Below are 127888 nucleotides of genomic sequence, written 5' to 3'. Positions count from 1 at the left end.
ATTTCTTAACAGAAAACAGGTGACCTCAGGAGACCGACTCTAACCATTCTGCTGCGTTTGATGTTGTGGTTGTTGTGCTTCTTGAGTCATCTTCTGTTAAGATAACATATAGCTATGCTATGGGAACATGAGTGTGGAGCAGAGAAAAGTATTCTTCATTGCAAACAGAGGCAATTCTTGATTCCAGCAAATGTATAATAACTTATATTTACAATTATTTCAACATAAGGTCTAACGAAATTAGCATGACATGGTGAAACAAGTAGACAGACAATATAGTGCAACAAAACTGACAGGCAAATATTCTACAAAAAACAAATACTACTGCAGCTTACTGAGAACTTGTAACCGTCTTCTTGGGGTATCCCTGTATGTGTGTATCATATTGCCCCCTAGGGGACAAAACACACACCAGAATGAACTGCACCATGATACTCAAACTGATTTAATTCTTTACACTGGCTATAATTACATTATACTGTATGTTAAAGTACAATAAAGTAGTGTTTCATTTTTCTGATTGAAAACGTTTGTTGCTGTTAGATGTCGGCTGGAACAGATTAATGGGATGAATTAATGAATAAATCTTGCGAGTCAAGGCACCACTGTATGTGTACAAGCAATTAAAAGTCTCCTTCAATGTATCGATAGGTGTTTAATTAAATTTTTAGAATATACTACAGGTCAATAGAAAAAAATGAGCTCAGGGACACCGACTTTCAACAGCACTCGTTTCAATCATCCACCACGGCTTACTCTACAGACGTGAAATAAAAATAAGTTTTTTAAATTAAAGCCAGCAAAAACAGGCATGTTGTTTGTCGATGGTATAAAAAGTTGTAAACATTCAATGCAAGGACGCACAACAAACCAGACCTCAAAGCAGTGAGGATTCAAGAGAAAGTTGTTATGATCGAGCGCCAATCCGCAACCCCCCGGAACGCCCCCCACCACATGCGCACCCCCTCCCCCCCCCACCGCCTCCGGTGCTCACCCAGACAGATCTAAATGATATTGACAGTTGAATAAATTTTCTGCATGAAATCACGTCAGCTCGAGCATGCTTTCTCTCTCTTCTCAATGACCCACTGAAGTGCTAAATAATTACATTAGTTTCCAGAGGCTAATTTGACTGAAAGCAATAATTTGAGTCCCTGACCACCATTGTTGTTTTCATACATTTCATATTGGCGGAATAGAAATGAACGATAGGTTAGTGAGGTTCTACATTCAGTTCAATTTGCTGCCTGAGGGACATTTGCACGATGTGTTGTGGTTATGCGACGCTTCGTGTGATGCGTCACAAAAAAAATATTGTTTATAATATCATTATTTTGTACATTTCAATTTTCCCTAACTTGACACGGACTGATGAGGTGTCAATAAGTGCCATCACTTCATCCAGTAAGTCCTCAAAGATAATAACAGACACCGTGCCCCATTTATTCTCCGGGCGCATCATCCACTTATGGACGTCTCCCTTTTCCCATCTGGAGAAAAACACGGTAGTAATGTCATTATTTCACTTCATAGACTCATTAAGTAGATAACTGCTGAGCCCATTTCAATTCCATTTCTAACCAAAACAGCAGCACATAAAGAGGCACATACAGTTAAATGTTTTTCAGATTAGCACACCTAGGGACAATTCGGATCACCCAATTAACCTGCCATGCATGTCTTTGGAATGTGGGAGGAGACCGGATTACTAGGAGGACCCATGCAGGCACGGGGAAAACATGCAAACTCCACCCAGGAAGGCCGGAGCCTGGACTTGAACCCAAATCCTCAGTACTGGGAGGCGGATGTGCTAAATGTATATCCATCTCATTAAAATCTATACTTTCCTTCAGTAAAAATCCGATGTAACCTGAGAGCGTAATGATGAGGAAAAATAACAGCAGCCTATATAAAACTAATATTGCCTTATCCATTCTATCTATATTTTTCATGCTTTTTCATTTCCAAGTATCTGTCATGTACTGTACATCTTTTATTCAAAACCATATTGAGGATATTTGTGCCATATTAAAAAGTCTGGCCTGGTTGACATTAAATAAGTGTTACAGTTTATGCTTTCACGTGCAAGCCACTGCATTCACAAGCCACATGAACTGTCCAATTCGAACAAAACTAATACACGCCGAACCAACTTTGTGCTCTCAAGCCCATTTATTACAATGCACAGTTAATGGGCCTATGAGAACACCCAATCTCGTCTAATCTTGGAAGGGGCTATTGAGGCCAAAAAATGGCAGCCTGGGCAGGATTTGGACCATGTTGGGAACCTCTGGTTGACTGTGGGTCAAACAGCGCTCCAAAGCCATCTTCTGTTTGTAAATGACTTCTAATACATTCAGTCAACATTAAACAGCTGCGAGACAGTGTAAGTTATAAGCCTTACACATCTTTTATGTCAGTGTAATGACAACGCACAAGCCTCTGAAAGGTAGTGTTTACTTCCAATGAACTGCGGCTCATGAGAGTTAGCCTGAAAGTGTAATTTATGACTTCTTTAGATCTTTTATGTCTCTGTCATTACATTGTAATACCAGGATTAAGGTGGCATTATCAGGCCCGGGGATATTGCTTTTTTATTACTGGCAACTCCTATGACCTTTATCTGTGTGCAGACAACAGTATTAGGACAGAGGAGAGTTTTCAGTTTTATTCACTGTTAAAAGTTAGTAGCAGTCCTAAAACTACTGTAAATCACAACAATATACTATAGCCACTGTGTATCCACCATAAGTTATGCAGGTTAGAATACAAATGCCACACCTCTCCCAAAAGCCTTGCAAGTAAAATTTAAACTAACAAAAATAAATTACAGCAATTTTGTGTAATTAAAAAAATAAATATTCTAAACTCCAGTTGAAATCTTTGCATATTATATAATAAAACTTGTAAATCCCCACAAAATAGTTAAGTTAAAGTAAAATTACTGTGAATCTCACAAAATTGTGCTGGTTAAACTAGAAGTACCATAAACACACGATAAATTAAAGCTACTGTAAATCCCCAAATGTTGTGCAGGTTATAATGAAAACTACTGTAATCCACCCAAAAGCTTTGGTGTTAACATAAAACAATCTTCAAAAAAGTAGCGGCTCTTAAAAAAAAATAAAATAAAAATAAAAAAATCCCTAAAAGTTGTGCCATTTTAAGTAAAACTACTATATAAAATTGCACCCATTAAACTATGACTACGTAATGTTCCGAAAGTGTGGACAGTTAAATAAGAAGTACTATGAAGTTGCATCAGTTAAACTAAAACACCTGTAAAGCCCCTAAAAGATGTCCAGATTAAATATAAACTGCTGTGAAACACCCCATAATTTGTGCTGGTTAAACTAAAACTGTTCTAAATCCCCTCAAAAATCGTGCAGGTGAACTTCATTCTTCTTTCTTCTTCTTCTTCTTCTTCATTCTTCCTCTTCCTTCTTTCTTTCCTTCCTTCCTTCCTTCTTCTTTTTCGTCTTCTTGTTTTTCTTTCTTCTTCTTCTGCTTCTTCTTTGTCTTCTCCTTCCTGTCCTACTTTGTTTTGGTGGTTGACAAATATTTTTGGTGCATTACTACAAAAAACAAAAACAAAAAAAACAAAAAACAAAACATTCTTTAGCATGCGGCTCCCCCATGATAAAGAAGCAAGCGCTACTATTCTTGGTCTTGGTTTTTGTGAAAAAATTTCCTCCCAAAATATGACTTATTGTCTGGAGCAATTTTTACAATATTTTTTTTCTTCTTGATGCATCTTTTGACCGGTGACTTATACCCCGGAGTGAATTATTGTCAGAAAAGTACAGTTGTAGTCAGAAAGGCTCCATTTGACTTCTGTGCCCTGACAACTTCCCATTAGATAATGTTTTCACAGTCAGGCCCTTTGTCACATGAAACAAAAATAACACTTGCCGGGTTATTCTGGCGCGTTATCGTATCTTCCGGGAAGAGTTGTACTCTGCGGGACAGACAAAGGTCCGTGGCTGCAGGGGTGAGTAGAGTTAAAGGTTCTCCTCATTGAAAAAGGCCAAACCAACACTTTCAGAGTTGCGCAAACAGAAGCCCCTTTCACACTGCCTTCCAGGCAAGTGTTGTAACAGTAACGCTATGAATAGTAGAAACAGTCACCAGTTCTTCAACAATTCAGCACTATTCTTCAACCAGTCACCTGCAAGCATGAAATGTTCTTCTCTCAAAGCCATCCGCCCCCTCAACAACCCCCTGACACTCAATGTAGTATTACCAAATATTTCTGTCTCCCCTGGCAGCTGTGTCAACACCCACAGGCCCCCGGCCTTAAACAAACATCCGTGCAGCTATTGTACACCGATGCCACTCCCGTCGCTCAGCTAAGGCTACAATGACGACTCTATAAATGTTGGCAGTCGGTCCCCCGAGCATCATTGATTTTTGTACCAATCAATCCGGAGCACATTGCAATGCGTGGCAAGCGACACTTCAGCATTAATTGTTGCCGGGCAGACTTGGCCGGAAGGGAAGGGCAGTCCCGGGCGCGTGCTCTTTGGGAGGTCACGGTCGTTTTGCGCGGTTCTGCGAAATCAGCCAGATTGCCGGCTCATTAGCTGCTTCGGCGTAAACACCAGAAAACAAGGATTTCCTCTCGTTTACATTTTCGGGAACTAATGTGAATTAGTATTAATCGTCACGATGAAGCGCTAACTCATAGAAAGTCAAACTAATCCTTCTTTTGGTCATTGCCTGCTTTTCTGCCCATGAGGCTTTCATTGCTAAAATAATTGATATCGCAGACTCTTTCCAGAGCCGCATATGTCAACTCGGAGAACTTGTGTGGATGTTATTCTAGCTGTCAGGCTTTGTTTACCTTTCATTTCAACATTTTCCTGTCTCTCATTCCTTAGTTTTGTGTGTTTTCCCTTCACCCCGGCTGTTGTTTTGTGTCATAACAAAGTGAGTTATGTTCCCGTTAGTCCAATAGTTTTCTCTCATCCTTTCCTCTTATGCTTGATTTGGCTGTTTATGTTCCACTCCATTATTCCCCTGGCCTTGTTATGCGCGAGGCCTGCTATTTCGCTCAGCGTGACGCGGGTCTGTGCGTGCCCCGGGCGCAGCGTACGCTCGAGGAAGTGCGCTAGGACACGTGCGCCGGTAGCGTGACGTCAGCGATGCAGGTCGGGGGGGGGGGGAGATTGTGACGTGCCTGAGCTGAGTGGCGTCTTGACACATTTCGGTCGCCTTCGTGTATGCGGATTGTACAAGGGGGAGTGTTGTGTTGACAGCTAGACAGCAGCCTTCAGACTGGGGAGAAATATCAACGTGCCAGTGAGCGGTAACACAACCAGCAATCTGTCTGCCTCAGCTCGTGCGTGTTTGCTGGCAAGTAGTCTTGTCCTTCCTTATTTATCGGAACTCGTGGTTGGCATCATGCTAGTTTTGTGTAGAAAGAAGTGAATCAAATTACCTCCCACAATCGTGTCACTATGTTGATTGTAGAAGAAGAAATGGAATGGATTGGTAAGGTCAATTCCCAATCACATTAGAGTTTAATAGCACAAACAACAACCCTGTGTAGACTGAGCTCTATTGATGTTTTGTTTTTTTCACGATCCATAAAAAGTCTCGAAGTCCACTACTGCAGCACAACATTCAGGGTTCATCCGGGATTTGAGATTCATACCCCTCGACCAAAGAGCCACGTGACTCCTGAAAAGACGATTGCATAGAAAAGCTATTAAAGTATATAGTGGGAGCTTAAAAGCCAAGCAGGCAACAAATACTCCTTTTACTCCCTTCATTCTTATCTTGAGCAGGCATGCTCTGTAAGGTTTAAGGGGAAGTCAACCCAAAAAAATCTTTGTGACGATAATATGTTCTATGCAGTCCCACTAGTCTAAATACGGTATTCTGGTTAATATTGCTTTAGTGGAGAATGAGTTAAGCAGCAAAATCTAGCTTTTTTTTTTTTTTTTTTTTTTAAATCAACATCAGGTGGTGGCCATTTTGCCACTTCTTGTCAAGTGAAAATGAAGGCAATGTTGCTCAGCTCTCAGGTAACAACCAATCACAGCTCATCTACAGAAAACAGGTGCGCTGTGATTGGTTGTTGCCTCAGCCCTGAGCACCTGTGAAGTCATCTTCAGTTGACAGCAAGTGGCAAAATGGCCGCCCCATGAGATGGATAAGAACAGCTAGATTTTGCTTCATAACTTATATTACACAAATGTAATATTAATCTGAATGTCATGTTTAGACTGGTGAGGTCACATATAACATATTATCGTCAAGAAATGTTTAACCCGCCATCCTGAAGTCTGTCATCAATGAAAATCGTTAGCCAAAGCCACGCATGCCCGAGCCCTGACATCACCTCCAGTGACTTTCACAGATGAGCTTGGAAATTTGGGATCATGAGCAGATCCTTTCTCCATTTTTTTTTTCTGCTTAGTCTCAAGTAAGACATCATGCGTAATTATGCAAACGTGATCAACACTTTGATAAACGTTCAACGGCTATCTGCACACAAACTGAGCAGCATTGTGACAGGATGCTGGAAACCACATGGGAGGGACCCGACCTTTAGACTTAGTGCACTTCTATGAAATGATCTAGTCATGCCTCAAAGGGATTATACAGATGAACATTGCTCTTCTGGGTGTAGACTTGGCTGAGGTCTAACTTCAGATTGAGTGACAGATGAACTCAACCTGTCTGCCTACCTCTGGCTGACGTTCCACCCAGCTTGAACTGTAATGCATTATTATTGTTAGCAATGCAATTATGCTAACTACCCAAAGTGCAACAACAATCAATGAGTCAACACAACAGCAAATGAAAAAAAAAAAAAAACACAAAAACAAAATGACCAAAAAAGTAAACACAGCCACAAATAGCTTTTTATATTATTTGTTGTTTGTTTCTGTGTTTTTTCATTTGCTCTTGCAATTTGTTTTTTGTTGATTTGTTTGGCAATTAAAAATCATCATTAGCTTTTTGTTTTGTTTTGCATTTGTTTGTTAAATTCACTGTTTAATTTTTTGTTTTATTTAGCAATTTGTTTCTAGTGTTTTTTTTCACTTGCTGTTGTTTAATTATTTTTGTGTTTTAAATTTCCTCTTGTGTTTTGTTTTTTTCCCGTTTGATGTTGTGTTTAGTGTTTTGTTGTTTTGTTTAGTGATTTGTGCATATTTTTTTTTCCAATTGCTGCTGTGTTTAGTTCTTTGTTGTTTTATTTGGACTTTTTTTTTTTTTTTTTTTCCATTTGCTTTGACTTTGGCCTTTTCTTGTTTTGTTTGGTAATTTTTTCCCCCAAAATTTTGTTTTGTTTTATTTATTGATTTCTTTTTGTTTTTGACAGTTTTCAAAAATGTTTTTAGTTTTCACATTTATTTGTATTTTTATTTTTTTGTTTTTTGTTTTTTTGCTATTGTGTTAAGACAATTGTGTTTCTCCCCATCTCAACACCCCCCACCCCACACATTTTCAGTGCCACAGTACATTTCTTTTATCTGGACATTTTCACTTTTTTTGACGTATGAAAAGATTCCTGTTGGGATTTGAAAGTCGGTTACATTTCCATTCAGATAGTCAGTATGCGAGGCCCCGCCTCCAGCATGGTTGAATTACAATGTCATTGGTTGGCTTGACTGTTGACTGTGATAAAAAAAAGGGGGTTCATTTTCCAATGTAAGTTGCCCAACATTGTATCTAGCAAACAAACAAGACAATATAGGATCTAATTTCGCCAAAATACTTGTTGTAAAAAGAGACATTGTTGATTACTGGCAGGTGATCCAAGTTCCCAACAGAAAGTTGTGAATTTAGCCATAAGGCATGTTGAAAATGCAGCAGCGCAGAAAGCAAGAGCGAGGGAACCGTCCCCTTTTGCTAAAGAGCGTGCACTGCCCTTTGAGTGAGGGGTTCAAAAGAGAAGGAAGTGCTGACCACATCGACCACAAGCCTTTAACTCACGACGCCAGCACTTTCCTTCACACCTGACCTTCATATTAGGTCAGCTGTCAACGGATGTCTGGAGCTCTTTTCGACGAAGGGGGGAAAAAAAAAAGAGAGACAAAAGAAGATAAGAGTTATAGTATAGCTTGCAGTGGAACACTTTGAAGTGGGAAAAGAAAATCAATCCAAATGTATCGCGTCATCATATTATTTATATTGCTATATTGGCATAAATACTGAATTTTCCCCAAGGGATGAAAATTTTCAAAGGTTTTCAAAGGCTCTTCGAAATACAATTATTCAATTTTCACAGTAATTGCAGCCTTAACCAGTTGTGAGTGATTTGACTGGAAATTAATAATCAATCAAACTTTATTTATATAGCACCTTTCATACATTCAAAATGCAACTCAAAGTGCTGAACATCCATAATACAATAAAAAGTAAACAAGAAAAAGCCAACGCTCCCTCCCACACCCCTATGATCATACCCACAGACACACCCAAACGCAACAGACACGAAAACCACAACATGGCGGAGCACAGAAGTACCCTGTAAGGAAAGGAAATAATGATATGTATCTGTTTTAATTGTTGATTGAATATTATGTTCACTACTGTGGTGTTAGTTTGCATTTGTCTCGAACCGCATCTGCATTTTCTCGTACACCTTCACACTCGCTGCTTTCAGCACAATTGACTCTCACATTTGCGCATTGACTAAACACGGGCCCGGTGCTCATTTGCGTCTGCTCATGTACTTTGGTCACCCCGTTTTACACAGTCGCAATGAAAACGCTGCCTAGCGCATTCTTCCATGACACTTTTTTTTTAGCCAAACGCGCAAGCCGGCGCTCTTATTCTTCAGTCTCGGCGTGAAGTTGGCAGTGTGGGCAGAGGGTGATGAATACAACGGAGAGGATCGAGGGGGAGTTGGGGGATGGAGGAGAGTGCGTGGGTGATAAGGGGAGAGTGGAGGGTTAAGTTGGTGCCTACACACCAGCCAGCCAGCCAGGCAGGCCTAGCTGCAGCCTCTCTCTCTCTCCTCTCCCACGCCGGGCCCCTCTAACCTGGCCTAGCTCCTGATTAAAGTCTGCCTCTGTCACAGCACCTTCCCACTCCCTGAAGATGTGCACGTCTGTGGAGTGAAGTGCTTTTCAAACGAGCTCACCACACAAGCCTTCAGACGGGATTTTGGGGGGCCTTTCATCTCCTGTGCAGCTTCTGCTCAGCTCTGTTTGACTCGCTCCCTCATGTTTTTTTTGTTGTTGTTTTTTTATTCACACCACTGCAGCTTCTTACAGGGCTTGCCGTTATCTAATATCTTTCTGGCTCACTTGTTATTATAGTATAGTATTTAGTCAAAATACTACTCATTGTCTGGTAAGCGTGGGATGTTGTATTGAAATGTTTGGAGCGCTGAATCCCAAACTAGGGATTAAAAGTGTAAAAACGGAGTGGCTGTGTATAATAATTACATATTTGCAATGTGTTTCTCCTCAACAGTTGAATGTTTTTTAACTGAAAGGCAAACAATTTCCTAATAATAATAATAATAATTTGGGATGTTCCACATCCTCCTTTTCTTGTTCAGATCGAGACATCGATACCAAGTACCGACACCTGTAGCGCTTTTATTATCTAAAAATTCAAGGACAAAAATTTGTGAACAAAGAGCTTTCTGACGCAGATGATGATTCGCTGATGTGTCAAAGTGCCGCAGTTGGGGGTGTGAATTGCCTAGTACCTGACGATTCGATTCATATCACGATTCATAGGTCACGATTCGATACCGATTAATCCCGATACGAGTTTATAAATCGATTGTTGCGTTTTTTGTTTTTTTTACTCATATTTAGAAAATACTAATCAGTAAACTTGTACATGTACACTGTAAGATTTGTATGAAAATGTATTTATCGGAAACATCAGTTTTATAACTGTAAGCCACTGTATTTAACAGGCCGTAATCAGTTGTGTTTGAACAGCATTGAAATAAAATATTAAGGCTTAATGTTCCTAACATTTCTCCATGAATAAGGTGTTAACCCTTACCCTAAGTAAGACATTTTGTTGAATATTTTTCCATCAAAAATGGATGTTTAAAAATCGATTCGGCCGCCTATTCAATCGATTTGAGAATTTTGCGCTGCAATATCACGATATATTGATGAATCAATTTTTTTTTAACACCCCTAGCCGCAGTATAGCGCCAACTACTGCTGAGGAGTTACTCAATGCCAGCTTTTTTTTTCCATTTTTTTTATTTTTTGCCTTAAGTGTCATTGACTAGTATTGCCAGTCGCTAAGAGTACCCAATACCTTAAAATAAGGTCCATATTGACCTTGTACCTGGTATTAGTACCATCCTTGTTACTACTACTACTACTACAACTGCTGCTGCTACTAAAACTACTACTACGACGACGACAACTATTACTACATCTGTAGCTGTTTAAATCTTTAAATAAAATGCAATACAAATACCATAACCTTGTGCTCCTTTAACAAAGTATGCAATTATTTAAGAACCTTTAAAAATATCTAGCTATGAAGTGCTCTGCCCACTCTTATTTTTTTTTTTCATTTCATTTTATTTATTTATTTTTACAATGTAAGGCCAGTGCTGAAAAACTATTTGGCATAATGTTTGTCATAATATGCTGTTTCCGTAGCGCCCATGATGGCACCAAAGCCCTGGCTAATAGGAAAGTAGTATTTTTTAATTTTTTTTTGATGATAAGATGATAAGACGTTGAATCGGTAAGACTACCGAATGAACAATTCTGAGCTCTCTCAAAAGAAAAAAAAAAAAAAAAAAAAAGGAAAGTAGTAGTTATAGAAAGAATTGTTGAAATCAGACGTTGAATCTGTTAGACTACCGAATGAACAATTCTGAGCTCTCTCAAAAGAAGAAAAAAAAAAAAAAAAAAAAAAAAAAAAAAGGAAAGTAGTAGTTATAGAAAGAATTGTTGAAATCAGACGTTGAATCTGTTAGACTACCGAATGAACAATTCTGAGCTCTCTCTTAAAAGAAAAAGAAAAAGGAAAGTAGTAGTTGTTATAGAAAAAATTGTTGAAATGATACAAACCGAGAGACTAACATCTATGTATGTTGGAGAGGAGGCAACTTTAGCCTTTAAATGAGTCGCTTTTGTTCCGATTTGTGCACATCATGTGTAGAAATGAGTCACTGCAGATGGCTTCATATTGCGGACATAAAGACACTAGAGGTTGCTGTGTTTAAAAAAATAAATAAAGAATATCGAAGCCAAGGGCAGTGACAAAGCTTCGCTGCATGACAAGGTGGGAGGAGACCGGGCCGCCTGACAAGAAAACTCAATAGGTGGATAAACACCTTCATGGGAATGAGTCAGATATTCTGATCCACGGGGCTTGGATGAGCAGATTAATGTTATTGATGAATCCTAATTAGCGTCACGCCTAATCAAACGATGAATGCGGGCTCTTGTTAAGCAGGCAACGTGTGTGCCTAAATAGACCCAGAGGCTGGATAATACAGTAATAGCCTGTGAGTCACACAGGCAGTCAGGAGGCCGAAGAAGTCCGAGTGCAACGGACTGAGAATGACAAGAACTACTAAAAGAACAAAAGAAAACAAAAATTGCTCCACTGCGGCCCGCCTGCATGCACGGATCCCCCCTCAATGTTTTCACACCTCCAAATTGAAGCAGCGATGGGATTAGTTGGCGGGATTGTTGGTGTGCATTGTGCGCTGACAGGATAGGCAGTCAAATCCCTTTTTCAGCCACCACTACTTATCCTTGTCCCCGTGTTGTCTCTTTCAGGCAGCGGCGCCTCGCTCTACATGCATGTAATCTAGCAGACAAGGAAGAATGAAAGGAGGACTCCGTGTGGATGAAGGCAGGAGAAATGGGATGACAGCGAGAAGAAAGAGCAGAGGTGAGAGGCAGGAGGAGGTTTTGTGGGGGAATCAAGAGTTTTAAAATGAGCTGAACTTGTCTCCAAAGTAGCTTCTCGCTAAAAGTGGGGTTTATGTTTGGCATCGGCGTGTGAATTATTCATCCTCAACTTCAAGCCTGAATTATTGATATCTTGAGAAAAAGCAACACAATGGCGCACAGGAGGCATGATGCAAGATGGAGAAAAGAATAGTGATTTCATCATTATGTGCTGTTTTATCGCTAACTGAGATATCCAACAACTGAAAATTGTGACATTTAATCAGACAAAAATAAGTTGGTGAGTGCATTGAAAAGTGAGTGCAATAATCAATCCATAAAAAAGAGCTATTGTTTAGTGCAGTGGTTCACATAGCCTCCTGACTACTAGCAATTCAAATTTGTCCTCTGCAGTGGACCTTTTTAAACCTGAATATCTCTCACCCAGTGCATATGATTTGAATTAACTCATTTTGTGCTCTATAGAGGACATTCAGAGCTTTCCAATGATACCAAATGTGTAGGGGTGGGGCTTTGCTACCTTTGAGTGCATCATAAAAGAAAATGGCTTCCCTCAGTGCAAGCACTTTTTAGGGAAGAGTAAAGTAAGTGTACAACACTTTTTATTGAACAAATTTAGGCTTTAAATGTTAGCATGTTTTCTATAAGACTCTTGAGAACACATTAAAGCATTGTTTGAATTATTTTAATTGTATTTGAGCCTAGCATTTAAGTTTTAAAAAATGTCCTCTGTAGTGGACACATCATAGCTTAAAAATAAAAACTTTTTTTTTTTTCTCTAAAATTTCTTTTGCAGTATTCCAGTTACTTCAAAGATTGGGGAAAATCAAAATAAACATGATTGGACAATATTTTTTTTGCTGGTAGTCAGGAGGATATACTTTCATGCAGCTGGTATTGGATCAGTTCCTATTGTTGCTCTATTTACAATAGCCTGTGATTGAATGATGGTCATTCAGGGTTGTGGCGTCAGCATTTGTGTTTAACTTATCATGAAACGTGATTGATAGTATATTGGTTCTAAGTAGCTGACTTGTTTTCAGGCAACGAAGGTTCAATACACAATAACTGTTTCATTGTATCGATGAGATGTTTCACAATCCATTGACTGCCAACCAGTACAAGATATAGTCTGTGTGGGTGTAGTTTGTTGGGAAAATGCTTTGGCAGTGTAGTGGTTCACATATAGCTGACTTTTGTGCAGCCGAGTAGTTTTTAGTGGAAAAAGAGATATTGGGAGTATAGTTCTCACTTTTCTGCTTAGTCATTTTTATGAATACACCAAAGGTGAGAGTGTAGTGATTCACATAGCTTACTTTAGTGCTGCTGTTTTTGGATCAATTCACACCCAGTAAGCTGTTCATAATCACCCTGTGATTGACTACCCACCAGTCCAGGCTGCTGTCCATGTGTGGGTGACATTTTTAAGTAAATGAGATAGTGTAGTGGTTCACATAGCTGACATTTACACAACTGGAATGTGATAAATCCCCACTCAATGGGCTATTCACAATCACTTTGTGATTGAAATTTTGTGAATGAATGAAGGCTTGTGTCATGTAGTGGTTCACATAGTGCAATGGTGCCAATTTCATGTATGCTATGTGAGCATTTTGATGTAACATTAATGCTGCTGCTGCTCTGATGAATTAACAAAACAAAACATGCTATATTATCATTTTCATTGGAGTTGCCTCTCTGTGGTCCATATGTCCTCTTTATATAATTTAGCAACTCCTCGCTTTGCCGATTGTAGCGTATTGTCCGCAGCCCACACGCACGCACACAAACAAGTGAATTTCTGTGCTCCCTTTTTTTCGGATATGCCCTTTAATTGCATCTCTTCTTCGACGTGAAAGTGCTGCACTCCACTTTGGACACAATCGGCGCTATATGGCATTGACACCTAGCAACCCGGCATAAAAGGGTATTTCTGTTGGCTGAATAGACGGCATGATGGAAGGATGGATGATGTTTAGCCTGCGATTCTCTTTGCAGAATGGAATAAAGAGACCTCCGGTGCACCCCCCCCACACACCTCCTCTCTCTCCTCATCTCCTCTCCCTTTTGTTTACTTTGTTATCCCCTTGCTGCAGCAGCCACTGTGACGCTTACGTACATCTTTCTGTGGGTGTAACTGTGTTTCAGTGTGTGTGTATGGCTGACGGAGGCACAGGGCCCAGACACTTGGAATCATTTAGTGAGAATCTCGAGTGTGGGAGGAGAGGAATTTGTGCCCAGATAAAAGAAAGAAAAAGTGAAAGAAAAGCAGAGCAAAGAGTGGAGGGGCGGTGAGTGTGAGTGATAGAGAGAGAGATTGATCGACGGATGGAGGAAAAGAAGTTCAGAACGAGGGTGAACAGAATAGGAAATAAAGTACACAAGTGGCCCACTTACCTACTGTTCTCCATTAGACAGATTTTTGTTGTTTAAATGGCTCCTGTAGGTCTTGCTTGGTGGGGAGTGCGGGAGGAGGTGGAGGTTTGGTGGGGGGGGGGTCATCTATTCCTATCACAATGCTGCCTACACACACCTCAGAGTGACAAGCAGCGTGGAAGGCAGAATAGCTGATTTAAGGAGGGGAGTTGCTTTTATTATTGCTACAAAACGGCCCGAGTTAAATTACAAATTGCACTTCCCTCACAAATATTCAAACAATAATACTACTCAGTTTGTTTATAGTTTAGTGTGACTCTGCAGTGGATTGATAAGAAAAATTAAGGCCTGCTTGTCTTCAGAAATTCAATGCGGAAAACTGGACCAGGTTCCAACCCCTCCAAATAAAGTGAATTCACATTGATTATACTTACTGTATATAATACAGTGTGTCATTGCAGACCCCACATAACAGACAAATATGCCTCCTAGAGGTTATAAGCAGCATAGCAGCAATCTGACTGGATGCTTACCAAATAGTCAAGCACCTTAGTTCTAATAATTATTCATCCATCCATCCATTTTGTTGACCGCTTATTCCCTCAAGGGTCACGGGGGGTGCTGGAGCCTATCTCAGCTGGCTTTGGGCAGTAGGCGGGGTACACCCTGAACTGGTTGCCAGCCAATCGCAAGGCACACAGAGACGAACAACCAACCACGCTCACAAGCACGTCTAGGGACAATTCGGAGCACCCAATTAACCTGCCATGCATGTCTTTGGAATGTGGGAGGAGACCGGAGTACCCGGAGAAGACCCACGCGGGCACGGGGAGAACATGCAAACTCCACCCAGGAAGGCCAGAGCCTGGACTCAAACCCGAGTCCCCCACCGTGCCGCCCTGTTCTAGTAATTATTGTGGTTGATAAAAATAATAGCTAACTGTTTCCCTGATTTGATATCATTTTTGCTGTCAGCGTGAATGATCACGAAAAGTAGAAAATTAATTTCTTTCAGTAATGGCAAATGAATTCAAAGAGATACATTTTGCGTAGCTAGTAATACATTTAAGTTGATAAATGATCAAGCTCCAGGGTTCGGTGAGTCAGTCTCAGGGATTCGACGGAGGTCAAGACGCACACCCGACTAAAATGATTTGTGATGATACGCCCCAAAGGGAATTTGTTGTGCTCAGTAGTTGACTTGTGGCTGTTGCGATGGTGCGTCGTGTGGTTTCTTTATTATTGTCATCCCTTCATACTATGTGAAGTAAACAGAGTGCGACAATAAACGAATTTGAGCTCCAATATCTTCCTCAGTTCAGCAAGTCATTGCAAAAAGCATCTCATCATGTACTTTCTTGAAAAAAGAAATCTATTCTTGCTTTATTTTATGTTTTTTGTTAGTGTAGTGTTTGTCCTCTTTAGAGTAAGCTTGAAGCCCAATTTGAGGTAAGAGGTGGACTCCTCATCAGTCAATTCTCTTCCATTGTCTCCGATTTGGTCTCCTGGTGCACAACAGCAGCAACATTTTCCCAATAATGCTCACAAAGAAGCCTCTTCTGTGTGCAAATTTTGCCTCCCACATTCCCTCCTCTGGCTTCCGGTCTTGCTTCCCAGTCCTGTGCCAAGGCCAGCAACCTCGTATGCACTGTACGAGCATCCCTCACTGCTGTGTGTGGTCCTATATTCGTATCTGTGGGTGTGTGTTTGGGTGGATGCGCAGCACAGTCTGAGGCTTCCCGTGGACGACTGGCATCCTCCAGGGGAGTCGATGCCAAAATGCACCTCTGACGGTAAACAGGAGTTCAGTCAACGTCGGTTTATCAAGGTGGATACATTACACACCCACACAAATGATGAAAATATGAAACTTTATTTAAAACAAACAAACACATTTTTAGAAACACTTCTACCCACCCACACACTTCAACTTATTAAAAGACACTTTTTAAACACACTGAAAACCAAATTTGGTGCGGAGTGTGAGCATGTGAGTGTCTGGGTGTGAGCTGTGGCCAACAGCAGCTCCTGTGTGAGTGTGCTTAGTGTTTAATGGCTCTTATGGCATTCAGTCAATGGCTGAAAAGAGCTTCTGTGAACGTGGCACTCTTTTACCACATGAAAGGGAATTACAGGAAGTATACAGTCTTCCCTCGCTATAACGCGGTTCACTTTTCGCAGTCTCGCTGTATCGCGTTTTTTTAAGTGCAATTTTGCATATTTTTTTCAGTAATATACCCATTTTATAAAATTTATGAAGTTTTGAACATTGTCAATGTTTGAACAAGAGAGAAATGGGAGAACATGTAAATGCCTCAATGAGAAAAGTGTCTAAATTGTGTGGTCGGGGATTTTAGAGCCTTAAAACATTTATAAGAGTTGTAAAACATAAAGCTAACTACTTCGCAGATTTCATTTATTGCGGGTATTTTTTGGAACCTAACCCCAGCGGAAAACGAGGGAACACTGTACTGTGAAAAAAAAACACAATAAAAACAGTGCCTCCAATATAAACTGACGATATAGGCGTGATTTCTACTTTTCACAAAAAAATATGCAATAGCCACTTTATATCATTGTTCACACCCCCGCTATATAGCAGTATTTTAAACAATCTATATTTAAAAAATAAATAAATAAATAACAATAATTCGATTTTACAAGCCTCAAAACCAAAAAAACATCAAAATATTCCCACAATTTTCTAAAAATGTTTTAATTTTGCTTAATTTAGGTATTCATTTTTGTGGATACAATCAACACGATCAATAAAGCTATTTACAAAGGAAGTGAAAGGAACCTAAAGTGGATATAAAGTCTACACACCCCTGTTGAAATAGGCTAGTGTGCAAACAGTTCTCACAATTTAAATAAATGCCTCCAAACTGATATATATTAAAAAAATAAAATAAAAAATGTCCCGTGGGGTTGACTGATTTCTTTATTCAAGTCCTGTGCAGCGTTTCACTCACCTTTGATCATCAATCTAGTAAAGGGTGTGATGAGGAAAGTGTCTACCCATGCAAACCTGCAATTGGCCTGCTGACCCAGCTGATGAGCTCCGCATTACACGCCGGGAACAGCAGCAAATCAGCCGGCTTTGTCCGCTATCGACAAGGAGCGATCCCTAGCCAGCTCCCTCTTTGCCCGCGGGTCAAGATGATCGCCAATCAATCGCAAGTATGCAGCCGTTCTCCTGCCTTTAGGGGAATTATGCACATGGGCGACAAATTAAAAAAATCGAATGCCGAATCCAAGTTTAATGATAGACGGGAGGCGCAATTTACCGCGAGGGGGTCACAGAATAAACTGGATCCAACTGACACATTTGGCTGCTGGCAACTAAGCGGGCACATTCAATCTCACTTGACCCGCTCTGCTTTGACCCTTCACCCATGGCGATGCTGCCCCCGTGTGAACTCTCACCTCCGAGGATCAATAGCTCTTGACCATCGCCTCGGGGACCTCGGGACTGGAGAGCTGAAGGTGATGCAGGAAGCTCGAAAGACGATGATGGGGATTTGTTTGAAAATGTGTGATTAGGGGCGCTTTTATGAAATTTCCTTGCTTCCACAAATGGGTTAGTTGTAATCACAGCTGATGGTTGGCTGGGTGATACAATGTGATTGTTTTGGTTGCTTTGACCTGTCGTTCTGACACAGACCGCGTTTTAGTATTGTCTATGCAGTTAGCCGTGAGTGACAACAAGAACTAATGAAGCAGCCTCACAATAACAAATGTTACTCAGATAGCTGCGTTGCATTCACTGACCAAACCTAGCCTTGGAAAAGCTAAAACATACTAGCTAGCGTATGGTCATAGCCTGAATGAACAGATTAACTGGATGACAATATTCTACCAATTCGCCTCCCTCATAATTTGTAGTGTGAGAAGTCAAAGTTGTCTTTTGCATGGATTCACAAACAAAAAATAAATAAATAAATAAAATGTTGGGTTGTTTTCCTAACCCACTTGCTGAGTAGCGGTGGATGAGCATATTGGGTTAATTATTTTGACCCTGTGAATTGGGTTAAAGACTAAATTTTAGCAGGATGAAGAGTTGAAGTTGGTCGCCGTTTTCAACAGTTGTGATGTCAAGTTGAAGTAAATTTAATGTAACAGCAAAACTGATAATATAGTAACACATTTCTCGGCAGCTTTAACTCTTCAGTATGGGTAAGCTCTTTATAATGCCGCCATATCCACTGAGAGCAAATCGGGATTCAGTGTCTTGCTCAAGGACACTTCGACATGATCACCAGAAGTCAGGTTGAATCTACAACCTCACAGATGTGAGATGACCACTCTACCACTGAGCCTTGCCGCCCCAAATCCTCTACTCAATTCACTGGGTAGAAATAAGCCAGCATTGGCCCCTTTTTTTCCGACCCTGAGTTAGGTTACCAATTTCACCCAGTTTGGGTTAATTTTAAGTCAGCAGTTTTAAGAGTGAAGAAAAATAACAAAAAAATAATAATAAAATAAATTGAAACGTCAAATCTACACTCCTCCATTGTCTCAAATCTGGATTCTTCCTCCCAGAATGTTTCTTACTCAGTACAAGAAACGCGACCTCATATAATGCTTGTTCTCATTTTCCATTCTTTTCATACCTCATGTCGGTGCTTCCACAGACATCTCACGAGAGTTGAGGCATGACTCAGACTTGTGGCTAGCGGCTGTGACTCACAGAGGAAGGAAGGGCGGGAGGGAGGATGAGAAGGAGTCCAGGGAGGGAGCTGGGGGAAAAGTAAAGGGTGCCCGAGATGAGACGTCCTCCCACCCCTAACCCCCATTCACCCTGCTCTGAGCCTGGCTAGTAGAGACGAGCAGCTGGCCATGAATACGTGAGTGGCAGCCCGCCTCATCACTGCTGCCGCCGCTGCTGGAAATAGCCAAAGAGAAAACCTTCTGCAGCATCTGCTCGCTATCTGGGATGGAAAGCAGCAGCAGGATCAGGGATGAGATTCGTCCCAGCTGCGTGCACCGGCCCCGATGTTGGGAGAAGGCGAGAGCGGTGAGCAAAAAGTGTCAATATCAGACAAAGGCCTTCACTCCCTGGGCGACAGCCGCATTGATCAGTGTGTCATCGAGGCATGGATTTATTTTATCCATATGTGCAGCCCAGAAACAAAGTGGGGCCCCCCTGACTTCTAAAAGCATTGGCAGGAATCACAATATCGCTGACAGTTTGCGCACCTTCCCCGCATCTGCGCCTCCTCCTCGACGGTCTCCTCAGCGCTCGGGCAAAGAAAGACGAACTCATTTCCATACAAATGGAGTGAGAGCCTGCAGCCCAGAGACCCAACGGAATTGCAAATATTTCATCTTTGCCTGCAAGCCGTGCGCTATTACTCCGCGGCTATTATCGCTTCTCTTTCATTCTTTCTCCTCTCCTTTTTTTCCTCCTCTCTCCGCCTCACCTCCACCGTGCCTCCGTGCTTGCGTTCACCCCATCCATCAGTCGGTGTTCAAAAATCCTCCCGCCCACTGTTTTTACAGGATAACGTTCCCATCCCCTCTCCTTCCATCTGCTCGTTTTATCTGTACATTCAAAAATAACCCCCACTAGAAGGCCAGGCCCGCTTTAAGCTTCTAATCCGGTCGCCGTGCGTGATGATCTTGGCTTCAAAGCGCCTCTGGAGAGCCGCTGACGTCCGCCTGTGTGGACGGACGCCCGCGTGGCATCCTTCCCAGCATCTGCCCGGGCAGCGCCTGTACGTTCTTATGGGGCGGAACAGCTTGCCTGGCCTCGAACCCGGGCCGGTGGCCAGCTGTTGACGCAGTCGGGGACCGTCGAGGATCTAACACTTTTACACTGCGCCTTTCAGAACTCAACAAATGTCAGGAAAGTACACAGAGGGAAGGGACGGGCATTTGACTAGACATTTACTTGATCAATTTTGGAATTAAGAATCCATTGATCATGTTTCTATAGAACTTTTTTGGGTCACTGGCGAGCTGATGCCTTTCACTGCTGATTTTGGTGTACACCATGGACTAGTCCCAGCCAATTCAGGGCACATACAGTATAGACTACCAATTATTTACGCTCATTCACAGGGATAGGCGAGTACCAATAACAATACTTGACCTTATTTCAAGGTATAGGTACTCTTGTGGCCGTTTTACGATCAGGAACTAGAAATTAGAAATGAGAATCATAGAAAATTTCCATTAATTTTCTGTAATCGTGACATGACCTCTTGTATGATCAGGCACTAATGGCAATAGGGATGCATGATCACAATTTTCTGGCCAATCGGTCTGAAAAGTTTGAAATGACGGTCCTGATTTTGTTTTGTTCATAACGAGCTTACACAATCTTTTTTTTTTTTTTTTTAAATCGTAAAACATTGAGCAATACCTCAGAAACTTTTTTTTCTTTTTTTTTTTACTCTTGGTATTGTTGCTTGATATCGGTAATAGTGACTACTCACAAGTTGATTACTCGTACTGGTGTCAGTCTGGGAAAAAAAAAAAAGTGTTATCCAACGTCCCTAATTGAAATCTTCAAAACCTATGCACGCACGCCGAGGACAACACATCAGTCGAGCCTTCTGTCTCAGATTAGTTTCTTTTCCTCAGGCGCGGTGGTTTCTTGGAAATGACTTTAGTTTACAAGATGTGCTCACAGATGGCTGATTATTATTTTTTTCACTGTTTATCATGTAGCTTCGACTGTCAGGCCATGATTTAACATTGACATTTTTAAGCGGAAATTGCAAACATTTCGTAAGTAGTCGCTTGTTTTGAAATTATTTGGAAGTCAACCACAGAATGCATCATGTGTGACTTTTGGAGGTTCCACAACATTAGTGAATACAATCCAGTCATATGTGAAAATAATCCAGTGATATGCATGTACGATCGATCTCGAGTTCTCATCTGATTTCCAATGAAATTCTCATGAGATCACGTTACCAAATTTCATTGGACTCCCTGCTGGCTCTACACGTTATTCCCAAGAGGAGACCAACCCCCCTCCCTTGGTACATAAGGGAGTCCTTCACATAGCGGATTGTACAAAGAGGAGCAGAGGGAGGACAAGGCAGGCCCCAGATGGACAGTGTGTAATGTTGTTAGCTATAGTTAGCCAATTTAGTCACACTGCCAGCAGCTCCCATTACATGATCTAATTCTCCCCTCTCGAGCACTCTTCCCATCCAATTTGCCAGGGCTCCTACACAGGCCAGAGAGGATGGGGTGATGGAGGTGAAAGACAGATGGACAGATGTGTGGATGTGCAAGTGGTGGTGGACGAGGTCTTGTATGAAGGCCGTCGCTCAGGAACTTCTCCAAGAAAAAGCATCAAACTTGAATGAAGGCGTTAATAATTCAGGGTCAGATTTCTTCTGGAAAACATTTTTTTTTTTTCCTGAGCCAGTAAAGCACACATCAAATAAATCAATGCACTCACTATTCCACTTCTTGTCCTGTAAAAAAAGCATCAGAAGAGCCGTGCTTGTATGAGTTTTCTGTGGGTACTCCGGCTTCCTCCGAGATTAAAAAAAAAAAAAAGCATGTTAGGTTTATTGAACACACCAAATTGTCCATACTGAGAATGGGAGTTTGAATGGTTATTTTTCTATATGTGCTCTGCATTTGGCTGACAACCATTTGGTTCTAATGAGGACAAGCACTATTGAAAATGGATAGATGGATGGAATGTCATGCACTGCTATGAGTCAAATATTCTATTTTCTTTTATTGAAAGTCAAGCTGTTCAGGTCCAATGAATAGCTTGAAAAGTGACTGTAATAGTTGGACTGACAGAAGAAATCAAAAACATTTAAGGTAACCTAAAACTGAAAACATCGTAGAATTATACAAACTTAAACCCCATTGAGCTGGTTTGAGTAGACCTACACGCATTTAGGACCTTATTTTCGTAGACGGGCGCCTGTGCACTCGGAGTAAAAACGGGCCCGTCTTCATTTTCGTGGGCAAGTCTTAACGGCGCATTTGGAAAAATATTTAATAGCACCCTCTTGACGGCGCAGCACATCTATGGATGATGGTGTGTTTGACGCAGGAACGCACAATAAGGGGTTGATGGCGCAATCCAAGTGCCCAGCCCAGCCGCTAGTTTTGTATCATCAGCATGTGGAGATGATCTTGTAGTTCCTTGTTAACATAACTTATGTAAATGTAGACCGAGCAGCTATGTCTGCGCTGAATATAAAGGGAATGAGGGGAGCCGCTTCAATTGACCAGGAGTCGGCTGCATTCACTCCTACAATGACAGTTTTTTTTTTTTTTTAAATGGAAAAAGTGAAAGATCATTTAATTGTTCCGCCTGTCACTATGAATCACTGACAGACAGAGGAACAAAGCTGCATATTCTGCAGTAAATAATAATTTCCGGACCAATTAAATGAAATTGGATCATTTCCTGCAGCACCTGATGATCCCTCACGGGCACAGTGGTTGAGAACCACTCGTTTATAAAGAGAATGAGCCTATGTGGCTCGTATGGCGGCCTCTTTGTTTGGCGGCCCGTGTGTGGGAGCTGCTGTTGTAGCAGGCTGGACGTCAGCTTCGTGCCCAGCAGCCTGTGCTGTTACTCAGTCAAATCTCCCCGGAGGAAGGAGAGATCTCTGCAGCCTCGCCACCTCCAGACTGGGTCAGAGGCGAAGAGACGGTACGGGGAGGGAGGTGGGAATCTCAGCGGGGCTGTGAACAAGTGGGGGGTGGTAAAAGGGACACACACGTGTACACACCCATATGGGCATGCATGCGTGCACATGGCCAACAAAAAGCTTCCCGGAAGACAAACAGGCTGCTGTTTCTTTTTGTGTCACGTTTTGTGTGTATGTTGAGTCAAATGACAGCCAGAGGTAATTATCACCTCGGTATGGAACTGTCTGCACGGGAGGAAGGGAGGCGGCAGGTACACACCCAAAGCATTCATGTGTGCATACTTGTGTTATCACGTCAAGTCAAAACAACAACCTTGGTCCAATTGTGCAAAGTGTCACATCGAGATGACTGAAAATGTTGTCACTTGCATGCCGGGCCAGTAGATGGCAACGTCTTGAGGCTGAGCATTCCAATTCTATTTTGTTTGTGTAGTGCTTGTATTGGATCTCATTAAATTCGCTATTGAAATGCCGACAACACGCTGGAATTTTGGAAAGTTTGTCCACTGGAAATGAGGGTGTGGTGAATTTAACACTCAAGGTAGTGTTGATTAGGTTACACTTAGCTTCTGCTCCAATACTTGAGGAAATTTGCTCTGACAGAATTAATTTTTTTATCCCAACACTGTCAGAATAACCCTGTTTACACCAGACTTCATCGAACACTGGAAATTTAACACTGACAGATTTGCTGTGTGATATTTTATCGGTGTTGTAATTTCACAGGTTTCACATCATGTCATCGCTCAGATCTAAATAACAGAAGCAAACTGAGGTAGTTTCATTTCATTCATGTACACTAGCAAGATTGCCATCATTTTGTCGCAACATGATGTCCTTTGGGAGACGACAAGCAACAGCAAACGCACACAAACTTCCTGTGATTGTCGTGCACAAACAACCAGGACTCACGTGTTTGTGTGTGGGTGGCACATCTGGCACACTGGAAGCTAATAACCTGCGTGTGTGTGCGTGTGTGTATGTGTGTGCATGTTCTTTCTGGAAAACATGAATATGATCACTCACAGTGTGGGGAATGACATTTTTGGGGATCAACAAGCAAAGAAAGCAAATGTGTGCATGGACCCAGACTTAAGCCTTTTTTTAGCATTATATTAATATTAAAAATGGATATGAATAAATTAATTATCATTGGTTAAATGTGTAGAAACACAGTTTGAGCCAATAAAAAGAAATTTGAGCCAATAAAAAATTACAGAACAAGCAGCAGTAAAACAAAAGAACAGTAAAAAGTCTAGTTTTAGGATATTTATGAATTTTGCATACCGTGCTACGCCTCATTAGGTGTATTCTGTAGCACGCCCCTCACACATCTGGCAATTTGATGATACAAAGTAGACTCGATTTTAGACTTGCTAAAACCAGGTCTATGTGGTGATGCAGGTGATGAAACGGGATTTTGCTGTATTTGAACGAAACACAGGCAGACAGATTCAGAGTTTTGCGGACGTGTGTGGTGCATACCAAGAAGAGGTTGACATTTTTTTTCGGGAAGCTCGTGTGATTGCCACGGGATGGGAGTCAAGTTTACCTTTAATCACGTGATTGTGACAGTACAGATTGTTTTGTTGTTATTGTTGTTGTTTTAAATGTAGCTTACTTCCAAATTGGAAGTGGTACAGAAATAGAAGTCAGGAGTGGGATGGATAGGATTTTTTATTTTTTATTTTTTATTTTTTAATGGACCGAGACTGGTAAAGAATGGGATTTTTTTCTGTTGGGATGGGACAGGAGTGAAAATTCACTTCAATTTCACCTTGTAATGTCATATTTTTATAATAAATATATACACAATATAAATAACAACCTTAATAATATATGTCAGGTTATGTTGTTTTGTGGGAACAAATATTTTTAGCAGATAAAAATTATGATAACCACCAGAAAAGTTAATTAGCCGTATGTTAAGTCAAGTGCGTGTCTGCGCTTGCATTGTTGTTTATACTGGGAACATGAATCACTATGTGGAGGCCAAATATTTTTTGAAGACAAAAAATAAAAATCTGGGAACCAGTGGCCAAGCAAATGTCAAGCCAAGGTATTTGTGTCCATGTTTGTGTGTGCATTTGTGCATTGACAGGGCAATAGTTTTCCTATTCATCACTGCATACGTCTGTGCTGTACCGATTTTAGCCATGTAGGAGGAGGAGGCTTCATCACACAATGTTCTTCATCACAAATTAACGGGTTGAGCTAACCCAAGGCAAGGTAGCACAAGGTTAATAATGCACTGTTAAGTCCCCACTGGCTGAATGAAACAATCTCTTCTGTTTATTTGCCTGCGCCACACTCCCACGACGAGCTGCAAACAGCAGGACAGAGGCGTGGAAAGGGGGGAAAATGCATGGGGGGGGTGCCTGGATGGGAACGAGAAAGACAGATGACAAATAGATGATGCTCCATTCCCACTCTGACACCCACCTACCCCTCCTGCCGTGTCCTCCATTTCACTGCCGAGAAAAATCCGAACAGTTCGGCCCACGTTTGTTTTCGCTCTTTCTCTTTTTCCCTTGTCCCTCTTTAGCTTCCTCCACATCGGACCGTCTGTGTTTATCCGTCTCTCTACTCATCCTCCCACTCTTCTTGGTCATTGGACGGGTCAGGACGGGAGTCACGACAAGCTCTGGGATTAGGCCCCCCCTGCGCCCCCCCCCCCCCCCCCCCACCCCCACTATCTGTCATTCATCACATCCCACAGTTGACAGCTACCTCTTCCCACTCGCACCTTTTCCTCTGCACTTCTTACTGTATATCTCGCTTCTCATGCATATTTCACCACGTGCACCAATGCATGTGCGTGGATTTATGATACGGCAATGAAGTGACTAAACCTTATTCTAAAACGTGATGTTTGTGCCTAACTCAATGCTTCCCATGCATGCCAGTCATTAATCCCAGAGCCACGATTTAAAAGCAATTCATGTGAGAATATAGCTAGCTTGGAGAAAGGAGGAAAGAAGGAAAAGGAAGAAAGAGAAGTGAAATAGAGGAAGGAACAGAAGGAGAAATGGATGTGGAAAGTGGTAAAAGAAAAAGAAGTGGAGGGGGGTAGAGAATGTAAAAAGGATATGAGGTGAAAACGGGGGAAGCAAGGAAGGAAGGAAGGAAAGAAGGAAGGAAGGAAGGAAGGAAATATCAAATTAGAGAACAAAAGAATATTGAAAATGAAGAAATGTGGGGAGGAAGGAAATGAAAGAAAGATATTGACGGAATGGAACAACATAAGAAGATAGAAGGAATGAAGGGGACTTAAAAAGCAAAGTGTCAAAGGAAAGAAATAGGAAGAAATGAAAAGAAGGTTAGAAAAGAAGATTTCAGGAGGGAAAGAAGAACGAAGGGTAGGAAGGACTGAGAGATGGAAGGAAGGAAAAAAGATATGGGAGAGGAAGAGATGAGTAGAGAACATGAAGGAAAAAATAATCATCAACAGCATTGGTGGTGGAAGAAGGAAAGAATGAGATCATAATAAAAGGGTGAGTAATTCAGCAAAACAAAATGTATGGAAATGAAGACGTAAGGAATGAAAAAGAAAAAGGAGAACAGAAAAAAAGGGGAAGGAAGCAGTTGAGAATGAAAGGGTAAAAAAAATGTAAAGATAGAAGACTAGAAGCAGAAAGGCAAGAAAGAAAAAATAGGGACAGAATGAAAAAAAGATGGGAGGGAAAGGACAGAAACATTGAAGGAATGTAAGAACAGAAGAATGAAGGAGAAACTGAGTCAAGGACATAAGGAAGGCAGGCAAGGAGAGAAATAAAAAGATGGAATGAAGGGAAGATTGAAATGAGAAATTAACAAAGGAATGAATGATAGATGGGAGAACTGAGAAGACATACGAAGGAAGGAAGGAAGATAGTTAAAATGTTACATTTAGTCCCGCCCCTGCAATGACATCACTGGCTGAAAGTCACAAACATCACATACATGCACAATCACCCTCTGTCGTGACCTCAATGCATCATTCTGAGAATCAGCGTCATCAGACGACTGCTGTGAATGACACCAATACACGTGCATTGATACGCGTCTGGCACATGACAAGCGTGAGCGAAAGAGCATGTCATACGAAGACGGTGGAACCTTTTCGATTTCAGTTCAGCAAGCATCCAAGTATTGACATTTTTCTTTTTTTTTTTTTATTGGTAAACCCGGTTTTGAGTCTTTAACCGTGTTTGAAAGGCAGGCACACAGATCCTCTACTTGGTTCAATTTGACCCAACTTTGGGTCAAAAATTGGGTCATCTTGTACAAATCAACCCTAAGGGTCATATTCACGAAAGGTTTGCGTCTCCTTTGCACCGCGTTAACCGGTAAAAATAGAGCAATCTGGGAGCGCCTAATTCACTAAACACGCAGATGGGGAAATCCGTCACTAAGTGTGCTGCCAACCGATTTGCGCCACGGTGCGTCGGTGTTATTTCTGCGTATATAAATTAGGCAATTTGCATACATTTGACGCATAATATGCCCACTCCAATGCAAATGAGACTCATTGATATGCAGCGTCTAATTCACTAACACCAGCACAAATAGCCACACGTAGTTTGCATGACGCAAATAACGTTTATGGATAGCATGTGTAAACCCGCCGCAACCTCGATCCCGGGATCATGACAGCAGTGCATGCTGTTTGAGGCACAACATGCATGGATGATCACGCAGAGAGGAGGGAGAGAGAGAGAAATTTTTCTATGTTGTTTAGGACACATAACGTAACCTGGGCTGATTGGCAATGGCGGGGAGGCATTTTACGATCATTTTTGCGTGCCAGATGCATACTGTACACCTTTGAAAATATATTTCTAAAATACGATCGCACCAATAATTTGTACTTTATGAATGAATGACGCCGTTGTCGTCCTTTCTGCTCTGTACAGCTTAATGGCGCTCTAAACGCTTACCCTCGGTCCAACCTCGCTTTCTAATAATGTCATCTTCCTCGCAACTGTTACTATAACAACCATGTTCTTGCGCAAATCCATTGCCATGTGTGGTAAATTAGGTGCAAATTTGCTCCAAGCTGTCAGTTTTGTGGGCGTGTTTGCTCCGGTATATTCGAGCAATATCCTTCGTGAATAGGTGGCTAACTGGGCGCAGACTGCGGGTGCAGTTGTGGTGCAATATTTCGCGCTATTGCCGGACGCAGCGCATTCTTAGTGAATATACCCCTGAAAGTTGGGTCACATTGTCTATTTGGATCAGTTTGACTCACCTTTGGTTCAAAAACTGAGTCATTTTGTATATAACAACCTATAAAGTTGGGTCAGATTCTCTACTTGGGTTAGTGGGTAAAAAAATAAAAATAAAAAAGTCAGTTAGTGCCACTTTCATCATAGCGACAGTTTAAAGCGCTTTCTATATAAAAATGACTTGACTTGACTTGAAACAGGTACATTATATTTCCATTATTTCACTAAAATGTTTTTTTTTGTTTTTTTTTGTGGGAGAGTAGAGATGCTTAAAATCAGCGTAGGTTAGAATCTGTATGCGCTAATGGAATGAGAGCATATCGAGTATTAGAATAAAGTGCAAGCCATTGTGCTGATGAATGAATGGTGGGCTGTGAAGGAGGTACACAGGATGTAGATAATATAAATATAAATAAATACTAAGTGGACAGATAAAACATGTAGGAGTGTGTAAGGTCGACCAGAGTCAGACAGGAAGTGAAGTAGCTAAAAAAAACAAAAAAACAGGCAAGTCTGTCAGAGTAACCGCTAACACCCACCACGGGGACGTGCTAACTAGGTCACCCTGCACCTTCGGGTGTCTCGGCGAGTGCTGCAATTTTCAAAGATGGGGGCCCACTTCTCTCCATTAAGGCAGCATTTGGGCTCATTCATGTCCACTTTAATGTCCACCAAGGGGATGCTCATTATTCTCTATCCCAACACTATGATCTTTTTTTTTTTTTTTTTTTAGCCTTTCCATTTCCCTAGGTAAACACTTTTGCTCAACTCAGGTCCACTTTTTTTTTTCTGCAACGTGTGCAGCGTGAAAATGAGGTCGGCGTGTCCCTATTGATTTCTTACAAAGAAGTGCTTCTTTGAAAAGGTATGATACGCTTTCACCTAAGTCACCGCAATTGATGGAAACTCAGACTAGCCGGTCAAATTAAATCCGCGCTAGATCCGAAGACGAAACATGAGGATCTGCAAGAGTTGTGCCTCACAAAGACAGGAATTAAAACTGAAAGGAGCCACAAAGGAGCCCTTGCACCCACTTCTTCATGATGAATCCCAAATGTGATCACCAAATTTTGACACCATGCTCTGCATTAGTTTGCATAGATAAAAAAAAAAAAAAAAAAAGTTTGGCAATTTAGTGTCGCCATCTGTCTAAATCTAGCTAGCAGATTCCGTCTGAGGCTCATTTGGTTACTCCTTCTTAGAGATCTGTAAGGTACATTAGACCTTCACCAGAGCCTCTGTCTAGCGAAACCCAACAACTAACAAGTCCCCCGTCAGACTACAGAAGAACCACATGTGACCCCCTGAAACCCCCTGCGGTACTTGTGGGGATTGAGACGCATACAGCAAAAGGTTAAATATCTGTCTCCAGCTCCCTGCCAAGTCTGTCAGAACTGATGACGCCCCCATTGGATCAGAGGTCTTCAAGAATCTAGACTCCAGATGCTCTTGAGTCGATCTTTAGGACAGAGCATGACCTGTGAGGTTAGGGGCTTTCAGACGCTTTCATTTTTAGGTTGAGTCTCGAGATCGTGTTTTGCATCTGCCCACAATAAAAGCTGACATTTTGTTAGAAGGGCTTTCTTTATATTTCATTATGTCTGATATTTCTGCATGGTCTTCATAACAGAAGGAAGCTTCTTTAAATGGTTGCACAAGAAATTTGTCCACAGTTTGTCGATGACAAGCAGACTACTGGAATAATGTCCTGTGGTCTGATGAGACCAAGTTTTACATCCCACCCCCAAAACAAGTACCGCTGATCTCAGTTCATGGACGCTATTGTTTTTTGTTTTTGTTTTTCCCCCGAACATGTGTATTTAAAAAAACAGGCTGGTTATAAAAGTACAACAACAAACACAACAAAGAAACAAAAACAACGTAAAGTTTTGCAGTGGGTCACTCAGTCATTAGCTACATATTTACACATGTTCGAAAAGGAGTAGGAAGAAATATAAACTTATCAGGTCCTACTCCATTAACATCCGTTACATGATAAATAGTAGGTATGTAATGTATAGTAACAAAAAACCTGCTAATATACAGTTAATGTATCTTGATTATTAATAACAAAGGATATTATAGTAATTATTAATAGTGAACATGTTGAACAGTGTACTTTATGCATATATTCTCATACTTTTACATACACTTGTATATTTTTTCCTTATTAATAACAAAATTACTAATAATGCAATAATAAAATCATCAAGGTTGAGCTCAGGTGGGAACCAAAACAGCAGCACCTACCAGGACCTGTTAAAATTTTCTATTACATTAATTAAAGAGTGGTCGCTGCACAATACAAGATAATTTTAGGTTATTTGGAGATGATGTTTCTTTCTAAACTTCATATCCACTGGCATGAACTGTGATATTGTTTGTTATCATTCAAAAATAACATCATTCAAACAAACAAAGGCAATCTTCATTTGAGTAAAGCAGTCTTCTTTCTACTTATAAGTTACAACATTGGCAGTAGTTAAAATGTTCTTCATGTAAAAGTTTCTGAGTTTGGAGTCTGCAAAACTTCAGACACCCACAGCCACTACACAGCCTACCTTTATATCGTGATCCCTCAGCTTTAAGTCGGCATGTATAATGTCTGTGCTATGACTACTCCTCTGAGTCAACTCATTACATTAGTTGTGGTTTTCATCATCCCTGCACAGCGAGGCCAATAGCCTGCCTATTTGATTTTTGCATAAACACAGTATATGGACAGCTCAATACGGGCCGCCAGACAAAGACGCGAGCGAGATCCAAGCATTTTCTTGTGATTAATGCAAGATGACTCACTCGCCGTGGCCTCACATCGCACATGCACATCATCGCATATCTGTATTTATTGCGCGCACGCACCCACACACGCGTTTCGCAACGCACATGGAGTCCCAGTCAAAAGTCAAATCCTTTTGTGCGTTTAGTAAGTCGATGCTTGAGGTCACGCTCCTTTCAACCGGGGCTCGGTCTGCTTTCGCATGGCCAGCCCATATTTTACAACCTTCTGTCATTTTTGGACGTTACAGAGGCAATGCCCTCACTTGGCGTGAGTCAGCAAAAGAAGGAATTCGATGTGGGTGATTGCAAACGTATTATTGTTTGAAACTTGACTCAACTTTTTCGGGAAAGGAATATCGTGTGGCTAGATACCCCATACACATGCACCTCATCCTCCTTACCAGGGATCCGCAACCTGTGGCTCTGAAGCCACATGTGGCTCTTTAGTCCCTCTCCTGTAGATCCATGTGCATCTCTTTAAAAAAAAAAAGTACAGATGAATGTTTTTTTTTGACATATTCGTTTTTATTTTTTAGCTAAAATATTCTTCAAATGAATTATCTAGATTAAATAATAATAATTACTGTAAATATCCAAAAATTGCCAGAGCCAAATGTGTAAGTTGGCAGAAAAAGAGAGAAAAAAGGTACATGAAAAAGTTTTTTTTTAATTAACTAAAGGTGTAAAAAAAAAAAAAAAAAAAAAAAAAAAAAAAAAAAAGTGACCATAAAATGTCCAAAAAAAAGGAAGAATAAAAGCAGAAAATGACTAGTGTTCATGAAATTGCAAAAAATGTCAGAGATTTGAATTTAAAAAAAAAAGGACAGAAGCAAACACATTCAAAAAGCAACTATAAAATGTCCAAAAACAAAAAAAGAAATCCCGAAAATTACCATCAAATGTACACAAAATTGCCCAAAAAGTCAGAAAATGTATTTTTTTTAAAAGAAAGAAAATGTTTGAAAAGTAAATGTCCAAAAACAAAAGAAGAAATCACAAAAATTACCATAAGGTGTTCACAAAATTCAAAAAAAAAAAAAAAAAAAAAAAGTAAGGAAAAAGCTGCAAAGGCTGTGATTGGCTGGCAACCAGTTCAGGGTGTACCCCACCTACTGCCCAAAAACAGTTGGGATAGGCTCCGGCACTCCCACGACCCTTGTGAGGAATAAGCGGTTACGAAAAAAGATGGATGGAAGGCTGTAAAAGGAAATATTTCAACACTAACCATAAAAATGTCCAAAAACAAAAGAAGAAATCACAAAAATTATCATAAGGTGTTCACAAAATTAAAAAAAAAAAAAGTAAGGAAAAAGCTGCAAAGGCTGTGATTGGCTGGCAACCAGTTCAGGGTGTACCCCACCTACTGCCCAAAAACAGTTGGGATAGGCTCCGGCGCTCCCACGACCCTTGTGAGGAATAAGCGGTTACGAAAAAAGATGGATGGAAGGCTGTAAAAGGAAATATTTCAACACTAACCATAAAAATGTCCAAAAACAAAAGGAGAAACCCCCAAAATTACCATAAAATGTCCACAAATTTGCCAGAAATGTCAGAAAAATTGATAGCAACAAAGACAGAAAATATGTGGGGAAAAATAGCTATGAAATGTCCAAAAAAGGAAGAAGCGAGCCAGAAAATAACCATATGTTCATAAAATTGCACAAAATGTCAGAATTTTACTTAAAACAGAAATGTCTAAAAACGTAAAATGAAGTATAAAATAATACAAACAAATAAATAAATCCAAAAACAAACTGTAGAAGAAAATAAATCTCAAAGTCTTGGATGCTGCATATTTTTCAATTATATTTTTCTTGTTAGCGCTTGGACCCTCAGTACCTTAGACTAACACTAAAACACTGTTTTGTTCAAATGTTTTGCGACTCCAGACAGATTTTTTTTTATATTTATTTGGCCTCAAATGGCTCTTTTATTTTTTGGTCTTAGCTTCTCTGCTTTTATAAGTTGGCTTACTAATGAACAATCCTTTTAGGATAATGGCCCACCCCCCACGAAAGGATGTGTTCGCACCAAAGTATTTGCAATGGTCAATCTTACCCCCGTAGTTTGAGCTCCACCACCTTGTACTCTGGAAGCAACGTGCTATGTTGAGTATCTCCGCCTGCATTTTGTCACTCACAGCTGCTCCAGTTACAAGCGGGCCTCGGACGGGTTCCGTGGGGCCCGCTGGCTAAATTAGTGTCAGCAGCAGCAGGGATCAGAGTTGCAGACCCCTAACCTCCGCTTGGATTACAGAACCCTAACCCCCATCGCTCCGTCGAGGCCTTTGAAGTCTCTCATGGCTTTTCCTTCACTCACGCCAGCCGACTAGCAATGAATGATGGACTGCCGCCCTGCGCCCATCCTCCCTCCGTTCGTTCTTGCACTCCCTTTTTCTGCTATCAAACTTCTCCTCTTTCCGCTTTCCACTTCTGTCTCCGGGGTGAAGTCCCCCCCTGCTGTGTTTCTCCCTGTCTAAACTTCCTCTCACTCTTGTGGCCTCCTTCCATATCGCTCATACCAAGTAAAAATGATGTATTTGTTGCAAATGTCTCACATACAGATGACAGAAAGTGCCAAACAGAAAACAGTGTAATGTACATGCCAGGCCAATAGTTGGCGATAGTGCTTCATCAGGAACACATTAACAAAGGCTTCTTTTAATTTTTAACGTTACACCCACATGGAACTGCACATTTTCCAGTAGGGAAACTTTTTCCAGTCAAATAATCAGGCTACAGTTTTTAATCGAAGTAAATTATAAATGTTTAGTTTTACTTTTACAGCATTAATAGTTAAATATGTCAAGTAAAATAGCCTATCTTTATTTTATATGTAATTAAATAATATATTTATGTTAAGTGAAATTTAAAACAGCAAAATGACTACAAAATAATCTTAAGAAAAAAAGTCTCCCATTTGTAGTAAGTGACGACTCATTATTTTTTTTAAATAAAAATAATTATTGTAAATCAAAAATGTGGTATTTATTTTATTTTAATAAAAACAAACTTTATTCTTAAATGTCACCGTTAAAAATGCACTTCCAATTCAATGCCAAAATCTGGTGTCATTTTTATGTTAAGCAAGTTTGTCACTATCTTTCAAATTACTTCGAAAATCAAGTAATCAGTAAAGTAACTACATTACTTTAAAAAGCAAGCAATCTGTAAAGTAATTGAGTTACTTTTCGAGTTAACTGTGGCAACACGGCTGGCCACAAATCAATCACAAGGCAATTATAAGGGAAGCGGGCGGGAATTAAAGCCACGCCAGCTGCACAAAAGTAGCTATGTGAACTACTACATTTACTAATGGCATCTTCATTCAAACCTTGCACACAGGCTACACCCTAGAATGTAGGTAAATCACAAGGCGATTGGGGATGGGCCAATGAGTGGGGAGCTGGTGTAGCTGGTAGCTGTACTAAAGTTGATTATGTTAACCACTACACTTACTATTCAAGTTTATTATTCTATATATTACATATATTTTTTGTCTGCTTCACAATTCCCACAACACTCCATTGCAGTCTGTTCTCGCTTCTGATGTCCCGTTTCTTACCTCACCCAGGTTCCATATTCCTCCCTTCTCGGCTGTTCTCTCTTTCTGGACTTTGCCCTCAGGTTTTTTTTTTTTTTTCCTTGCGCGCCTCACACATTCCTCGTCGCTGACTGGATGTGTTTACGTTTGACATCCTCTGTACCACAAAACTCAAGAGCGCACAAGCACATACACAACACACAAGCCAAGTTCATTAACCCTTTTTGCTCCCCTGCCACCGAATCGCTTAATGTACCCGAAATGGAAAGTAATTAGCCAACGATTAGTCGTTGTCGCTGATGGAGCACATTTGCATGAATAAAAAGATTATGGAGTCAATAGCTGGTGAAGTACAATACACACCACATAAGAGTAGAGTATAGCGCTGTAGTTTTTAATTTGCAAGTTTTGAGGAGCACTTGAAATTGGGGGTAAAGTGCTTAAAAGCATTGCTTCTCAACCGTGCTCATTTTGGGACCCATTTTCAAAAATAACCCTTTGAAAATACATGAATTCCAAGTTTTGTTCCAACATAAGAAGACATGTTGACAAGTCAAGTTTAAAAAATACAAATACCTTCATTTTTTTTCCTCGTTCATGTAGTGTGACCCCTCATAGTACTTGGCTCTTGATATGAAGGTTCCCCACCCATGCCTCAGAGGCACAATCATAGAAGGACAAAACAGACAGCATTTTTATATTTATATTTATGTGTTTGTGTTATGGGGGGGGGGGGGGGGCAGTGAGAGTGTTTTCATAAGGTCATCTCTTTCCACTGCATGTCGCTTGGCCAAAGGACACTCAGCTCATTCAAATATCACTGTCTGCGCCTCACATTGTGTAACCTTCTGCGCAGCAAACCACACACGCACGCACACGCAAACACAAACATAGACGAATACTTGCCAGTGTGTCACACGGTGCGTCGAGTGATTGCATCTACCTGCTGAGCCCAACCCAGTCATGTGCAGGTACAAAGTTGTGTAATGTACTCCCACGCCATCCAGATGTGTCAACAGGAATTAAAGTGCTCTAAATAAATACATAAATAATAAATAAATAGATACAGTAAATAAAGAGTTTTTTTTAATGCTAGAGCATACATAAGGATTTGATGCAGCTTCTGGACTGAAGAAGTCACTTAAAGCAATGGGAGTTAGTGCAAAAAATGGCCAGCCATGTTGCAACAAGCTCTTTTTTTCCAGTGTTTTCAACAGGTTTGTGAATAATGATGAAACTCAGCGATTTTCTAATGCTAATTGCTGCAAAACAGAAACAGATACAAAAATACTTTTTTTTTTTTTTTTCCTGATGAAAGAAGAGACTAATCTTTCTTTTGGTAGGTTCCATGTTTTTATAGCAATAGAACACAATATTCTGTGGGTCTTGCAAAATCAGTCAAAATCCAGGAAAACAGTCAAAATATGAGTTATGAAACAAAATCCAGCCGTTTTTATCCATCTCATGGGGCGGCCATTTTGCCACTTGCTGTCGACTGAAGACGACATCACAGTTGCTCAGGGCTCAGGCAACGACTAATCATGTGCTGTGATTGGTTGTTATCTGAGACCTGAGCAAAAATGATATCATCTTCAGTCGACAGCAAGTGGAAAAATGGCCGCCTCCTGAGATGGATTTAAAAACTACTGCTGAACTCATATTCCACTAACACAATAGTAACGAGAATACCGTATTTAGACTAGTGGGGCTGCATCGAACATATTATTGTCAAAATAAATAAATACATTTAAAAATAAAAAAGGGGGGAGGGGGTGTTGACTTCCCCTTTAAAACGTTGCCTGGACAGTTAATAAAGGTTTTACAGTTGTGACAGATTGAATTGGTTATTTGCATTTCTATTCAATGTAATTTTATACAGAAATTATAAATCATATTGTACTACGTAATACCCTTAATGAGTTCAAGCATAAAAGTACAATGACCATAGTTACACAATAACATAACAATGGCTTGTCAGCACAGGATGTTATTGCCTCCACTGTCATGAACCGCGTGTATGTTTGCGTGTGTCACCCTTTCCTTCCTGGCTTAATGCTTTTATTATTGTGTGCTTGATAATGCGCCATTGTTGACAGGCCTTTCATATTTCATATTCAATAGGATGACACATTAATAGTTGGCTTGATAGCAGTAATCTGCTATTGTTCCAATGCACTCATAAAGCTAATATTCAGGACTTAATGTAGCTCACACTCTGGGAGGAGGGGCGGCAGCATATGATTGATCCTGTGACGCGTTCGCTCGTCGTGCCAGCTCTCCGATGAATCGCCGGGCAAATGATATAGCGCCGCGGCATGTGTGGTGAATCACTTTTCTTGCAAAAGCGCGCCCTCGCTTCCAGTAAAGATCCATAACTGCGTTCCCGCCTCTTCCCAGTGCTGATGACTATTCCCAACAAGGAGTTAACAGCTGGATTGACATAGCGGAGGGAAAGGATGGCTTAGCCACTAGTTAAGATCTGTATTTAATAAGCATACGAAAGGGGGTGGAGGGGGCAGGAGTGGTGACAGAAAAAAAGAAAAAAAGTGGTGAGCTCAAGGTTGAGGAATCAGGAACTGCTCTTCGCTCCCCGCCCCTCGACGCCCACGGCAATACCGCCGCCGCAAAACAACCACCCACACCTCCACCCATGCACGCTCCACGCCTGCTCGGCCTTCTGCTCGCTCCAAACGGAATGCTGACTTTCCAGGCCCACCCTCATCTGGGCTTGTACGCCTTTCCAAAAAAGGGGAAGCAGTAGCAACAACTCAGGAAAATCCAAATCCACTAGACGGACTTGTTCCTTAGTGCACTTGTGAGGAAGTGCCACTGTCAGAGTAAAAATATCTCGCCATGCAGTCTGCAGTATAGGGAAGTCTGGTTCCGTGCCAGACTCCACTAACAAGCTGGAATCTCCTTGCAACTAAAAATATTCACACATTGTCTCATGTGAGCAATTTGTATTTTTGTCTATGGAAAAAAAACAAAAAAAAGACATTCTGACTACCTTTAAGTATCAGATGAGCAAGAAGGATCACATGTTGCTGGGGGAAAAAAAATCCACTACATGGACAAATGTATTAGGACACCTGTGTAAGACATGAACGTGGAAGAAAATACAAATTCTCCGATCCATTGCATTTCCCAACCTTTATTGAGCCGAGAAGTTGACAGTCCCATATTCCTCCAAGTTGCAAGCTAGATATTAATTGTGCATTCATGACTGTCATAATTGTTGTTATTGCTTTGAATGAGTCAAATTGATGCCGATGGTTTTGCACTGGAGATTAAAAAAAAAAAAAAGACAGGGTGGCAACAGATGCTCTAATGATGACACAGTTGGAATTGTTCAAAATGTCTTCGAGATGATACATAATTAAGGTAGAACTTGGGAATTCAAGCCAAGCCGTCATGATTTGATTAATTCAATGATTAAGAGGTGTGTCACAAACAATACTTTGGCCCGCCTCCCTTTCCACAAGATAACTCATGCGAGCAAACGTTTAAATATACAAGTCATCACATCTTATCACTCAGCCTAAAACATGGTACTCTGGTAACATGTTTTACGAGGTTACATTGTTCAGTGACGAAGCTCATAACTCAAAATTGCTCTTACATCAAGTCCATCCATCCATCTTTTTAGTCGCTTTTCCTTACAAGGGTGGCGGGGATATGCCGGAGCCCATCCCAGCTGGCGGGTTACACCCTCAACTGGTTGCCAGTTTTGCCACACACAAAAGACGAACAACCACTCACAATCACCGTTTTTTTTTTTTTAAAGTGGCATGCATATATTATACAAATAGTAAGGTGAACTACAGGTATTGTTTTTGCCCAATTGGGGTCACCATCCTAACATTCTACTGTAGTATCTGTAACTTGAACGCTTTAAATTGTGGGCCTGGCCAATTGGCCAATTTTAGCTAGCTTTAGCGTTAGCTCCAGTTTGTGTAGGATGAGTCAGTCGAGGCTATCAGCATGTCTGCCAAGAATGTGTTACTGTACAGGAATACAATTGGTTCTACCTACTTGTATTGGTAGGCTATATAAAATATAGCTAGCAAAGTTTACGTTACAGGAGACGTATAGTTGTGTAACTTTTTCACGTTGCACTTTAGCTTCTTTTATTGACTGTGAAATTATCCCAAACTTGTTTTTTTATATATCTTGATGTGTTTAGACTTGTTTGATTATGTTTTTTGAAAATTATTTTTGAGAATCTTGCTGTCCTTTCCTCCCTGCTTCACATCTTTGGGTCCTCCAGCTTTTTGCTACCAAAATCCTCAACCTTGTCGTCACCCTCTGTAGTTCCGCTGTCCGGGAAGCGAGGCCGTCAGGACATTTTGTCATAGAGCCGCAGAGTAAATAGCGATGAAAGAAGCTGCCATTTGGGCCCATTGATTTTCACGTAAAAAGGCAAATACGCCATCCCTGTTTGCCTTGCCGCTCAGTCTGCCTGCTCAACAGGGAGGTTTACCTTTGGACATCATGTTGCTGTGATAACCTCTCACACGGATGAACCTCTGGCCTTGCTTTTGTGGCCTTCTACAGGCTTGAAAGGCACCAGAACAGCACGGCTGACCTGCACAGCAGGCCTTGAAAATAAAGGTTGAACCCTCTCCTGTCCTGTTTCCTGTTTTCCCCCGTTTTTTTTTTCTTTTCCTTGAGCATGATTTTGAACAGCAGCATACCAAAAATTCCATTTTTTTTAATCAACATATTGCACATTTTTCAACAATTTCATTCCACATCATTTCATATCATTCCACACTTCAACATATTGCATATTCTCAACAATATCATTCCACATCACACCTTTCAATGTCCTTCCATATCATCCAACACGTTATCAATATACAGTATTGCACATTTTTCACCAGTATCATTCCCAATCAATATTATTCAATATCATCCCATATATTTCAATATAACTCCATATATTGTTCCGTAAATTCCATTTTATTCAATATCATTCCACATGATTCCATTTTTTTTTCATTCATCATTCCAGCATTCACATGCAATTTTTCCATAAATTGCCTTTTCTAGTTAAATGGATGGATGTAATTATTTGTTCTATTCAATATAAACTGCACTTTTGCTAATAAAATTGTCACTGGATTGTTTTCATTTATATTTTTATTTTTTTATTTTAAAATACATTTTTATTTAAAATACATTTTTATTTAATAAAACAAATAATTACAATTGGAAATTCCAGTGGTCATTCTTCTAGAAAAGGTCATTTCGGAAAGGTAATTTCTGAGAAATTGCATGTAAATGTATTTTAACATTTAAAAAAGAAAAAAAAAATCCAGTGAAATTTTATTACCACAGGTGCAGTTTATGAAAATTAGTCATAACAGATTTTTAAAACTGAACAAATTTGATATTTTTTGTTAACTTCCACGTGCTGCACTTACATGGTGAACTGCCCATTGATTTAAAAAAAAAAAAAAAAAACGCAGTTGACATCATTTAACGTTTATGGCGGCATACATCGTGATTTTACTAATCGTTATTTAACGTTTTTGGCGGTCAAAGAGTTAAATATAAAATGCTTATATATTTGAAAAAAGCATCCTGTTGAGGGCCACAGCAGCTTTAGCTCCTAATCTACTGAAATTACTTGACACACCAAAATAAGCATTATTTTTAAAACATGCGTCGACTGCTCTGTATTAACTATAATTTCCATACTACAAAGAAGGGGAACACAGTGCCCTCTGTTGGGTCGCCGTTCTCAATGCAGAGTCGCCACCGGGCGGGAGAGAGCGCCGTCAGCTTGAATATCTCGTGTCACCGCCACCTGCCTCCTCTTATGAAACCTCTTCGTGTTCCACCCACAGAGCTTCCAATGCTACACTGTGCCCTTGAACACACTCAAATTCAAGCAGCCAGTCTAATCCCAAACGTGAAGACTTGTAAATGTTTATCATTAAAAGCAGGGAGGTATTCAGTGATTAGCACGAGGCTCGTAATAGCTTTTGATGAGGCTTGGCGAGGTATGTGGAAGGTTTGTGGGAAGATAAGCTAACAAAGGGCGTCTGGGCCCTTCTTCTGCAGCAGACTCCCTGTTCGGCTTTCATCACGGTGGCATTTGGCCGCAGACACGTTTCCATATACACATGATGCAACCAAAATGTCAGCCACCTTTTCTTTTTTGTATTCACAAGATAGAGAGACTTTTCATTTACAATTGGAAAGACGCTCACCTTTTATAAGCGATGCCAAAGTGGAATAATCGCCTCTGAGTTTTGTAATGGTGGTCAGAGTGGTTCACGGAATCAAATAATTTGACACATTGTTTACAGGGAAATTCCAAAGGCTAAAAACAAAAACAAACAGGCTCCTCTGGGTTTTCGTAATGTCACGTGATATAAACAGGTGTTCGTTTTTCAGTGTTGACACACGAGGCACAGGCATGCGTGCATGAACGTAGCAAATCGCGTCAGACGCCCGCACCCCTTCGTCATTAGATAAAATCGCACAACGCGGGGATGTCATCAGCAGTTTGTTGGCGTGCAATCTCTCGCAAATGACAAACGGCCCATAATGGCACTGCCGGGACGGGTTTTGACATCTCATCATTACATCATGACACACAGTATGTGAAAAGGACCAAGGTCTTAAGGTTATATAACTAAACATGTTTTTAGAAAACAAGCTACATATACATTTATAAAACTAACTCAAAAAAAATTTATAGTGAAAATATTCTTTGCTTTTGTCTCCGTCTTTATTTTTTTTTTTTTTTTTTTTATTTTTATTTTTTTTTTTTTTGTATGGCTGGTTGTAGCTACCGAGAAGAAAGTTATAGTTTATTTTATTACACACTAAAAATACTCAATTTAATAACACTAAAATACAGAAACTAATTAAAACTAATCTAAAACAAAGGTTGAAAAAAACAAACAAACAAAAAACACTTTTTTTGTTCTTCTTCTTTTAAGTGTACACAGTCTCAGGTTAAGTTTTGTGCTACCATCTAGCGGCCAAGAATGTAATTACACTCAGAATAGTTTTTTTTTTTTCCTTCTTCTTCTTCTTTTAATGTACATAGTCTCAGTGTAAATTTTGTGCCACCATCTAGCGGCCAAGAACGTAATTACACCCAGAATAGACAACATAAGATTTTTTTAACTGTACAATATATATATATATATATATATATATATATATATATATTGCAAAATAGCACTTTCCACGAACCCACGATATTTACTTCCCATTAAGAATATTTTTACAAAAATACGTAACAAAGTTTAATGTTGACAACTTCAAATATTATACAGTACGTACCCTAAAAGCATCGCCTCCCAAAAGGCAAACAAAAAATAACTAACACTCCTGTGTTTGACATGTCCTCTCCTCTCCATTAGTGCCCCCATCGCTGCCTCTGCAAGACCCCCCTGCTCCTCCCACACTTTTCCCTCTTTGTGCATTCCTCTGTGAGTGGGTGGAAAGTTCAATGGGGATGTGGGAAACCCTGAAGGGCTGGGTGGGGGGACTGGAGGGGTGGGTTGCCTCTTCCAAGAACAAGAGTATGTGTGAAAATCAAGGGGCCTCTTATGAGTCAGTCTCTCCCCGCATGGCTGAAACGTTGCATTTAAATGTGACCAAAATATTAAAAAGAGTTGAAAGACCGCTCCCCCTTACTATTGTTTTGTTAAGCATAGTTTTCCTCAGCTCAAATACTTCCCACCTCAATGAGAGCTTCATATGGAGGTGACATTTGGGGAGAGAAGGACCTCTGCTGGTTACATCCTAATTCTGCATCCGTGCTGTTCTCAACTTGCAAACGACAGAGAAGGCATTTTGTACTTTTTTTTTTTTTAGAATTAAAATCAGTCCCCATGTATCTGAATAACACGTGAGATACATTCGTCAAAATACATGACACCATGCATTCCATTTCACGTCTTTAAAAATCTGCATTTTTAGGGAGCTTTCTCATGCAAGTGAACCAGCCCTCGTCCCACACAATTCTGGACCAATAGTGAGTGACTGCCCTTTTCATCTAGCCAGCAAGTGTATGCTTAACAGCGCGGTGTATCTCGCCAGCAATTGTTCACATCTAAAATTCTCGTCATCTCGCCAGCTAGTGTATGCCTAACAGTTTGCTGGATCTTGTCGGCGAGTGTGTGGGTTCCAGTCAGCTTTTGGACGTCTCCTTTTCCACATTTCTTCAGGGGTTGCCTCTCATTATCTCGTTGACAATATTGTGCATAATAATGGGCTGGATTTGTGGTGTGAGATTTGAAACAGTGGTCTGCATCTTGCCAGTAATGTGCACTTTTTAGACGGGTGTGTGGCCATCCCTTGTCCGACATCGCTTGTAGGTATGGTTCTCGTAATCTCGCCGGCAAATGTATGCATAACAGCAGGAAGGATCTCAGTGGTGAGCGTGCCAGTTCTAGCCATGGTGCGACCGTCTTCTCTTGCCGTTGTTCTGGGTGCTACTTTTCATCAGCTCGCCAGCAAGTGTATGCATAACAGCTAGCTCATTCTCATTGGTGAGTGCATGTGTAACAGTGGGTTAGATCTTGCCAGCAAGTAAGCACGTTCTGATCAGCATTTAGTTATTTTCATCGTCCGCATTCAGACGAATGCTTCTCATCATCTCGCTGGCAAGTGGATCTCTGGAGAGTGAATGTGTTAAAGGAGACTGAAACTGGCCAGTAAGTTTGCACCTTTTAGACATATATGGCCATCTCTTTTCCCACGTCAATCATAAGGCTGGCTGTCATCATCTCGCCAGCAAGTGTATGCGTAACAGTGTGCTGATCTTGTTGGTGAGTGTGTGAGTTCCAGTCAGCTTTTGGCTGTCTCCTGTTCCACATTTCTCCTGCGTAACAGTGGGCAAGACCTCAGTGGTGAGCATACCGGTTCTTGCCAGGGTTTGACCGTCTCCCTTTGACGTTGTTTTGATTGCTGCCTTTCCTCAGCTGACCAGCTAGTATATGTGTAACAGCCGCCTCTTGTCATTTCTCTGGCCAGTGTAGCATCACAGTGGACTTGATCTCACCGGGGAATGGGCATATTCCAGCCACCGTTTGTCTTTTTCCAGGTTGCTCAGTGCATTTGCTCATCATCTTGCCAGCAAGTGTGCGCACTGTGCTGCATTGTGTGGGGAAAACAGTGAGCACCCGTATAGATCATAAAAAGCATTCTAACTCATGTAGACAGAAATTCATTGATACATCACCAAATGAAAAGTCTAATTTCAAAGTTGTCAGCACTAAAGAGACCATTTGTATGCAAGTAATTGAAAAGTCGATTGTTCATAATATTTCTTATTCAAACTTGTTGGACTTTGACCATAATTTTCAGCCTATCACATGTTGCTAGACTTGATTTCAGTCAGCGTCAAAGGAGAAGAGCGAGAGTGGAGCACTAGCTAGCTATATGCCATGTAGCGCCATGATTGATTCTCGAACAGCCATTTATTGCTGCTTTTATGTTAGTGTTTCACTACTTCCTGGACCTTACTGACCAAATTTTTAAAATAAAAGTATTTGGATCAATTGTGACTGGTGTTGTGCATTAGTGTCCATCAGTTTGTGCTGTTTGACAAGAAGATGCATTGAGTAATAAAGACTGCGATGTTAGCTTCTCCTGCTAGCCGCTGTAGCCAGCCAGCTGCCACATGACATGATGACTCACGTTACACTATATTAGTGCTTGCTTCCATTTGATTCTTGTGTGACACTGGGAGATGCACTGATACACTGCACCTGCAAAACAAGTTTCATGACTCATTATCGTGAATGTCAGAATTTGATGACATCAGTTTGGTATCTTTTCTATTGTTTGTTGTTCTTATTGAAGCCTCGCAATCTACTTGGCAGGTACAAAACAGGCAGGGCCGTGTGGGCAGCTTGCACAATAATGTCGCACTGCCAATACAGAAAGTCATTTATAATAGATGCGCCTTGAAACCTTTTGTTTGCTGCGATTTAACTCCTTTCAGTTGTTGCTTTGTTCGCAAGTAAGCACGCAACTTTCTTCGACTTTGGTCCGTGGGCTTGCGAGTGTGGGAGACACGGAAGCGGTGGGCGACCAATAAACTGTATTTCCCCTTCCTGTCTGTGTCTCTCTGCATGCCCTTTGGCTAGCAATTCAGCTCAAAACTACCCACCACACACCCACATGGTCACTGGGAGATGGTGAACAATTTCATGGAATTGCAGAACTACCAGTTTCAACAAAAGACAACGCGCTTTATTAGCTTGTGCACGACAGCGTGTTTAGCCCATGAATGCAACATAAGTGTTGTGAAACTCAATTTAACTGTACAGGTTGGGCTGATTTGCACATCACTGACCCAGTTAGTTAGCATGTAGTTATTTATTTTAGGAAACAGACCATATTTGGTAATAATATATCAGTCCAAACAGACACCACATGGCTGCTTCGATATTAAAATTATAATGAAAATTGGTTATCTGAAAATTGAATCTATTATACAAATGTAAAAACGTTACAGGGGGGTATCAAAGCACTAGCGGTATCGGTACTTGGTGAGTACTCGAACGAAAATCATCCCTATAAAATAATACGAGTTGCATTGATTAGGGAAGGAAAAAAGTTGCCAATATTGTGATAAAAGTTGAACAAGAACAAATCCACACACACTGTGCGTGACACATACCGTGATGTACCCTTTCAGTTGGCTGTGACAATTCATGTGATATTTCTTCCTTCCCCTTTCAAGTCGCGGCCTGGTATGTCTATTTCTAAAAGTGAGCTGACAAATGTGGCACTTCTTCATGAGTCAGTACTCCATCGCTTCCTCTCTTTGTCCAATGTACCACTCATACACGCGGCGCAGCCTACAGTACACACACACACACACACACACACACACACACACACACACACACACACACACACACACACGTGCACGCACAAACATGCCCATGATACATGTTCGTGTCGCCCCCTCCCCCTACCCTCGCTGGTCATTGAGCTCATCTGTGCAGAAGAACATAGAGAACACACACAGTGAATCACAGTGACTCACGGGGTCCAAATAGCACCAGACGAGAGGTGTTGCGTTTAAATGGGACTCATTCTATTTCTGGTGTCCTGAGTATGCACCTTCTCATTATAGGACACAGAGGATGCTGACAATGGACACGCAATAATGATTCCTTTGAAATGTCACAAGCAATGTATCCTCTCATCCACGTTTGCCATTTGAGCAGTGGGGGTGGGGGTGGGGGGGTGATCTCAAATGGGTGGTGACCCACGTGGTGGCGCACTTTAATCAATGATGCCCACATTGCACACAGTGACTGGACTGGACTGGACTGGACTGGACTGGACTGGACTGGACTGGACTGGATTGGACTGGATGGATGGATGGATGGATGGATGGATGGATGGATGGTTGGATGGATGGATGGATGGATGAACGGAGGGACTGCTGATGGATAGAACAGATGGACGGATGGATGGATGGATGGATGGATGGATGGGTGGGTGGATGGATGGATGGATGGATGGATGGATGGATGGGTGGATGGATGGATGGATGGATGGATGGGTGGATGGCTGGGTGGGTGAACGGAGGGACTATGAATGGATGGTTGAACGGAGGGACTGCTGATGGATGGATGGATGGATGGATGGATGAACGGAGGGACTGCTGATGGATAGGAGAACAGATGGACGGATGGATGGATGGGTGGGTGGATGGATGGATGGATGGATGGATGGGTGGATGGCTGGGTGGGTGAACGGAGGGACTATGAATGGATGGTTGAACGGAGGGACTGCTGATGGATGGATGGATGGACGGACGGATGGACGGACGGACGGATGGATGGATGGATGGAGGGATGGACTGTTGATGGATGGATGGATGGATGGATGGGTGGGTGAACAGAGGGACTGCTGATGGATGGATGGATGGATGGATGGATGGATGGATGGACGGACGGATGGATGGATGGATGGACGGACGGACTGTTGATGGATGGATGGATGGATGGATGGATGCATGCATGGATGCATGGACTTGGGCACCTCTTGACTAGATGGATGGCTAAATGGGTGGATGGATGATGGGAGAGTGGGTTCATCTGCAGGTTTGTTGGACAGTTAAGGTAGGCAGTCGGTACTGCAAATGGGTGGGTGGTTAGATAGGTATGATGGATGCAAGGGAAAGTGGGTTTGACGTGTAGCTACTGTCGATGAGTAGGTGGCTAGCTAAGCATGACTGACGGATGGGAAAATAGATTTGTTGGGTAAGGTAGATGGATGGATAGAAATTGCTATACAACCCGTCTATGTGGGAGTGAGAGGAGGGAATGATTCAGCGGGCCTCTATTTCCATGCGTGTTAGGTCTTTCCTCACTCAGCCTTCACTGCTGCAGACGCCTTTCAATCATCCCAATTAGATTCAATCACATCCCCACAGCATAAATAGAGCGGCGAAGCTGCTTGGGAACACTTAATGCATTGATTAATTTGGTGTGCTGTGTTTTACAATAGAAACAAAGAGAACCTCGGAAAAATCAAGGCTGTGAGGTTAGCGTTAGCATGATAGGCTAACGCTCCACCAGCTTGACATGTGAGAGGGATCAGCAGCAGCAGCTGCACTCCTCACATAATGACACACATTATTGGCTCCTTAATGGGCGGCTTAGTAGCCCTCCAAGTGTGGCTCCCCCACAACACAACATTCCCAGAGAAACACTGCCCAATGGGATCAATGTCGGACTCCTTGAGCCCAGGCCTTAAAACATGCAGAGGACATCCTATATGCTCTTGGAGCTCCCTCGCTCCGTCTCGCTCTCTTTCTCTCCGATCCATACGAGCCTCTGGAGACTCATAGGAGGAGACTCCTACAAAACGCGCACATACACACACCTTCTCCCTCCCCCACAACCACTATCTTTCCACCTCCACAGTCAGCTTGTGGACAAAGCCAGAATAACAATGTGATGCTCTTAAAAATGTAGCTTTGCAGACCTCATCATTGCACTGCACAAAACATACGCACGTCTTTTATACCTTTTCAATAAATTTTTTTTATACAACAGCTCGGTCAGTGTATGTGAGGTTCGGTAAACTGACAGTTCAACCAATCAGTGATAAATATGCAACACAGAATATTTAGGTCAGCATATGACTGTACTATACTATACCATATGTTATTCATATTATTAGTTTTGTGTAACAGCTCTTATTGACACGTCATCACTGCTAAAGTACCCTTTGGTTAATTACATGCGCCACTCACATTAAAAATATATGTTTTAAAATTTGGTGTGCATAATTCTAAGATCAGAATCATTCAAAAATATAAACAGTTTATTTTGGAAGTTAAATATATCAGTATTTTTAAATTGGGAAAAAAATCAGTATTTAAATATAATTTTTAAATGTTTACAAAAATAAAATATAGAAACATGATGCGTATTCACTACAACTCTAAACATTAATATAATTTGACATAATAGAATACATTAAATAAAAAAGAATAGATATAGAATAAATATTTTACATTTTATATAGATTCTTTTTGTTGTTGAATCAAATGTTTTAAATAACCTAAATATTTACATACAATGTCAATATTTACATATTTACACTTAAAATATGAAACTATTTCAATCTAAAAGTAAACAGTAAGCAACATTTTTTTTAATATTCACAACAGCTATTTAAACCATATGCATTTTTTTTCCCAATTTGTAAATATTTAACATAATATTTAAAGACAGATTTAAATATATATCAAATTGTGTGTGTTTTTTTGTTTTGTTTTGTTTTTTTAATACTAAAACATAATATACAGCACCTTAGCTGCTGCTCTAAATATTACCACATCAATATTGTGGATCAAATATATGTATTTATTCACATATATATATGAATTTTTAATGATATTTACAAGAAGAGCACTCTTCAGGTTGGCATTTCAGGTTGGTCCTTCTACATATTGTGTGAAGTTAAATATGATTGAAGCATTTCAATTCAAAGCATTCAAATTATTTCCGAGTATGTTGAAACATGTGCCGTCCTTGCTGTCCTTAAGATGAACTATGAACAAAGCAGCGGTGCAGTATTGATAAACCATTTGCTGTGCAAATTGCATATTTGCAACCTGTCTATTACACTATATACAGACAGTAGCATACATATCTATTTACCTTGTTTGTATAGCTGTACTGTTTGAGCACGTCCATATTTCTGACCAATGGGGTGCATGACAACAGCAAGCCTCTGCAAAGCTGCGGCTGCAGAATAACAATCAGCACATCACACGCACAGTGTCAAGCCCCAGCCCCCCCACACATACAAACACAGTCAATGAACCTGTCGAAGAAGCCCACCTTGCATGTTTGTTAGCTTAAAGCGCCCCCTTGTGTCACAACCCACTGTAATTCCAGGAAACAACCACAAAATTACTGTTGATTTATTTTTTATTTTTTTTTATTTTATTTTTTTTAGTTCGAGCGATGTCCGATTTGAGCACATTGTTGTCACCTCACGTGTGTTGGTGAAGGGCTATTGTGCAGCTTCTCAGCTGCTTACAGGGTCCCGGTTAACCACAATGGAAAAGTGCGCCGCTGCGCAGGAAGTGCTGAAGGCGCGTGGGAGGTGCAAGTGTCGAGAAAAGAAGGCCAGTTCGCACGTGAGGCCTTCTATTTTTAAACGCGCACCCTTTGTCTTAACTTTCGTATCTTTGGTCAGCTAGCAAATTCTTCAAAATCTCCACAATGTCAAAAAATCCACAATTATGCAAAATTGTAAAGTGCACGGCGCTATCAGAAGCACCAAAATACCCACCAGCAGTTTTGCCCCACTAGTCTGCATACTAAAGAGGACTAGAGTGCAATCGTACATGGCACTTAAGATGGATAGTCTTGATAGTTAGTCTAGTAGCACACAGATGTAAACAGGTGCACAGTTTTGACTCACCAGAAACATACTTGTCTTGCTAATATGCCAAAGTTCTGTGGGGGGACCTAAAAGCATTAATAAAAATAAGCTTAACAATATATATATATATTTTTTAAGAATTGTGAATTTGAATAATCTACCATAAAAAAATAACAGGCAGTACATTACAAGAACAGCAATAACAAAATACATATAACTTATTAAATTACGTAATAATGAATTTCTATGATAAATATATAAAATAAATGAAACAAAAGAAGTACTAAATAAATAAATACGAATATGTTTGCTATCCCAAATAACACAATAACGATCAATAAAACTTAATTAAATTCAGTCAGAGTGCGTAACAATAAACATAATAACAAATGTATTTATTTGTTCTCTATTCTCAGTGCTCACTCACCATAATAAAGTTTAAAGATCAAATTGCTAAAAACTAATTTCTCAGCATTAAACCTGTCTATCTATCTATCTATCTATCTATCTATCTATCTATCTATCTATCTATCTATCTATCTATCTATCTATCTATCTATCTATCTGTTTGTCTGTCTGTCTGTCTGTCCCAATTGGAGTAGTTTTGGTGCAATAATAGGGTGTGTCCACCAGATGGCAGTGTCGTCTTTGCAGTCACAGCAAATACGGACAAATCTAATTTATTATACTTGGTGAACTAAAACTACAGTGTAATGTTTATAACACAGTAGTCTGTAATACATTTGTTAGTATTTTTCCAGTTTATCTAAAATAATATAAACAAAGCACATGTCTTAATATACATATCTACTACAACTTTTTCTGATTCATTATCTGCAGAATCCATTCATCAAACTTGCAAAAGGATGCTATAAATCTTGCACACAAATGAGAAATTATTTAAAAATAACAGATCCAATACTCCGTTCAAAAGACTTTAAAAATGTAGTAATGCTCAGTTTTGATTGGCAAGGTATTTTTATACTGACAGTGTAGCCATTTCCATCTCATGCAGCCAAATGTACACTTTGTTTTGGTTCCTTTTGGTCACAACAGAGTAAAGCTGGTTGAGTGAGATGGCCGCCCTTTACCTACAAATCTACAAATATGTCCTTTGTCCTTCCCAGTTAAGTACCTTGCCAAGCAGTCGGCTACTGTTATGTGTTTTGCAGATGCTTATTATGCAGGGATGTGGATGAATACATCTCATTATGCATCACATTGGAATTATTTGGAAGGTTACAGTAATTGTATTTTTTATGATTTACATAATCTGAGTAGCCTGTATGTGCACACAATGTATGAACACAATACAAATGTAAAAATATAGACTGAAAAATGTCATTAAGTTGCAAAATAAAAATCACTCTTTAGAATAACTCCTGGCATCTTAAATGTGAAGCAGGGAAAGTACTTACTTTTATATAAAAGAAAGAATTTTGATGTACGCAGCATCTGTATGTCCTCCAAAGATTTGCAAGTGGACTCCATTTATAGACTCAAATTGCATAATTAAAATAAGTCGACGCTTAGACACTGGCCACGCCACGGAGACTGGCGTAACCATACAAGAATTATGTTAATGTTTAAGTATAATTCTGTCAAATTTCCTACACAAACTTAACCATAACTGTCCAAGGTCGGTAGATGCTCCCTTGAGAGCATCATTTCATTTTATTTCTAGAATTATTCCTGGTTTGATAGTCAAAGGTGACTTTAGTGTGGGTCAAGATGTTCTGTGATTTGAATCCTCGGGCCCTTCTGTGTGGCATTTGCATATTCATCCAAAGACATGTCCCCTCACTATCAACAAACATGCATGTTAGTTTCTTACAAGACTCGAAAGCAATGGCACACAAATGCAAATCTTAATATGAGCCCTCATTAATTAAAATATGGTATTCTGATTGGTTGGATTGAGAATGAATGCAACATTGACAGTGAATTCTTCTTTAAATTCCCAATTTTCACTATCCAAAATGTTTTTTTTCAGTCAACTTGGAACATGCTATTTTTGTATAATATAGGCTGATACAGTGCACAGCTCCAAAACCAAAAGTGAAAGTTAAAAGTGAATAAGTGAACTGTGAGTGTACCGACATTTTAGTCATAGGCTCTCTCTGTATTGTTGGCATGGAGACAACAAGTGCCTGTAAACAAGTGATGACTCAACTAAAACACGGTGCAGTTAAGCAGCAAAATCCAGCATTTTTTTTTTTAAATTTTAATCAATATCAGAAGGCGGCCTTTTGTCGAGTGAAAATGACATCACAGTTGCTCAGGTCTCAACCAATCACAGCTCAGCTTCAGAAAACAGGTGAGCGGTGATTGATCATTGCCTGAGCCCTGAGCAACTGTGATGTCATCTTCAGTCGACAGCAAGTGGCAAAATGACCGCACCCTGAGATGGATAAAAATGGCTGGATTTTGCTTCATAACTCATTTTCCACAAATCTAATATTAATCAGAATGTCATGTTTAGACGAATGAGGTCACATATAACACATTATTGCCAATAAATGTTTAATGTTAACTTCCTCTTTAAAATAATTTTCTATATAGTGTTAAGTTTACAACTTTATCCTTATAGTACGATAATAATTTCTAACTCTTTTGGCTCATATTACTATTTTTCTTTGCCCTTTTCATGTACAGTATTTTTCCTACAATATAGCTTTTTTTTACTAGACCATATTCACCGGTTGCAAGCTGAAACACTTAAAACGTAAATTAGAGCATTTAATGAACTGTGATACAATTTGTAGGAATTTAACGACATATTTTTGCGACCTCATGCATCCTTTCATCCAAAGCGTCGCATTGTCATTAAGTGCGATATTATCACGTTGTCAAGACGCTTCATTTGAGCTCGAGTCTGACTTACTGGAGCGATGAGAGATGGAAAATGGGCCACTGCATTATAAAGTCATTTTAAAGTGAAGTATTAAAAATGTCAGGCTAAAATTAGTTTTTGTTTATGAGAAACGGGTATTTGTGACATGAATCACATGTAATTCACATCTGCTCATGACTTGTCTTTCCCAGTTTGGCACATATTAAGGAAAAATACACTTTGGGGTGTAAAAAGCATAATTTGCATGACTGGAATGAATCCTGGACGTCAAGTTTGCTGCATAAGTGGCAGTAATAAGAACATTGGTAGCATTTTGTTTGTGAAAGGTAGCATCTTTTTGGTAGTCAATTCATTTTGTTGGAAAGTTTTGAGTGAGGCAAAAAGGGAAAGCAGGATGAGGAGGAGGTGGGGGCGTACAAAGAGAGGTGTACTCCTGGAGTGCAGGGCAATAATGGGAATCACAGGGTGAGGTGAAGTTCTACCAAGATTGGTTGAATGGGAGCCTTTCCCACACGCTTTCTGATGTGGGCACATTGGCCACCAGAGGGCAGTATAATACAGACATACAGATACGTACATTCTTCACAGATGATAAAGAAGATGCGTCTTTGAGTTTTGTTGTTGTTATTATTATTATTATTATTATTATTATTATTATTATTATTATTATCATTATTATTATTATTATTGTTATTATTATCATGTTACACATCTTGCTCCTTAAACATGCTTGACTTAAAGGGTTACAACTCTGTGACACCAAGTCGCACCTAGTCATAAGCCCATCCATGACAATTTTCTTTTCTTTTCTTTTTTTTTTGTTAGAATTAAGCTAAACGGAAGTTCACTGTCCAAAGTTATGTGGTTGGTTTAATAATAACTACTGGACTCTATGCCTATAGATGCAACACAATGTAGGCAAAGGACTAGTTTGTCTAAATTGAAGCTCTTCAATTCACTTCAACAGTTCCTTGACATAAAATTGCCACCAGATAGCACTAAAGCAAACCTGTTGTTGGCTTAAGTCTCTGCAGAAAAACAAATAGGCTTGAAAAAAAATATTAAAAATCAGTAAATTTGCGAATGCCGAACCACAAACATGGTTTCCAGGCTCATACTGTGCCCCCCTTTAAGGAACACAGTTTGAGCCTTGTTTTTTTTCCCTTCTCACTTTCTTTTTCATCTAAGAATCTCAGGCGCTGAAAGGTGGCCCGCCAGGCTTCCCATTCTGTCTCTCTCTGTTGATCATTGTTGTTTTCATGATTCTTGGGTGGGTTACGATTGGTGGACTTTTACGGATCACTAAAGTAACCTGAATCAGAAACATGCGGGTGAGTCACTATAACCTGTTCTGGTAAATTTCCATTGCAATTGTAGTGAAACAAGACTCAAGTGTTGTAATATTTATTCTCAAAACGATTCAGACATTTGTGTGATATTCTGGCTTTTTTTTTTTTTTTGATGGAAGTCTTGTTCATTTTTCACTGAATATATTTTTTGTTTGATTTAGTCCACAGTTCAATGAGAAATTTGGCAAATGAAGAGTTAAATGTCACAAACTCAAAGCAAAACAAGAGCAAGAGCCTTTTAAGCACCCCCCTGCACACATAACAACAAACACCTCGAATGTTCCTTAGGCAATCACAGCTAGCACGCAATGCAAATGGTCTCATAGCACGAAGGCTCGGTGGTCGTGCTGAGCCGAGCCGCCCCCCCGAACTGCCAAACAGAAGCACTTCCTGTTCACACAAAGGACACGGGCCAGTCTGGATTCCGAGACCGTAGCTCAGCGTCTGTGATGGCCACGCGTCATCGCCCTCGCCAGCAATGCGAAAACGCTTTCCAGACTGAAGACAGTGAGTGGGCAGGCAGCAATCACGTACGCATGCACGTACGTGGCCTACTATATAACCGCAATCGTTCATTGGTGAAATTATGTGTTGCTAAATGACACCTGACCTAGTTGTACTGCCATGTTGACCTTAATTACTTATTCATGTACTGTACAACTGTAACTGCTTGTTTAGTATCAATGGTGTTTATTTTATTCCGTCAACTATACATAGCCCTTGTTGCAGCTTTATTCCAAATTGACTTAACAATTCTGTACACAAATCTCCAGGATGACAATGCAAAATTTATGATTTATTCATTTTAGATTTTTGTAAATGTATTTTTATTAGTGCCGTCATGCGATTACAATTTTTATTATACATGTAATTAATCGCATGACTTCAAAAATTAACTCACAATTAATCGCAATTTTTATCTGTTCTAAATGTACAATAAAATGTGCAACAAAATATTTTTTCTAATTGTTCCTATTCTTGTGAACATAAAAGTGGAAAAAAAAAAAGTTAAACGAAATGGAATATGGCTGCATCTTTTAGTTATTGATGCAGTAATTTCATAATAATTCATAAAATTGAGTTAAAATTAAAAAGATGTACTTAGCTGTACTGTAAAAAAAAAAAAAAAGGGTGTAATATTGATTTGGTTGAAGTCATTATTCTGCCACTAGATGGCATAATTACATTTGTAAGATGTTTGTGAGAGCTCAGTGCATTTTTCTTTTCTTATTAAGAGCTATCTAATCATTTTTAAAATTGGAAAATACAACTTGTCCCCCGTCTCCACAAATATATGCATTATTATTGAATTTATTACGGCAAAATTTTGACGTGGGCGTGTCTACTGCGTTGACTGTAATTCTCCCAGTACAGGCTTTCCAAATAAGTGTGGTCATTAATCGCACATTTAAAAAAATAAAAAATTGTGGCGTTAAAGGAACTTTAAATTAACTCAAAATGAATGCACTAATTTTGACACCCATAATTTTTTTAATTTTTTAAACTGAGAAAATTTACATTTACTGCATCTCTCAATATTCATCAGGTTGGATGGGGAGCGTCGATGCCAGAACGGCTTACAATTGCATGGCGCCCCAACATTTCCAGTCCGTCCCATAAAAACTGACTAATAAAGTTTTATTTTGTTTAGAGTAACTATTTTTAATTTAACATTAATTTACACACTGAAAACCCATCAAAATGTGATTGCTTCAAGTGAACCCCCTTTCTCATGCAATGGACTATTCCATCTTTTCACAGTGCATTTGCAGACTTGATTCAGGAAGAGAGTTTCAAAACTTGTAGGCGCAATGTGGGGAAAATAAAGAATTATCCCAGTGGAGTGGGAAGGGCGAGAGGAAAACAAACAATTTTTATTAAATTACCAAACATTTGCATCCCAAAAGGATGATACAATTTCCGGTGGTGGGGCATGCCTCCAACTTGGAGCATACCGATTTGGGTTTTCCACACCAACAAAGGCTGGTCTGTGCTAACCAATCCTTGTTGCATCAACTGTTGAAGCCGGAATCAGATACAGTAAAAGTGTTGAAAGATTAACTTGTTTGAGCATAATCCTTAAGAATAATTTTAACAATTTCATCAAGCTGAAGAAATATAGTCATTTTCTGAAATTTACACTTTATAGTTTTGGTGATATGTATTAATAAATAAAATCCACACATTGTTTACTTTACTCATTTAATTCTGGATGCATACCCTACCAATATCCCCAGAATCAGTTGGGATAGGCCAGTTTCCCAAACAAGGACAAGCGCAACATAAAAGGGATGGATGATAATGATGCTTGTCTACTATTAAATCATGCAAAGCTCTAATAATCTTTGCAATAGATTTTAGCTACCTCCCTGTATTCGATGTAACAGATTTGGCTACCAGCATTCATCCCTGCAAGCCATAAAACATTTTCCACATGTGAGCGGCGACACGGACCACAACAAACTTGTATCTTTATTACCATCTTCAAGTTGACGACGAGACTTGGACCAAGTTAATGCGGTCAGGCGCAAAAAGTGACGTAATCACTGCTGACAATTTAATTGGTGGAGACGGCGTGAGCGCACATCTGCGCTTTCTTTTCGCCTCACGTGTAAAAAAAAAAAAGAAAAAAAAAATAGCAAACCTGGATCCTTATCGTGCCAAGAACTGTAGGTTTGAAACAAACCATGTTTAGATGCTGACCACCATTTTCCACAACATGTCGCTTGAAAATGCTGTGCTAATACAGAGTCATTCCTTTGTTGTTGATTTTTTATTTTTTTTTTAAGGTTCCTTTGCCATAATTTCACATCTGGAAAAGTGAGGCCGCTCAAATAGCGCTGGCTCTGGATGCCTGCAGAAATTGTGTATGCAGAGTGAACACATTCTCAGGTGCACCTGTGATTGCAATAAAACACGTCTCGTCCAAGTAAGGCCATAGACTGCTTAGACCAATTTAAGCTTGAACTTGTGCAGCTTTTTTTTTTTTTTTTTTTTGCCCAATGACCTTGTACACACTTTGCATTGCATACATTGGCAAGTGACCAACTCTGTCTTTTGCCTTCAACTATTCTAGAAATATGGTCATGCATGGATTTATTAGATGAAAGCGTGGAACACTTTAGAAGTCAACAGTCAACTTAGAACCTATGGCGCATGGATTTGAGCTGCTAGACGAAACTGAATTGGGTGTAACCCAGATAGATAGCTAGATGGATGGATGGATGGAGGGAGGGATTGATCTATTGAAGTGATATCATAAATGAGCTTTTCGGCGTTCATTTAAAATGTATTTGTTTCGGTATTGCTGTACATCCAAGAAGGATGAAGGATGATCAAGCAGTTGTTTGAAAATTGCTGTTTATTTACTTTTTTAAATAATAGACTACTTAGTGTCCTTTTTTAACCTTGCAGTTGACAAATACTCCATAAAAGCTAATACTAAAACTTAACTAAAACTAAGCAACAAAAATGTTTGAACAAAAAAAATAATTGAATTCCAAAAGCAAAAGTTTAAATGAAATTAAAACTAACTTCCCAAACTATTATAACCCTGGCTGAGGTGCAAAAAAAAAAAAATTCCATCCATTCATCTATGCATTTTCTATACCGCTTTCCTCACTAAGGTCACAACGAGCTGCAGCCTATCTTGGTGGACTTTGGCCAATCACAGGGTGCTCACATTCACATTTTGTGTACCAATTATTTATGCTAATGGCAAATATGCTGTCGTCTGAATAGGTCGCGTTTCCTGATTCTTTCATAAATTAAACTGTTACTTTTCATAACACTACAGATTTAAAAAAGAAAAGAAAATGTTCCTTCTGTTTTATGTCAACTCACACACCAACTAAACGAAAATGTTCTGTCGGACAGCAAGCATCATATTAACAAAATGGATGCTTTCCCCGAGTACCAGAGCTAGACAAATAATTTGAGCCTTCAACTACATAAATTAGCTCCGCTTGTATTTTTCTAACCCGCTCAATCCAAAAAACATATGTGTGTCTATCCGCTTTAGACGTGGGATTCATTTTTTTGTGGATGTATCACATTTAAACCGCCATAATAACACGTTGGGGAGTGTTTTTTCCCGGCAAAACACTTTTTTTGGTGTGAAACTCAAAGTTTGTGCTCTTACAAAAAGGGAATACGATACAGAATCAAAACATGACTCACATGGTGGTCCATCTCAAGATGTGGTTGAATTTTATCGGTCCATAAGTATGTCACAACCTCAAAATTGATTGAAGATGTACGATTTTCAACGATGGCTCATCTAATTGCTACGGATCTTCACTGTAGTCCCCCGGACTAAGTAAGATTTTGCTTGGAACCCCCCCACCAGTCCATTTAAAGGATTTTGTTTGTGTGTGCGTGCGTGCTTGTACAACACAAGATAGCCGATGCAGCTGAGGTCAAAATGATCAGTATGTGCTTTTTTTTCAGCGCTCAAGCAGGCAGCTAAAATCTTTAAGTGATCTTCTTCCAGCTTTTGATGCTTTGCCAGAGCAAGCCGTTGAGATTTATTTTATTTTTTTTTATCTCTGTAATGGAAATTTACCAGAGCAGAATACTACATGAGATCAGATATTAATGTCTGAGCTGTATGGTGTAGCAGCATGCAGCTCATTGGCCAAGGTTACTTTTACTTTTTGTGATCATGGAATAGTTTATTTTTGGTATAAGTGAGACCGCAGCCCTTGTGTTTTTACAGACCTTTTTGGTAAAGCATTTCCACAAGCTTTATAAATTAGTCCCAGAATGAGGATATTTGCAAAGTAAATGGCCTGTATGGGGATCGAACCCATGACCTTGGCGTTATTAGCACCACACTCTAACCAACTGAGCTAACCGGCCACATTTAATCATTGATGTCAGTATTGGTATAAAATTTAACGGTGATTCTCCATTGTGCCAAACTACCACAGTATAGCGCCAACCACTGACATGGAGGACGTGCTCGATGTCAGATTTTGCAGCAGCCTCCACGAGTACCTGACGCCTAAACATAAGACCAGTATAGTCCCACAATATGCTCATTCAAAATTTATTTTGAAATTAGAACAGTTGAAAGTTAACCAGCGTCATGGAACAAATTGCAGTTCCACTGCAATGTTAATCACAACTGAACATTATTATGTTTGTAAGGCTAATGTGAGTGCACACTGCTTTTGGTATTTTTTTTTTTTAATTACGTTTAACCACGCAGTCTTTAAAAGAATATTTCCTATGACTAAATAAATGGCTATGGAGCAGCTTATGGCAGTCTGTAAACTCACTATTGATTTATAATATCTGCTTTGACACCCACACATTTAACATGCACTGACCTCAGCTGATTCAACAGCCCATTTTGCCACTGTGGCCGGATGACATTGTAAAACAAAACCCTTTTGGACGATCTATTTATTGACTTATGCAGTTATCCCCCCCCCCCCCCCCCCTTTTTTTTTTTATTATTATTGGGGGCGAAGCTTCCCGTTGCTCAAATAATCTATTGATCGTTCACACCAGATGGAAAACTAACAACTGGTATCTGCGGTATTTGGCATCAGGGATATTTGGAAGACACAATATCGGGTGTGTCTTAAATAACCCAAATAAAGATGGAGGAAGACTCAGACGCTCTGCGATTGTGATTAATGAAAATTTTTCAAGTAAGAAAACAGACCGGTGATTCATCGATTGTTCCCGACAGTGGCGTTTCACATGAGGGAGCTCAGCGTGTTTATGTGAGAGAATTTTGTGACGTCAGACGTCAAAAGCACTCTAGCACGCCTAATTTTCACTAAATCATCTTCAAAATTCCAGTGATTGCTGTTCTTTGTCCGTTTGTGTCCGATTCTTGAGTTCAGTCGTATAAGTATGTGGTGGGCAGATACCTAAATCAGGGCTGTGCATCTCTCCAATAAAAGATTAATTTGATGCATATCTTGATACATTTCAAAGTGAGACGATTTGGTTCGGTTTGAGTCGATCGTTTTTGATAAAGCTTTTGGATCTGGTTAAATTGTACTCGTAGAACCACTGCAAGCCTGCATTTTCTCTTTCCTGGCCTGATGTCACCCACATAGTCAGACAAATTTTTCATTTTCTCCCCCGCTGTTAACTGACCTGGCCCTGACTCCATCTGGCTGCTTAAAACAAAAAAGCCATCACGGCTATTTTGTTGCGAGGACACTAGGAAAGACGAGAGAGTCACCAGGAGGGAGCGTGAGAAGCCAATGAAGTGTAGCCTTGAGCTGGAGAAAAAAAGATGATGGGGATGGTATTCCCATCTGTCCCCCCGGTGAGCACAAAGTAAATACACGTTATACGCGTGAGAACAAATAAACACTCTTTGGGGAGCAATAGCGGCTGTTGAAGTTGAAGCGTTTATACTATAAGGCGTTCTGGAAATTTAACTTTAAAATATTGATGGCCTTTTGGAAGACAACAAGGATAACATAACAGAATCATAATTTGAATGGCTTTTGTGCTTCATCCACTAAATCAATTATTGGCGTTACAATAACAATAAATAGCATTACTTTGACAGATATTAGGTAGGCCTATATGAACTGGCTGACGGCATCTATACTGAAACTAGATTACACACAGACTCAATTTTCTTAACTCAACTAAATTTTTGATCGTAAGTCATTTTGGTCAACATTGGATCATTCAGAAATGATCAGGAGACAGTTGGCTGCGCTGCGAGAAAAGGGGGTGAATAATTTTGCACGCTCTACTTTTCAGTTATTTATTTGAAAAAAATAATATATATGTTTCAAATATCATGTTCATTGCATACCACTTCACAATTGTTGGAAATCTCAGGGGAAAAAAAATCCAATTTTATATCTTTAGGCCGGAGGCCTGAAATGTGGCGAAAGATCAAAAAGTTAAGGGGGGGGCTAATACTTTTGCAAGGCACTGTATGTTATAATGATGGATCTATTTCACCCACTGATGTATCAACAAGAGTCACTGAAAAACGGGACTGCGGGACTTACTGGGAAACCAAAAGTCAAAGCAAGAGGCATAATCCATAATCCATAATCCATCCAAGTGAATTAAATCAACAGCTATTTGATTTGTTAGTAATTACAGTATTACGTTACAGCAAAATGCGATCGTTACTGTAACTGTGTGAACACTGACGAAGTCTCATCATCTCACTAAGACTTGCTTTCTGCTCAACCACCCAAATTCTAAAAAGATGATTCATATAATGACTTTAATGCGCCATCACTCATACAGGTAACGCACACCGCTCTTCTGCATTATCGGGTGCAACTTGACCGGCCTCAAGTGCCCTCATAGGTTCGCTTGGAAAAAAAAAAATTTTTTGTACTGAACCACATGCCGCACTAAGCTCTAATTCATGCGTCAAATGTCTCACGCCCTTGACATACTTTTGAAGGTTACACAGTAGTATTACAGGTGGGCTGGAAAAGCATACTAATGTGATGTGAGAATCATAAATTAGCATGAAATGGTTCATTTGTTATTCTTAATTGTCACAGTGATTATGTTTCCTGTTACAAATACTAAATTATAGTGCTGTTATAACCTTTTGGCATACTGCAGGGGGGGATAAAGTGTCATCGAAAGCTATTACTGTACGCCCCTCATCAAGTAAAATGGGATATTCAGTCTTGGGAAGCTATTTAGACAAAAAGAGAGGGTTGGAATTCAGCTCTTAAAATAAAGGTGCCTTTTTGCAATTTAAGACAGCCACATGCATGAAGCACACATTCATCAAATTTGTTGAAATTTTGTATTGTGCACATTTGTTGAAGTCATTTAAGCTTCTTTTCCAAGCTTCTTACCCTTACCTGTCAGCCTTTCGGTTCTACTGTAGTTGCCCGTATCCCAGAACAGGAGAAGCAGCATAGAAAATGGATTGAAGGTGTTAAAAGGGGAGTAATTGAATCCAGCTGACACTGAATTCACCCAGGCCCATCGATTACACTGGTGACCCAAATGCATTCGGTAATTTTGGGTCAAGCTAACGACATGATGATGAAGAAGTGAGATCTGTTTACATCATCTGCATGTGGATCTTGCTGTTCCTTATAAATGTACTTAACGCACTCAGATCTCCTGCATGGACTCCGGCGAGTCCGTTTAACTTCTGCCATGTAGGTCATATGACTCATCTGTGCTGAATTTCAAGGGAGTGGGAAAGCCGCTTTGATTGGTTCGAAATCAAGTCAGCTGTGTTCTAACCGCCTGTATACAAAAATGCTAAAAAGAAACAATACTCCAACTATGCGTAGTTACACTGTACTTTACGCTACTTGCGCCAAAAGAAAAAAAGTTGCATGAATATTGGATTGGTGTGGTCTCTGTATCCACAACCGAAAACAACAGCATGTTTCTGTAGAAGAAAGATGGGTTCCGTGTAGGTTTTGATTGCACAAACCCACACTTCAATGCAATAGTTCAGCAATGAAACAGCAAATAGTGTTGATCTCTTGTGATGAGTTTAAAGATGCCAAAATGGGAGGCACAAAAATACACGGGTATCCCGGAGGCACAAGCAGACGGCAGCTAGCTTAACCGCTAGCTGGCTAGCAAGAGCGTACGAATGCTGCACTGCATCACCAGTTGAACGAACGACAGTTTGCTGTCAGCCAGTTAACACAAAACTACCTCATCGGAATTACACAGGCCGCCAAACTGACTGTTGACAGACTCATGATTCTGACTGGCTGTACAAAGGAAGCAATTGTAGAGTTTTATTTATGTTGGCAGGGCCGAAAAACTGAATAAATAAACAAATGAACAATTTAAATCTTAAAAACTACTACATGGCACTTGTAGAACTGTTGTATAAAAACAACGTCACACTTGACGTTATGATGTACTCTATGTCTATACCTATATGTGCCCTGATTGGCTGAGGACTATTCTAGGGTGAAGTCCAACTTGAGTCTGACCGCTGAACAGGATAAGCAGATGACGGATGGGATTCACTCATTTCCTACTCTCAGAATGATCAACATGCAAGATGTGGCAATCTCGACTTGTTAATAAACCAAGATGAGACCGCTGAGTTGAAATCCGAGAAGAGTCACCTCCCTACATTCTTTCTGGATTTGTGATGGATCTGATACATGTTCAAGAAGCAGACTCGCTAGGATCACCTTCCCTTCACTTTTCCGACTTCCCTGGACAAATTACTGGACACTCTTCCTCCTCCGGCCTGAGCCTGGAAAGACACCTCGTTAGGAGTCGCGCTGCGGCTCCAATGCTGCTTACATCACCTTTTGAAGGAAAGTTGGGAATGACATTGAGGATACGCTGAGTCACGCGCAGGTAATTCCAACCACGTAGCCTGTGCCCTGATCCACTTCTTCCGAGTGTAAGGTATCGGAATTGGAAGTAATTGTAGTGTTAATTGGTTATGGTTTTAGAATGCCACAGAAATGTTAGCGAAATAACCAAATGTGCACCTAAAACCAGAACACTGAACAACCAAAGCAGAAAATGTCCCGAAGTACTTCTTTCACACCATTTTGCCTTCTCTGCTCCAAATCAGCCAAAGTGGTCAATTCACAAAACTGATGAAGTGGCCAAATGGCTTTGCACACATGCTGTGTAGATGATGGAGGTGGTTGGTACCAACGAGAAGTACAGAGTGGAAAGAGAAAGAGAGTGGCAGCTGCGCTCATTCTTTCCACAATAAGCCTTGGCAATTATTTGGAATGTTTGTATGCACTAAGCCCAGTAAAACGATTTTCACAATACAGCCTGTGATTTCCATTGGTGGTGCTGAAGCAGCCAAACTAATATACATCCATGATTGACAACCCTGATAACACTGACTGATATCTGACAGGAGAATAATAAAAATGCTGCAATATATGCGTTAAACCCACGTGAACCCCAAATCATTCCTGAGGGAGATGGCACCGAAAACAGCCAACAACCTTTTGTATCTGAATATTCGCTTTCCCAGACGGATGGATCCCCTCATTCCCATTAAGTCCCTCGCTGAGACGGCCTGGCTGGAGGGGCTGTGATGTGGTTGGACGCGGTGAGCCAGCACGGATTCCATCTCCGCTTTCATGGAGTATCGAGTGTTCCTTTATAGACCTGGCCTCTCTTTTCTCAAGTCCTTAAATTCAACGGGACAGGCTCAAGCAAAAGATATAACGGATAATGATGCGGAATGATGATCTATAGCCGAAATGTTTCGGTCCCCTCGGTCTGGGTAATAACGGAAACACACAAAAACGTAGAACCAAAACGTTTTCTCCAATCAAATCGACTGTTTTATTGCATGTGTCTAATAAAAAAAAAAGGACATGCTGAGATGAAATTGTTGTTTACCTTGTCAGAAAGCCTCGGATCTCCCGTGCGCTAGACTGTAATATTCTCTCATATTATGGCCTTATTCTGTTACCGGAGGTCAGGAAGTACAGTTAAGAGCGCTGCTGTGGGACAAATGCAGATTACTGAGGATTGAGGTATCCTTGAGAGCGAAAATAAGATTTTCTGTAAACCGAGGTTTGAAGCAAAAAAAAATCAGTTTGCATCGGCTCCTTTTATGTTCCGTCTACGGATGATCTTTTATTTTCAGAGCTTTAATGCAAATGTACATCTTGAATCAGTGAATCGTGTAAGTCAAGTCTTCAGTCTGTTCTCTGTGCAGTAGATTTGTGTCAGATGCGTTTTATGCTGTCTTCAGTTTATCCAGCCAATTGTGCAATGTCACGCTCTGTAAACAGCAACAAGATTACTTGCATCGCTACTGATTATGATTAACTTGTCAGTAGCCTATTGGAGTATTGCAGGGACTCTTCTTGTCATCCATGGTTGGTCACCCGATTTATGTGTATGTGTACCTTTGTCTAGTGTTGGAATTCTCGAGATCAAGGCCAAGACTCAATGCCAAGGCTACTTTTTAAGGGTCTCAGACTTGTTACCGTCCTCTAGCTTTGTCCCTACATCACCCCAATGTTTTTAACCTTTTGCTCATTTATTTTTTGACGCACCTTTTAATTCTATTACACCGTCATCATCACAGTCTTCCTGGCCTGGCATAATTCATCTGCTGAAGCTCCCGAGGTTTCCATTGAGTGGAATGTAGTACACACGGTTTTACTAACACCTCTCTCAGTCGATTGAGGCCACATTCCTACATTTTTCGAAGACTACAGCTTCAAACTGCTTCATCTGGCTTCAAATTTTAACTTGTAACCATTGGGTAATGGTTCCCTTGAGTTCATACCTGCGATCCTACGGAGTCTGCATTCTGGTTTTACTGTGGAATTCCTGTCTGTTCCTGGTGGATTTCAGTCAAGACGCTCCTGCTTTGATCCTCCCATCATCAGAGCCCTCAAGTTTTTGTTCCATAGCTGAATTTACTGCATACATTAAGAAAAATGGTTCAACATAATCAGAGGTTAGGAATAAGGATGTGGGAATTTGTAGTTGATTAACTTGAGTTTCAGAAAGCTAACCCCATCTGATTGCATCAGGAATGTCAAAGAGAGAGTCCGTGCCGAAAGAACGTTTCCTTTCACTCCATTTTTCATTGGATATCCTCGTCAGTAGCCAAGTATTTTGATTTCATCATTAAACAAGAATATGATACATGAGTTATGCCAATTTAATCACATCGTGAATGGATCATTCCAGGCTTCTTTCAAACCCTCGTCGACATTTTCAGATGGTGAGGAACAAGATGTATCGTGCGCGCGGACACAATCACAAGAATGAGGAATGTTACGTAGCATCCAATGTCTCCTGCAGACACAAGTGTGGTAGAAGTCGCGGACAGATGGCGGACGAGAGCAAGTGATCCAACATATGGGTGTCGTGCCCTCCATATGCCATTGAGCCGACTTTATATCTTTCCCGCACATGTTAGTCGGAGGAAAAACATTCTGCGGTTTAAGATGCGTGCGAGTCCAGTCAGCTATTCTTCACTTAGCAACTCTTTTCGGAAAATATGTTTGAAATTTGCAGCCTCTCACCCATATTTCTCTTCTCTTTGTGTGAGCAGAATACTGGCAAATTGGGCTATACTGCAAAACTTCCAGTTGGATTACATTTCCAGAAAGCTGCTGCCTTTCAACACAAAACCTTGCAGATCAAAAGTAGAAAGGATTGTTAAAAAGAGGGAGCGAAAAAGACTGACATATACTGACAGGTTGATTGGATTGACTTGGAGTAGAGGAAATGTTGAAGTGTATTCTTTTACTAACATTTCAAGGCAGTAATCAAGCCATCTCTTCTGGCTGACATATTTGGGTCTCCCGAGTGCTTGCAATCATCAAGTGTAAAATTACACTGTCAATGTTAGAAAATCGGTCTATAGGGCAAGCCGTTCAAATGTTGGCCTTATTGTGATGTAGCCTAATCGTCTGGCTTTTTATGGCCACTGTGGTTCAAACACATATTCCATGGATTAACACTTGTTAGTCAACATAATGCAAAGCTCGGGATAGGCAGCAGCTCATTTGCATGAGAGAGGCCACCCCTCAAAACTCTCTGATTTAGTGGTACTAATAAACAAGATTTTTGACCTAAGTCAAATGTCAGACATTTCACAAAGACATGAGATTTTGCTGAATACCTGCATCATATGTGCCCTTTAAACAAATCAAATCAGTCATATAACTGACACCTAATTGAAAGCCATTTAGTGTCAAAAGGCCTGGTCATTGTCCTATTTAGTCAAACTTTTCGAAACCCAGGACACAATTTGGAGTGGCAAACGATGTTTCACTGCATTTTCCTTGCCTCAAGCAGCTTTGTGTTTGACAAAAAAAAAGGAAAAGGAAATCTTCAAGTCTGCGCCGGCCGCTGCCAGCGCTTTCATTTTGCGGCTGTGTGATGTTGTGAGCCGTCCTTGCCTATCAGAGTGTTTGATGGCTGCTGCTTGCGGTCATGTCACTAGAAAATGATTGCAAAAAAGGTTGAAACATAATTCCCACCATGTAATGCTGTTTTCTGACCTCTGGATGTATAAACTGTCTGTTGTTCCTTTTAGCTATCGTTAATACAGATTATTAAACAAAAAAAAAAAAACAAAAAAAAGTCAAAATGGGTTTGTGGTCTGAGTGGTGGAGCGTGGAGGACCCAAGTGCACAGAGGCAGAGAAACAAGGAGGAATTAGTATTAAAAAATAAATAAATAAATAAATAAATAAATAAATAAATAAAATAACAAACTGTTCTTGTGGGAAACTCCGCTTCTTCATAGGCTGCTGAGACAATTTATCAGTTCCCATGCAGTGACAACACAAAGTGATAGTCGTAGATAGGTGAGTGATGTGACGCTGAGCTTTTGTTATTAAGGATTCCACTGGTTTTAATGCTGTGTTTAGTCCTAATTTGACAAAACTGTTGCAAGTCTTAGTAGCTACTGCAGACATTTTATCTAATCTGTCTCTCATTTCATCTCTCATAAATCACAAGTCTAACACAATTTCTATTAAGTTTGTGACTGAGCGAACTGGTAGCAGAGGGTGTGTGTATGTATGTTTGTGGCCGCAACTTCTAGAGAGACAACAACCCTACCACTACGTCTTCTGTCGAGGTTTGGTTAGCTTTTCTCAAAGACACCACAGAACAATAAATACCATACATACTATATTAAAGCTATTTTACCCCTAAAAATAAAAGTATTTTGTTCAGACTTTGTAACAAAAATGTAATTCCTTCTGCTTGTCCTGTTTGATAGGAAAGGGCTTTGACGGAAGATAAAAACTGCTACATTAGCATCTTGTGCTAGCAGCTAACACACTAATTGTGTTTTTTAGATTGGTTTTCTTACTTATTAACTTGTAAGACTACTATCTGACGGTATTAGGGCCACGTATACACTATATATATATATATATATATATATATATATATATATATATATATATATATATATATATATATATATATATATATATATATATATATATATATATATATATATAAAATGGCAAATTTGCGAGGAAAAACTAGTAAATTTGCGAGTTTTTAAAGTGGCAGATTTGCGAGGAAAAAAAACTCAGAAACTTGCGAGAAATACACATAGCGTACTACTCGACTGTTTGTGCCAATACTTTTCGGTCTGGTTTCCAAATAAGGAGATAGTAATTGCTTTAGCAGAGATTAGCTATATGATGTTAAGCAATCGCCACTCCACATTTTAAAAAAGGTTTTAGGATGAAGACAGCCTGACTTGCTTTTCTGTTGAAAATGTGAAGGCCCGGTCCTCAATTGCCCCCTACTGAGTGAGTTATTGTTGTCATCAACTACTGTAAGAAACTGATATCATTATCAGGCACAATTTGCTGTCCAATCTGTCATCACTGCAAAGTAAATAGCTTGTCTACAGCTCGTGTTACCGCAAGTAGTTGCACAGTCGTTCCGGGATGTCCTCAATATATTGTTGTTTTATTACTCCCATCCAGCATGTGATGATTCATTTTTTCCACAACACTAACATCACTCAGATTTTTGTTTTAGTTTAATTGTTCTTGTTGTCTGTCTGAATACCCACTTCATTTAGCACCCAGCATGTTTGCTAATAGTCTACGACAACAATGCAGTTTGGTTTTTTTTCTTCTTGAGTAGCTTGATGAAATCCAATGTAATAATACTTGGCCGCATATAATGTATGAAAATAAACACGTCTGGTGCTTCTCCTAATTGAACATGGTTCCATGAACTGCGTGTGAAAGCTCTGTTTTTCATTGTTTGCTAGACGTTTTGCTTTTTCAAGGGTTCTCTGCAGAAATGCAGTGATTTGTGTCTCACTCTTGACTACCGGAAATTGACTCGGGGATATTTCACTCTTCACTGGAAAGCCTAGATACAGATGTCAACACTAGCTAGACGTGAAAATGTTCACAAATGCTCGACATTATGAGACACTTTATGAGATCCAAAATATTCAGCAGCATATGGAATTAAAAAGAATCAATTATATATATATATATATATATATATATATATATATATATATATATATATATATATATATATATATATATATATATATATATATATATATATATATATATATATAATGCTGTCACATTTATTTTATCCTTTTACCTATTACTACATATTACTATTATTCATTTCCCACAATGTTACTTGTTGACCACGTAAACTCGGTCCTTACTAAAGCAGCATTTTGAATTTGACAGCATTCCACTCAACGAGTTGCTTTTTTGCAGTCCAAACAAGCGGTCTTCTGTTATGCATCAGTCTTTTGACAGCCACCTTGGCAATAGCGGACGGGCCTGCACTCTGGCCACCAACACATTTGTGGCGGAGAAACGAGTAAAAACGGATTAAAAACAATTTAGTTTGACTACATAGCGAAGGATTTATTGCATGCACTGGAAGATTAAAGTGGTTGATTTTTATCTCACATGGCTCATTTACTTTAATAGGCTGCATCTTCCTGAGGTTAGTTTTGATCTATTGGGTCAAGTATTATTTGGAAAAAATGTTTTCCCTGCAGTCAAAGAACAAGTTTGACAGTGAGGCTCAACAGAAGTGCCGGCTGAGACGCAGATCTCCAAAACAGCTTGTGATGTTAGGCTGCGTTGTGGAAAGTTAAACCCCCTCAAACGCGAGCTTGCCATTAACAGAACAATAACAGGCTTTCTGTTTGTACATCCACAATTACATTTTGCATAACTAATGTTTCCACTTTTACCTCAGTCTTTGGCATCAGGGCTGGTTTACCGGGAAGCCTTTCCGTGTCACGGACCAGCCTCCACCAAGGAACAGCAAAGGGTCCGTGTGTGTGTAATAATGCAACATGTGCACTTATGAACAGCAGCAGCAGGCTCAACGTTTGGGTTGTAACCGGTGGCGGGCGTGCGAGCGAAGGGATGCCAGAGTATTTGCTTTGGCTGATGCTTGCTTTGATTTCTGTACCAGCTGTTTCCCAAAGTGCTGCAGTCAGGGAGTTTGTATCTATTGATCATTACCTCCATCAAGGAGGTCATGTCTGGCCACTTTGATTTCTCACCGGATGAATGGTAATGACAAAATTCAGACATATTGGTTTGGCCTTGGAAGAGGCCTGCACTCAACTGAATGCAAGGAAGTTCGTCATGGTGAACTCTCCCACCCTTGCGTAGTCAAACAATCCAGACATTAGGGATTCAGCCCATATACAAGTCTAGTGCGAGATGCAGTCTGTATCTGCGCAGGGGTGGGCTAGACTCGGTTATGGTATTTTCGCAGACGCGTGCAACTTGTTGCAATTTAAAAGGGTGGGTTTTTTTTACACCCATTTTTATTTTTTTAGTTTATTTTTTACATTATTTTAACTGTCTTTGATTTGTATATCTGATTTTACTCCACGTACAACACTTTGTATGCGGCGATGATTTTGTTTTTAAAGTGCTATATAAATAAAGTGGAGATGAGAGTTGAGTATTGCGCTGTTGTGGGCATGAATATGGCTGATCTGATTCGCTGCCAATCTAAGTGCCTCCTTTAATCCCTTATACAAATGGTGTGCCAGACATGACAGTAGAAGTAAAAGCCTCTTAAAATTATCTATTTCAGGTTGCTTCACAGGAAGTGAAATATTATATATACCGGTAAATATATTCTGATTAATATTGTGTTTGTGGAATATGAGTTAAGCAGCAAAATCCATCCATTTTTATCCATCTCGTGGTGGCCATTTTGCTACTTGCTGTCAACTGAAAAGAACATTACAATTGCTCTGGTAACAACCAATCAGTGTTCAGTTTCAGAAAACAGGTGGGCTGTGATTGGTCAGCTTGAGAAACTGTGATGTCGTTCTTAAAGCGCTTTATAAATAAAGTTGAGTTGAGTCAACAGCAAGTGATTAAATGGCAGCCACACTGGAATCTGTATTATTCTTACATGTTCAATAAATGTTAAAAGTACATTTAAATAAATAAATAAATGACAATTGCAGCCACAAGATGGATTGGAAAAAAAAGAAAAGGATTTTGCTGCTTAACTCATATTCCACAATTGTAATATTAATCAGAATACTAGTCATCTGTTGATCAATTTCTTTGTTGAATGTCCAGTAATCTCGAAGATTGAAATAGAATGAGAATCCATATTTTTATTTTGTGAATATATGCGTATTAACATCCATGAAAGCAAAGTGATGGACAGGAAATGACAACAGCAAGTACCGTGCGCGTGCACGCGTGGGGATGGGATAATGGGAAACGCTGTGGCGTAACACTCGGCCTTGAAATATGGAATAAGTGTCCAACGAAACACGACAAATGGATGTGGAAATACAGATTACTGCGACATTAAACGTTTGGGAGGCAAGCGACGCCGGTCTTTAATGGCTTCATCCCACGAAGAGGAAGAGGAAAACGTGGGGGGTGTCGCGTGGAGGCACATCGGCGCAGCCTCGGAGCTTTCCGCCAAGAGATGCCGCCTCATGTACTCGTCCCTCGGCCGGCAGTCGGACGTGTGCCTCTTCTTCGTCAAGGGGGAGTTCTTCGCCATGGATGCCCGCTGTGCACACTCGGGTAAAAAGCTCGTTTTAAAAGCCACACCGTGGTTACTGCGGGGCCGGGCTGCCCATCCTATGGTTTCCCCTTCCCGTTGCCAAAACAAATTTCAAAGTAAAACATTATTAGACATTATGCAAGACGTCGTCGTTAAACGGTCATTTTAAAGTTAATTAAAACGCACATATATTTTGGCTCCTCTGACAGACGGCATACCACGTTACAATGTAACTCATGGGAGTGTTTGTTCTGATAGGGAATTTCGAAGTAAAAGCCTTTTGACATTTATCTATCTATCTATCTATCTATCTGTCTGTCTGTCTGTCTGTCTGTCTTTATTTATTTATTTATTTAGCGAGCTTAGTATTGTTCATTCGGCAGCCTTACCGATTTAAAAAATACAAAATAAATAATAATCATTTTCTTTAAGTTCCCAACATTTTGCAGAAATTAGAGATTGGTTGATTCTAGTTAGTCTCTACCATGAAAACAAGCCAAAGTTTTACTATTTACACTAGTGATATTTATTGGAAGAAATAAAGCACTGTAGTTGCCTGATGTACATCTGTTGTGTTTCCTAGGAGGTCCTCTGTGTGAAGGGGACATCGAGGACGCCGATGGAGTCCTGCGGGTCTTCTGTCCATGGCATGACTACGACTTTGACCTAAGGACCGGGAAGTCAGGGACATCATTGAAGGTCACTATTGAAAACGAGATGAGCCTAGAATAATTTTAAGACTTGACATAAAAACCCTATAATGTTGGACGTGCTCAAGTATTACTCATGCAACTTTGATGCGTGTCATAATAATGTCTTCATGTTTCCACTGGTTCAGCAACAAGTGCATGAAGTGAAGCTGGAGGACGGTGACGTGTACGTGAAGCACGCAAGCTGTCTCTCCTTGCAGCCGTTTCCTGTCCATCACAAGAGCTGAGCTTCAACCTTCCATACCCCTGGCCGGGATGCCAAGTTGCTGATTACGGGACGTACTGCTGGTAGCGAGCACATTCGGGACTATTTATAAGACTTTTCCCCGCAAAGCCCAGCCATCTGAAAGCATTCCTCAGCCTTATCTGTCAGTTGCTCAGACTTTGTACTTTGATTGCAAGTGAAGTCAGACAATGATGATATCAGGCTATTGTCTGAAGGAGACATCAGGACATTACTTCATGTAGACAGACAAAACTTTTTGGTAAACTTGGGGGGGGGAATCAACAAAACTTGGAAGTCTATGCAGGAGAAAATTATTTTACTGTTCTCGGCTGACAAACTATGGTGGATTCAAAATTGTTTTCCAGTTGATGATTTGTGTTTTTACCACATATGTGGCCCCCAACTCAGCTACTTAACATGCACACTAAGCTAAACTATTGTTTTCGGGGTGTGGGTGAGCTCAAACCTGAGTTGAGTTGGACCCTGGACTGGTTAGTAGATTATATGTAGTTATTATGAAAATGTCAGACATTTTGTGTGTATTTTTCAGTCTTTCCGATAAAATAAATTATTTGATATATGATAGATGGACATTCGCTCTGACTCGGACTTACCACAGTTCTTACTTTTATTGTGATTTACCGAGGGGCCTGTGGCCTTTAAAAAGTCAACCACTGATGTCGCAAAGCAAAATGTCCCCTTCAAAACCGTCTGTCATAGAAAATTATGACTTTTTCTTTCACATTCTACTGACGCACGCACCCTTATTATAAGTCTTGTTTGAAAGGCGTCATGGGAAGGTTCTCAACATCAAATGAACCATTGACTGAAGAAATATTTGTTTTTCTAGCTGTGTGTGTGTTTTGTTGAATCTTTAGCAGCGGGTGCTGCTGCTATATTTTGTGTCAGCTCCATTTCCTGGCAGAAGCACAGCCACCCAGTCACGAAGGTGTTGGTGCCTTTACTCCATGATGGGAAGTTTTATTACGATCATAATTTCAGTGGTTAAACCGCACTTGAGTGAACATTTGAGGTCTTGCTGTGGGTTTTATTACTCATCACTCTGATTGGTAGACAGAACATAGGACATGTTGTTTAATACATTTTGTTTTGTTTTCATCGTCTTTTCACAAACTTTTTAAAGCCAGGCGCTCTCTGCATCCTGACAGTGTTGGTGCACCCCTGCTCTTATAATTGTCTTTTGAAGTCCTTGTAAAGTTAAAATGAAATTGTGTTGTAATTTTGACACAACATAGAAAAAGAGTATAGTTAAAAACCTTGACAAATTGAATTTAAATGGCCAAAATCAAGCCAAATGTTGAAAAATCAAGCCATTGTTTCTTCGTACTAACTCTGTGGGCGTGTCTGCGAAATGAGCTCAATCCAATATTTTTCCTGCTAGTTATATACCCACAATGCTTTGCACACCAACATGTAGCCTGAATAACACAAGTTACACAACATACATAACACTTGTTTAAATAATGGCACCTAGTAAATTATGGCATCTAAGGATGAGGGCTTGCTAGCTAGCTAGCTAACTGCATGCTAGTTCGTACAAAATATGTATACATTCCATATCCACAGTATAAGTGAACACTAGAAAACTATAATTTCAGTTATTTCTTGAATGTGACAAACTCCAACCAAAAGCTTGATCAAAAACATTTATTTACAGACTCTTATTCATACAAAGTTTATACAATGCACCATTTACACACAAAAAATGACTGGTGTCACCATGCAAACGTTATCGGCTTATCGCGATCAAAGCTGCAATTCAAAGTGGCTTCCTTTAAGCAGAGTGGCATGTGCACATTTTCACTAGGAAGTAGTAGGAAAATGTAGAAGGGTGACCTCTGGAATAAACTATGATCTCTCTCAGATCAGTTGGACTGCAGAATTATCTGGTGGATGAAAATTTGTGTTGACTTTAGTGTTAAAAATAAATATTTTGCTTTGTGTAGAGTATGTGGCTCCTGACTTCAAGCATATTGGATCTGATTCATTAAAAAAAAACAAAAAAAGAAACATGGTTCACAGATTCATGATGCAATAACCACAGCTCTGTCACAGCTCTGACACTACTGCTGGTGGAAAATTGTCAGAAAAAGGCTTCTGTAACTGGTAGAACGAGTTGAAACTACCTTGGCCGTTTTCGTTTGTGTCAAATTTTGTAAATTTTGGGTTACGGGTTCATGTACCGGTAGTTAAATATCAAACACTTTTTTTTAACAATTGGTAATCAAATATTCAAAATGTTGCCAATCAGGGTGCTTAGAATTCCATAAAGTTTAGTCAGATTCCTATTCTCAAAGCTAAGATTTCAACATTGTCCAAAAAACTGAAGACATTACGTTGCAAACCAATAATTTGTCAGGAAAACATTTTACAACTCCCCGCCAAGTGAAAATGTTATCACGATGGACACCCTTCCCACTGAGATCAACATTTTCTTTCCACACATAATAAATCTTGTTTTTGTATGCTTTGTCTGTTGGAATGGGGCTTAAACTCGCATCATTTCATCCTCAAAACGCTGCAAATGTTTTGCCTCTTAAGTGTTCTTTTATGTTCCACATAATAGCTGGAGCAGCATGCTTTACTTTCCCATGCAAGGCCTTGGCCATGCTATTATTGTTGTTACACTGTCGCTCAAACTCCCCCTGATTGGTTCTCGTGAATAAGCCGCCGCTGCTGTCAAAGCATTCTTCCAGCTTGCATGTGCAACCACTTGTTGTCAAAGCTCTTGCGATGGACTGCGAAGACCCCAATTACTTCACTTTTTCCTCCTTGACCAAACATTTCATCCATCACTAGCTCTTCTATCGACGGATGTCTGTGCAAGTCTAACTTTTCCTCCAGTTGTTCTGCAGATGTTTGACGTCATAATGACCCAACAGATCTCCTGGATTTAATTATTGTTCACCTTGCAGGTTGAATACTACATCTGCTGCAGGGTGACATTTGTTTCCAGTCCAGACTGCTTGTGGGCAGAGTGTTTGCAGGTATGTTTGTTAGTTTGTAAGCTTTCCCAATGATGCTGGACATTCGCTAACATCCAACCATCTATGTATTTTCTTAGGAGCCTATCGTCGCTGGCTTTGGGCAAGAGGCGGGGTACACTCTGGACTGGTCAACAGTCAGTTGCAGGCGCCACATTCACATGATGGACAATATAAGTCGTCATTCCAATAAGAATTATGTTTTTGAGATATGGGAGAAACAAGAACATGCAAACTCCACACAGAGATGTGCCAATTTGATTTTTAACCTCAGCAATGTAACACTATTTATACGCTAACCATTAATCTTTCACTGCGATTGCCTGGCAACCCCGCCTACTGCCCAAAAGCTAGCTGAAATAGGCTCCAGCACCCCCCGCAACCCATGGATGGATGGATAGATGGATGATCTTTCATGAAAACTACTAGACCGAGGTGAACACTACCTTGTAGAAGCCTGGTGCCATTGTAATGCTAATTGGGCTTATTGTGCTTGCTTTAATTACTTTTTTGTCTCCAAAATTGAGCGCATTTGACTTTTAATGAACGTCTGGGTCATATTTCTGTAATGGCTCCCAAAGGAATGCACAGTTTATTTTCTAATTAACTGCACAAGTGTGTTTATGTCTCAGCCTGTCCTCGGTTCCCCATGGACCACCGTCGCCCTTGGCTGCTTTTCGGATTAGTTCAGCATGGAGAGATTACTGCAAATGCTCCTTTTTCAGATAAACAAGTTGTAAAGTCTAAAGTTATGACAATTAGAGGAATATGTAAAACTATTGCTGCTGCGTTTAAGAATCACGCCGGGGGCTGTCTAAATGTCATAGAAACCTGAAAAATTAGTGGCTATCAGAAAAAGAACAAAAGTTGGAATAACTAATTATCTCGTTACATGATTGTTCACATACTGACAAGTACTGGTGAACCCAACTGTTGAACTAATTTGCTAACAATATGCGACCGGAGTTTTTCTACTAGTTGTAAACAAGTTCTGCCATATTAAAAGTGACTTTATTGTATGTGGAGTCCAGTAGACTGATACGTGACTCAAAATAGCTGAGTCAAATTTCAATCTAGGCCTTTTATGAGTTACATTTTTTTTAGGTGAAATATCAATTAGCAAAAGTGTCAAGTCATCATTCTCTTGGATTATGCCTGTTTGCTTATCTGGGCATATGTATTCCTGAACCGACAAAGTGGCGTATCCATGCGCAACATTAAGAAAAACGCCTAAAAATGTCCTCTGTTACCTGATGGACTGTGCAGTTGGTCTCTTTTGATTTTCTCAGTCGGAAGAGAAAGGGCTCAGTGTCTGCAACTTTGAGAGACGTTCAATTTTTACACGATTGGGCGCCACCACCATAAACAGTTTGCAATTGATTCAGTTGCTGAAAATATAAACCCACCACCGATTACTACAAATTAGACCTATAAAATGTACATTCTCAAAAGTCAAATATGACTTTCAGACATAAAATGTGACCAGAGCGGTTACATACATGCCAGTTATTACCTTTCATATAGCCACAAGATGTATGTCTTTTAGGAGGGACAATAACAATAATAATAATAATAATGATGTAGCAAACCCTTCAAGTCAGTATACGATTATTGGATATGTTCAGCCAGGCTCAACATTTTGCTGTTTGTCTGAGTTTGATCATTTCCACAGTCCTAGAGAGGAAGTTCCGTCAGCAGAATGTCCGGTTGTGCATTGTACTTCCACAACATGAGTGAAGATCTAGAAATGACATTACAAGAAGAGTATAAATTGCTCTGATATGACTCCAGATGGGAATAAATTGTCTTTCAGACCTACCTCTTGGCTCCATCATTGGCGTTGTTGTGTGCGCACAGCCGTCCTCCTCCTGCTTGTTGTGACAACCCTACGACCCTGGGTCCTGCCCTGTTGCTCAGAGGGATAGGCCATCACTCGAGTGGATGACCTCTGCACCTGCATACCTTCCATCTCCCTCATGTCCCTCGCCATCTGTGACAGAGTCTGTCCTGGATTGGTCTGCAGCCTCTGGAAGAGGCTTTCTCTGTTGATTTTCCTCTCTGGACAGCTGAACGTCAAAGCTACTCCGGAGTCTGATTTCATCTCTCTGGAGAAACCGTCCGAGGTACCATCAAAACAGCGGCCGATGGCGATTTCTTTCGCAACCCTGGGATTCTGGTCTGTGACTGTGTATATGCCGTAATTATGTCCCAGAGGATCCACTGGGGCTAACATAGTGAAGGCATGAGAGTCGTTGTTTTGTGCAACCGGGGGGTGTTTGATGAGGTACTCCTGTAGAAGGCTGTTCGTAGCGATCCTGCGACAGTTCCCTTGTGGAATGATGGAGATGAGGGATCTGTCCACCTCAGCTTGATCAAACAACATGCCGCTGCATTTGAACTCGACGCAAGCTGCTGAAGTGTTGGCCTCTCGCATGTCCCGAGTGCTGCGTATATCTCGGATTCCATAAAGTTGGCCTCTTGTCTCTGGGTGTGATCCTCCCAAGTTTCTCGATCTGACCATCACTTCCTTTTGACCATGGACCTTAACCTTGATGAAACATGCTCTGAACTCCTGAGGATTAGGCCACCATGAGAGGTAGTCCCCAGTCCAGGTTGTCAGATCCGTCTCCTCAAAGGGTACGACGTTGTATTCATACTTGTCTTTCTCCACTCTAAAGAATCTGAAATGATTTGCATCAACAGGTGCATTTTCGCAGGCTATTAAATTCTGATATGGATATATGGGCCCATTGGTCTCATCGAGATTATTTTGGTTGGGCTTTGCCAAATTGATTCTGAAAGCTGTTTTCTTCAGAGCTGGATCTTCGTGGTCTGAGCGCTGGTAGTCTATTTTATCCAGATATGGCTGAGACACACCGATGATGTTTGGATTCATTTTCGGGGAGGAGGGAGCTGCCTCCAGTTCCTCACCGCCCATCATTGCTGTTACATATGCGGTGTAGGCATCAGGTCTTTGGGCGTCACAGAAAGCTGGCAAACAGGCCCCGTTGTGGCCAGTGATGACGCTGTCAAAACGGCCCCATGCTCGTGGATTGGAGGAATATCCAGGCTTGGGTTCAAGATTGATCAAGCTGATCACGACACCTTCCAGCTGTTCAACAGGGAGGAACTTGTCACTCATGTATGCACGGACTTTGACATAGCAGCGTCTGTTTTCAGGCACATCCAAATTGAAGAGTCTCCGCTCTCTAATCTCCATGTTGCCTATGAGGAAGGTGCGTTCCTCACGCTTGCTCCGCCCATGCCCACCTGTAGTTGTCATGCTAGAGAAGTCGCCTTCCTCTTCCCAGACTCCAGTGTCGGGATTTAAAGACCATAGTTTCATTTTGGGAATGTGCTCTTGCATTTTGACATGTTGTGTGTCAAGAAGGACTTGGACTGCTCCGGCCCCGAGTACCTCCTTGTTGCTCTCGTCACGGAAGTCGACAGAGAACATGCCGTAGGTCCTCAAAGGGAGCATGTCACCCTCAGTGTCCACAAAATTAAGATCGCCAGGGGTCGCAGAAGCTGTAGTGATGTTTCTTGGGTCTATGAAAGTGACACTGGCTTTTACGGTTCCCTCATAAACCTCTCCATTTTCTTTGTGGAAGGAATTGGCTGGAATAACCAACTGCCCAATGGGGTCTTCCCCTGTCATTTCTCCCAGGTTAATAGCATTGGTCTCACCAGCATCAATATCAATTGGAGCCTGTTTCCTCATGACCTTCACGTCATGGTAGATTGAGCCACCCTTCTTGTCCAAAATGAACACCTTTGGAGTGTCAATGAATTTCTGCGTGGGGTCGACAAAATTCACCACCAATCTCTGAGTGTCTGGAGTGACTTGGATGGTGAAACCTCCCTGGTATCCGGTGGTGCCTGCCCTCTCTTTGCCGATGTAGATGTGACCGAATCTCAGTGGCTCACCGTCATCAGCGGTGACAACTCTGCCTCGCACAAGCACAGTTGGCTGCACGCACTTCTGACAGCTACACTGGGATACGGACCGGATCGGAAGGCTGTAGCTCCCACAGTCAATGGTCCGACTTTCCATCGCTTGGACACCACAACAAAACCCGGCGCCATCTCTGCAGCGCATATCAAAGTCTAGGGAGCCAGCACATTTGTTGTGAGGGCAGCGGCCAGCGTTGTAAAACTTGGAGTCCGTCCCGGGTTGTACGCAGTCCAGCGGCAGTCTGATCAGATGTGCCTCGGGAGTGGAATTGCACGCTGGAGCACCTTTTGCTGTGAATTTGCCATAAACCAGAGTAAGTTATGTTGATATGACACACAAAAATGATCAATTGGAGACACATTAAATATTACTACAGTACTTGTTCCCAGCATTCAAAGAAAAATCCCAGCACAAAAACAACATCTGAAACTGTCTTGTGCACAACTTATGTGCAGAGGTGGGGCATGGACGACAAAGTTTTAAAGGGCGCAATATTTCAAGATTGGAAAAATATATTTACTGTAGTGTAGTCTAAATTGAAGTGTCATGGCAATGGCTGCCTTTCACAACATTACCTTTTACTCTCCTTGTTTCGCAATCCCTATCCTAAGATTTTGAGTCATTTGCAGCTTGAGCTCTCCGGGGCCTGAAAATGGTCATTTCCCTCCCTCAGAATGACATTTGCATTATGCATGTGTGTCAATAAAGTCTTGCACAATGTGTAGAACAAATGTGATGAGGCTGAAATAATACATGCTGATTTGTATTGGCTCAATTTCGCATTGCTGGACATACTTTGATGACCAACAGATTGATACATTGAGCCAAGTCAGCAATATATGTTGTGTTACATTCCCCTTCATCTTCATTAGCTTGCATCTTAAACATAGGTGGCCAAAACATGCCAAATTAAAATTAAACTGCACTAATAAACTAACCACCAGAGGATGCTCAAACTGCACAAATGGAATACAACTTGGCCTTTTTCAACATATGTGCTGCTTTTAATATCGTAACATGACAACGGCGATATTGTGGCAATTTTTATATCCCGGTATTGCCGTATTCATTGCATTCGTACAGCACGCTCATAAAACCTCAAGCTATAATGACTTGTGAGTGCTTTCAAGCTGTTCGCTCATTCTAAAGTTGTGTTTCCCAGCCTTGATTGAGCCAAGGCACATATTTTACATTAGAAAAGTATGTTGGAGTACACTGAAAGAATGATGATCTCTTCCCCTTTACAATTTACTTACTCAGTGCCAAATCTGGGCCTGTTTAGTTGGACAAAAAGCTGATATACTTGTAGGAATTGAAGAAAGACACATAGACATCTGAAATAATAATTTTATGACCATTTATGTGATTGGACCGCAGCCAATGTATCACAGATAGCTAAAGTATTTGCAAAGCGCTTTCCAATTTAAATGCATACTTATGATTCTCAACAGAGAAAGGAAATTTATTGTCAAGCTTGCATTTCAACTCCAACTTGGCCTCTTTGTGAGCATTATTATTATTATTATTATTTTTAGAACCAGCATCGCTTTTTAAATGGGTAAAAATAATGAAAGAAAAGCTGTTGAACTTCAGACAGACTGCGTGATTATTTTCCATGTATCCCCCGCCAAATGAAATAGCCCGTTAAATGCTTTTTCCCCCCTCTCTCAGATGTGTTTTTCTCCTCTTAATGCATGGACACGGCTCACGATGAGGTCTAAAGCTTGGGGTCACTTCCTCTTCAACTGTAATATTCCATCTCTAAAGACCGAGAATGAATTTTGCTCGATGCTGTGAAGGATTTAGAGTAAATTTGTGGAGTCAGACAGCTCGTCAAGTTTATTGCACCACTGTGCATTGACAAAAAAGGGAGTATTATCAGTTGGATGCTGGTTTTGGCTGGGTTTATGTGTTGGGAAAAGAAACACACAGTAGCTCGGGCATGATGGTTATTCAAGACTTACCAATGACAGTGAGGGATGCTGGGGAGGACTTAATGCTGCCTGCAGAGCTGCTGGTTTTGCAATAATATTGTCCAGTCTGTTCTGGCTTCAGATCTTTCAGTACAAGTTCCTCTTGATACTTGTACACCTTTCTGTCCAGCAGCGTGCCATTGTGGTACCTTGACCATACAGAATTGCAAAGTTAGGAATACTGTTAACTACATAACTCCATAATAAAGTTCCTAAAAATAATAATAATGTTATTATTCTCATTGTCATAAACTATTCATTTTTTACAACACTGAATTCTATAATGACAAAAAAAGTTACCATTTAGATGACAAGTAGGGCTGCAACTTGTGCTGTCACTATCGAATTTTTCTAGAATCGATTAATCGATTGATTATTCAATCGACTAATCGGATTAATTTCAATTTTGCATTAGTATTACAAAAACATTTTTTCTCCTGATTACTGTTTATTAACCAGTTATTGGTATTTATTTGTACTTCATATTCATATAGTGATGTGTTTTTTTTTAAGGGGGACTGATGTATATTGTTTTCCAAAGTAAAATCAGATGTTTGCAAAAGTGTCTTATTTTGATTAAACACAGTCTTCTTTCATGAAGGACTACAGAAATCAGTGAACAAGTACTGTTGATATGCTGAAATCGGAGGATTTGGGTAATTTTAAATTAAACATGGCTCGAAACGATTACGGGATTATTAAAATTGTTGTTGATTAATCAGATAATCAATTACTTGTTGATTAATCAACTAATTTGATTTTAAAATGCTTTTATTCAGAAACAGTACATTACAAGGTATGTTTGTTCATTTTGTTACAACAAAAGACATTTAGATGTGAGTGGCACGTTTCTATTCTGGGTTTACAAATCATGCACAAGTATCAGACCACGCCATTGTGCATCGTCTAAAGCGTAAAGCCCCTCTTTATTACTATATTTTACTTTTTAAAAGAGTTTTTTTATTTGGGAATGGGCATTTATTTAAGTGGATGACACACCTGGCAACTAATTGAGACATGTGGTGTCCACCATTTGAGGAAATAAGGTAATAATGTGCTGGCACTAGTATTCAACTCACCAGTAGTATTTGTCAGGTATTGGCGATCCGGTTGCCTTGCAACACAGCATCACGCGCCCGCCCTCATAACGCACCTTGTCCTCGGGGTGCTTCACAATGTAGGGCTTCTCTGTGGGAAAGCAGCAGAGCCTGAAAGACTGTTTTGAGAGCTCGTAACATTCACTTATATTACGCATGATTCACATGTTTGGCCCATGTGCTTTTGGAGAATGACTGTTCAGAGGAATTTGGACTTTTTAAAGCGGCACGAAGGGTTTTACTTTTATTTTGCCTTTTAGTAGTTTCCATGCAACCAAATAAGTGGTGCTATGAAGTCTTATGAGAATGGAAATTGTGTTTGATGTGTTCGTCAGTTTCCTTGTGAAAGTCCTTGAAGTGTTGTGGATAAATCAATGGTGTTTTTTTTTTTAATGGGAGGTCAACCCACTTTTTTTTTTTTTTTTTTTTTTTTTTTTTTTTTAACAATATGTTCTATGCAGCCCCATTGGTCTAAATATGGTATTCTGGTTAATATTGAGTTAGTGGAATATGAGTTAAGCAGCAAAATCCAGCCGTTTTTATCCATCTCAGGATGGCCATTTTGTCACTTGCTGTCGACTAAAGATGACATCAATGTTGCTCAGGGCTCAGGCAACGACCAATCACAGCTCACCTATTTTCTGAGGCGAGCTATGATTGTTTCTTACCTGAGAGTTGTTTTCTGAAGCTGAGCTGTGAATGGTTGTTACCTGAGACTTTAGCAACATTGATGTCATCTTTAGTTGACAGTAAGTGGCAATATGGCCGCCCCCTGAGCTGGATAAAAAAACAATTAAAAAAAAAATGGCTGGATTTTGCTTCGTAACTCGTATTCTACAAATGCAATATTAATCAGAATGTCATGCTTATACTAGTGAGGTCACATATAACATATCATTGTCAAGAAATGTTTAAGGTTGACTTCCGCTTTAAAGAAGAGAATGGCACACCAGACTATATTTAAAAAAAGATGTACTCTGTTTACTGTAGGTAAACTACAGTATCATTACTTTTTTTTTGTCTTTAATAATTCCAATTTCTATTATATAAGGCACTTTTTAGCTGACTTTTGTCAGCTGACATAATTTACCCGTGACCCCAATGTGGACAAGTGCTCTATAAATGACTATATCTCTACTCACCAGCTGATCTGAGGACAGCAGACACCCAGGATAGGCCTGTGCTGTTGCTAGTGGAGGAGACGGTAGCAGGGGAAAACTTGTCCTTCCTGACGATGAGCGAAGTGACATCAGACGAGCAGATTCCCTGCAGCCTGAAGTGGCCTTTGGCGTCCGTCCGGGCACGGACGACTTTGGGACGGTCGGCGAATGCCACCAAGGCCCCCGCCACAGGGACCCCCGTCACACTGTGGACGTCACCGTGCAGAACATGGTCATCGCACACGCAGCGGCCGCAGTCTTCGTCGGGGCGACCCTCGGCGCACACGCGCTGGCATTTGACTGCCAAGGCAAGGTCAAAGACGATGAGGCGATGTCGAAATGCATCGGCGTGTTGCATCATACCTGGACATGGATTCTTGCCACATTTTTGGGTTTCAGCAGGGCGTCCGACGCATTGCACCGTCTCCGAGGTCCTCACGCAAGTCCTCCTTCGGATCCTCCGACCCCCGCCGCATGTCACGGAGCAAGACCCCCAGCGACCCCACGGACTCCACTTGGCTGCACACACGTAATTAGGAAATGATTCTAATCATGGAAATTTACCAAAGTCCTCAGATAATGAAGTAGCTTATCTGTAAGGACAAAGGTTATGTTGCGAAAGCTAATGATTGGTGCAGTTGAGCACAAAGCTATTATTTTGTTGTACCCTCTGCCATCTAGTGGAACCATATTGAATTGCTGTGCTTGTCACTGTACAGCGCTGGCAAAGATTGAAGAAAAATTCAATTTTTTTTTTTTTTATTTCATTCTGTAAAAAAGAAATGAAAGGGGACAGAAAGAAATGAAACATATCTACCCCTGATAAAAATAAATTATAATAATGGAAAAAAAGATACTTTATTTTATATGTTTAGGCCAATTAAGTGAATTTGGATTACACTGGTAGGGAATCTCTGTTCTAGAGAGATGGGTGCCCTTTGTAAATCTTTTTTTGCCTGAATTAATCTGAGCCAAGCATCGCTGCTCGTAACTTTAATTATTATGATGCATATAAAAAAAATAAATAAATAAACTAGCTAAGCTTACTAATGCCACAGAGTAGCTAGGCCTCATACTACTAAAACAAAGGTTGCAATAACCTGTACATGGAGGGGTTGAGCACTCCCTCCTCTCTGAATGATGGCCATGGCAGGCAGGAACCAAGAGCAAAGGCATCGGCTGAGTGCTCATGCATTTCCTCTGGCGGACCTGGATGCCCACATCGTTGCAAACCGTTGTCGTGCATGGACCCCACTCACCCCATTCGGTCCAGAAACTCTGCTCTGAGCACCAAGAAGGAAGAAAATCACCGTTACAAGGGAGCGAAAATGTACAGTTGAATTTGTTCTGCGAACAAGCTTGCAACACAAAGCAAAAAAAAATATATATATATATATATATATAAACTCATAAGTTAGGCCACTTGTAAGTCAACGAACCGCTGCATTTGCAATTACAACTCTTGGACTTTGACTACCTGGTGGGCACTGAAAGCGGACGTGGTAGTTGGAGCACGTGCGTCCATAGGGTTGCTCCTTGTTGATGCACCAGAAGCCCTTCTCCAGACTGGAGTGGACCACTTCTCCCGTGTCTGCCGCAGACACCCAGTCTGTTGTGCGAGCCTCCATCGCCGTGGGCCTCGAACACACCCTCTCCCTGTAGTAGAAGCGGATGGCCTCAAGGCGTTCGTAATCTCCGTTCCCACCAGGGTGGTCAATATTGAACCATGACGTCCACTCTGTCAGACCTGTAGGCAATCAAAAGGATAGGATAAGAAGGTTTAGAATAAATGCAGAATTGAGTCATTGCATCTGTGGGTCCAAATCAACAGATGGATCTCAGATTTCATATCAGAAATGATCTGCTCATCTCATTTAAGCCTAACACACCTCAGGGAGTCGTGAAGCAGATGAGGCCCGTAGTGCATTCAGGCAGCAAAATGAGAGTACTTGACAGTAAATGAATGCATCGGCAACCCATTCAGGAAATGTATCATATTCTATGAGAACAACGTGGACCTCCTCTCAAGGACTAAAACATTTGTAACCTGTAAAATCAATGAGTGGAAGTCTACTTCTTCATCTTAATTGTTAAAAGAAGATCATGTTTCATTCAAATAGAACTTTTGGATCTAAGATAGAAATGTAATAAACTGAAATTATATCCTGATTAAAAGAGATTATGTAGCTCAACAAGTCAAAATTTAATACACTGAATTACCCTCCAGGGATTTAAATGACCAAAAATACGTTAAAAAAAAACATTATAGCATTTAAAAAAATAAATAAAAACTCGTTTTACTTATAAAAAAACATAAAATATTTTTTTTTTGGAGGGGGCTAACGTGCCAATAAAAATAATTGTTCAGATTTTGTTCTCATTGGTTGTCGTATACAATTACAGAAATCTGATTGGCTGTTGCGATTGCGAAGCAAGTCTCACCCACCTGCACGGGAGGGTAGTTGACGACGTCCGAAGTCGGATAATGGATGAATAGTTGGTGTGTGACAAGAGCTACATTAGACAAATATTGTTGGACTTTTGCCAGTCTTTAACCTTGAGGGGATTCTGTATGAAACCGCCTGACAAGAATTCACCACTTTTGAACAGGCTCTTGGTGAGTACATGAAGCTAACATGTAGCTAACAAATTAGCCGTAGGCTACACAGAATGCCAGTAAAGCCCATGCCCAGTAGTTGCAGTTACTTTCAGAGCTGATTGAAACACCTGCCTAATATCAGCTTCAAGTGTCAGTCTTGTTATCCTACAACATATCATTTCGTCATTTTTATCATTAGTTTTTTGTTTTTTTGTCCAATTGGAAGAATACTACCCCTCAAAAATAGCCAGTAGTTTGCTTAAAAAGGCTTGTGATTGTGAACTACCATAGTCGCTAAGCCCTTTATCACAATTTAGGCTGATTGTCTTCAAAAAGTAATGTTCTGTTCTGCCAATTTTAACGCATGATCCAAACTACTTTGGAATCATGGAAGGCATTGGTATTTTTCGTGCAGCTTCTCCTAGATATTTTGTGTTTACGCAAGCTCAAAATGAAAATATTCTGGAAATACACCTCAAGTAAAAGAAAATGTATAACATGTATCTAGTAATGATGGAAAAAGACCCCAAATAGGGAAAAGTAGGTAAGAAAAATAAGTCATAGATAGGAGTGGTAAAATTAATTAAATCATAGTCATTCATATCAATTATCAGTTGCACAAATTGTTAATGTAAGTAGCATGGAGTTTAAAGTGCAATGGCAAATAACTACAGTACTATAAAATGACCAAAGAAGCCTGTCACCACCTTCTTCTTCTGCTATATCGGTCCAAGGATGACTAAACCCATTTAATTTTATCTGCTGTGTATTCTGACTGCTTCCCACGTGCCAAAAACATGCATGTAAGGATCACTGAAGACTCAAAATTGTCTATTGGTGTGGAAAAGAATGGTTGTTTTATTTTTGTCCATTCCAAGATGTTTCGGGTGTTGATATTTTTATTTAGTTCTGGTCAGTGGGTCTCTTACCTGTCGTTCTTGTATCTGTAAAACTGTTTAGTGTTGCTCTCCTGCTCTTCACTGATGCACTCTCTCTTCGAATTCCTATAAGAAACAGAAAGAAAGAAAGTATTTTTGTTATGATTCATTTCAACACAGTCGTCTGGTTGCTAACTCACAGCACATCAGCGCTGGTCTGCCAAAAAAAAAGAAGCAAAAAAGCAAAAAAAAAAGCAGCTTGCACAGCCTTTTCGTGTTTCATTTGGACCGGACAAAAACTTAAATGTCACTTCCCGTAACAGAAACAAAAAGGTGCTAATGTGTTGTGTCTGTACTGTATGTATGTTTGTGCGTGTCTTTTTAACTCGTAGTTCCAGTGGTGAGCATTACTCCCCGTGGCTGATGGTTTTTATGGCTTCGCCTCAAGTCTTTCTAGCGATGCCAGCAGCGCATTAGTTTGATGGATTGAGGAAAGTGAGATGTCAGCGCCGCCGATCAAAAGACATTCTGGCCTTAACAAGCCAAAATGCAGCTACTGACGAAAACCTGGATTCCGTTCTGGTCTCCACCAAGAACAACAAATGCGAGCATTTACAGGTCATTAGTATTGCGTAAACAAGTGATTTGCTGAAGAATACATGCTTTCTGCTGATATCTACGTTTGATCGGCACAGCAGTGGCTTTTGTGCCTTGAAAGGAACAATACAGTGTTGTTTACGACGGTACCAAGATGCAATGTTTCAAGATTATGAATGGTGTGCAGTGAGCTAGTTTGTGAAGTGCCTTTACAGTTGACTTTCTGTTTTCCATCCAGTTTATAGCGCCGTCACCAACAGTTGCCACCAATATTGACACATCACATCATCCAAAAATCATGTTTAATTGCTATTTAAGGACGCTAAAAAAAGAATAATAATTACACTAACAGTCAGCTGAGTGTCTTATGGCAGAGAGACTCTCTCATATGACATCATCTCAGGGTACAGTCGCCTCGCTTCTCAATATTTGCAAACTAATAACAAATTGAAACAGCCAGGATAAGGCACATGTTAGTTTTACGTATTTTCACTGCATTCACTTAATTTTTTTTTTTCTTTTAGAAACCCAATTTTCAGTCGACAGAAAGAGGCAAAATGGCCGCTTCCTGAGATGGATAAAAGAGGATGATTTTGAGGCTTAATTTTGATTCATTATTATTATTATTATTTTTAAATTTCATTTATTATTAGTTTGATTTATTTTTTATTTACTAGTGCGGGTGATTATTATTTTTTTTTTTACTTGATTCCCACTTTATGTATTTCCATTGTTTCTATTATTATTATTATTTTATTTTTTATTTTTTTATTTTTTTATTTTTATTTTTTATTTTTTTGAATGATGTGTGAACACCCCTGAACAAAATGTGTTGGACCTCCGGGGCTCGACTGTTCTACAGTTTACAATACGTATACAGTAGTTTAATCCAAGTCAAGCTTTCAGTTGTAGTCCAAACATTTTACTAATTAAAAAAAAACAACCTTCCTCCAATTTTCATTTGTGGGGATTTTCGCTCTGAATCATCATTTCAAGATGTTTGCTGACAGAGGTTGTAAACTGGGCAGTTGCTGAGAGTTTTACAAGATACCTAATGGTTTTCATAAAGTTGAAAGGGGAATTTACATTAGCCATGGCCAATTGCGATAGTGACCTCATCTTATTGTGTTTTTCAGAAAAATGTGAACGCATTGTGAGGTTTTTAGCACGTGCCGCGTCACATGACTTTACCTCACTATTTCCGTCTGTTTCTACGCTTTTCACACTCGTGAAGTTTAACCTTCCACCTGGACATTTCCACTAATTTGTAAGGAGTTAAAATGAAGCATTGGCCAACACAGTGAGCAACCCTCAGGAAAGGAAAAAGACACATAAAGTAACGTGAAAGGCTGGACGGTACAATGTGGATCACGGGGCCTGGTTAGCAACCCGGTTCCACTTATAGCGGCACCTGCGTTCCACCCGTGCTACTGGATTACAATTCTTTTGACATCTTAAACCGCGACAACTGTGGCTCTTATTTTAGAGGTTTTAGCGCTTGCGTTTGGGACACAGTGGCGCTTTGTGATACACCTCGCCTGCTCCATAGATTCTGCTCCTGTACAGGGTGCCAATAAATAAAATGTGGAAAAGGCCTCGGTGTCATAGGAGCTATGACTGTGCCAGATGGATGCTGTATAGAAGTCTGGAGTTTGTTTATTACATGTATATTGCAGGAGGAACCCCCCCCCCCCCCCCCCCCCCTCCCTTTTCCTTGTTACATAACTTGATGGATTTGACTGCAAAGACTGCAAGGTTGTCGTATAAATTGATGCAGACTGACTGGCCGTCTGTCCATTTGAGAGTGCGGGCAACTCTGGCACGTGTTTGCGTGTGGGGTGATCCGTTTGCCATGTCATATGGAAACCGTTTTTGCATTTGGCCGGCTTCTTCGTCGAGGTGTGCCGTAGTCTTTTTCCCTTCCCTCAAATGTCCAACTTTGGATTCCGAAAGCATCTGCGCCTCGTTAAGTCATGCAATTTTGCTCCTGACATTAGCTAATGATGCACATCAGCTGCATGATTTCATTTTTTTTTTTTTTTTTTAAATGTTCTTATACTGTACAATAAAGTATTAGCCGCTCGCAGGCTCGCAGCTTTCATTCCTCATATCGTTCAAACATGACTGGGCACACTCAATCTATCTCAACATTCTTGTTTGAACTGTTGCACAAGAGCCAAAAACTGCACACAGCATGAAGAATCCTATTAGAAATAAATTACTCCCATGTAAACAGCAAAAAAAAGACATTTTTTGAAAATCATACATAAAAAAAAAAAAAAAATCCCTATTAATCAAAAAAAGTATTCATAAAAAATGTTATGGAAGGGTTCCTCGTTTTATAGCTCTATTCCTACGGCGAAAGACGTAACCTGAATGTAACGGAATGCCCTGTAGTCTATCGCTAACCTTAGGCTAAAGTCAAAAAGTAATTATTTGGATGAAAAACACTTTAAAAACATGTATAAATGAAAAATAAGTACTAGAGACGTACCCGAGTGTGTCTTTTTGTGTTGCATGACAACATATTCTTACAGTGCTGGCCTCAAAATTTTTTATGTCGTTTTACAGTGTGCAGTTTGCATTGGTAGCTTGATTTAGGAGTGCCCCAACTTATGAGTATTTTGAGTGACGTTCAATTCTAATCAACTTGTCAATATTTCAGTCATAAAGGCAACTATTTGGAAAAAAATTGTTTCGTCACAGTCAGTCTTTAAGCCTTATATATATATATATATATATATATATATATATATATATATATATATATACTTATGTTTAGAGCTGTCAAACTTATTCCATTAATCTGCAAGTAATCCATTAACAAATTAATCGACAACTATTTTAATAATCGAGTAATTGTTTGAAGCAATTTTTTAATTTAAAATTGTCCAAATCCTGTGATTTCAGCATATCGAACAGTATTTATTTAAGTTCGGTGCCTAAGTGCAGTCTGTCATTGTTTCATTAAATATGAAAAGTTTTAAAATGATAAAATGATACATTTGCTTGCAATATTGATGTAATCGGATTTACAAATTACTGATTTATGTTTGTCGCACTTGTTTGGTACAATTTTGTCCACAATTTTGTTAAGTTGTCATAGTGAACGCTTAAAAGACGGCAAGTGTTTAGTAAGTTACCAACTCTAATTGTAGTAGATAAATAATCTTTTATTCATGGTTCATTAATTTTCATTAATACAAGTCTAACGTATAATACCAAAACATTTATGTATAATCTGATCTTGTTTATTGCAATTTCCAGGTTAATAAAAAAAATTAAAGGTTAATTAACAATAAATATTAATAAGAAATAATCAACTGGTAAATCACAATTGCAATATTGATGGGGAAAAAAACTGCAGTTAGATTACTTGTCAAAATTGCTCAGCGCTATCAGTAACACTTATTGCACCACAGTCAAAAAAATGCGACAAAAAAAAGAGGAAGTTTCCCACAAACAAACAAATGGCCTAATAAATGAAACAGCCATGAACACAGAGTGAAATAATGATTTGTTATGGCTTAAGCAAGGCAGCTCGAATGACCCCTTTCTTATCCCGTTCAAAGCCATTAAAGTCATCTGGCCAGCCAGCCTACTCAACATCTGGATACGCAACTCCCAGTGGTCCTCCAACTTCTTGTCACCCTCCATCTACAGTAGCATCTACTGTAATGGCAGCACCATTAAGGCGAGCTGTCTGGTGAGTGTGATGAAATGTTTCAAAGCAAAGCAGCAAAGAAATGCCACAGTGCTCCTCCTTTAGCTCTGCAGCACAAGTAGCTGGCTGCCTTCAAATAGCCAAACAAATCGTAAACATTCACAGTTCAAGGCCTACGGGACGGCCATCAAAAGCAGAAATATGCCAGGGACCTTATGGATGTTTCAACTCGCTCTACCGGTCTTTTTTTTATTCCCTTCTCTCACCAAGATGGACCCCAAGCCAGCAGGGGTACTTAGTTTATGATTATAGGAGGCGCTACTGGCACAACGTTGCAAGGGTGAACTGAGGACAAACGAAGCAAACTTCACTGCAACTTTTATGTGGGTTTGCTGTTTCGGATGCCAATACAATTTTAAGTTTGGAACAACGTGACTATTTAGCCACCAAGATCCTCTGCTGTACTTACTTTATTTTATTTTTTGGACGTTTGGACATTTATGGCCTCTGCAGTGTGTTTACTTCCAAAAAGGTCTATTAGAGTGAAGCTGGACTCACATCACTGCCATTTATATACATAAAAATCTAAATATATACCACTTAAACATAAAGGAGGGTACAGTAGTTTCTCTTGGGCTTGATGTTTTTTTCCCCCCCGGATTTTCTTTCATAAATTGACAGACATAACAAATAATTAGTGGATCACTTGAACACATCATGGTTGAAATTAACCATAAAGTGTCTTATTATTACAGAGGCCTTTTTTGCATTTGTGAAACTGGAATTTAAAAGAATCTAAAAACAGTTTTAAAATGATAAAATAATCTCTAATACAGTACTTTACTTTTTTGTCAACCATGTATGATGCCTCCACACTTACTCATAGATATTGAAGGACTGCTGTTTTGGTTAACAACTTAGCAACATATGTCAAAAGAATTCAGCAGTTGATTTAATGCCCGTGTGTCAATGCAAAAGATGATGACCGACAGACTATTTGTTTATTTGGTTTAGGTGGATGATGCACCCAGTGAATATGTACAGTGTAGCCCTGTGAACCACATGCAGATTTACTCATCTGGCCCACCATGTATTCACATTATCAAGAGTTGGATTCATTTTCCAGTTTTTCACACAACATTGTTTCAACTTATTATTTTTTTGTCTTGATCTATGAATGAGATGGTCTCTCAAATTTGGTCCTTGGGCACAAAAGTGTGCTATGTATTAAATAAACTCCAACTCTTTGAGGAAATTCGGTATGTACTTTGTTTTCAACTGAGTTACTGAACTATGTCAAATATGACATATGAAAAATAATACTTTAAATAAACGTAATGCATGTAAATTATAGCACAAAAAAACATCACTGCAACCCCTACCCATATATATATTTGTTTACAAATGACCAGTCAGAAAAATAGGTAACAATAAAGCCACCAATTAATAGTCCATTTTGTCCTTAAATGCTCTTTTAATTGGCCAGTATCTGGTAACTTATACTAAAGTCAGATGAAAAAATATCACATGATATGCTTGAAGGCAGTTGATCGAACCAAATTTGAAAAGACAAAGCAGTGAAGGAGGGGGTGGGGGGCCTCTGCTCTTAGTGACCCCCTCCTCTGCTATCAGCACGTGTTGCGTATTAGCCTGTAGGTGGAGAGCGCACGAGCCACAGCGGTGGTCCTTACAGTACCATGCATGCACACGTGCACTCTCGCCCTGATCTCACCATCAATTTCCACTCACAAATACATCTATTATCGCATATTAATATCATCAACGCGAGATAAAACTTCATTCCTCCGTGACCTTCACTTACCTTGACCCAAAACCGCGGAAGCCAGGAAAGCGAGCAAGAAGGCCGCTGTTTTTAATCCTGACATGGTGCCACTCTGTCACTCAACAGCGCAGCGGAGTCAACCGATCCTCGGTCCCTGGTCAGGTGTGCGAGATGCTGATAGATGTTGCTGCTCAGGCAGCCGTTGTCCAGTCGGAGGCGGGAGGCCTGTGGTTTTTAAAAAGATGGAGCAACGTGGGCCCTCGCCAATCCGGCCCCTCTCTGCTCGCCATTGGTCACTTCCAAGTAACATCTGGGCCCCCCGGATCATCTTCCACAAAAAGGTATAAAGGAGGGGTTGGGGGCCGGAGTGGTGGGGAGACACTCACAATGCAGAGTAAGAGGGGGAGTGAGTGGATGCTAAAAATAAAACCATGATTAAATTGTGGCCTTTTCCTGGGAAATTACTAAATAAATAGTCATCGCAGGGGGATACATTCAAGATCTACCCGCTTTGTGTGAAAACAGTACTATAATTTTTACCCCTCCCACATTAAATCACATTTGCAATTAATAAAACACACTTTTTAAATATGTTACATATGTATCACAATGCAAAAAAAAAAATCATGCAAGTATTCAAAATACTGGTAGAGTAGTGTGATGTTGCGGAGTTCATGTGATTGTCTGGGTGTGAGCTGTGGATGACAGCTGCTGCTACTGTATGTGTGCTTATCGGCATCTACTCAATAGTGTTACTGTTAACCAAGAGACTGAGCCCCACGGTGAATAGTGAAAAAAAAAAAATCAATGAATAATTAATTGATGCCTGAGAAAAGATTGTTACAATTGCCTATAGATGCTACAAGATGTACAAATGTCTGATTTCTTGAGTTTGGACCCTTTCACTGTTTTAGTTTATCATTCATAAAATCCTTCATTGGCTATACTAAAATTGTGAAAATTGTTGTGCAATTGTGTACAGCTATGGAAACCACAGCAAAATTATCAGTTTATATGATTTTGCAATTTATAGGTAACTTTGAATAAAATGAAAGGTTTTGTTTTAATCTATAAAGTACTGTACTCACATGATTTCCAATTTCCAAATACAAATATTGTCATTTAAAGCATTTACTTGCAGAAAAAGAAAAATGGGAACATACTTTTTTTTTTTTTTTTTTTTTTTTTTTTTTTTTTTTGTCTCAATTTTTTTTATGATGCTTTGCATATTTACTTTGTGGTTTGGAAGTCAGAGCTTTTAAAATACTTCCTCTAATATTGTATTTGTTTTTAGAATTGATTATGGGCCAGTTAAAATGCGATCACTGGCCAAATATGGCCCACTTGCTATAAGTTTACCACAACTGGTTTCATGAATGCACTTATTAAAAAGTTATATGTTGTTCTGGGTGCTACAGATATTTCAGAAAGACATTTAAAAAAAAAAAAAAAAAGCAACACACCTGATGTATTCAAATAGTTTATTTCTTGAATTTTCTTGTGAAGGGATCCCTCTTACAGTCTTTGACGTTCTCTGTCTGCCTCTGCTTCCACTTGCGGTTCACACGTCACGTTTTTAACAGCCACTGATTGCGCGGCTGTCTGCTGCCAAAAGAGTGGAAGTGGCGTCATATGTCATACCACTCAGAAAAAAAGTCCAGTGAAGGCAATGTCTCCACATGTGCTCATGAGGCGTAATAGTGGGCTCATTCGAGGCATTGCGAAGCGCAGCTAATGAGGAATGTTGCTTGTTAAAGGCTCGGTTACAGCAAGCATTTACATGTGTTTATCTGTTTTACAAAACCTCTGGGATTTGGTAAGGGTCACAATATACAGTAACTTTGTTTGAGATTATAAACGTCATCCTGTCATGGAGAAAAAGATGAATTAGGATCAAGCAGACTGGTACCTTTCAAACATGGATGTTCACACAATCAGCAAATTTTTTCCGACAACGTTGGGCAAAGTTATTTTTGCGTAATTTAATATTGACATCGTTTCTCCACTTACTTACGTTATTGAAATACAAAGCTGTTGTTCACATTGAGCGTGATGACTCCGACATACCAAAGTCCATCTGTGTAAGCAGGCCCAAGCTATGATGAAGTCTTTGACTATCCATTGTAAATAAACCCGCTCATCCCCGTGCCCTCGAGCTATGTGGATTTATTTACATGTGTACGTTGTTTATGCAACGTGAGGTCATGTTTACAGTCACCAATTACAATCCTAATTTGGCTGAAAAAAAGGCATGGTCATCGCAGAGTTGGATGTAGCCTGAAAGTTGAGGGAAATGTTTCTAAACGTTATCATCATCATCAGCTTGATCTTCCTTTTCTTGCTAATGTTAGGACTTCTACAGGTCAAATGCACAGGAACAAACAATTGCCTTGCATCATCGTTATGTTCTTGTCACCATATGGAATTTGTGTTTGGTACATTATTTGTCCTTATCCAACGTTTCCATCAAGGTGTTTTTAATTTTTTTATTTTTTTTATTTTTTTAATACTATTTAGAGAACTCCTGACGCTTCCAATTCTTCAGTCTGACTGACAGCCCAGACTTGTTCGTTTAAGTCTGCTTTTAAAAAAAAAAAAAAAAAAAAAAAAAAAAAAAGTCACAGTGGTGAGAAGCTTGTTTCCTGACAGCCATGAAGGACATTTTTCTAAAATGCATGTCAACTGACAGTTTAATGTCAACGAGAGGGGAAGAGAACATTCCTTTATACTGACTTCTATAAGAACACACACTTAGTTTTAGTGCACTAGCATTCAAATTAGGCTGCTGTTTGTACAATAAACACCAATGACCTCATTCATTAAGGAGCTTCCCTTGGTCATTTTTATTGAAACCAGAAGTTGTAAGCTCCATAATGACAATCCATCCTTTGTCTATGGCTGGTTATAGGCGGATCTCACCTGTTTATGACCAAGTCGAGTCCAGTTAATGGATCAATAAACTAAAGCAAGTAGCCTGACCTCAAGGGTGGATTTACAAGCTTATTTTATTACCCTATTCCAATTTTGTGCGTCATTTTGTTTGGGTAAGCGTGTGTGCAAGTGTGTGTTTTTTCATGTTATTTATGCTAATTCAAGTCTTGAAGCAATTGTACGATCCTAAAAAATGAACAATTAACCTTTTGCCCATAGTCGATCATGAAATTTAGTCCATAAGTTTTTTCTTTTTCCACTGTCATGATGAATGGGAAACATAGACATTTAGTAAATGCTGCTGTAGTTGAAATAACATTAGAAAAGTCAATGACATAAACTTGGAACAGTTCAATTAAATTCATATTTTTATTGTTTAGACAACAAGAACTGTTTTTGTAAAAGCAAAAGAAGAAAAACAAAAATATTGCTTTGACGCCAATAAAAATAAGAGTTGCACGCTTCGGTATCAAACAAGAAGTTGTTTTGTGAAATAAATCTCTTTTGTTAAATAAATCCAACATGTATAATGCTACAGTTCTTATTTAGAGACAGACACAGAAACAACCTCAAGCTTCTCCCTAAAAAAGACACCAGGTCACAGGTTCTAAATCCTCCTACTGTCACTGAACAGCAAATGCGGCTGAAGGCCAAAAGACACGACGGAGACATTATTGTTTCTCATCTGTAAGATGCAAAAACGAGAACGCTGTCAAAATATTTCCTGTGCATTACAGTTCGATAAGAGAGTCTGTGCCCGGATAATCTGGGAGGTTGAGGTCATATTTTTTCTGGATATCGTAAGGCAGGAAGCGTCCGGCCAAGAAATGCTTTCCCGAGAAACTCATGGCACACTTTTTGGGTGCCGTCAGAGAGATGAGCACTTCTGGGCTGATCCCGTCCTGACCTGCCTCTTCCACATCCCAACCTGAGAAACAAGAGGAAGAAGATGAGGACTAAATGTGGAGTAGAGGTCGAACCTGAATTCGATTAAGTTATGGTCACAAATGAAAATGAATAACCAAAGCGCGATGTAGCGAGGGACTGCTGCAATTGATTTAAATTCAGCAAGGAAGAACAGATTGCTTTTTTTTTTTCATAATGGATGCCATCCATCCCAGAATGAAAACAGGAGAGTCCCATCCGAGCAAATCTTAAGTCTTAAGGCTCACCTACGCTTTAGCATGGAAATGCACAGCATTTTCATCCTGCTTAGCGGCATTATAGTTGCAAATAATTTTGTGTAGCCGATACTCAGTAAGTTGTGTTTATATGATGAGCTCACACTGTGTTGCCTGAAGCAGATTTATTCTCCACATTGGCCTCAATACTCGGAGAAACTGAACCCCAATGACGTGCCGGGAGTTTAAAACTCACCCGAGGGCACATCCACACTTGCTATGGGGATCTTGACCTGCTTGAGGGTGACCAGAATCCCAGCGTAGGGCTCCTTAATGTCGACGGCGTCATCCTCGGGGCCCAGCATGGCATCAATCACTAGGTTGTAGGCGTCGTTTATGAGCTGGACCTGTGAAGACCACACCTCCCTAAGTGTGAATGACTTCATTCTTATCTGAATCACATTCAAGTTCAACTGGAGGCTATTTTGGAAATACTTTCACTAGGCTGCTACACTAAAAGAGGTTTAGTTGTTGTTCGGGGCTCAGGTAACAACCAATCACGGCTCAGCATCAGAAAACAGGTGAGCCGTGATTGGTCGTTAGCTGAGCGCTGCGCAACTGTGATGACATTTTCAATTGACAGCAAGTGGCAAAACGGCCGCCCAGTGAGAAAACGTGGATTTGTGATTTTTACAGTGTTTAGAGTAGAGGTGCTGCACAGAACATTATTGGAAAGAAAATTTTGGGGTTGACTTCTGTCTCGTCTTTTCATCCTGACTGAGTCAACCTTGAATAGTACACGCAGTACAAGATAAAATAATGTTTATTGAAATTGTTAGGGCAGCAAAATGAATGCCTTTAAGGTGTCTCTGACCTCTGTGGGGAGATAGGAGAGGAAAGGAATGTCCATCTTTTCGCACTGAACCGTGAAATCCTGATGCAGACTGTGCGGGGATCGCTTTGGGTGGTAGATGGTGGGCTCATATTCCTGAATATAAGAGAACAAAAAGATAGAAGGGCGAAGTTACATAACCATTAAGCCAAGTTAGCCAACAGCCTGTGATTTTTTTTCCTTTTTTTTTGACACATAGTACATCAGTTCGAGACGCGTTCATTGACCAGTGTTCTGCAGTTGCGGTTTTCTGCTGTCTGCTTCCTGAGTGAGTGTCGGCCTTACAGACATAAAAGTAAAAATCCAGACTCTCGCCAAACCAAAAGGTCTGTGATCTTTCACCTTTGTAAAAATCTTTAAACTTGCACGTTGCCCATTCCTAGAATGAGTGTGTTCGTGCTGTAAAAAAGTTGTGAGTGTAGTTTTAATCAGATCACCCCGCTCAGTGGAACGGCTTGTGATATCAAGCATTAGCTGTAATGGAAATTTACACGTGATCAGATAATGTATATATGCAGACTTGGTGAAGCAGCGTGTGGCTCATTGCCCAAGGATATTTTTGCAGTCCATGTGTTTGTAGTTAGGGGGTGGCTCAGGTTGAGTATAATGTATGACAGCAGCTGCTGCATTAGTCAAAAGATGAATACTCATTTCCATGTGTTTGTTCTATACAATCTCATCTTTTTGGCAAGAATACAGTAGCAAAAAGACAAAATTCCCACAAAAAAATGAATGAATAAAAAAGCCAGATTATCTAACATCAATATTTATGATCTGTAGTGAACCCCTATTTATTGTGGCTAATGTGCATTTATGACCCCCCCCCCCCCCCCCCAAAAAAAAAAAAAAAAAAAATAGGTGAATATATGCGATATAGACAAACCAAATAAAGCAAATTATTTCTTTTTATACTTAGACCCCAATACAACAGCTAACACCATCCTTCCCAAGCATATCCAGGAGTTGCATATTCTCATGTATGGTCAGGAGCTTTCTCTAGCTCATGACCAGAATCCTTCAAGTCATATGGGGGCCATTGTCGGCTTAAAACATAACTAAAAGTTTTCTATCTGAGAATGTGTGATGTGATGAAATTTTGCCTAAGGGCCATTCCATAGACATTCCATCACATTCCACCTGTGCCATTATACCCCCTCTGAAAAAGAATGGAATGTGCCGCAATTCACATGGTCCACATACAGTTACATCATTCAGATCCTCTGCAGGTCATGGGAAGGTCAAAAGGAAAGTTCATTCATCGTCTATTTGATGCTATGATTGGGTCAGTCAATAAAAATAAATTAATAGGTTACACACAAGTTGTGATTTTGTATAATGTTGTGTTTATTTTTTTAAAGTACTCATTTTGTTGAATGACTGCAATGTACTTTGTGTCATTAACATAAATGCCATGTGGCTAAATTATTTGCTAATTCTATGCTGAAAAACTCATTCTCACTCAGATGAGTTTATTACAGTAAGAAAATTCATCCAGCCATTTTCTCAATGTCATGAAAAAAAAACATTAAGTTTGGCCAATACACATTTATAGTAGTTCAATATATTCGCTGGCATCGGGCCAAAACCTTGTACCTCCAAAATCATCATTTTACATTAACCATTACATCATCAGAGAGCAAGACATTTTCAACACTTGGAGGTCAATTGGTCAATAATTTGTAAAAAAAATAAAATACAATAAAACAACCACAAGTGCAAACTGAAGAACAGTATAGATTCTTGAAAAAAAATATTAAATTTACCAAATTGGACTTGTGAGGCAAATGTATTTATTAGTCAATTTATACATTTTGAATTTGCTGAATTTTATTCAATATTGATGTTTATAATACTGTGTACAACATACTATGAATGTAAAAAGCAGTAAAAAAAAATTTTTTTTTTAAATGGTTGCTATAATCTACAAATTTCTGTGAAAGTCCACTTGGTATGTTCCATTAAAAATTACATTTGATAGCTGTAGTAAGGCTCAATTTTGATTAAGCAGAAAGTAAAAGAATAGAGATGGAAAAAAGGTGAAAAATGAGTGGTGATTATTTGGCTTGAGCTGATATGACAAATATTCTATATGCTATAATCACATTCATAGCTGAGCTACTAAAAGGCAATGCATGTGCGTAGGTAGGTTTTTTTTTTTTTTTTTTTTTTTTTTTTTTGTGCTCACGTGCGTGCCCGTGTGTCTTCCAGCTGACACGGATCACAACGCAACCGCGAACAACGCATACTCTGGCACCAGGGTTGTGTTCCTGAGGCCAAAGTGATTGGGTTTCTGCACTCGGAGAAAACCATAACTAATGTGCTCCCAGAGGGGCACAAATGCAAACACAGAAAATTCGTTTCAAAGAAAAGATGACAGCATAAGTGATGAGTTTAAGTATTTACTTGTGCCGCATTGATGTTGTAATACACTGTACTTTGCATAGCCTATCTGATACAGTTTTAACAACCAATAAATTTTGGTAACTTGTTTGACAGACATATGGTAAAGCATGCAGATCCATTCAACCGTAAAAATCAAAGATCCATATCCGTTTTCCGTTGATGCCCTCTGAGTGGCCTCCAATTTGTCTTGAAATATCAGCGAGTGCGAAGCCCAGTGGGCAGACGTGACGCTCATGACATCATGTTCACATGCAGACAGCATTAATGAGAGTAACAACGGCGTGATGTCATGACTGTCTGAGGACTCTTGCCGAGAGGGTAATGGGATAACTGCTCCGAGACGTTTACGGGAGCTCAAATTATATTCGGGGACAGCCTGTTAATCCTGATGCAAGTCAAATGGAGATTTTTATTTTTATCGTTGGGAACAGTTTGTTCTAGATTTTGAGAAAGTGAGTGATCATGTGGGGTTTTTATGTGGCTTGCTGGCAACGTACCAGGAAAAGTGCAGTAGGATACATTTACACGTCAATCAATGACTGTGAAACATTTTAACGGTTTTGTAATGTTTCAAAATGAGGGGAAAGATGTAATATGTAGGGCTGGGTATAGATTCAAATTTCATCAATCAATTTGATTTCGATTCACAAGAGTTCAGTTCGATTTTTCCCGATTCGATTCACATCAATTCAACCCAATATTGATTAATTTTGGAACATCAATTCTTCTTAAATAGAAAGCACATCATAAAAACTCCACAAACATAAAATTTTGCGGAGGCAGTAACTTTAAATGATTTAGTTTATTAATGACAGTAACACGTGATGTAATTGCTGAAGTGTTACACAAACATTGACATCAGCAGGGATAAGATAAAAGTATTTTCATAATTCTAATTCAGTCATTGTAAATATAAACTAAAAATATTCGGAATGGTGTCAAGTGCAACAAGTCAGGTCTTTCATAAAATGTCAGTAAGTTTCAAGATAACATTAAGATAAAAAAAAAAAAATTGGTCTTTATAATTCTATTTTTTTTATGGATAGATGGGAAAAGAGATATTAAAAAAAATAATCAATACATGGTTTTATGAATCGATATCAGGCTTTTTTTTTTTTTTTTAAACCCAGCCCTAGTAATATGTATGGCAGGTCAGTAGTTGTCACTTTTTATTTGAAGTGAAAATTTGAATACCCCATTTTTCAGCATTTTTGTGTTTAGAATATGATAAACTTGGAACTCCTGTTTTCATCCCGTTTTTACGTTCCAGACTCACACGCAATAGAGAAACCATATAAAAAAAAGTTTTACCTTTTTTTTTTTTTCCTCCAACACACATAAACACTTTTAAATGTATTTAAAAAGAAACGTTAACGTTATTAAAGCACATCACAAATGAAAATATCTAACAATTTTCAGTTAATGGGGTTGCATACACAACCTTTCTTACCACATGGTTAGGTAGAAAATGTAATTAATTATCCCAAAGGAAATGTTGGACCTGCAGTACAATATTGTACAGCAGATTAAATTTAATGCAATTAATCTACATTATGTCTTGCATTACGGCTGCTGAGCATCAGATTGCCGACATAATGTAGTTTACTCGGTTGTGCAAAAAAAATAGCCTGCAGGTTTTTATTTCTTAAAAATCACAACTGCAATAATCAGGCACAGCAATGTTGATTAACGCTCCAATTCTTTTTCCTCTTGTTTGCTTGGCAGAGTTTGCGCTCAACATGCTCCCTACGCTGTTTCCGTGGCAACTTTGGGCAGTGCTGTGCTGGATCACACGCAAGAACAAGGAGAGTCGACAGGAGCACTGAGACACAAATTTAGGAAATGACTCCAAATTCAAGACTAAGGATTATGAGGCAAGTTCATTAATTTACACGCAAATACATATATGAAAGTGGAAAATGTTTTTTTTTCTGCACTTGTGTGATCCGCTGAGGTACTGAGCCCCAATTTTTTTCTCGTCTTGAATTGTAAAACAGATGACGTGTAATGTTTTCTACTTACAAACATACGCAGGTTTCGTGCACACACCAGGCCAATAGAGCCGTTCTGCTCTGGCCCGCAGATCACCAACACCGTTGGCTGTTTCTTCGCTAAAGAGTTGAGAGGGTAGGCCTGGAGAAAGAGCACAAATAGAAAGCTGATGCTTAGAAACAAAGACAAAAGGCTTGTAGGGGAGACAAATAGAAAGAGGAATGCAGTTCGTAGCCATCGGGCTTAAAGGATTCCTGCGCGCTGTATGTTACGTGATCTGCGCCCATGAGCATGGAAAAAATACCTGTGCCCTTACAATGGGATGCAAACTTTCTGTGTGGATACCGTGGTCAAAAATAAACAGTCAACAATTAAATACAGTCATAAAATGTGGCAGGCGACCCCAACAAACGCTCTCGCTCGAACAAAATTCATGCACCTGTGACCTTTTACACTCATTGTCTGAGAAAAACACAAACTCAACACCAATCGTGCTAATAAACATTTCTATTGCATTTCGTTTGAGACATATATATATATATATATATATATATATATATTTTGGTTCTGAACTTCTGATATACAGAGCACAGTGATTGCTGAAAGTCAGCGGGACTTTAGTTCAGTTGAGGTCAAATCCTGTTTAGTCGTCTCAACGACCATTTAAAGAAATCAAAACAGGTTTATTTCACGGAGTCTAAAAAAATTCTGGCTTCCATTTTTGGCTTTGACCACTAAACGGGCTACAAAAAAAAATTCACTTCTCCACCTATTAATAATAATAAGGTTCTTTGGTAAATAGGTCATCTCCCTCTGGATCCCATTTTCACGAGCAGTGAATCCAAACTGAATAGACGGCAGCCGCTCTCTCCATCATGGCACCGTCTCATTGGAAATACAGACGAGGCCCCTGCGGCCCTCAGGAGCCACGGGGGCAGATGATGTTACACGGTCAGGCCGGGGACTTGAAGATTCATTTAATTTCCAATAACAATATTCATCTATCAGCTAACTAACCGGCCCATCAGGGGGGAACAATCTGGCCGGCGAAGACAGAACACACGCTGTAGTTTTTCACTAAAATTAACTGCTGTTGCTAATTTTGTCCACTGGAGGGCGCAGGGACAACCATTTAAATGACATTCTGAAATGTGGCTCTGACTCAGAATTTGATGCAAACATTTTGTGCTAACTTTTGTTATGCAGTTTCAGGTTACTCTGCAATAAGATAATCAATGGGAATGTTTTCAGGATGTTGGTGTAATTATTTGCACCAAAAAAAAAAAGACGATCTGCCACTGTTTATATCTTATTAGGCCACAAACATACTGGTCTGGACGACTTGAGATCAAATTTGGGTGAAAGTGGCCCCTGAATTAAAGTTGGACACCCCTGTTCTCGATTCTATGCTGGGATCCAAGATTTTAAATTAGTAGCGAGCTAGTGAAGGCATGCTGAGCGCAGAGTAGAAAATATATAGATTTCCTGAATGAGCAGAACATTTTGAAGTTGGAATGATTTGAACAGGTCAAGGAATATGGAAAGAGAAAGGAATATCATGACATTCGTCTAAATTTCTGAATTTTATTCTATTCTTACTGCATTTCCTTGATATAGTGGGGACAATAGAGCCATTCAAAAAACAGGGGCGCACTGAACTGGGATGACCATGACCTGATCATAATGACAAGCAATTTTTTTATGCTCACACTTCTGCGTAAACTTGAAAAACAAGTATCGTGTGTTGTGTGTTCAGCTGGTGACGCCGCATGCAGCCCCACAAAATAAAATCCCAGCTTCAAACGTTGCCTGATTGGATGATCAAACTACGTTTGTTTGGCTGCTCACTTTTTTCTTTCTTGTCGGTTTGTTTCTTCCCTCGACGGCCTCATTTTATTGCACACACTTATTCAAGTCAACTTTTCATCCGAGCGAGCGGGAGTATGCTTGATATTGGCTGTGGAAATCTTTCGTGCTGCTGGAGAATCTATTACGAATAAACCGCTATAAAGTGAGCCGAGTGCATAGCTCACATTTGATTGTTTGTTTCATCAAAGTATTCGTCGGACCGCAACGTTTACGAGGCCTCAATAAGGAGATGACGGAATGTCCGATCGTTTCTACGACCGTCATGGGGATACCTCGCATGAACTTTCACCTCCAATCAAGTCTGGAGAAAACACTAACAGGCCCCTAAAACAACAAATACGGTCATCTTCCGAGCTCGGCCCGCAGCTTTTTATATGAGAAAGTGTCGCGCCTGAGCTCATGTAAAGTGGAGATTTACTGCTGCGGAGCAACAAAACGTCTCCCGTCTCCACTCAGGTGATGAACGGCCTCAGACTGATACAGAAGCCCACAGTCTGGTTCTCTTGCGGTGGAGGGATTGATTTACAGAGAACCTATAATCTGTCTGGCAAGCGAAGGTGTATGCGCCGGTGTTACTGGTGTGGTATTAATGGACACAGTAACAGCAGTAGGTCGGCAGTGAAACCGGCCAAATCCGACCGTCTAGCTCGCATCTCCTTTGACTGTAATTGTCTTCAAATAGCGGTGATGTCATGCGAGCGGTGGCGTGCTACGGGTGGCTGCGGCCAGCGGCTGCGGTCCGGTCGTGTTTGTTCAGTCAGGCTCGGCTGGCGATTTTGGCCGCTGGAGGGAAGTGGACGCGGCGGTTTGACTCGCACGCTTCCTGTCTCGGCTTGTGACTGATGATGCCACTTTCACCCACTCACGTTTTCGACTCTCGTTATATGACCTGCTACAGGGGTGTCCGGACTTTTTCAAGAGAAAAATCCATAGTCTTCACCTTTAATTTACAGTGGACATAAAAGTTTACACACCCCTATTCAAATGCCAGGTTTTTAGGATACAAACTTGAGACAAAGAAAAAGTTTTTCTACCATTGTGACCAATAAGTGATTAAAGAGAGTTTTCTAAAGGGGAAGTAAAAATAAACCTGGTTGCACAAGTGTGCACACCCCCTTATAAACTGAGATGTGGCATCTGATTAACCCCAAATCAATTTCAGATGTTCTGGTAGGCTTTTCCTAACCATAATAGAATTTCCGGAGCACGTGGGGAAAATTCAGATTACTTTAGTGATCCGTGAAAGGGCAATTCCCCGAGTCAAAACCAGTCCACGAAACATGAAAGCAACATTGACCAACAGGTGGAGACAACGGAAAGCCTGGCGGGTCGCCTTTCAGTGCCCCCAAATTACTTAGATGGGAAATAAAAAAAACATAAGGAAGTGGGAAGGGAAAAACAAGGCTGAAGCTCCGCCCCTTTAAAGTTATGGCCCTAGTATGAACCTGGAAAATGTATCACCTAATGAAACTTAGCTCTTAAGTTTCTCAATTAAACTTAAGGTTAAAATCATTGAAAATATTTCTGTCAGTGTCCTCTAAAATACAATACCGTAGCTATACTGTTTTTGTCTTAAACTCATGTATATTTTGTCCTGTTTTCCTCACGGGTAGTGGAGAAGCCGACAGCTTGTTTCGTGCATGCACAATGAGAAATCAAGTTGTGTTGGTTCCGCGAATGTTGTTTCTACACATGCGCCTTTTGAATGGCAAAAAAGCTGTCAGTCACGCAGCGTCTCTGACAACGCGCATGCGTATAATTGGCTTACTTGGCTTGGCTCTGCGTTAAACAGTCACTGGTTTAAGTTCAACTTCATCGCTGAATCCCAATGAGTGCCCTTTTCCCGGAGAACTTTTGAGGAAAAGAATAATTCAAGTGGTCGTTCTACTCCTGAATATTTCCCCTTGAATTTTATACCTACACAGTGGTATTAAATAATAATTAAATAATATTAAAATTAACAATAAAAATACCCCCAAATGCTTCAGCTCGCGCCCTTACGGGCACTCACATTTTTCTCAGTCCAGCATGCCCACTCGAAAAGGTCACTGCTCGCCACTGCTTATATTCTATACTAGGGGTGTGAATTGCCTAGTACCTGACGATTCGATTCGTATCACGATTCACAGGTCACGATTCGATTCGATACCGATTAATCCCGATACGAATTTATAAGTCGATTGTTGCGATTTTTTTTCATTCAAATTTAGAAAATACTAATCAGTAAGCTTGTAGAGTGTAAGATTTATATTAAAATGTATTATTTATTTATCTGAAATTTCAGTCTTATAGAGGTTGTAATCTGTTTCATGTTTGAACAGCATTAAAATAAAATATTAAGGCTTAATGTTCCGTTCATATAACATTCTTCCATGCTCAAGGTGTGAATCCTAAAAAAAAAAAAAAAATCGATTCTACCGATTATTGATTCGATTCGAGAATCGCGCGATGTAGTATCGCGATATATCGCCGAATCGATTTTTTTTAACACCCCTATTCTATACTGTATCAAATACTCTTGTGCAGTGCTAATTTTAACATGCTAAAATATTGCTGTTAAAATGGTAGAATATGTCGTGCAGCTGTCAATATCGCAGTCTGTTCTCATGCCGAGGTTCCAACCACACGAAAAGCCTTTCATGCTTCACAAAAGCAAACGACTGCGTTACATCATCTTCCCAAACTCTTTTTTTCAAAGCTATGAGTATTCCAATAGAACTTCTAACAGTGTGTCTACAATTCGATAACATACGAGTGGATATATGAACGAGATGTTTTGGTCCTCTGCTGAAACATGATGAAGTGCAAACCTTGGAGATGGCGAGCGCGCAGGCGTGTCCCCAGATCTCGATGAGCTGCTGTTGTCCAAACTTGTAGTCCCGCACGAGTTCCGTCTCGATGGCGCTCGCTTCGCCTTTGCTACGACACAGAACAAGACATGATATGTGGTCACTCAGAAAAGTGCGCCGTGTATGTGCAATAAAATACAGAAGAGTTTCATCATGAAGTTTACAATATAGGATTCAAATCGTGTAAATCTACAAATATGCTCCTCTAAAAAGGCCTTTAAATTGTCTGTAGATGACACGAGATGGAGGCAAAGCACTACTTTTCTTTTCGACAAGGTTTCAACAAAGTTTCTTGCTAGTAGTGATGAGAAAATGAAGCTTCATGAACCAATTGCGATATTTTGTTATGGGAAAAAAAAAAAAAAAAAAAAGACAATGTGAGTGAGTAATAAATGCACGGTGTCCTTTCGCATGCCTCAGTATGAGTGACTGAATGTGTCATACTGGTCCTATGCTGCTCTCTGCATGGCCAAAGCATGACTAATGCTGCTGCTTTTACCATAAATGTGCGTTGGCATCCCCTTCACTCTATAGCCATCTAGTGGTTAATGTTAGCTCTGCACCTCCTCGCAGTTGCAACATGTAATGCGTTCCCAGCTGGAGGTCATAATTGATCCCCTCAGAGGGTTGCAGGGAAACATCAGAATGAATTATGCAGCAGCTCAATGAGATTTTCATTTTTTTTATTTTATTTTTATACCGGAGACAAAACAATCGGACATTTCCATTTCATTAGGAGTGTGCAATCGAATGAGATTTGATACGACAAATATTCTTTGAGTCTTGAGAGAGGTAATAATGCTAATTTTTGTCACATGAGGAAATATATTTATCAAAATACCTAAAATATAAAACTTTACAAACCCTATTCCTTGTCCTGACAAAATTAGTCTTTTTGAACTGTCTCATGCAAGTGAGCCACTGAACCACCACACTGTGTGTATGAGGCACACAGATAATTCAATACCCACTGCAGCTGTGTTGACAACTTCACAGAGTATGCGCTGCTAGTCATAGGCTAACGCTGTTAGCTAGAACCAACTAAACTGAATGCAGCTTTGCTTACCTTTTGGCTTTAATTTGATTTTGTGTGTGTGTGTGTGTGTGTGTGTGTGTGTGTGTGTGTGTGTGTGTGTGTGTGTGTGTGTGTGTGTGTGTGTGTGTGTGTGTGTGTGTGTGTGTGTGTGTGTGTGAATGATGTAAGACAAACCAGGGTGGAGAAACTCAGCATTGGAATGGGAAAATTATGTAAATTATGCCCCACGGTCACGAAAATTGATGGATGGATGGATGCTTTATCGAAGGGCAGAACAGCTTACTCAGACACATTTTCAGAAATAAATTAAAGTTAAACTAAGATAATTAAAAATATTCATCATTTATATAAATGATAGAGATTCCGTTGTATTCAAAACATAGTGTTATACTAGGGGTGTCAGGCAATTAATTTTTTAAATTCTAATTAATCACATGACTTCAGTAGTTAACCCACGATTAATTGCAAATTTTATAACTTCTAATTGTATAATAAAACGTAATTCTAAGTTTGTTTTCATACTCTTGTTAACATAAAAGTGGAAAAACTGTACAAATCCAAATATGGATGCATCTTTTAGCCATTAATACAGTAATTTCATAGTAATTCATAAAATTGAGTTAAAATTAAAAATATGCACTGTACTGTAAGAAAGGAGTGTGATATTGATTTTTGTTGGTCATTTTTCGACCACTAGATGGCATAATTGTGTTCGTAAGATGTTGGTGGTAGCTCAGTGCATTTTTCTTTTCATACGTAACTTGTGACACTTCTGCACATTTAAAAAATTGTAAAATACAACTTGACCTCAGTTTCCACAAATATATGCATCATTATTACATTTATTACTGCAAAATTTTGACGTGGACGTATCTGCTCCGTTGTGACCAGAATTCCTCCAGTACAGGCTTTCCAAATAAGGGTTGGTCATTAATCGCACGTTTAAAAAAAATTAGTGGCGTTAAAGGAAGTTTAAATTAACTCAAAATTGACACGCTAATTTTGACACCCCTAGTTATTACCTCTGTAAAGTTAGAATTTTTGCTCGGCTTTGAATTGGATATCATTCGGCTTTGCCTAATGTTAGCACATTCATGCCTGGGGGAATCGCTGAATATTTGATTTGTTGTTGAAATGTCATCACAAAATAACATTGCACGCTGTTAACCTTGAAGATGGTCTGTTGTTGCCGTTGTTATGAGGTGAACTCGAGTTCGTTTGATGTGTTGCTGTGCGTGGAAATCCGTCGAAAGTAGCGCACACATCCTGTGCCGTTTGACTCCCTGGTGACTGCGCTGCCGATGCTAATCTCATTTGTGTTGCTTCTAGTTTCCTTGAAGGCACAGCTGTGTCTCCGTGTGTGGATGGGTATGTGTGTGTGCGTGAGCGGGCAAGCTAGCGTATCCAAGTGGGACTCATGGCATTTACCTGAGCCAGTAGAGCGGCGGCAGCTGTCACCCACAGCTCACCTCAGGGATGTTTCCTGAGCGACTGAGACAAGTTGATCTTTACAAAGATCACTTCAAGCCACAGGCTCCGAGGAGCGCAAAACCACGTGGACTTCATGACCACTGCACTTGTTGTCTTTGCCCTTGAGGGGTCATAAAGTTTCAGTGCAAAATACATAAATAAATGAAGGTCGTAGGATGTTTTACTGTTAAACATGCTCGACAGAGATACCAAATGAGATCCAGATTCAGAAACATGCTATCCACTATTTCACTGCGCCGCTTTCAGTCGCTAAAATGCTCCAAAAGAAATTTTCGCACTGCAGACAGATCCCATCCTGGACCGCCTCTTCAATTAATTACGTTGGAGATTAATATTCGAAACCTCGGGTCACACCTCGAATGGTCCTCCAAGAAAACAGTGATTAATGATAATTTACATCCAACTTTCCACACTTTGAATTGCTTTTCAGTGTATTGCCACCAGAGGGCAGCACAGTGTTGAAGACTTTCCTCACATAGGCTTACCAATTACTCACTTTTGTAGGACATGACCCTAGGGCACTAACCCAAACATCATGACATCCATGAAAGTGTATTGTATTCACTTGGGGGGGATTTCTGTTTTCTGACTAATTTATTTTGAGAGCTTTTTTTTCTGAATGTTTTTTTCTTCTCTTTTTCTGAATTTTTTTTCTGTTTATTTGAATATTTTTAATGACAGAAAAATATTCAAAAACAAAGAAAAAATAAAAATTGAGAAAATATTCAGAAAAACAAAAAAAAAATACAGAAAAATGAAAAAATATTCAGAAAACAGAAACAAAATATTAAGAACATAAAAAAAGTGATAAAGTATTCAATAAGAGAAAAAAACAGAAACAAAATATTTAACAAAACACACTCAGAAAAAAAATGTTCTGAAAAACAGACAGCTTAAAAAAGTCAGGGGAAAAAATGATTTTTTTTGTTTCCTTTTTTCTCAAGTGAATGCAATATGCTTCCATGGTATAGTTAGTATACTTGAATTTTGGTGTACCCCCCCCCCCCCCCCCCCATTTATCAAATTTAAAACAAAACAAAACATCATCTTAATCTTTTAAATGCACTGTGCTTCATCAGTAGTGTTAAAATGCAAAACCTTAGTACGTTCCCTGAGTACAAGCTCCTGTTGCACTTCCCCCCCCCCAAGGGTAGAGTTGATTTCCCCCATGGTGCAGTCAATGCTCCCCTCCCTTGGGTACACTCCCCATCATCTCACCATCATTGTAAGCACTGCTCAACTGTGATCCCAAGCAGCTTTTAATGAATGTGCTTGCCTTATTCTTGCATGAAAGTGAAACTATAAAATGGTCCCTGTGGGAGGCTACATGCACCAGAAAGATACAAAAAAAATACAGTCAAGGTATACAGTGAGAGTGCCCCCAAAAGCCGACAGATATGCTTTCACAGCAGTATGTGGCAGTAGCAGTCTTCCTCCTATATTGAGCTTCTGAAAAATACAAGAAGCAAATATTCAAGGGGACAAAGCTGCCATTTTTCACTCACACTGCGCGAGCGAAACAGCTACGCTTTCTTCCCATCAACCCCCATCCCGCTTCACTTAATTTCCACCTTTCCAGCGTGATGTGCTGCAGCGATAAGGAGCCGGATTAAAATAACCCTGGCAGACCAACCACCAGGCTCAAATGTAAAAGAAATTGACAACGAATTCTGCCTTCATCTTGATCCCAATGCTCACTTTTGATTAAAAATGTCAAGCGAGGCAAAGAAGAAAAATCCTTTGCTTTCCCTGGAGGGCATCATTTTACATGCGTAGATGACATACTGCACGCAGAAGCGCATGCACCTTTTTGGTCTGTTGTCCATCAGTTCTGTTCAATTCATTATTCAAGGAGTACCTTGGGATACAATATTGTTAGCATTAAGCTGAAAGGACTTTTGTAAAGAAAGGCTAAGCCTCTTTTTTTTTTTTTGTGAAGAAGAAGAAGAAGAATTAGAGTTTGACTGCCAAACTGCTGCTTGTTGTGAAATGATTTCAGTACACTGCCCCCAACGAATGCTCCCAAATTTAAAAGTAGAAAATCATCGGAACAATAGCTTGTATTTCGAAAAAGTTGGAAGTTAGATCTAACTAAAATGTCACAAAAATTATACAAACTCAAAATTTTAAGTTAATAAGGTAGGCTACGCTCAGCAATCTAGTGGCAGATCATTTAATTTTTCTGACTGTCAAATGTCGCTGGTATAGATAAATAAAGATTTTTATTGCACAAAATAAATCTATGTTTCAGGCCAATTCAGTAGAATTGGATCATTTCCTGTAGCACGGCTTATATCGCTCGACACATCGCGGCGCTAGAAATCTCTGATCCATCCATCTTCTGTTGTCCTCATTAGGCTTGTGGTTGAGCTGGGTACACCCTGGGCTGCTCGCCAGCCAATCGCCGATCACACACATAATTCAATTTGGATGATTTGCTACAGAAAGAACACATTTCTAAATTGTCCCAGAGCAGTTTGTGCCTCTCCTTAGCCATCATATGAGGTTGATTATTGCATCCATTCTGCCAGAGTTCATGTAAGTGCAGCCTCCAGCTCCTTCAGGCCCCACCATTGTGTAACCAAGTGGATCTACTTGTGAAGGCTCACGGCTGTTCTCTGATCAGGGAGTTTGTCACTGGTCAAGCCGCCGGAATAAAAGCCAGTGTTCACTTTGCTGCCTTTATCCGCAATCATTACTCGGGCACATCCTATTCCATGCACAACTTGAAGCAGGCGAGCCAAAGTGCGGTGACAAATTTAATGGTAAATGAGCCCAGTCTGTGTTTTATGAGGCATTTCCATGCGCTTTGTAAATAACGTCTATGGCAAGGTGAGGATTCAACCTGAATGCATGCATGTGAGCTTTTGAGTTTGCTAAATGTAATATACAGTAATGTATCAACTGGGAGTGTTTAGCTTTGATCAGACATATGTGGCCTTGCCACTCTGCCCTGTTAGCGCTGCCATTTCCTGCCTTTACACTCCCTAGTGTTCATGCTATCTGTAGTTGTAGCCGCTTTCTCCAGCATGAGGACACAAACACCAGGGATGACTCACCCCACTTAATTGGCTTGATTGTGTGTGCGCTGCTTTTAATGTTTTTTTTGTTTTTTTTTCGCACGTAAGGAGCAAAGACAAATCCAATTTTCCTCCCTGGAATATTGTTACAATGAGAATAACGTCATTATTTGGAGCATGACCTCCACGCTGTCATTCTGAGCACATGATCACCAGGTGTGCATGCATGTCATTGAACATGACCACTTTCATCATGAGTCACCCCCCCATGGCGTCAGCCCACATGAAATCCTGCAGCTGACAGCCAAAGAGAAGTGGTGAGCAAGTTGCTTTGTTTATTTATTTTTCTATTGTTGAGATTTTAAAATTCTCAAGAATTACTTGGAACTTACTTAATTACACTTTATGCTTTAGCTTTTTTTTAAAAAAAATTTAATTAATTAATTTATTTTTATTTTATTTTTATTTTTTTGCGTGCATGTTTGTGCTCGTTAATTCACCTGAAACCTGTTAGAAATCCGAGACCCTTAACCAGATACTTGTGTCCCGCCAGAATCATGAAGTTGTCAGGAGACCAGAGGAAGGATCAAAGGAAGTAAAGATAAAGCAAAGTAAGATCCAACACCAACCTCCGCCAACAAAGTTACAAATTTAGAATCTTTCACCAACCAATAGTGGACCATGGATTTTCACAAAACTGTCCAAAATGAACAAAACCCACCACCAAAGGTGAGCATCCGATAATGTGATGACTGGCGTGAGGATCAGGTGGCATGGCATCAGCGTCAGCTGGCCAAGGGGATCGGGGAGGAGTTCACGTGGCGCCATATGCTTGCGGTTGTGGTGCCCAGCGTGATCTCCTTCATGCTGCTCACTGCCACTTATTGAATCAGCAATTTGTGATTCACTTAGGCTGCAGCAATGGATTGATTGATTTGTGGGTGGCAAATAAAAAGCCATCATTTGTTCTAGCAGTCATTCAAGTCAGCCTTAACTAGCTTAGTTTGGTCTACACGTCACTTATTTTATTTGTGTAAAGAAAAATGTTCAGGTTTCATTGACGCTGCCAGAGAGGTACACATATAACAATATACTTATTGCAGTGATGTAGAGCTATATTGCATCACAGCTTTTGGTTGTTGTTTCCTTATTTAGCTCCATGAGAGACACACAGTCAGCTGGCTTCCGGCCCAACAGCCCTGAGTTACTGCCTGTGCATATTGAATTGGGGCTGATTTACATCTCCATGGCCATCCTCCCGCTTCTTCTCTTTAAATTTTACTCACTTGCCCGGCTTTAAAAGTCAAGAGTTTTAACATTAGTGCCGCATCGCCGATGGCAACGGCAGTCGGATGATGAACAACTACAATAACGGCTACTAAGTTCATTAAAATGCAAGCAAAGAATTCTCAGCTGACTGCTACAAGATCTGAATACAATTCCGGTAATTTAATGGTAGGAATGCAATGCCATAAAATAAAAACACCTTCAAATTATTATTGATCACATTCAATATAGTCAGTATACTAAGAGTGAAGGATTAAGCTCTATGGATGGATGCCTAAAAGAATGAAGTACTATATTTCCAATTATTTCCCATATATGCATTAGCATGTGAGAGCGGACAATTAAAATGAGACTGCTTAATGAATATGAAACAAGTCAAGCTGCACGCTGTCTCCTCTGAGGACGTGCAGTACAAAGTCTTATCACAAGGAAGAAGTAAAAAGGCTCATAACAATCATCATCATCATTCTTGCTTAAAAAAAAAAAAAAGCCATCAGCGGCTTTAACTACATCTTTTGCCAAATTAATTGCACACAGGCCGTGGTGCCGTTCTCATGTGGCTAATTGGAATCGGGAGGACATCAGGCGTCCGACTGCTGCGGTCCACGCAAATGTCGGCTGTAATTAACTTCAAGAAAGTTCCGCGCCCTTGCAGAAAAATGCAATTTGGAATCGCTAAAGCAGCAGCAAGACCCTCGCTATTCGGGTCAAGGCTCGATGCATCACGGGTGCTTCCCAACTAAAAAAAAAACGAAAAACTGTCTCCTGGAAGTTTAAAGCCTCCTTTTACATTATTCTTGTAAACAGATGAATAAAAAAAAAGCACTCTGTATGAAAATACCTTTGCTTTGCAACTCTGAAAAAGGACTACTTTCCTGTTAGCCATTTTAATACTTTTAAACTTACTTATACGAATTTGCTGGTTTGCATTTTTTATTATTTTTTTATCCTGAGCTAGTCACTGAAAAATTGCCCTATTCATGATTTTGTGCCCTTTCTGAAGATGCCAGAAAATGGCGACAAAGCTAATGGCTAACTAAAGCTAATTTGATACATTTTGTCTCGATGTCAAAGAGTAGCTAATTCAGTCATGATTGTTAGCAGAAGTTAGCAAGTCTTTTCCATGTAGTTATGAATTTACTTAAGCTAACAACTTCATTTAGCAGAAGACAAGTCAAAAGTCGTCTTTACACCTGAAAATGTTGTTGTTGTTTTTTAGCCCGGTCATACAGACAACAGATATAATTCCTTGTTGCTAGGCAGAATTTATAGGCCAAATCATTTGTTGCGTAATCCAACTTCAACACCTTTAGCCAGAATATGCTGCCCGTTTATGTTTAGATTAGCACACACAAACCAAGTGTAAACAGACACACAATATACAGGTTGTCTATAATTGATGAGCACAGCAGTCGGTAGAACCACGAGAGACCAGAGAGCCGCCGCGTTGAAACTGGCATGCGGCCGACCTTTCCAAGCTGTGTTTGTATAATGTGAGCCTCCGCGTATTTATGCTTCGTTTCTGCCTAGCAATGGCACATAAAAGGAGCAAGAAAGAGATTTATCCGTGTAATTTACGCTGTGTCCAACAATACAAAAATGCTGTGGAATGAGGTGCAAAGCAACCTGGGAGTTCAATCAACTGACGACAAAAAGATAGCATATCACACTGGGCGTGTGTGTGGATTGAAATGTTTGCCTTTAGCATCAAATGGATGTTGATGTTGAGTTACTTGTTAATATTGTCCAATGTCCATTACTTCTTAACTCTAGCTAGCTATGCAGCATGTAGCCAACTTGTGTGTGCGCGCGCAACGTATAGGTGGCAGATGGCGCCTGTGGTGCTGCTACTGATAATCAAGAGGATACTGAGGGTGAAATCTTTGATGGCGAAAGGCCAGAGTGAATCACAGCCCTGACATGTTTGAGATGAGCTTCAGTTAAGGAGCATCATATGATATGATGAGATATGATATAATGAGAGGAGTGCTCATGCAGTAAATGTAGATGTGTCATCTCATTGTATCTTTCATTGAAAGGCATGCAAGAAGCAGACGTCTCAATGTCTATTTCACTCATTGTATTTTTCTCATTTTCTCATTTTCAGTTCATTTTGGGAGAGCTTATTAAATTAAAAAAAAAATGCAGCGGATTCAAATAATTTGAGATGTAATACATTATGCAAGATAGGAAATGAGAAAAGTATAATACAATGAGATAGCAAGTGGATGCAATATGATAAAATTTGATACAATGTTATGAGAATGCACATTAAACATGGTACAATGATACAGAGGCAATAAAATGAAATTTGTTACCAAACAACGAGTTGAGATGTGATCACTGACAAAAGAGCAATATATATGATGATATACATTGTAGATGATATGCATAGGAGCATACTCCCCATACTCCTTTCTCATCCTCCCCACCTTAAGAAGCTCGAGGCTCTAATTAGCGAACCGTCAGGCTTCCCATACTCTCTCCCTCTGTTGGTCATTCTTATATTCTGTTTATCTTGGATGGACTGTAAAGACAAATTCCTTGTGTGTTTTTACAGACTTGGCCAGTAAATCTGATTCTGAAGGTATATGTTGATAGTGATAAAATTAAATTAGCACAACATGCACATTATATTTTTACATCAAATGAGATAGAAGATGAGACTGAGATTAGAGCCACTGCAACACAATGGGATGTTAATATCTTAGAGCAATAAAGTTATAAACACAAGCTCGCAAGCATTGTGTATGTCATGTTAATCCAACGTGCTACAGTAAATGTTCCACCCTAGTCCAGCACGAGTATATTTTGAGTCTATTGTGAAAATCCTCTCCCCATCAAGCAGCAATTACCCAACACCCCCACCCTCTCCTCCGCCCCCTTTGGCATGTGCTCATGATGATATGTTGTCACCACTTCAACAAATAGATGTTAAGCTTCTATTAGCAAGAGGGAAGCAGAATTTGGGGGTGTGATTATGCATTTATGGTCTTAACCTGGTGCACTATTCTGACTGACGAAATCATGTTGTAGTCTTAATCTCTTTAATGGAAACGTCACGATCCGACGCTGCTCACTTTAGGGACGATACAATTAAGTCCAGTCTAAAATAACTAGGCTATTTATTTGTAACAAGTTGCAGTTGCATTTTTTTAAGTCATTCAGCCCACATATTTTTTTAATTTAACAAATATTGGAAAAATCTAAATGAGAACACTCTCAAGATTCATTTGACAATTTTTAATAGGTTTGTATAAAATTAACTTTTTTTTTTTTTCAACACTTATTCCCAACTGTTTTTTTTACCTTTATTAATCCTGCTAATATACAAACAAACTGTCAACAAAGCATCCTTGCCCGAGGTAAACTATTCTGTCATAGAGCTCAGCCTACGTTTGCAAAGCATCATTTCATCTCAAGCTAGCCGTCCATTTTCTACATCCCTTGTCCTCATTATCGCCGTAGGTGTTAGCACATATAGACAAACAAACATTCACACTTATATTGACACCTATGGATAATTGTGAGTCTTTGAGGCCAGCAAAAATAAGTTAATAAAATAAAACTCAGTATCAGTAACAGTAACACAAGATGAGATGTCCCGGTTCGTCCACCTACATTAGAGGGCAGTAAAGTAGGTAATCTGGGGTTGCTATGGCAACAGCGGAGAAGGTATCCTCATTATAAAAGTGTAGCATCAAGTGACATAGAGACTGTTCTTTACGGGCTATAACGCCAGTCTGTGTGTCCGGTGTGTGCGTTAAGGTTTTTACTCCCAGTTGTACTGAAACTTAATCACCACGCAAGTCTCTATATTTATGGCTCGCTAGTGCACATAACGGCAGGATAGAAGAAATGTAACTTTGCAATTTATGCAGTGTCCAATTAATAATAACAATAATAATAATAAGAATAAGAATAAGAAGAAGAGTAAACTGCTGGAGATTGAGGTGCAAACGAACGTTCATGATACTATAATGAGGAAAATGGCTTCAGGCTGGAATATCAGACTGGGAGTGGGTGGTAGAAAGGATTGCATTAGCATATAATGGACGCAGATGCTCAGTTACTTGTTAGTATTGTATGTATGATCAAACAGCTTGTGTACTACATTCTGTCATGGAATAGGACAGCCACATGCTGCTTCACCATGTCTCCACACATGAATGATATCTACTCACAAGTTGATGCCCGTTCTGGTAAAATGTCATTACATTTTATCTTATGAACGCTTGTGGGCTAAATGATTTCAGCCTTTTGTTTTAGAATGGCATCCAATGCTGTGGCTGGCTGTCTTAAAGTGTTATTTTCAACCAGCCTCTTTCTTCTGCTTCCACCTCAATCCTCCGTCGGCCTCTCTCCAAATTGGCGCCTTTGTCTGTTTACGCCTCCTCAGCGTCACTATTAACCTGTCGGCTTTCAGAACGGGGGGCTTAGCAACCGCCCATCAACACATCCAAGAAGCAAAAAATTCCACCGACTGCCTCATTAGAGGTGCTGGATTGGTTGGAAATAGAACTCAGCTGAGGTTGGTCTGAGCTGTGAAGGAAAGTGTTCAACTGAGGTGGGAGGGGGGAAAAAATCCATCTTACAGCAACAATGGCATTAATTGTTGTCTATGAGCATATAATTTAATTGGTTGGCTCCTGTTTTTCTAAGAAACTTTAATTACTAATATGCATATGAGCTACAGGCTTGGGTAAAACAATAACCGAGAGCTACACAAAAGACTTTTGCACAATTGGCAACAGATCCTTCTTCCCCAAACGGGATTCAGTCGAACCAGACAGCCAAGCCAATTATCAGCAATTGCAAAAAAAACTGCCCGTTGGCACCGACTCCCAAGAGCAAGGAAGTTGGCCTCGCAATACCTGATGACATACACAAGCAAGCCTCTTTTACACCGAGATCCGCAAAATGGCCGCATCTCACTTGTGACAAAAGATGTTTTTACACACAAGCCAGCAAAGGCAGAATATTGCAGTTTTCACACAACTGTTTTGGTATTGCGGAAGACGCATCCTAACACACACCATCCGTCATCCAGACAATTCCATGTCTCACACTGTGCCTCTTTTTACAGGCCATTACATTTTCAAGCGTGTCCCATTGGGAATCAATCAAAGGTTTGTAATGCTGTCAATAGCGGCGGTCACGTCTTGTTACACATCCCCTGTGAAAATCTTTTCATAAACACATCACCTGCCACTTGACTAAGCCGGCTAAGGTCTCCTTGACGACCAGCAGAAAACTGTGAGCGACGACGACTGACATATAAGCCAAGGTCTAACAAAGGCTTTAAGTTGGTTAGTGTAATTGAAATTCGCCAGCGCAGGCAACTACAGGTTGCTACATGTAGCATCATACTAGTGAAGCAGCATGCGGCTTGTTATTCTTGCTTATTTTGCGCACTCCAAGTTACTGTAAACAATTTAATGTTATGATCAACAGACTTAAGGTTTCGTACAAGAGTGACAGCATAGCAGCTGCCGCGTGAGTCAGAAGACCATGTCAGCTGCAGTCTGTTCAAACTTCTCTTCAGTCTCGCCTAGCAAAGAAATAAAAAGACAACTCAGTGATTCCCTGTGTTTCTCAAAGTTATATTGTACAGAAAACAAATTGCATTAGAGCGCTCCCACGCGGTATTAGTACAATCCTGTCATTCAAAGAAAATGTCTTTCACTTCCCTGTCACCTCCCATCAAAAGAGCATTGACCGCTGCTGGCAGGACGCCCACGAGCTTGAGAAGCCACAAAGAGGATTGCGAAGAAAGGAAGTAGCATTTTGAAAATAACATTTACGAGGCAATGACAGTCGCTACTGTGTTTGGGTGTCCAAAATCCTTGCATGTTACTCAACAGCTTTATTTAGAGCACTTTAAAAACCCACTATAGCTGAAATTGTTTATTGAGCACAGCATCATTTTGGTATGTTTGTGTATCCATTGTTTAAAGAAGAAGTCAACCTTAACCATTTCTTGACAATAATATCTTATATGTGATGTCACTAGTCTAAACATGACATTCTGATTATTACAATTGTGGAATATGAGTTATGAAGCAAAATCCAGCCGTTTTTATCCATCTCAGGGGCTCACCTGATTTCTGAAGCTGAGCTGTGATTGGTTGTTACTTGAGACTGAGCAACTGTGATGTCATTCTCACTCGACAGCAAGTGCCAAAATGGCCGCCTTGTAGCGAGCAGTGACGGGAGTCGGAGGCAGAGTGTTGAAGTCCGGAGCTAAAGACCGGCGATTTATTGACATCAGCTTCTCAGCGTTTAACAGCAACAACAACTCACTCTGCATGAGGCTCACAGACCTACCAACATTTTATTCTTTTATCCTTTCATCCTTTCATCCCATCCAACTCCTCCTTCGTCCCAACGTTCCGTGGGTGAATTATGTTCCAATCACTACAGCCTTATGATATTGATAAAAACGGCTGTATTTATCTCATATTCCACTAACGCAATATTAACCAGAATACCGTATTTAGACTAGTAGGGCTGCATCGAACATGTTGTCAAGAAAAAATGTTTGAGTTGACTTCCCCTTCTAAAGGTTTGTAGCCATTAGCATTAAGCTAGCAGACTGAAAGGCTAAAGTATGAGGTTGTTTTAAACACACAAGATGTGATTCTCATTGATTTGTTTAATTTGACATTAAATTTCAAATGCGGGTGGCAATAAACAGCTTGAATGTGAGCTCTTTTGTCAGGAACATTCCATATTTTGCCAAGGTTTTGCTTACTGAATCAAGTTCACTGCCACCAAACAGCGCAAGTGTCACAAATCTGATTGTCTTGATTTTTATGTATACAAAATTCAACTCTCATCGCAAAGATAAAAAGAATGAATGAATTTTATGTTTTATCTGTAATCGAAAGAAGAGCGGTGGGAAAAAAAATGAGGGCATTTGTAGCCACATGCTTTTCCTGACCTTCTCATTTTCAGATCAAATCTTCACCCATGCATTTGTGTGGATAATTTAAGGGTAGCTTACGGCGTAAATAAATAATAGGTAAGTCAATAAAGACTCCTATTAACTCCACACAAACCTACACTCATAAAATCTACACCAACCAGTGAGTGGTGTCAGCCTGTACTTATTTAAAAGTGCAATCTAAGATTTGTCCCATAAACACAACAAAGGTGTGTGATGCATGATTTCGACCAACCTGCGCTCATTTGACATGCTCACTAACCCACAAAGGCTCAGCTCAGATCAATTTTCTCCGCTCGATATGATTGATTTCTTTTCCCTCCCTAAACAAAAACACACATACAAATAACTCATTAACAAAAGAAAATCCTGCCGACACATATTGAAAGACGCAAGCCTCTTATCATTTGTAATTACCATTAGGACCTTCTAATGGGATTTAGCCTAACAAAATAGCAACAACACTTTTTTCACTCTAAAAATCCATCCATTTTGTATAAGGTTTGTCTTCGGGGTTCCGGCTGACTTGGGGCAATTGGCAATGGTACACTCTGAACTGGTCGCTAGAGAAGAACATGTCACTTGTGTTTAAAGCAAGGAGAGGAAACCTTTGTGTGCTTTTAATAACCAGTCTATCAAAAAAAAAAAAAAAAACTTATATCAGCTTATTCAGCTCTCAAGCATTTCATCTTTTGTGGCCTATCTATGTGGAAATTAGGACCGTGAAGGATGCAAGAAAAGTGTTGCGCTTCCACAATGAGACACAAACATGTGCAAGGTCGCACGCAGGCCAGCGTGTAGACCCTCTTTCGTCTCGAGTGGGTGGTCTCTTAAGTGAGACAAACAAACCGAATTCCTTGTGGCATTTCAGCCTGCCGAATGCGTGCAACCTTTACGGTCTGCTCTCAAACTGTCTTGTGCTGAGCTAAAATAGGATTATTTGATTTTTTTTGTACAATGTGGCATTGTGTGTGTGTTGCAATAGATGTGGATGTTTATCTCCGCTTCCTTTGAGCGAGACCACGATGGGGACGATGGCGACTTTGAGAGCAATGTATGGCGCTATTTCTTTTCTTCGGTTCATTTGTATTTAATGAATAAAATAAATCTGAGTGTCAGGACTGGAGCTATTACATGAGTACATTATTGCTTATGGAAGTTTGTCGTCACTCATCTGTCTAGTTATGTCATTTGGTAGAAAAAAAATAGAACCTGGAAATGGCCAAAATGATCCTAAAATGGACACTTCAAACAAAGATAGTCAGTCGGCCATTTTGCTTTGGACAATCCATCCATTCATTTTCTATACCATTTGTGTCATGACTAGGGTCATGGAAGGGTTATGCTTACTGTCGTGACTAGGGTCATACAAGGGTTATGCTTACTGCCATGACTAGGGTCATGTAAGGGTTATTTACTGTCATGACTAGGGTCATGCAAGGGTTATACTTGGGCCATGCAAGGGTTATGTTTGGGTCATGACCGTGAGGTCAAGTGTCTGTTTTGAACTGATGCAACCAGCGTCTAGTTTCAACTGGTAAGACGCTATGTGATTTCAGAAGCTTTGCGATGTCAAGAATCTTTAATCTCTTTGTCTGGTCAACAGCCAATCAGATAATTCCATGTCAGTCCTGTTACCCACATGTCTAGCCACAACCAATCAGATCGATTCGCTGTCTATATAAGCCGGTCTGATGAGTGTGTTTTTGTCAGATTATTACCTCTGTTCCTCTGTGCACCTCCACAGCCCAAGTTAGCTTAGCGTCTCGTGATTCTCAATACATTCTCGTTTCTCGTTTAGTCAAGTTTGTTTCATGCCTCTCGATGTTTTGCGAATAAAGAGTTAAAATCTTATTTGTGTCTGCGTTTTTGGGATCCAACTCCAGAACATAACAACTTGTGCTCATTTGGGCTGTCGATGAGCTGGAGCCTTTTTCAGATGACTTTTGGCAAAAAGTATTTTTAGTATACTTTCATCAATATTGTGATTTACTATACGATTGTAGTTTTTGACATGCTTTTCCCAAGTATTTGTTTGACAAGTAATGAATCAATATGTGTTACAATAAGGAATATTAGATTTACCATATAAAAAAGTTTTGGTCTCATAGGTTAAGCTATATCACTGAGCACCAAATCCTTGCAGGCTATGTAGATTTTGTGTTTTTGCCAGGATTTTTTAAAGATGTTTGCATACACTTTTGAAGTTCAAAATTTCGTTGCGACAAGTAAAATGCTGTGCTTAGATCTTTGTGATGTTTTACAAACCCTGATGAAAACCCAAAATTCGCTATGTTCGCTAGTATTCTCCACTCAGTGAAATACAGGCTCGTTAAGGTTTACCTTTAAATAAAGTCTTTCAACTCACCCCCAACTCTAATGAGAACAAGCGCTATAGAAAATGGATGGATGATTGTTTTTTCCCCGGTGCAGAAAAGAAGGCATTTGTCATTGGAGATGATTGGCGACAAGAAGTATGGCCATTATTTGAAGAAATATGCTATAGCCAGTTCTCTACACTGACACGCGCTGATGAATGTTCTGCCGTGGCGTACCTTGGCACACGTGAGCCCCGACAAGCCATCTCACCTGCTGGCCGTTGTCACTTTGTCAAAGCTGTCTGAAGCTGTGCCGCTTCGTGACGCCGGCGCGTCATGCAAGCTTGTTGTTATTCCTCAGGCTGTGCGCCGCCTCCGTTCAGCTCGCCCATCACCGTTCGGATGCTGGCAGCTGCATTTGGCCGGGTGACAGCCTGGCCGTTTTTATTTATAGGCACAGTCAGATGATTGGGTCAGCAAGATGGAGAGGCTGGATTTCCTCCTGGCCACTGTTTGTCCATAATTTCCCTCCTCCATTAAAGTCAGATTTGATAAGCATGTCAGTATCTGTCACGTCCAAAGTACCGTACTTCCGGTTCACCTTTAAGTTCCGAGGCAAAAACAATCATGCAAAGAGGTATGGTTTCTTTTTCTCTATTCTCTATTATTTGATTATTGTTGACAATTATTGAAAGAAAATGTAACCCTTACGTTTTCCCAAAACCCCTTACATATTGTGAGTTTTGAGTTTCTTCGGACCAAAGTAAATCTAATGTCGTCATGACAACGTGATCATACATTACATGATCATTAATTCAGGTCCAACCAAGCAGAAGGTTCAAGCTTTGCACCGCGGCCAACATTTGGCTTCTGTCCCACCTTCCCCATCACGCTTCATGAATATAAATGTATCATTTGGAAATGATTTATGAGCCACGTGCTAATGACATGAATATTTGAAATGTGAATTCATTACATGCATGGATGTCGTCGCACAAGTCTTTGACAACCGCTTGCCTCCATTTCAGTGTGATTGCAGTTATGTATTATACATCAGATTGTTTTCAAGGGTAAAGTTGCAAAATGGAAAAAAAAAGTTCATTTGTTCAAATTAGACTTTCCCAAGCAAAGATTACAACTTTTTGAACTCTTATTTTCTGAGGGAAAAAAATAAAGGAATTTTATGACATGACCGTAGTAGCATGTTTGATAATTCGACTTCTTTTTCATGACATTCAGATTTTATTCATGAAATATAACTTTTTATTTGGAAAAAATACTAGATACTCTTTTGCAGCATTTTCTTCTGAATTAAACCAAAAAGAGGAGTGGGAACAATGCAAACAAGATTTGAGGATGCACCATGGTGTGATCATCATCATCATCCACACTGAACTGGTGCCCATTTGCATCCCGTTCAACCTAAATAATGGACATCTCAATGTGCAAGCACTGTCACGTGACAAAACGTTCCCGGAGATGTTCCTCACCCAGACAAGTGTTGTAGTAGCAGAAGTGCGGGCGCCTACCTGAGGTAACGCAGCGGTTCTATGGTTTCAGTCTCCGCTTCAGCCGAGCTGTGGTTCATCTTGTCCATGTGTTTGTCACCCAGCAGGACTGGTCAAAAGACAATAAAAGGAGGAGCGGCGCCTCGACCAAAGAACCCCCGGACGTGCTGTTGTTAACAAACACACACTTAAACAGTCGGTTGTCACAAAGGACGCTTCGGATGCAGATGGTCCTCGTCAGTCTCTCGTCTCGTCCCCACTGTACAGCGCTGAAAAAGCAGCGCACTCGCTCAAAGAGAGGCGGCCAATTAAGAATCAGGAGAGGCAACACTAGACGGCTGATTGGCTCAGGCGGCCACCATCAGAGGTACCCCACGCACCTCCCTATCTCCCCTACACCCCCCATCCCCCTCCTTCAAATTCACACACTTTTATGCACGCTCCTCAGAGGCCAAAGCATCCCTTGATGTGGAATGTAGAGCAGGCATCACAGCGGGGAGACTCGCAAACATTTCACATGAGCCTGATAAATTTAGTCTTGTACCAAAACAAAATGGGGGCGTGCATACATTTCCCATCAGATGTTGCCTGTGTTGCGGAGCTGGACGATCCAACAAATCGTTAGCCTAATTGCATAATTGCCTGTCGTTTTTAACATCATGTTACTATATCAATGAAATATACCAATGTGCTTGCTGAACTTCTGCTGCTTCTTTATGTATGCGTTGAAATTCAGTCATCCAATTTCTTTATCGTCAGTCTTGACATTTTTTTGTCGTATTCCATTCCGCCATTAGTCCACATTTTCAACTTTATTCCTCTTTTTTTTCCCCAGTACATTGCAATTTTGCTTTGCCATATAATTAGTTTTCCCCACTACTGATATTATATTATTTATTGTCGGTTCAAAAAATTACGAAGTCCCTAAGGTGACATAGGTGAACAAAAATATATATATATATTATATATATGTATATATATATGCAGGACCTAGTTTGGTTCTATTTTCACCTGAGACTTTATGATAAGGATATTGCTGCTTTACTTGTCTTCACCATTATGTTGTCTGTGAGACATTTGAAATCAATCAATGTCTTGTAGTATGCTAAGTCTCGCAGGGAAAAGACATTACTAATCCTAACAAGAAGCGTTCTTGTTCAAACGATAAAAACTTTTTCATCCTAATGAGAAAGTTTCTCAAACGTTCTTGTTGGAACGAGAAACATATTTCAAGCTAGAGTTGCTATCCCTTTTGTCTTTAAAACGTGAAGACTTTTGATCTAGTTTCAACCTTGAAAAGTACCAAAACCGAACTAACAACTCCCCACATTATCACATTTTTAAAGACTGAAGTTGTTTTTCTGCCAGATGGTGTCCCAGTCGTTTGTAACAGACACCAAAATGGAGAGGAATAAAAACGTCATACGCCAAACATGTAATTAATTTATGTACATGTTCGAAACGATGTAACTTTCATTGAGGTGAAAGTAGGAGTTGAGCCAACATCTCGTCAAATGTAACAAACCCCTCCAGGCCCTGTCTGTCGTGTTTTTACTAGTGCCACGTTAACCTCCTTTCACCATATGAATACTCGCCAGCTCTTGGAATTCAATTTTTGATGACGACTGCCAGGCTCATGCTAGCGCAGCGGGTAGGCATGCAGGGAAGACTGAAATGACAGAGGCAAGAACAGATTGGTGTTGAAGGGTTTATATCTTTTGCTCCCACAGTAGTATGCGTTTTGATAGGTTCATTTTTTTTTAAATGCCATACTATACATGGTCGTTTAAAAAAAAAAAAAAATTAAAAAAAAAAAAAAACGCCTTACTATACATGGTCGGTTTTTTTTTTTTGTTTTTTTTTTAATGCCATACTATACATGGTCGTTTGAGGAAAAAAAAAAAAAAAAACGTCCCTTTGTATACATGGTCGTTTAAAAAAAAAAAAAAAAAAAAAACGCCATACATGGTCGTTTTTAAAAAACAAACAAACGAAAAAAAACGCCGTGCTATACATGGTCGTTAAAAAACAAAACAAAACAAAAAAAACGCCTTACTACACATGCTTTTTTTTCCCCCCCCCCCAAAAAAACGCCTTACTATACATGGTCGTTTTTTTTTTTTTTTTAAACCAAAAAACAAAAACCAAAACGCCATACTATACATGGTCGTTTGAAAAAAAAAAAAAACAACAACAAAAAAACGCTTACTATACATGATCATTTAAAAAAACAAACAAACAAAAAAAAACACCTTACCTTGTTTTTTTTTTTAAATGCCATACTATACATGGTCGTTTGAGGGGAAAAAAAAACAAAAACGTCCCTTTGTATACATGGTCGTTTTTTTAAAAAAAAACAAAAAAACGCCATTCTATACATGGTCGTTAAAAAACAAAACAAAACAAAACAAAAAAAAACGCCTTACTATACATGCCCCCCCCCCCCAAAAAAAAAAAAAAAAACGCCTTACTATACATGTTTGTTTAAAAAAAAAAACCACAAAAAAAACCACACAAAAAAACGCCTTACTATACATGGTCGTTTTTTTTTTTTTTTTTTTTTTTTAAATGCCATACTATACATGGTCGTTTGAAAAAAACAAAAAAAAACAACAAAAAAACGCAATACTATAAAAAAAAAGACGCCTTACTATACAGGTCGTTAAAAAAACAAAAACAAAACAAAAAAACGCCTTACTATACATGGTCGTTAAAATAAATAAATACAAATTTAAAAAAAAACGCCTTACTATACATGGTAGTTTTTTTTTTTTTTTTTTTTTTTTTAAATGCCATACGATACATGGTCGTTAAAAAAAAAAAAAAATGCCCTACTATACATGCTTTTTTTTCAACAAAAAAAAAACGCCATACTATACATGGTCGTTTGAAAAAAAACAAAACAAAAAAAAACACCTTACTATACATGGTCGTTTTTTTTTTTTTTTTTTTTTTTTTAATGCCATACTATACATGGTCGTTTGAAAAACAAAAACAAACAAAAAAAACGCCTTACTATACATGGTCGTTTTTTTTTTTTTTTTTTAAATGCCATACATGCTCGTTTGAAAAAAAAAAAAAAAAACACGCCTTAGTATACATGGTCGTTTTTTGTTTTTTTTTAAACGCCATTCCAAAAAAACAAAGCTGGTCGTTGAAAAAACAAAAAAAACGCCTGACATTTTTTTTTTTTTTTTTTTTTTTTTTTTTTTTTTTTTTTTTTTTTTATAAACGCCTTACTATATCCATGGTCGTTTTTTTTATAGTCTTTGGTGTGACCCGGTCGGGGGATTGAACCCATGACCTTCCAGTCTCAGGGTGGACACTCTTCCACTTGACCACTGAGCTGGTCTTTGAAAAAACAAAAAAAACAAAAAAAACAAAAAAAACGCCTGACTATACATGGTCGGTTTTAAAAAAGAAACAAAAAAAAAACAAAAACAAAAAACGCCAAACTATAAACGGCCGTTTAAAAAAGAAAAACAACCAAAAAAAACAAAAAAAACAAAAAAAAACGCCTTACTATACATAGTCGTTTTTTTTTTTTTTTTTTTTTTTTTTAAATGCCATACTAT

At 39.8% G+C, this 127888-nt stretch overlaps 3 protein-coding genes and 1 non-coding gene across 9 annotated transcripts; 1 reads left to right on the top strand and 3 right to left on the bottom strand.

The window, feature by feature from the left end:
- Positions 1–58312: 58312 nt before the first annotated feature.
- On the bottom strand, positions 58313–58386 carry trnai-aau (transfer RNA isoleucine (anticodon AAU)). Its single transcript has one exon. It is a non-coding gene; the product is annotated as a tRNA-Ile (tRNA).
- A 12269-nt stretch (positions 58387–70655) lies between these two features.
- LOC144026598 (Rieske domain-containing protein) lies at positions 70656–102461 on the top strand. 6 transcript variants are annotated; one of them, XR_013285228.1, is made up of 8 exons: positions 70656–71023; positions 71587–71702; positions 71842–72001; positions 74876–74947; positions 76758–79212; positions 90776–90909; positions 92777–92991; positions 101723–102461. XR_013285228.1 is itself a non-coding variant. In XM_077533372.1 (5 exons), exons 2-5 carry the CDS (start codon positions 79149–79151, stop codon positions 101841–101843), a joined length of 534 nt encoding a protein of 177 aa, XP_077389498.1. In that variant the 5' UTR covers positions 71951–74947; positions 76758–79148; the 3' UTR covers positions 101844–102461. The 6 variants fall into 6 exon arrangements, 4 of the variants coding, with proteins under 4 accessions (XP_077389499.1, XP_077389498.1, XP_077389497.1 ...); XR_013285227.1 differs by having other exon boundaries at positions 74876–75379; XM_077533372.1 differs by lacking the exons at positions 70656–71023; positions 71587–71702 and having other exon boundaries at positions 71951–74947.
- cilp2 (cartilage intermediate layer protein 2) lies at positions 73594–92882 on the bottom strand. Its single transcript, XM_077533376.1, has 10 exons — positions 92690–92882; positions 86658–86732; positions 84607–84876; positions 84230–84412; positions 83493–83648; positions 83112–83429; positions 81952–82060; positions 80864–81021; positions 76764–79189; positions 73594–76685 (listed from the first exon to the last, which is right to left on the bottom strand). The coding sequence occupies exons 1-9, from the start codon at positions 92751–92753 to the stop codon at positions 76776–76778; spliced, it is 3747 nt and encodes a 1248-aa protein (XP_077389502.1). The 5' UTR covers positions 92754–92882; the 3' UTR covers positions 73594–76685; positions 76764–76775.
- yjefn3 (YjeF N-terminal domain containing 3) lies at positions 95932–124601 on the bottom strand. Its single transcript, XM_077533370.1, has 6 exons — positions 124335–124601; positions 106669–106777; positions 102020–102130; positions 97577–97690; positions 96959–97109; positions 95932–96509 (listed from the first exon to the last, which is right to left on the bottom strand). The coding sequence occupies exons 1-6, from the start codon at positions 124400–124402 to the stop codon at positions 96313–96315; spliced, it is 750 nt and encodes a 249-aa protein (XP_077389496.1). The 5' UTR covers positions 124403–124601; the 3' UTR covers positions 95932–96312.
- Positions 124602–127888: the final 3287 nt, after the last annotated feature.

Source organism: Festucalex cinctus, chromosome 10 (assembly GCF_051991245.1).
Source record: "Festucalex cinctus isolate MCC-2025b chromosome 10, RoL_Fcin_1.0, whole genome shotgun sequence".
Lineage (NCBI taxonomy): Eukaryota > Metazoa > Chordata > Actinopteri > Syngnathiformes > Syngnathidae > Festucalex > Festucalex cinctus.
The sequence above is the reverse complement of the archived record's forward strand: the minus strand, read 5'-3'. Positions and strand labels throughout refer to the sequence as shown.

Coding starts and splice junctions, on each gene's coding strand:
- LOC144026598 (XM_077533372.1), top strand. CDS start 79,149: ATGTGCCTCGGGAGTGGAATTGCACGCTGGAGCACCTTTTGCTGTGAA. Junction 79,213..90,775: donor TGAATTTGCCATAAACCAGA/GTAAGTTATGTT, acceptor TCCCGTTCAAAG/CCATTAAAGTCATCTGGCCA. Junction 92,992..101,722: donor GGATCATCTTCCACAAAAAG/GTATAAAGGAGG, acceptor TTTGCTTGGCAG/AGTTTGCGCTCAACATGCTC.
- cilp2 (XM_077533376.1), bottom strand. CDS start 92,753: ATGTCAGGATTAAAAACAGCGGCCTTCTTGCTCGCTTTCCTGGCTTCC. Junction 84,877..86,657: donor TACAGATACAAGAACGACAG/GTAAGAGACCCA, acceptor GATTGCCTACAG/GTCTGACAGAGTGGACGTCA. Junction 83,649..84,229: donor CTCAACCCCTCCATGTACAG/GTTATTGCAACC, acceptor ACGTGTGTGCAG/CCAAGTGGAGTCCGTGGGGT.
- yjefn3 (XM_077533370.1), bottom strand. CDS start 124,402: ATGGACAAGATGAACCACAGCTCGGCTGAAGCGGAGACTGAAACCATA. Junction 102,131..106,668: donor GCGCGCTCGCCATCTCCAAG/GTTTGCACTTCA, acceptor CTCTTTCTCCAG/GCCTACCCTCTCAACTCTTT. Junction 96,510..96,958: donor AAGTGTGGATGTGCCCTCGG/GTGAGTTTTAAA, acceptor CTTGTTTCTCAG/GTTGGGATGTGGAAGAGGCA.